Source organism: Tachysurus vachellii, chromosome 17 (genome assembly GCF_030014155.1).
Source record: "Tachysurus vachellii isolate PV-2020 chromosome 17, HZAU_Pvac_v1, whole genome shotgun sequence".
In the NCBI taxonomy this organism is placed as follows: Eukaryota; Metazoa; Chordata; class Actinopteri; order Siluriformes; family Bagridae; genus Tachysurus; species Tachysurus vachellii.
Window position 1 is genome coordinate 19,899,362 of NC_083476.1, and position 144,179 is coordinate 20,043,540.

Here is a 144,179-nt window from a genome sequence, read left to right on the forward strand (position 1 = left end):
CACATCAAACATCAGAACCTTGTAAAGAGAGAGAGGTCAGAGCAGCACAGCCATCTGGTTTGTGCTGACTTTGAGGAAACTCAGTTAATTACTCTTTTCAAATGTGGTGAGCAGAAAAGCATCTCAGAAACATCTCCAAACACACACAATACACAGCAAAATAAACACTGAACACAAGAATCTGGCTTCTCTCAGTGTTTGTTCTTTTTGTAGTTTATATAGGATGTTTTTTTCTTACCACCGTCACCACTGGCTTGCTGATTAGAGACAAAATTCTAAATTTACGTCATGATTTCTGTAAAGCTGCTTAGTGTCCTTTTATAACCATTGTTAGAAGTGATACAGAAACAAAATCTAATTTAATTGAACAGAACCTTGAGGCTACAACATGGCAAGTGCACATCCAGATCTGACTCTGCAGTGATCAGAGGCTTAACCAAAACAGACAGCTAAAGATAAGAAAAAGACCAGATGCGAGTGTTTTCCCCACTGCAGCATCGAATGCCTATTGAGCCGAGAAGGAAGTTTGAGTCGTTTGATCACCAGAAAGAAAACAGGTCTTGGAAGATTTCATGGGCTAGCAGCAGCTGATCAGTGAGCTAGTGAGCTAGCTAGGTAGCTAAACATCATGTTAGTTTTTAGTGTGTTAGCTTTAGTGTGTTACTAAGTGGTTGCTATACTATTGCAGGTGGTTGCTATACTATTGCAGATAGTTGCTATGCTATTACTATGTGGTTGCTATGCTATTTCAGCTGGTTGCTATAATTTTACTAAGTGGTTGCTATGCTATTGCAGGTAGTTGCAATGATGTTACTAAGTGGTTGCTATGCAAATGCATGTGGTTGTATAATGATACTAAGTGGTTGCTATGCTCTTGCAGGTGGTTGCTTTGATGTTACAAAGTGGTTGCTATGCTATTGCAGGTGGTTGCTATGGTGTTACTATGTGGTTGCTATGTTAGTGTAGGTGGTTGCTATGCTATTGCAGGTAGTTGCTATGGTTCTACAAAGCGGTCTCTACAAATGTTACAAAGTGGTTTCTATTCTATTGCAGGTAGTTGCTATGGTGCTACGAAGCGGTCTATAAAATGTTACAAAGTGGTTTCTGTGCTATTGCAGGTGGTTGCTATGCAATTTCAGGTGGTTGCTATGGTGTTATTGTGTGGTTGCTATGTTATTGTAGGTGGTTGCTTTCCTGTTGCAGGTGGTTGCTATGCTATTGTGGGTAGTTGCTATGCAATTGCAGGTGGTTACTATGCAATTTTCTTCAGTTGGAATATCAACCTTGATGCAGGTTTTATCCCAAGGCAGATTCTCATTAATAGTTCTGAGCTAAACTATGAACTGTGATCACCAACTTGCCGCTATATAAAAAAAAGAGTTGCAGATGAGATTCTATGAATTATTAGCTGCTGTCCTGTTGAGGTGTGCTGAGGGATGTGTAGGTTTTTGCTTACAAACTACCAGAGTACATTTGCATGGAAGTGTATGTTCCCTTTCTAACAAACAGGAAGACCAATGTCTGTGTTTTTATTTTTTAATTTCCTTTAAGCATTTTAATATCTAATTTTAACTGTGTAGGCCTGTGTGCTTTGTGGTCGCTCTTATTTCATATCAATAGCAGAAATTAAACTACAAGGATAAAGTTTGTGAAGGAACTTTAACATTGGCTTGATAGAGACCACTGAAGAATATAGGACATGGTTACTAGGGCATTGCTAAAGGGTCATGATGATATTCTATGTGATTACTAGGTGTTGCTAGGTGGTGGTGATGATATTCCAGGTGGTTAGTGGGGTGTTGCTTGGTGGTTGCTATAATATTTTAGGTGGTAGCAACACCTAGCATCCAGCTGCAATAACATAGCAACCCTAATCCTAACCTTAACCTGGAATATCTTAGCAACTACCTAGCAACACTTAGTAATAACATAGAATATCATTATACCACATAGAATATTATAGCAACCACCTAGTAACACCCCATTAGCCACCTATAATAGCTCTCAACCACTTAGCAACACCAAATAACCATCTAAAATTATAATAGCCTAGCAACACCCCACTAACCACCTAGAATATAATAGCAACTACCCAGCAACACCCCACTAACCAGCTAAAATAGCATCATAACCAGCTAGCAACACCCAATAACCACCTAAGATTATAATAGCAATCACCTAGCAACACCCCACTACCCACCTAAAATTATAATAGCAACCACGTAGCAACACCCCACTACCCACCTAGAATATTATAGCAACCACCCAGCAACACCCCACTAACCACCTAGAATATTATAGCAACCACCCAGCAACACACCACTAACCACCTCCAATATTGCTTAATGGTAACCAACATCAAAATTCCTACACAAACTTTAGCCTTCTTATTTGTTTATGCTAATGATATGAAAAGGCAAATTCAAATACCTGCGTTGTGACCTACACATCTGACTACACAACACGTCTCACACTGCAGAACACAGCAGCTCACAATTCTTATCATCTCTCCAATAAAAGTTTTGTTTCTATACATCAGTCCAGAATTATAATTAAACGGATGACCTTTAAATCAGTTTTTATCCAGCGCTTCACTTTGAAAAAGAACTTTTAGGTGAGATCTTCAGTTTCTTGGAGGAAGCTTAAGGAAGGAAGATGCTTCAGTTGTTCATTGGACTGCAAATGTTTAAAATGATCGAATTTAAAAGAACTCACTGTGGCAAGAAGAAGCTGACAGCCAGGATGGATTTCACAAGCTGGTATGTACTGAATTGTGTTAATATTGTTTATATATGTAACACGCTAGATTTGAGTTAAACCTACAGTGTTACATACATAAACAACAAGTTTGTTCAAAATCTTTATCATTAGTCTTCAATGCAATGAAATATTCATTTGAATCTGATGTAGTACGTACAGTGTCACTTTAATGTCCAGGCTTTTAACGTTCTTCTGCTACGTAATACACCGGGTCACGTGGTAGTACTTTTTTTACAACAATGGTAAGTTGCTGAATCGTTATATTTTTTAGCTTTAAATTTTTAGCTTCTCAATTTGTGTATATAAGTATATGTATATAGTCTTAGCACTTTAAAATAAATTCTTTACCTAGCATTCATAGGTAATCTTCGGCTGCCATTGTTTATTTCTTTAGCGATCATCAGACAGGCGTCGACGCACCTGTAGGCCTCAAAACCTGAATCTCTGTCTAAATAAACTAACAAATGATGATTTTTGTCATAATTAAGTTCAAAATACACAGTAAACGTTAATGCTTTGTTTTATTTAGCACTTCTTAGGCAGTTAATGCTACACCGATAAATATATCTACGTCCATGCTAGCATGATACCTCTGTTTTAATTTTTTAATGTGACATTATTCACACTTTTGTAGTATTACTTCTGTAATGTTCTGTAGAAGTAAAACATTACAATTAAATGCTAATGTCTTGGTTAGTCATTAAGTGTGTAACATCCTGAACAAATCTAAACGAAGTAAGTTGAGATGTGTATTAACTTATATTAACTGATAAAGTCAATAATGTTAGTTCAGGAATTCTAACCTAATATTGTATATTTGTATGATGATTCAGGGAGGGAAGATTTCAAAAAGAATCAGTGATGTTGAAGAGACGGTACCACTGTGCTCTGCTTCACCTGAACACGAGTCGGTAATCATCCTGCTTTTCCCACTAATTCCATTAGTTTCTACTGTCTGCTGAATTTTATTCAGCTAGTAGTTTGTATTCATCAGTAACACTATAAATAAGGTGACTTTACAGCACACAAATACTGGTTTAATCCCATGTGTAGTTTGTAACGTAGCTCTATTTTCTGCATGCTTTGTAGTTATCTCAGCAGTGTGTGGATGACCCAGTGCCATTAAACGCTGTGGTCGTATATGAAGATGAGGAATTCCACATTACCAACCATCCACCCATGACTGTAAGCAAATAATCCAAATAATCGAGTCATAAATGTGGACTTTAATCATTCAGTAATGAATAAACATGATTCTGTGCTTATGTATTTACTTAGCAACATTTTAGACATGTTAATTAAAGATGTGCATCAAGTTGGATATCTGAAACTTAAGCTAATGTTAAAATAGATGTTTACTACAACTACTACAAATACTACTCATAATCATATTGCAGGGGTTCATACCTGAGGGAGAGACACACTCGGAAGACTACGATCCCTTGATGACATCTTCAGCTGAACAGGAGGAGGTACGTATTTAAACACTTATTTACTCACAGTCTTATTTATGTATGTATTCATTCATTCATTCATTAACTTATTTATTTACTTACTTAAATAATGAATTGCTTATGTACTTATTTAATTAGCTAAACACTTAATTACCTAAATATTTATTTATTTATTTATTTGTTTATCTGTCTATTTATCTGTCTATTTATGTGTTTATTTATTTATTTGCTTAATAATTGATTTAATTCTTTATTTACTTATTTATTTACTAACTTAATAAATTACTCATTTCAATAAATTTTATTATCTGATGTCTAAAGTCTCAGACAGCTTTTTCATTTCTTTTATTTCTCCATGTCTTTTTCTCCAGGAGATGGATGAAGTATCAAGTTGTTTGAAGCTACATTTTTGTTTTGGTTAAATTAGATAGATAATTAAATATAAATATTAGAATATTTGATATGTAATTAATTAAGTCTGAATAAATATTGTTTAAAAAACCTGCTGTTACTGTGTTATTTGTGAAGTGATCGTTGTGCCCCACTACACCACCAAGACAACACATTTTACCCTCTAAGGTCTTAGTTTATTATTTACGTTAATGGTTAAGTTTAAGTCTATTATTCAGGAATTACAATAAAATAATCAGAGGTCTTGAAAAATCATAAAAACCTCAGACTCCATGGTGTGAAAGTAAACTGTCTAAAGAACTAATTTGAATGATGGCTTTATTTTATACTTTCTGTTAACATTTACAGATGATTTACAAATCAAATCTCTGGAATTTAATTACAGAGATGAAAATGTGATTAAAATGATTTATTATCGCGTTATTATAGTTTTATTAATATGTTATTATTATTAAAATGGCCTGGCCACATAAATTGAAGCCTGTTACAGCTAATTTACTTTAGTAAATCATATTTAAGACTGGACCCTATTGTCAACTGTGGTGAGAAAAAACTCCCTTAGATGGAAGAGGAAGAAACCTTGAGAGGAACCAGACTCAAAAGTGATCCTCATCCTCATCTGGGTGACACTGGAGGGTGTGACTATAAACTGTTATAAACACCTCAGTGTCATTATGAATAATGTCATTTCTATAATCAGATACAGTCTGATAATTGTGTATTGACGAGGAGGTTGTTGTCCTCAGAGACCACATGGAGTTGGTATCTTCTCTTAGAATGTCTGAAATCTTCATGAAGTGGAACAGAACTGGAGCTGGTTCATCTCTTGGTGCCTCAGGATCCTCACAGGGTTGGTCTTTTCTCACTGAAGGTCTGAAAACTTTACGAAGTGGAACACAACTGGAGCTGGTACGATCTCTGAATGCTTTGGGTAGGTAGAAAAAGAGAAGCAAGAGATATTAGCGTAGCTGCTGTAACCCCATCATCCCTTCGGTGTTGAAAGACCTATTTTTTAAATTTATTTATTTATTTATTTTTTATAAAAAATCATTTGATGATGTTGCATCTGATCATCTACATCTGAATCACCCTGTGATTCCTACAACGACTCAACAACTTGTGAGTTCTTTTGCAGTTACACAGTGACACAAATCCACTCATAGCCGTACAGTCAGTATTTTAGTTAAGTTTACAGCAGTGTCAGCTTTAGATCAGTTCATACACCCTGAGGGTCACTGTAGCCTAGAGGATAGTCAGTCTCTCAATCGGAAGGTTGTGAGTTTGAATTCCAGGTCCACCATGCCACCACTGCTGGGCCCCTGAGCAAGGCCCTTAACCCCCAATTGCTCAGTTGTATTAAATGGTACACCCTCACAGTACTTGATTAAGTCTAACCCTTACCAGAATCTTGAAACTTCACCATCATCATCGTTATTAAGGAAAACTTTACTGCAATACAAGTGAGTTATTTTTCACTAATCACCCACATACATGATAGTAATTTCTGTTAATTTTTACATCTACACTGTACACTCTATAATTTGACGTGAAGAACATTTCACTCATCTCACATTCTGTTATAGAATTTGGTCAAGATTTTAAAGGATCGTGTTGAGAAGTTGTAAATCCATTTAAATGGCCGCTGAAATCACGGACACACACACACACACACACACACACACACACACTTACACTTATAGCATTTGGCAGACGCCCTTATACAGAGTGACTTACATTTATCTTATTTATACAGCTGAGCAATTAAGGGTTAAGGGCCTTGCTCAGGGGCCCAGCAGAGGCAGCTTGTGGCCCCGGGAATTCAAACTCACAACCTAGTCGAAAACCTTAACCAGAGCTACCACCCACTGAGATATGACCTTTCTTTTTGTGTTGTGTGGAAGATTTCCTCTATTTTTAAATGTTCTGTGTGTGATTACGTACTTTGTCGCCTTTTTATGACGATGATCTTCCTTCTTGTAAAGTACTGTTTTCCCAGAACCTCACTGACTCATAATCTTTGTCGATGTTATATATGAAGTATGAAGTATTGTACGGCTGTTTATTGTTATAAAACATCACACTTACTTGTTCTGGCTAAACACTGCTTTTGCTCTTTTGTAAATGTCTTTGTGTTGCTCGGAGTTTTCCAGAAATTCATCACAATCCTCACAACAACCTCTTTTTATTATGATGTTATATATAATAAGATATGAGTGCAGTGCAAGTATTTAGACACAAGGGGGCATCAGTACTGAATTAGCAGCATGGTATGCGACGGCTTTTTCTTTCTTTATTCTGAAAGAAATTTTATTCAACACGTGAAAGTGTCGCCGGTTCTTTGGGGACTTGGACTCTAATTTAAACATTGGGGACTGGATTGAGGAGGCTGAGGCCTGCAATGGGGATGGAAGTTGGACTGTACAAGAAAGGGTAGCATTTTTGTTAGATAATTTTCGAGGGGAAGCCAGAATGGAGATCAAGCGCCGACCAGTAGCTGAACGGGAAACTCCTGAATTAATATTTCAGGTGTTAAGAAGCATGTATGGTGCAAAGCAGACATTTGTGCAGTTGCAGAAGGGGTTTTATGATGGAAAACAAAAAGAGGGTGAATCCCTGGTTTAATTTTCTCATGCACTTATGTCTTTGATGACACAAATTAACACAGCCATCCACTCATAGCCATACAGTCAGTATTTTAGATAAGTTTACAGCAGTGTCAGCTTTAGATCAGTTCATACACCCTGAGGGTGTATGCTATTCTCATAAGTTGTCCAGATGGTGTCCCAAATGCTGACCAAGTTCTCCATGACCAGTTTGTAGAGCATGTTAATGATGTATCGCTTAAACGCGAACTTAAACATTTTGTAAGGCAAACTCCACAGTGTACTCCACACTTTACTTGATGTTTGAAGTGAAGCCATAAGATGGATTGAGGAATGGAAGAGGGAAGTTAGTCCATCTGCTGCTCAGTTATGGTGTAATGCTGCTCGAAGCAGAATAAGTGAATCACAGATGCATAAAGAATTAAAGGAAATGAAGGAGCTGTTTAAAGCAACAACAAGCTCAAATTGATGAGATTACCAAGCGTCTTGATTAACTTAAACCCTTGAGTAATGAACCTTCCGCCTCTTTCCGAAAAAATACCTCTCAAAAGTGTTTACCTTGTAATAAACAGGGTCATATCACCCGATATTGTAGACAACCATGGCCTGTTGAGTCTGGATCTAGATCGGCTAGTGTGACAACAAGAGAAACACTGGTAGAGGAGAATGAACAATCTGACTCCCTTGTGGTTTTTAGTCAGACTACTGAAGTAAGCAGTGAAGGTTTAAAAACCTCTAGCCTTGTTTGTCCTACGGTGATACAGCATCTTATTGGCACATATCCTACTGTTAGCATCAAATGGGGAGTGTTCCTGTTTCATGTTTACTGGTTACTGGTTCAATGGTGACCGCAATAACAGAGTCTTGTTTTGACCAACACTTTAGACAGTTAGCACCAGATTTTTAATAAAAAAGTGTGGTTGGCTTCAGCTAAAAGCTGCCAATGGTAGAAATACCACAATAATACACATGGTACACAGAGAGTAAGTCACCAAGTCAAAGTTGGTGACTTCCTCTCTGTACCACGTGCTAGGAAAATCTGTTTGGTGTTTTTCAAGGCTGTGTAATAGCAGATGAAAAGACCAATTGATTAATGAACAGTATAGCAGCCTAGAACTGAATTGTAAAGTGTCCTCATGGGAGTTGTGTTGAGTGGTGCCTCTGAGAATTAAACAGATATATTTAATAGTACAGAGAGATGCATGATTGCCGTTTACTTTTTTTGAAAGCATTGATGGATTAATGGTTATTTGTTTTCTTGTTTGTTTCATTTATCTTGGACCAACTAATGACCGTTGTTTTTTTTTTACCTTATATATTCAGTGTACTCTGTTAATGTGGGGGAAACAACTTGTCGTAGTTTGAGGTTATGATTCACTTTTGCTGTGGAGTGCGGATTGAACGGGTTTTTTGGTTTGATTTGTAATTTGAGTGTGCACTTCTTTGCGGAGCAGCAACTATTATTAGATAGGATTGGGAACCCTGTTGTCTTACAAGACAACAGGGTTACAAGAGTTCAGGGTTCCCTGTTGGTTACAAGATAGTTATTTTTCTTTGTTTCTTTCTTTGTTTGTGTGATCTTTTTGCCATTTTTTCATTGTGATGCTACTTGTAAATGTTGTAAAATAAACCTTGTGATTTTTGCAAAGAAACACACTGTAGTGGTTACCCTTAATTTTAAGGTTCTTCTCATCCCCTTGTGGGATGATGGAGTTACACTAGTATTGGATTTTGTCCAAATTGTATAAGAGATTGTGAGACAATGAGGTAGATGTTCTCCATGTCAAATTATTAGATTAGATTAGATTAGATTAGATTTTATTGTCATTGCACATGGGTACAAGACAACTAAATGCAGTTAGCAATTAACCTATTTACATATAATCTATATATAAATATACAGAGAATATACATAAGATATTGTTGGAATATTATGACAAATCCCTTAATACACACTTGCTGTGGGTTAAAACAAACCTGTGAACCAATAATCATCTTAACAATAAAGTCTGTTGTGTCTAAAAGCTGACTGATTAAACACTGATGGGGAGTTTTTTCCTCTTATATTAATGGATACAGACTTCGGAGATTTGAGATCATTTGACATTGTGGTTTCTATAAACCATTACTTTCTGTGTGTGTGTGTGTCTGTCTCTGTGTGTGTGAGTGTGTGTGTCTGTGTCTGCGTGTGTGTGTCTGAGTGTGTGTGTGTGTCTGTCTGTGTGTGTCTGTGTGTGTATTGTTACAAACCCCCACTTTCAATAATGCTCGTAGAGAAGGGGGCAAGTACCATAAAAGGACACGTGAGTCAAAAAGGACAGTTTTGTCGGTTTATTATTTAGCTGCACTCACGCATCACGGGCAACTAGGAATTATCACATAAAACAATAATCATAAATCAAGGCTTAGGCCGTAACACTTGCCCCCTAAAAAGACAGAAACAGTTCTCTTTTTTTTTCATTCCGTTTGGAGAAAAGAAAAAAAAAAACTTTCTGTATACAGGAGGTGAGTTAACCCCGTGACAAAGCGTCCGCGACCACATTTTCAGATCCCTTCTTATGACGGATCTCTAGATTATACGGCTGCACCATTAAAGCCCATCTCATCAAACGTTGGTTGTGATTGTACATTTTGCTGAGAAAGACTAACGGATTGTGGTCCGTATAAACTATTACAGGATGCATACTGGCTCCCACATAAACATTAAAATGTTGTAAGGCCAATAAGAGTGCTAAGGTCTCCTTCTCAATGGTTGAGTAGTTACGCTGATGACAATTGAACTTAGAAGAAAAATAGGATACGGGATGAGCTATTCCATCAGCCCCCTCTTGCAGGAGAACAGCTCCTGCTCCGACATCACTGGCATATACCTCCAGCTGGAATGCCCGATATACATCCGGAGCAGAGAGGACTGCAGCACTGCAAAGAAGAGACTTTGCAGACAAAAATGCCTGTTGACAGTCATTATTCCAACAGAAATCAACCTTAGGACTACACAATTGAGTTAAAGGAGCAACAACACTCAAGTTCTTGCAAAAACACCGGTAGTATCCAACCATTCCAAGAAATCTACGCAGCTCTCGCCTCGTAGTGGGTGCCGGATACTCAAGAACCGCTGCCACTTTCACATCTAATGGCCGAACCTGCCCGTTTCCGACCTGTTTTCCCAAGTATGTGACCGAAGCTTTAGCAAATTCGCACTTTTTTAAATTTAATGTAAGAGATGCAGTAGATAAACGATGAAATACATCGTGCAAAATTGACAAGTGTTCAGCCCAGGTAGACGAATAGATGACTACGTCATCCAGATAAACGTTACAATTCGAAACATCACCCAAAACCATGGACATCAAACGCTGAAACGTCGCCGGTGCATTTCGCAGGCCAAACGCCATCCGTGTATACTGGAGAAAAGAATCTGGGGTGACAAACGCAGAGATCTCGGAGGCACGCTCAGTTAAAGGCACCTGCCAATAACCTTTTAGTAGATCTAATTTTGTAATATATTTTGCCACACCAAGATTATCGATACAATCATCGATACGCGGCAACGGAAAAGCATCAGGCACAGTGACGGAATTAACCTTTCTAAAATCTGTGCAAAAACGAAAGGTTCCATCAGGTTTTGGCACCAAGATATCCAACAAATCCATTTTGCAGAAGATACGTCACCTCACGTTTCATTTCTTCCCGTTTTCTTACCGGACAACGATATGCATGTTGTTTAATGGGTAATGCACCACCGACATTTATATCATGCGCAATGACATTAGTACCCAGAGGGACATCATTAAATAAGTTGGGAAATCTATCCAACAATTTCTTAATGTCCTGCTGGTGTTCACTGGGCAAATAAGACAGTTGAGTGGGAAGAGTTAACAATACTTTCGAGTTTTTCAAATTTTTACTCCTTACAACCTGCATGGATACCTCCAAACCATCATCCACATCATCTGTAGGCAGAGTTAGAGCAAGCAATGAAACATGCTCCCTTGACTCAGTTACTGGCTCACGCGAGGAAACAGTGATCTCGCCTTGATCAGAACGGCACAAATATGGCTTCAACATATTTATATGACATAGGCGGGTTTTTCGCCGCCGTTCAGGAGTATGGATCACATAATCCGTCTCACTGACCTTGCTTTTAATCACATAAGGACCAGAGAACCGTGCTGCAAAAGCCGATCCAGGAGTGGGAATTAATACTAAAACTTTTTCTCCTTGTAGAAAGTTACGGGCAACTGCCTTCTGATCAAAACAATGTTTCATTTTCTTTTGTGACCAAGCAAGAGCTTCTTTAGCTGCAGTACAGGCTGTGCGTAAACGTTCACGAATACGAGAGACGATATCAAGTACATTAGTCTTTTCAGAAGGACCTGTACAGAGAAACTCTTCTTTTAACATTTTCAAAGGCCCACGAACATTACTGTATGTCCAAACACTAATTCAGAAGGGCTGAATCCCAACGAATCTTGTCGCGCCTCACGCACCGCAAATAAAACAAAGGGAACTCCCTCTTCCCAATCGTTCCCAGTCTCTAGGCAATACTTCCGCAGACTTGATTTCAATGTCTGATGCCAACGTTCAAGAGCCCCCTAAGATTCAGGATGGTAGGCACTCGAAACCACATGAGACACTCCTAGAGCTTTTAAAACATTACGGAAAACACGAGATAAAAAATTGGACCCCTGATCTGTTTGGACAATCTTTGGGAGGCCAAAAGTCGTGAAGAATTTCATAAGGGCTTTTGTCACAGATTTAGCAGTTATACTCCTTAAGGGAATAGCTTCTGGGAACTGGGTAGCCACGCACATAATAGTCAATAAATATTGACACCCAGACCTAGTACGAGGAAGTGGTCTACCAAAAATCTACCAAAACACACTCAAATGGCTCTCCTACAGCAGGGATAGGACAGAGAGGAGCAGGTGGCACCACCTGGTTAGGCTTCCCCCCGACCTGGCAGATGTGGCATGTTTTACAGTATATAGAGACATCAGATTTTAAACCTGGCCAGAAAAAATGTTGGAGCACTCGATTATAGGTTTTATTAACTCCGAGGTGTCCAGACCAAGGATGATCATGAGCCAAACGTAGTACATGTTGTCGAAATTGTGAGGGAAGCACAATTTGATGCACCACATTCCAATCATCTACCTGCTCAGCATTAAGCATACTGCTCCATTTGCGCATCAGCACTTCGTCACACCAACAAAACTGTTGGTTACGCGGTGACAGTAGATTCCCGGTACTCGCACGACATTTTTGTAAGGTCGCATCATTTTTCTGTGCATCAATCAGGACTTCACGAGAAACTGACGCATCAGAAAGGAAGTCAGAGCAAACTTGTGAACTCTGCGTTATTTTAGCAGCATGCAAAGATTCTGGAAAGGCATCGTTTCCTAAAATACCTGAGAAGACAGTCTCACTAAGATTAACTTTCTCCGGTACGTCACGTTTTGCTTGTGCTCGTGTTGTCACAGCACTTATAGAAAAAACATCAGGTAACATTTCAGCCAGCACATCAGATTGCATCTCTTTGCTCGGAGCAGCAGTTACCTTTACAACCGGCATGACGTTACCACCAGCAATATCATTTCCCATTATAAAGTCAATACCTTTCACAGGTAGCGAAGGGCGAACTGCGACTTCAAAACATCCAGATGCTAATTCAGAAGTTATCCATATACGATGGAGAGGAACGGTTACGAACCCCATCTCAATACCCTGCACAATCGTACTGGTTTCACAAGCAGAACTCCCAGAAAAATCTAAAATGTTCGACAGTATGAAGGACTGAGACCCTCCAGTGTCACGTAAAATTCGCACTGGTTTGCGATCTTCTACACCATGTATAGACACAAATCCGTCAAACACAAAAGGCTGGAAACAGGGATCAAGAGTAGAAGTAGATGAAGAGATAGTTTTTACTAAAACAGTACCTCGAGGTTGAACAGGCAAAGAATCTTGTCACTCGCGTTTTCGTTTCAAGCTATGACATTCAACCATCACATGTCCCATTTTGTGACAATAACTACACTCTTTACGAGCCTTTGGACTACTACAGTAGGAACCCATTTGCTTTTAACATCTGAAACAACCTCATGTGGTGCTGTGCCTCCAAAATCACTTGAATGCTTATAAAACACTGTTTTATGCATCAAAGCATATTCTTCTGCTAATACAGCAGCTTGCTGCACCGTACTGACTTTTTGTTCATTTAAATACAAAGCCGTGCGCTCTGGAACACAGTTCTTAAATTCCTCAATCAGTATCAGCTCTCGCAGAGAAGTATAATCCGTAACCTTACACGCTTTAATCCAGCGGTCAAACAACATTGCTTTCTCACGAGCAAACTCAACGAAAGTTTGAGACGCAGATTTTTTCGTGGAACGGAAACACTGTCGGTAATGTTCAGGTACCAATTCATACGCCCTCAGAATCGCAGTTTTCACAGCATCATATTGAACGCTCTCTTCCAATGAAAGAGACGCACACACATCTTGTGCTTTACCGGTTAATTTACACTGTAACATCAAGGCCCAAACTTCAGTTGGCCACTTCAGAGCACTCGCAATGCGTTCAAAAGCTTGAAAATAAGCCTCAACTTCTCTCTCACGGAAAGGCGGGACGATTGCAATATTTTTAGCCACGTCAAAATGTAGGGATGACTCAACTACAGACTCAGATACATGACCTGATGAACAGAGTGACTGGAGACAACATTAGCATTGGATGGACCAGCAGCCGCCTCAGAACGCTCATTCCAACAAATAGATGTTTTAGGAATCGTTGGCTTAGAGAGATCCTGTGCAGCCTGCAACTCCACCTGCCGAAGCCGCACTTTTGCATCAGCATCAATTCGATACATTTCAATCTGACGTTTTAAATCATCTTGTCTCGCCTGAGCCCTATCCTGAGTCTCTAATTGTAGACGAGCTAAACGAACTTTTAAACGCATATCCGCCCGAATTTCAGGCGAAGCCCCGGAAGAAAGAGAACTTGGGTCGAATTTAGGCATGGAGAATGGTGGACCTACCGCTGCACTAACAGTCACGGGAGTCGACTGATCACCAACCGGAACTTGTGAAGAAGGACATCCTGCAGCAAATATCGCGGGACCAGCTGCTTCCACAGAAACAGTCTCCGTAGGAGGAAGAACCCCTTTATCAATCAAAGCCGACATAATACAAGATTTTATTTCCGCTTTACGCTGTGTTTTAAAAATAGAAATCTCATAATGCTGAACGACCAGAAACAAATCATTTTTCCGACACCCCTCTAACGCCTCAACACTAGGCTGATCTATGAATATGTTTAGGTCGAAAGTTGCCATTTCTAAAAAAAAAAAAAAAAAAAGTGAGGAAGCAAAATAAGCAAAAACCCACACACACACTCCGGTCCTACCTGCCTAACCGGAAGCCTAACTATAGCCTATCTCTAGTCTTCGGAGGGTACCGATTAAGAGCTTACTCTCTCCCCCGGAATACCTCCAAACAAAATAAACTAAAATAATAAAGAAAACAACAAACAGTAAACCGTAGCCAAAACTGGCGCTAAGCACAGTCCTGTTAGCTTACTCTAACTCACCGGAGAATGTGTAGGACAAACTCAATGCACTCCGCACCAATCAATGTGGATTACAAACACATTGGATTATGTTACGAACCCCCACTTTCAATAATGCTCGTAGAGGAGGGGGCAAGTAACATAAAAGGACACGCGAGTCAAAAAGGACAGTTTTGTCGGTTTATTATTTAGCTGCACTCACGCATCACGGGCAACTAGGAATTATCACATAAAACACACCCCAAACACATACACAAAAACAAAAGGAGAATACAAATGAACCCAGAAAAGGACACACAGCGTATCAGCAATGGCTGGGCAACAAGATGCACACACGAGGCTCAGTTCAACACCACCGGTCGTCAGCACAAATCTGACGGCCAAAAAGAGCTTCCCCTCAAGTGTGTACCGCTCTCACAGAGAGCTAAAGACTGGTAGTCGCAGTGGCCTGGCGACAGGAGTTCTTCCCCCTCAGGTACGACGTCGGCCCCCCTTTTATCCCCACCCGGCGCGTCAATCAGAAATGGGCCGCAGGTGTGCAGGGGCGGAGCTTACCCTAAAAAAAAAAGAAAGGGAAGACCCAGTCAATAGAACGGAAACACACATCAATAATCATAAATCAAGGCTTAGGCCGTAACAGTATGTCTCTGTGTGTGTGTGTGTCTGAGTGTGTGTGTGTGTGTGTGTGTCTGTGCCTGTCTGTGTGTCTATGCCTGTCTGTGTGTCTGTGTCTGAGTGTGTATGTATCTTTGTGTGTCTGTGTCTGTGTGGGTCTGTGTCTGTCTGTGTATGCATCTGTGTGTGTCTGTGTGTGTCTGTGTGGGTCTGTGTCTCTGTCTGTGTGTGTCTGTCCGTGTGTGTCTGTGTCTGTATGTGTGTGCGTATGTCTGTGTGTGTCTGTGTGTGTCTGTGTGTGTCTGTCTGTGTGTCTGTGTGTGTCTGTGTGTCTGTCCCTGTGTGTGTCTGTGTGTCTGTCTCTGTGTCTCTGTGTGTGTTGTGAAAAATCCTAGAAAAGGAGTATGTGTGACATAAAATAGATAAAAATAACTAAGGTGAATTAATAAACCTAAATTGTACTAAAACTTAATAAAAATAAAAGCTTTATAGCAAATAATCAATTAAGCTTAAGTGCCTTTAGCTGTAGTAGATAAGCTAAACAAAACAAGACACAGATGGAGCTCAAAACCACAAGACAAAGTTGACTAACACACCAATGTAGGTTTGAAATATAGGTTTCCTGTGTGTACGAGTTTCCGATTCTGTAGAACAGCACAAAAAAAACCTAATGGTTTGATCTTCTCACTGTTGTTACTTTACTGTCAGTATAAAAAAAAACTCTAATCAAATTATTAAATAAAAAAATCATATTCTAAAGATTTCTATGAGCAGAAATACACACTTGAAATTTCACAGTGCCTACATTTTACATCACAAATGCTTAATGACAAAGAAAAACATTTCTGATGGACTGTTATAATTTATAACAATAAAAAATGTAAAAATAAATACATAAATAAATAAATAAGTATGAAGTTTCTTTTACTCTTTTTGATAAAAAAGGGATGAAAAAATAAAATAAAATGATGCATAAATATAGAGTAATATGAAAGTTATAGATATGTAGAACATAAAAGATTCAAATTAACCAGCGGAAAGAAAAAACCACAAAAAAAAAACACACAATTTCCTGTTCTGTAACTGCCCTAAATGAATACAACGCACACACGTAGTGACCACAGAGATCTACATAGTGACCTTCTTCAGGGAATCACCTCACAGACTGAACCCGCTTTCAGCTTGCTTTCATGAAATCTTCAGTTCTTTTGAAAAAGGCTAAAGACAGGAACAAGCTTCAGCAATTGATCAGAGCTCAGGAACAAACTGGACTTAATTCAGGACAATCTGCGATGAGAAGAAACTGGAGACCAGGAGGATTTCTGTAATTTTGTGGTAAGTAATAACTGATGAGTTGAGTTCTATTTTAGACCCCTTATATACACAATAATATGCACAAAGTGAAATAAAACCGCAGCCATTTCCTCTTTAGACTGGGCGTATGAATTTGTACAATTTAAGAAACTATTCATGAAATTAATTAAGGAATATTACTTAAATATAAAAGTACTGGTTGGAACAAAGCGTCGTGTTCAAATTCATAACGAATATAGATACGTCCATATAAACAGGGAATAAACAATTTGTCTAAATCTATATAGCAATCAAACCTGACCTTTTTTTATGCGTCACGTTAGACAGGGCACTATGAAAGGAATCAAAATCAGAATCAGAATCAGAAAGAGCTTTAATGCCAGGTATATTTTCACATACGAGGTATTTGTTTTAGTGACAGAAGCTCCACAGTGTAACAGAATGACATTGACAAGACATGAACACATATATAATATAGACAGTTTGTATGTACAGTGGAAAAATGTGCAAATGAAATATACATAAGTAAGTATGTGTTTTAAGTAAATAATGTAAGAATAGTGTTGTGTGTTCCGTGTATAAAAGTTTGTTCAAAATCTTATTATCTATATTATCATTAGTCTTCATTGCAATGAAATATTCATTTGAATCTGATGTAGTACGTACAGTGTGGCTTTAATGTCCAGGCTTTTAACGTACTTCCACTACGTAATACACCGGGTCACGTGGTAGTACTTTTTTACAACCAACTCACGTAACAAAAAAATGGTAAGTTGCTAAATCGTTATATTATTTAGCTTTAAAGATACCTCAATTTGTGTATATAAGTATACTAAGTATTAAGTATTATAATGTTCAAAGGCTGAAGTTGGTGTCACTGTTACTGTTTTATAGAATTTCCCCTTCTTTATGCTATTTTCTAAGCCTTTTTCACAGCAACAGACGTAAAATGTCCTGTGGTGTGACCCCACAGAAAATGTACAGATATTACTGATTTCAACTGCAAATCACATATGTTAAAGTTTAAGAAGCCTTTTCTAAAAATCATCATTGAAATTCAACATACAGTTATTTTTCACAACTGTTTTTCAGTTCCACTCCTTACTTGCACCTTCTTTTCTCACTCACTCGCATAGAAATATTTCGTAAAATGAGAAAAAGTCTTACTGCACTTTTTTTTTTTTTGTGATAGTTAAATTATGCAGTGCTTTAAAAGCTACATCATGATAAAAATCGAATTAACTTCATTAAGGCATTTAGTTGCATTTAAAGTGATGTCACACCACGTGACTTCCATGTCACGCCACAGGACGGCATTTATGTTACAAAATTTTGCCGGTTGTAAATATTCCTGTATATTGTTTTTGTATGTAAAAATCTTTTTTTATTAAGTTAATATTTGTAAAATAATGCCAAAGCTCTTATGAGTTATTCCAAATGTTGCTGGTTTATTTTATAGCTGTTTATATTTCATGTCTCATTTATGTTACAGTCACACCGCAGGACATTTGGCATAAAAGCCTTAAATAAACAGGAACAAAAAATATTTTCTCATCCAAAAGTAAAACTACAACATAAAATACAGTAATTTGCTTAATTTACATATGATTGTTGTAAGAAAAAACACATTTTAGTGAGTATTTACACTATGTTACATTAAAATCACATGTCACGTCAACCACCCATATAGACTTAACACTTTAAAATAAATTCTTTACCTAGCATTCATAGGTAATCTTCAGCTACCATTGTTTATTTCTTTAGCGATCATCAGACAGGCGTCGACGATCTGAATGCTTTGTTTTATTTAGCACTTCTTAGCCAATTAATGCTAGATATATTTATCGGTGTAGCATAGCTAGCATCATGCTAGCATGATAACCTCTGTTCGGTGCTAATTGTGACGTTAGGAGCTAATTCGAACATGGTAGTGTAATAGTTATAAAACAGGTAGAATAAAACTACACGGATGAATCAGTTTCATTCATATTTTGTCATTTTTAACTGTTTGTTATGTCTTTTGTATATTTTTTCAATGTGACATTATTCACACTTTTGTAGTATTACTACTGTAATGTTCTGTAGAAGTAAAACGTTACAATTAAATGCTAATGTCTTGGTTAACCATTAAGTGTGTAACATTTTGAACAAATTTAAACAAAGTAAGGGGCACGGTGGCTTAGTGATTCCCGCCTCCACCTTGTGTGTGTGGAGTTTGCATGTTCTCCCCGTGCCTCGGGGTTTCCTCCGGGTACTCCGGTTTCCTCCCCCGGTCCAAAGACATACATGGTAGGTTGATTGGCATCTCTGGAAAATTGTCCATAGTGTGTGAGTGTGTGAATGAGAGTGTGTGTGTGTGTGTGTGTGCCCTGCGATGGGTTGGCACTCCGTCCAGGGTGTATCCTGCCTTGATGCCCGATGACGCATGAGTGAGAGTGAGAGAGTGAGTAAACAAAGTAAGTTGAGATGTGTATTAACTGATATTAATTGATAAAGGCAATAATGTTAGTTCAGAAATTCTAACCTAATACTTGTATATTTGTATGATGATTCAGGGAGGGAAGATTTCAAAAAGAATCAGTGTTGTTGAAGAGACGGTACCACTGTGCTCTGCTTCACCTGAACACGAGCCGGTAATCATCCTGCTTTTCCCACTAATTCCATTAGTTTCTAGTGTCCACTGAAATTTATTCAGCTAGTAGTTTGTATTCATCAGTAACACTATAAATAAGGTGACTTTACAGCACACAAATACTGGTTTAATATCATGTGTAGTTTGAAACATAGCTCTTTTTTTCTGCATGCTTTGTAGTTATCTCAGCAGTGTGTGGATGACCCAGTGCCATTAAACGCTGTGGTCGTATATGAAGATGAGGAATTCCACATTACCAACCAACCATCCATGACTGTAAGCAAATAATCCAAATAATCGAGTCATAAATGTGGACTTTAGTCATTCAGTAATGAATAAACATGATTCTGTGCTTATGTATTTACTTAGCAACATTTTAGACATGTTAATTAAAGATGTGCATCAAGTTGGATATCTGAAACTTAAGCTAATGTGAAAATAGATGTTTACTACAACTACTACAAATACTACTCATAATCATATGGCAGGGGTTCATACCTGAGGGAGAGACACACTCGGAAGACTACGATCCCTTGATGACATCTTCAGCTGAACAGGAGGAGGTACGTATTTAATCACTTATTCACTCACATTCTTATTTATGTATTCATTCATTCATTCATTAACTTATTTATTTACTTATTTATTTACTTACTTAAATAATTAATTACTTATGTACTCATTTAATTAGTTAAACACTGAATTACCTAAATACTTATTTATTTATTTGTTTATTTATTTATCTATTTATGTTTATTTATTTACTTACTAATTTATTTACTTCTTTATTTACTTTTTTATTTACTAACTTAATAAATTACTCATTTCAATAAATTTTATTATCTGATGTCTAAAGTCTCAGACAGCTTTTTCATTTCTTTTATTTCTCCATGTCTTTTTCTCCAGGAGATGGATGAAGTATCAAGTTGCTTGAAGCTACATTTTTGTTTTGGTTAAATTAGATAGATAATTAAATATAAATATTAGAATATTTGATATGTAATTAATTAAGTCTGAATAAATATTGTTTAAAAAACCTGCTGTTACTGTGTTATTTGTGAAGTGATCGTTGTGCCCCACTACACCACCAAGACAACACATTTTACCCTCTAAGGTCTTAGTTTATTATTTACGTTAATGGTTAAGTTTAAGTCTATTATTCAGGAATTACAATAAAATAATCAGAGGTCTTGAAAAATCATAAAAACCTCAGACTCCATGGTGTGAAAGTAAACTGTCTAAAGAACTAATTTGAATGATGGCTTTATTTTTTACTTTCTGTTAACATTTACAGATGATTTACAAATCAAATCTCTGGAATTTAATTACAGAGATGAAAATGTGATTAAAATGATTTATTATCGCATTATTATAGTTTTATTAATATGTTATTATTATTAAAATGGCCTGGCCACATAAATTGAAGCCTGTTACAGCTAATTTACTTTAGTAAATCTTATTCATATTTAAGACTGGACCCTATTGTCAACTGTGCTGAGAAAAAACTCCCTTAGATGGAAGCAGAAGAAACCTTGAGAGGAACCAGACTCAAAAGTGAACCTCATCCTCATCTGGGTGACACTGGAGGGTGTGACTATAAACTGTTATAACTGTGGGTTGTAACTGTTAACTGTTTTTTTCCATTATGAATAATGTCCTTTCTATAATCAGATACAGTCTGATAATTGTGTATTGATGAGGAGGTTGTTGTCCTCAGAGACCACATGGAGTTGGTATCTTCTCTTAGAATGTCTGAAATCTTCATGAAGTGGAACAGAACTGGAGCTGGTTCATCTCTTGGTGCCTCAGGATCCTCACAGGGTTGGTCTTTTCTCACTGAAGGTCTGAAAACTTTACGAGGTGGAACACAACTGGAGCTGGTACAATCTCTGAATGCCTTTGGGTAGGTAGAAAAAGAGAAGCAAGTGGAGATATTAGCGTAGCTGCTGTAACCCCATCATCCTTTCAGTGTTGAAAGACCTATTTTTTATTTTTTATAAAGAATCATTTGATGGTGTTGCATCTGATGTGAAGCACCCTGTGATTCCTACATTGACTCAACAACTTGTGAGTTCTTTTGCTTTTACACAGTGACACAAATCCACTCATAGCCGTACAGTCAGTATTTTAGTTAAGTTTACAGCAGTGTCAGCTTTAGATCAGTTCATTCACCCTGAGGGTCACTGCAGCCTAGAGGTTAGTCAGTCTCTCAATCGGAAGGTTGTGAGTTTGAATTCCAGGTCCACCATGCCACCTCTGCTGGGCCCCTGAGCAAGGCCCTTAACCCCCAATTGCTCAGTTGTATTAAATGGTACACCCTCACAGTACTTGATTAAGTCTAACCCTTACCAGAATCTTGAAACTTCACCATCATCATCGTTATTAAGGAAAACTTTACTGCAATACAAGTGAGTTATTTTTCACTAATCACCCACATACATGATAGTAATTTCTGTTAATTTTTACATCTACACTGTACACTCTATAATTTGACGTGAAGAACATTTCACTCATCTCACATTCTGTTATAGAATTTGGTCAAGATTTTAAAGGATCGTGTTGAGAAGTTGTAAATCCATTTAAATGGCCGCTGAAATCACGGACACACACACACACACACACACACACACACACACACACACTGACATTTATAGAATTTGGCAGACGCCCTTATACAGAGTGACTTACATTTATCTTATTTATACAGCTGAGCAATTAAGGGTTAAGGGCCTTGCTCAGGGGCCCAGCAGAGGCAGCTTGTGGCCCCGGGGATTCAAACTCACAACCTAGTCGAAAACCTTAACCAGAGCTACCACCCACTGAGATATGACCTTTGTTTTTGTGTTGTGTGGAAGATTTCCTCTATTTTTAAATGTTCTGTGTGTGATTACGTACTTTGTCGCCTTTTTATGACGATGATCTTCCTTCTCGTAAAGTACTGTTTTCCCAGAACCTCACTGACTCGTAATCTTTGTCGATGTTATATATGAAGTATGAAGTATTGTACGGCTGTTTATTGTTATAAAACATCACACTTACTTGTTCTGGCTAAACACTGCTTTTGCTCTTTTGTTAATATCTTTGTGTTGCTCGGAGTTTTCCAGAAATTCATCACAATCCTGACAACAACCTCTTTTTATTATGATGTTATATATAATAAGATATGAGTGCAGTGCAAGTATTTAGACACAAGGGGGCATCAGTACTGAATTAGCAGCATGGTATGCGACGGCTTTTTCTTTCATTATTCTGAAAGAAATTTTATTCAACACGTGAAAGTGTCGCCGGTTCTTTGGGGACTTGGACTCTAATTTAAACATTGGGGACTGGATTGAGGAGGCTGAGGCCTGCATTGGGGATGGAAGTTGGACTGTACAAGAAAGGGTAGCATTTTTGTTAGATAATTTTCGAGGGGAAGCCAGAATGGAGATCAAGCGCCGACCAGTAGCTGAACGGGAAACTCCTGAATTAATATTTCAGGTGTTAAGAAGCATGTATGGTGCAAAGCAGACATTTGTGCAGTTGCAGAAGGGGTTTTATGATGGAAAACAAAAAAGAGGGTGAATCCCTGGTTTAATTTTCTCATGCACTTATGTCTTTGATGGACACAAATTAACACAGCCATCCACTCATAGCCATACAGTCAGTATTTTAGATAAGTTTACAGCAGTGTCAGCTTTAGATCAGTTCATACACCCTGAGGGTCACTGTAGCCTAGAGGATAGTCAGTCTCTCAATCGGAAGGTTGTGAGTTTGAATTGCAGGTCCACCATGCCACCACTGCTGGGCCCCTGAGCAAGGCCCTTAACCCCCAATTGCTCAGTTGTATTAAATGGTACACCCTCACAGTACTTGATTAAGTCTAACCCTTACCAGAATCTTGAAACTTGAAATAGCTGAACGGGAAACCCCTGAATTAATATTTCAGGTGTTAAGAAGCATGTATGATGCAAAGCAGACATTTGTGCAGTTGCAGAAGGGGTTTTATGATGGAAAGCAAAACGAGGGTGAATCCCTGGTTTAATTTTCTCATGCTCTTATGTCTTTGCTGACACAAATTAAAACAGCCATCCACTCATAGCCATACAGTCAGTATTTTAGATAAGTTTACAGCAGTGTCAGCTTTAGATCAGTTCATACACCCTGAGGGTGTATGCTATTCTCATAAGTTGTCCAGATGGTGTCCCAAATGCTGACCAAGTTCTCCGTGACCAGTTTGTAGAGCATGTTAATGATGTATCGCTTAAACGCGAACTTAAACATTTTGTAAGGCAAACTCCACAGTGTACTCCACACTTTACTTGATGTTTAAAGTGAAGCCATAAGATGGATTGAGGAATGGAAGAGGGAAGTTAGTCCGTCTGCTGCTCAGTTATGGTGTAATGCTGCTCGAAGCAGAATAAGTGAATCACAGATGCATAAAGAATTAAAGGAAATGAAGGAGCTGTTTAAAGCAACAAGCTCAAGTGTTTACCTTGTAATAAACAGGGTCATATCGCCCGATATTGTAGACCATCATGGCCTGTTGAGTCTGGATCTAGATCGGCTAGTGGTGACAACAAGAGAAACACTGGTAGAGGAGAATGAACAATCTGCCTCCCTTGTGGTTTTTAGTCAGACTACTGAAGTAAGCAGTAAAGCTTTAAAAACATCTAGCCTTGTTTGTACTACGGTGATACAGAAAGTCAAACTTGGTGACTTCCTCTCTGTAGGAAAATCTGTTTTTCAAGGCTGTGTAATAGCAGATGAAAAGACCAATTGATTAATGAACAGTATAACAGCCTAGAACTGAAGTGTAAAGTGTCCTCATGGGAGTTGTGTTGAGTGGTGCCTCTGAGAATTAAACAGATATATTTAAGAGTACAGATGATGCATGATTGCCGTTTACTTTTATTGAAAGCATTGATGGCTTAATGGTTATTTGTTTTCTTGTTTGTTTCATTTATCTTGGACCAACTAATGACCGTGGGTTTTTTTTTACCTTATATATTCAGTGTTACTCTGTTAATGTGGGGGAAACAACTTGTCGTAGTTTGAGGTTATGATTTACTTTTGCTGTGGAGTGCGGATTGAACGGGTTTTTGGTTTGATTTGTAATTTGAGTGTGCACTTCTTTGCAGAGCAGCAAATATTATTAGATAGGATTGGGAACCCTGTTGTCTTTAATGGTTACAAGATAGTTATTTTTCTTTGTTTCTTTATTTGTTTGTTTGATCTTTTTGCCATTTTTTCGTTGTGATGCTACTTGTAAATGTTGTAAAATAAACCTTGTGATATTTGCAAAGAAACACACTGTAGTGGTTACCCTTAATTTTAAGGTTCTTCTCATCCCCTTGTGGGATGATGGGGTTACACTAGTATTGAATTTTGTCCAAATTGTATAAGAGATTGTGAGACAATGAGGTAGATGTTATCCATGTCAAATTATTAGATTAGATTAGATTTTATTGTCATTGCACATTGGTACAAGGCAACGAAATGCAGTTAGCAATTAACCTATTTACATATAATCTATATATAAATATACAGAGAATATACATAAGATATTGTTGGAATATTATGACAAATCCCTTAATACACACTTGCTGTGGGTTAAAACAAACCTGTGAACCAATAATCATCTTAACAATAAAGTCTGTTGTGTCTAAAAGCTGACTGATTAAACACTGATGGGGAGTTTTTTCCTCTTATATTAATGGGTACAGACTTCGGGACTAGGAAGTTGTGTTTGAGATCATTTGACATTGTGGTTTCTATAAACCATTGCTTTCTGTGTGTGTGTGTGTGTCTGTCCCTGTGTGTGTGAGTGTGTGTCTGTGTCTGAGTGTGTGTGTCTGTGTCTGAGTGTGTGTGTCTGTGTGTGTCTGTGTGTGTATGTCTCTGTGTGTGTGTGTGTCTGAGTGTGTGTGTGTGTGTCTGTGCCTGTCTGTGTGTCTGTGTGTGTGTGTCTGTGCCTGTCTGTGTGTCTGTGTCTGAGTGTGTGTCTGAGTGTGTATGTATCTTTGTGTGTCTGTGTCTGTGTGGGTCTGTGTCTCTCTCTGTGTGTGTCTGTCTGTGTGTGTGTGTCTGTGTCTGTGTGGGTCTGTGTCTGTCTGTGTATGCATCTGTGTGTGTCTGTGTCTGTGTGGGTCTGTGTCTCTGTCTGTGTGTGTCTGTCTGTCCCTGTGTGGGTCTGTGTCTCTGTCTGTGTGTGTCTGTCCATGTGTGTCTGTGTCTGTATGTGTGTGCGTCTGTCTGTGTGTGTCTGTGTCTGTGTGTCTGTCTGTGTGGGTCAGTGTCTGTGTGTGTCTGTGTCTGTCTGTGTGTGCATCTGTCTGTGTGTCTGTGTGTGTCTATGTGTGTCTGTGTGTCTGTCCCTGTGTGTGTCTGTGTGTCTGTCTCTGTGTCTCTGTGTGTGTTGTGAAAAATCCTAGAGAAGGAGTATGTGTGACATAAAATAGATAAACATAACTAATGTGAATTAATAAACCTAAATTGTACTAACACTTAATAAAAATAAAAGCTTTATAGCAAATAATCAATTAAGCTTAAGTGCCTTTAGCTGTAGTAGATAAGCTAAACAAAACAAGACACAGATGGAGCTCAAACCACAAGACAAAGTTGACTAACACACCAATGTAGGTTTGAAATATCGGTTTCCTGTGTGTACGAGTTTCCGATTCTGTAGAACAGCACAAAAAAAATCTAATGGTTTGATCTTCTCACTGTTGTTACTTTACTGTCAGTATAAAAAACTCTAATCAAATTATTAAATAAAAAAATCATATTCTAAAGATTTCTATGAGCAGAAATACACACTTGAAATTTCACAGTGCCTACATTTTACATCACAAATGCTTAATGACAAAGAAAAACATTTCTGATGGACTGTTATAATTTATAACAACAAAAAATGTAAAAATAAATAAATAAATAAATAAATAAATAATAATAAGTATGAAGTTTATATTTCTTTAATTTTTTTTTAACATTTTTAACTGTTATATATTTTTTATATTTTTTTAAATGTGACATTATTCACTCTTTTGTAGTATTACTTCTGTAATGTTCTGTAGAAGTAAAACATTACAATTAAATGCTAATGTCTTAGTTAATCATTAACCCTTGTATGTTGTTTGTATTTTTGTTACTCAGCCAGTGTTCGTGGGTCTCGCTGGGACCAGTTGCATTTTTGGGTTTTTAATTCAACACAATCAAAAATTTGATGTTAAAATACTCTACAGATGTTTACTTCATCCCCATTACAAGCAATATAAACAGCATATATGGTTAATATTAGCGCTTTACCTCGTTTTTTGTTACTTTTTAAAAAAAGGTAATAAAAAAAAGAAAATCAAATTTAATCATGTTATGAGTGGAAAAAAAATCAACAAATTTACAAGGAAGCAAAGTTTTTCAAAACTATTGATGTTTATTTATTTGAACTTTATTTGAAATTTAACTCATTCAGGTCAGTTAACACAACACAAGCTGAACACATACAGTAACCATGTCAGTCTAGACACATCAGCCCCATTGAACACATTTCCTTTTCATACAGTACCAGCCTATACAACACATGAGGGGCAGAGTTTTACTGTGTGTGTGTTGCACTATGTATTTCTTGCACTTGGTGCATGTATGTTGTATTTTTCTGTCCATCTTGGGTCCACACACTTCGCAGCACTTCTTTTTTCTGTTGGCCGCAACCTAGAATAATGAAAAGATCAGGAATTAATTTTACTAACCCCTCTCCCTCTCGCAAGACATGAGTGACAGACATATGCAACAGCATCACACACTTACTTCAGGTTTTGCAGATGGTGGTTCTGTAGGTCGGGTGAATGGGGCACCAGCATTCTCCATTCTCCAGCATGATGGCCGCAGATTCTGGGGTTCTTGGAACATGTTGTCGTCTCTGGATTTGACGTCTCACCAGTGCCTTTCCCAGTTCCTCCAGAAACAGGTGTCTCCTCTGGAGCTTCCCTCTGTTCCACTCTGGATTCAGTGCCATCCAGATGAAAAAGGCATTGTACGCTGAGATGTCCAATATGTCAAAGAATATCACCAGTGGCCAGTGTAGGGTCCTCCTTTTGCAGCTGTAGGCAGTCACCACCTTTGATGTTGTCCACCCCTCCTTTTGTGGCATTATAATCCATAATGATCTCTGTTTTTTGATGCTCCTGGCCACAGATTCTACCATCCCTGTGCAGTGTACTCATAAGTACCACATTCTTGCCTTTCTTTGGCACATAGGACACCAGGGCTGTGTCAGCTGTGTACACAAACTTGAGGTTAAATTTGATTAAATTTTATTATCATTGCACATGGGTACAAGACAACTAAATGCAGTTAGCAATTAACCTATGTACAGTATTGTGCAAAAGTTTCAGGCAGGTGTGAAAAAATGCTGTAAAAAAGAATGCTTTCAAAAATTAATGTGTTAAACATTTATTTTCATAAATGAACAAAATGCAGTGAATGAACAAAAGAGAAATCTAAATCAAATCGATATTTGATGTGACCGCCCTTTGCCTTCATAACAGCAGCAGTTCTTCTAGGTACACTTGCACACAGTTTTTGAATGAACTCGGCTGGTAGGTTGTTCCAAACATCTTGCAGAACTAACCACAGATCTTCTGTGGATGTCGGCTTTCTCATATCCTTCTGTCTCTTCATGTAATCCCAAACACACTCGATGATGTTGAGATCAGGGCTCTGTGGGGGCCATGCCATGACTTCCAGTACTTCCTGTTCTTATTTACGCTGAAGATAGTTTTTAATGACTTTGGCTGTATGTTTGGGGTCATTGTCCTGCTGCAGAATAAATTTGGGGCCAATCATACGCCTCCCTGATGGTATTGCATGATGGATAAGTATCTGCCTGTATTTCTCAGCATTGAGAACACCATTAATCCTGACCAAATCTCCAACTCCATTTGCAGAAATGCAGCCCTAAATGTTCAAGCAACCTCCACCATGCTTCACTGTTGCCTGCAGATACTAATTATTGTATCGCTCTCCAGCCCTTCGACTAACAAACTGCCTTCTGTTACAGCCAAATATTCCAAACTTTGACTCATCAGTCCAGAGCACCTGCTGCCAATTTTCTGCACCTCAGTTCAAGATATTGTTGGAATATTATGACAAATCCCTTAATACACACTTGCTGTGGGTTAAAACAAACCTGTGAACCAATAATCATCTTAACAATAAAGTCTGTTGTTTCTAAGTCTTGATTAATAGAAATCTTTATGAGATTTGAAGAGGTGACTGATTAAACACTGATGGGGAGTTTTTGCCTCTTACTGTATATTGATGGGTACAGACTTCCGGACTAGAAAATTGTGTTTGAGATCATTTGACATTGTGGATTCTTCACTCAAACTACCGAAAGTACATCATGCTACAAAGTGCAGGTACAGATGGAGCTCAAAACCAAAAGTTCACTAACAAACGTTAGTGTACCACGTTTCCTGTGTAGGAGTTGCACAGCACAAAAATAATCTAAGGGTTTGATCTTCTCACTGTTGTTACTTTACTGTCGGTATAAAAAATCTAATCAAATTATTAAATAAATAAAAAAAGATTTCTATGAGCAGAAATACACACTTGAAATTCCACACTGCCTAAATTTTACATCACAAATGCTTAATGACAAATGACAAAGAAAAACGTTTCTGATGGACTGTTCATAGTTTATAACATCTGATTGTCTTTGTTGTTTTTTTGTACGGTGACCTTGAGTGTTAAGAAAGGCGCCTTTAAATAAAATGTATTATTATTATTATTATTATTATTATTATTATTATTATTATTATTATTATTATTATAACAAAATGCAAAAAAAAAAATGTTGCTGTGAAGAAAGTATGAAGTTTCCTCTGAAGTTTCCTCTAAAGTGACTTTTACTCTTTTTGATAAAAAAAAGGGATAAAAAAATAAAATAAAATGGTTCATAAATATAGAGTGATATGAAAGTTGTGAACTATGTGTAATATGAAATATGTAGAACATAAAAGATTCAAATTTACCACAGGGAAGAAGATAAAAACGAAAGCATCACATGTGATTGCAATGTCCTGCCCTAAGGCGAAAGCAACTCCTACAACTGAACTACACCTCACCAGACTTTTGAAAGAACGACCATCTTCAGGAAATCACCTTGCAGACTGATCCAGCTTTCAGCTTCTATTCATTTATTCCCCCAATCAGTATTACTAATTTCACATGGAGACGAAACTTCCAGCAGAAATCATCAGTTCTTTTGAAAAAGGCTAAAGACTGGAACAAGCTTTAGCAGTAGGAAAGCTGTGTACGACAATGGTGAGCTACATAGCCTTAAATATGATATTTATATATATATTACACACGTATACATTTTTGCTTTAAACTCACTTTAACTAACAGAATGCAAATATCATGTACTTTAATTCCTAACGTTCCTAATCGAGCTTGTCTCGACTTCTCAGGACGTTGTTTATGTGTTTAGTTGTAGTCGAGAGGTGTTTATTGTTACCAAGTGTTCCGGTTTTGCTTTTAAATCTTATGCAGTGATTTGCACATACAGTACATGAGTGTTAGCCATCAATAGTTATGAAATTTAACTGAAATATTTAATACGATATTCAGAATGTTAAAGTTTTATACATGGATTAGTTTTGCATCGTCATGATAAGTCTGTGTTTGTGGAGGCTTCAAAGTAACTCTGTTAAACTTAAGTACAAAACATAAACTTAAACAAGTACTTAAACAAATAACAATATTATTAACTTACCATCAGTTAACTTACCATCTTAAAACTACCAAGGAAAATATGTGCAATTGTTCTACTAGCCGATAACAACTGCTAGTTATATGAATATACAGAGAATATCCCTTAATACGCACTTGCTGTGGGTTAAAACAAAAGAAATTAGCAATAAATATAAATTGTTTTCATTCCATTTTTTTTATTTACATTTTTTTGATTGAACAATTTGATTAGCTGACAAAAACTAATAATATAAATAACATCCAGTCGACTATGTAGACATTAAATCGATCTCAAATGTGTTATAAGGTTGAGTTAGGAAGCCATTTTAAAGAAACGTATGAGAAATAAGTCGATGATGGAGTGCACTAAATGTATTTAATCTAATTATTGTGTAGAAATTAGAAATATTTCGATAAATTCTTGCCCATGATGAAAAATAGCAATGTTGAAAAACAGTTAGTTGAGAAAACGATCAGCGTTCATTACGTTATGACTCATTTGGACTCGTTTATGACTGATTCGTGGACTTTAGGGATTTCGTAGTGAATAAACATTAACAAATGCAAGTTCTAAACAAACAGCAGTAAAGTATGTTGAGAAACAAGAAGTGACATTACTGTTTAATTAAGTATTAATTAATATAATTTAGTTTATTAACCAATGTGTGAGCTTAGAACTACTACTACTACTAATGATGATGATGATGGATTTCAGGGCTCTTTGCTGAACAAGATTCTTAATGACTTTGACCGCTTCCCACGTACCAGTGAGGAATCGAAAGACTTTCTCCTTTAAATGGATGGTTACAGTCATGGTGTCAGGCTCAGAATTTACTCTTTATTGATAACTGGAATCTTATCGTTATATGAAATATATGAAGAATATGAAGATGCTGCATCTCAAGGTTTTCCATGAATAAATTATAAACATGCACTCACACACTAATGCTCCAAAGTGCAGATACAGATACAGACTCAAAACCACAAGACAACGTTGACTAACACACCAATGTAGGTTGAAATGTAGGTTTCTTGTAAGAGTACAAGTTGTAAGAGTTTTCCGATCCTGTAGAGCAGCACAAAAAAAAAGGGTTTGATCTTCTCACTTTTGTTACTTTACTGTCGGTATAAAGAATTTAATCAAACAATTAAATAAAAAAAAATTCTGTTCTAATGATTTCTATGAACAGAAATAGACACTTGAAATTCCACATTGCTTATATTTTACATCACAAAGGCTTAATGATGAATGACAAAAAAAAAAAAACATTTCTGATGGACTGTTATAGTTTGTAACAATAAAAAATGTAAAAAAAAAAAGTTGCTGTGAAGAAAGTAATGTTTCCTCTGAATTTTCCTCTAAAGTCAAATCAAATAAATCAAATCAAATCAGATTTTATTTGTCACATACACATACTGTACATACAGGGTACGATATGCAGTGAAATGCTTTATGCAACTGTCCGGTATAAGAATAAAAAATATTTTAAAAAATGTATAAAAAAGCAAAAAATAAAATAAGAATAAAATAATAAGAAAATATAAACCATATAAGAAACCTATATAAGAAAAAACTATATAAAAAAACTATATAAAAATATGAAATATATGAAGAATATGAAGAAATAATGTATATACATAAATATACATATACATAAATGTGTATAGTTTTTAAAGATTGTCCTTAAAGTGTCCAGGTGCAGTATATAAATAGTGTATAAAGTGGCACTGTGCTGCGTAAGTCCAGAGTTAAAGATTGTACATCTTTAATAGTGACTTTTAAAGAGACTTTTACTCTTTTTGATAAAAAAGGGATAAAAAAATAAAATAAAATGGTTCATAAATATAGAGTAATATGAAAGTTTTGAACTATGTGTAATATAAAATATGTAGAACATAAAAGATAAGCCAGTAAGAAGAAAAAAAAGAAAGCAACAAATGTAATTGCAATTTCCTGCCCTAAGCGAGAACACACTCCCTTGCAGTTACACCAGAGAACTGAACTACACCTCCTTTTTAAAGAACGACCGTCTTCAGGGAATCACCTTACAGACTGAACCAGCTTTCAGCTTGCTTTCATTTATTTAAGATTCCCCCATTTAGTATTACTAATTTCACATGGAGACTAAACTTCCAACAGAAATCTTCAGTTCTTTTGAAAAAGGCTAAAGACAGGAACAAGCTTCAGCAGTTGATCAGAGCTCAGGAACAAACTGGACTTAATTCAGGACAATCTGCAATGAGAAGAAACTGGAGACCAGGAGGATTTCTGTAATTTTGTGGTAAGTAATAACTGATGAGTTGAGTTCTGTTTTAGACCCCTTATATACACAATAATATGCACAAAGTGAAATAAAACCTCAGCCATTTCCTCTTTAGACTGGGCGTATGAATTTGTACAATTTAAGAAACTATTCATGAAATTAATTAAGGATTTATTACTTAAATATAAAAATACTAGTTGGAACAAAGCGTCGTGTTGAAATTCATAACGAATATAGATACGTCCATATAAACAGGGAATAAACAATTTTTCTACATTTATATAGCAATCAAGCCTGGAAAAATGTGCAAATTGAAATAAAAATGTGCAAATTGAAATATACATAAGTAAGTATGTGCTTTAAGTAAATAATGTAAGAATAGTGTTGTGTGTTCCGTGTATGTCAAGTGTTCATCAGATGGATTGCCTGAGGAAAGAAATTGTTCCTGTGTCAGGCGGCAACAGTTCAAAGGGAGTGTACTGGGTGTGAGGAGTCCTGAGTGATTGTCTTTGCCCAGTGGTGTAGAAGACTGTAGCAGGGAGGAAAAGACACGAGGCAGAAATGGAGGTAGCAGAGATGAGGATGTTGAGGCTCTCTTTAATAGTGACGAGGATGGACAGGATTAGGAACGAGGACATCAGATGGACAGCTCAGGTTGGCTGTTTTGAGGACAAGATTGAGATGGTTTGGACATGTACAGAGGAGGGAGATGGTTATATTGGTAGAAGGATGTTGGAGATGGAGCTGCCAGTTTAGAGGTCAAGATGAAGGACATAGAGGAGTTATGTGCGAGAGTAGAGGATGCTGAGGATAGAGTTAGGTAGAAACAGATGTATGATTTGATGGTGACCCCTAACGGTGAATTATAAAAGGTGCACTAGCTGGCGCTGTTTTTTTATTGCTTCTGTAGGAAAGTGATGTACGAGAATGGTGAGCTAAATAGCCTTAAATATGATATTTATATATATGTTACACAGTATACATTTTTGCGTTAAACTCACTTCGACTAACAGAATGCAAATATCACGTACTTTAATTCCTAACGTTTGTAATCGAGCTTGTCTCGACTTCTCAGGACGTCGTTTATGTGTTTAGTTGTAGTTGAGAGCTGTTTATTGTTTACCAAGTGTTCTGGTTTTGCTTTTAAGACGTGAATAGATCTTACGCTGTAATTTGCACATACACGAGTGTTAGCCATCAATAGTTATGAAATATAATTTAAATATTTAATTAGATATTCAGAATGTTAAAGTTTTATATGTGGATTAGTTGAAGCATCGTCATGGGAAGTCCGCGTTTGTGGAGGCCTCAAACCAACTCCGATAAACTTAAGTACAAAACATAAACTTAAACGAGTACTTAAACAAAAAACAATATTATTAACTTACCATCGGTTAACTTACCATCTTAAAACTTGTGATGTTTTCAGCTACCAAGTAAAATATGCTCGAAAATATGTTCTGCTAGCCCGATAGCATCTGCTAGTTATGCTAACAAAGAAATTAGCAGACTTTGTTAAGCAAATCGAGATTTGAATCAATAAATATAAATCGACTTATGTACGTTTCTTTAAAATGGCTTCCTAACTCAACCTTATAGCACATTTGAGATCAATTTAATGTCTAGAAAGTCATTAAATTGATCTCAAAATGTGCTATAAGGTTGAGTTAGAAAGCCAATTTAAAGAAACGTACATAAGTACTAAATGTATTTAATCGAGTTAGTGTGTAAAAATTAGAAATATTTTGGATAAATTCTTGCCCATGAACATAAAGAAATCAGCAATGTTGAAAAACAGCTAGTTGAGAAAATGATCAGCGTTCATTACGTGGCTGTAATTCATTTTGACTCGTTTATGTGGATTTTAGCCATTTCGTACTGAATAAACATTAAAGAATGCAGGTGTGTTTAGTTTGCAAGTTCTAAACAAAGGTCAGTAAAGTACGTTGAGAAACAAGAAGTGACATTACTGATTAATTAAGTATTAATTTAGTTTAGTTTATTAACCAAGGAGTGAGCTTAGAACTACTACTACTAATGATGATGATGGATTTCAGGGCTGTTTGCTGAACAAGATTCATCGTTTGTGCTCTCCTTCAGCTGAACAGGTAACTACGCTGCTTTTTTAATCTCTGTCTGTCTTTTGTTCTCTCTCTCTCCCTCACTCTCTCGTTCTCTCTCTTCCTGACTCTCTCTCTCTGCCTCTGCCTCAAGACTGAGAGAGACTGGGAAAGAAAGCGAGAGAGAGAGAGAGAGAGAGAGAGAGAGAGAGAGAGAGAGCACGAGAGAGAGAGAGAGAGAGAGAGAGAGAGAGAGAGAGAGAGAGAGAGAGGGTTAAGAGCCTTGCTCAGGGTCCTAGCAGTGGCAGCTTGGTGGACATGGGATTCAAGCTTGCTACCTCTAATAGGTAGATCCATCAACAAGATCAGGGACTCACTGGTAGTTCATGTCCTTCTGGAATTCTCTTAATTTACTCACCTGCACCATTGAGAGCGTCCTGACGGGTATCATCACTTCCTGTTTCGGGAACAGCACCATGCAGGACAGGCGAGTCCTCCAGAGGGTGGTGCGGTCAGCTGAATGTGCCATCCACACCGAGCTCCCTGACCTGCAGGACATCTACAGCACACGGTGCAGGACCAGGGCCAGGAAGATTGTAAAGGATCTCAGCCATCACAACAAAGGACTCTTTTCTTTGTTGTGTTCATTCGGAGTTTAAACCAGGAAACACCCAGGATCTAATACTGGACCTCTCCCTCCATCTTCACTGTTTTTCTGCACAACATTTTTGCACTATGACACTAACTCTGGACTTGTGCAGCACAGTGCCACTTTATACACACCATACTCATTTATGTATATACATATACATATACAAACGCATTTATGTATATACATATATTTTTCACATATATTTTCATATATTTTATATCTACCTCCTTCTGGTTTTATTTTTATCCTTCATTCCATTCCTTTTTATGCTTGAATACCGGACAGACGTAAAAAGCATCGCACTGCATGTCGTACTCTGTATGTATGTGTGTGTGACAAATAAAATTTGATTTGATTAAGATTTGATTCAGCAAGTGTTTTACTCTAATAGTAAATATAGACCAAAGAATGTTCATAAGGTGAGTTTTTTTTACCGTCACCTACAGATGCGGGATCCATCGATTCCACCATATTTTCTTAGTGACATGCATTTCCCACTCGTAATTACGACTTTGATGGATCACTTACGATGGAAAGATCATTAAAACAGTCTAAATACTGCGTTAAAGGTTTTTTCCCCTACTGGTTTATAATGGATCTAGTCTTGTTAATTAAGCTCATTAAGCTGAGCTGTAAACCTCTTAATCTCATCAGATTACTTAATCAATCGGATCACAGAATAAAGACAACATTCATGCATACAAACAGTTTCATTCTCATGTTTGAATGTAGGAATTTTTCTCTATGTTTTATAGCTTCCTGTGCAGTGTTTGGACGACACAATGGGATTAAACGCCATGATCGTCTACGGAGATCAGGAATTCCTGATGCTGCTTCAAGTAAGATGCCTTCTGTAATGACCGCTCTGTTTAAACCACATTCAGATGCTGTAAGAGACAAATGCTGTACAAAGAGAAACTGCATTCTGGGTATTGTACTGCCTTGATGCTTCTGAGATGAGGAAGAGTTAAATTCTAAGAAATGTACTGTACCATCAAATGCTATAGATGAATGAGAGTGTGTGTGTGTGCCCTGCAATGGGTTGGCACTCCGTCCAGGGTGTATCCTGCCTTGATGCCCGATGACGCCTGAGATAGGCACAGGCTCCCCATGACCCGAGAAGTTTAAGCGGTAGAAAATGAATGAATGCATGAATGAATGCTACAGATGCTACATCCTTTGTTTCCACCATGTTTACTTATGGACACGTCTCTGACTTGGGAACTCGGTGCTTACAGACATTCCAGTTTAACCCTCATAATGACAGCGTTTTTTGTTGTTCGTTTACCTTTAACTTGTAAATACAAATGAAATGTTTCCTCTCTTTCTAGGAGAGACAGCAACCGAGATGGAGCGAGAGAGCGAATGAGGGCCTCTTGCAGGGGCCAACACCTTGGAATTTGAACACACAACCTTCCTATCCTTAGACCAAGGTCCTAACCACTAAGACAACATCAGAGTCTGTGAATCATAGAATCTGAAGACAATGTTGTACTAATCATCTCTTTGTTCTGTTTTTCAGATGGAAGATAAGGATGAAGGCAACAATGGAGATCTTAAATGTGTTTTAGGGGCCCCATTCATACTTCATCATTCATATTCATACTTTTCAGTAGGCCCAGATTTCTAAAAATCCTTTCTTTGTATTGGTCTTTAGTAATATTCTAATTTTCTGAGATACTGAATGTGGGATTTTCCTTAGTTGTCAGTTATAATCATCAAAATTAAAAGAAATAAACATCTGAAAAATATCAGTCTGTGTGTAATAATGAATATAATATAACGTATTTTCCGCACTATAAAGCGCACCGAATTATAAGGCGCAGTCTCAGTTACGAGGTCTATTTTTGTACTTAACCCATACATACTGTAAGGCGCACCGTATTATAAGGCACATGCTAAAACATACAGTCTACAAAAAAGGTAACAGAAGCAAAACAGTGAGTTTAGTTGAACTATTTATCAATACACACATTATTTTTTAAATCAATCTTCTCCCACAAATCCATCAAAGTCCTCATCTACTGTGTCTTCTTAACTTGGCACAGTTCATTTTCTTGCTTCCTCCACTTCCGAACCATAGATTCATTGATGTTGAATTCTTTCACAGCTGCTCTATTCCCATTTACAACAGCGTAACTGATAGCCTGTAGTTTGAATTGTGCCTCGTAAGCATGTGTCTTCACTGGGGCAGTGGTGGCTCAACTGGTTAAGGCTCTGGGGTGTTGATCAGAGGATCGGGTTCAAGGCCTAGCACAACCAAGCTGCCACTGCTGGGCTCTTGAGCAAGGCCCTCAACCCTCCCTGTTCCAGGGTCGCTGTATCATAGCTGCCCCTGCACTCTGACCCCAACCTCCTCAGTTGGAGTATGTGAAGAAAAGAATTCCACTGTGCTGTAATGTATATGTGCCGATAATAAAGGCTTCTGTGCCCCGTTCTTCGATTTTTGGGGGTCCTTAGACAAACAAATGTCTTCTTCTGATTTTTATTGGCGGATGACAAACCAACTTAAGGTGCATTTACCGCCACCTACTGGACTGGAGTGTGGAGCGCATAATGGTTAGAAAGAAACAAATGTTGTTTTGCAACATACCGGTAGTATACAGTACCTACCGGAGGCGTGGTGGAGGTAAGTGTACGTACTGTACGTATTACATAATGTTCTCTGATTGGTTTATCGCTGCCAGCGTACGTAGTGTATTTATTACGTCCCTGTGTCAGCAGGAAATGATCCGACAGTCAATCAAGCGGAGCGCTTACCAAAGTCGCACAACAACTAGTGATGGGAAGTTCGGTTCTTTTCCGTGAACCGGTTCTTTCGGACAGTTCGTTTTAATGAACCAGTTCAATAATCCAGTTCACCAGTTCTTTTACGTCCTGACGTAATGACGTAATTCACAATGACAACGACATCACATACTGTACAATCATGCTCAGGAGATATCAAGGAGTTTTATTATTAATTATTTTCAAGTAAGAAACACATGTGGAATACACACATCTTTTAAATCATGACACAAACTGCATTTAAATAGAAAAGTATTTAAGTCTTCACCACTGGCCCTGTTGCTGCTGCTGCTGTTACACCAGTAAGACTTCCAAAGATTCTTATACTAGTGCTACAAGAAAAGTGGGACACTGCAATCCATCAAGCTACAACTTCTAATTTGGTCCTTAGGGCTGTAAAATTACACTGAATCAATTCTATATATCTACTGATACCCATCGGTTTAAACTGAGTAATAATAGCGCCCTCTTGTGGAGAATCTTCAGCCTGGTAAACATGAGGAACTATTACAAAAGTACATTGATGACACTTAAGGAATATTAAAGTCTAAAATAAATCACAGTATGTTTGAGTTTTGTTTACAATCCCTGGAGACTAGACATCTGACTAGTAGATGCTAAACCATTAGCTAGCTGAGTGACTGACCGACTACCCAGTTACGTCTCTAAAGTGACACGTTACAGAATTAAAGCTCTGTAATGAACCAGAAGTCACTTTGACGTTCAGAAGTTAAATCTGTGCCGCTACGACCTATACAGTAACGTGTGAAGCTTTTTGCTAGATAGCTAACAATGTAGCTAAAAGCAGAACATGCATTATTTGTATAACATGATAGACATAGCTTAGCTAAATGCTGCTAGCGATAGTTTTCTTTGTATGCACTCGATAATGGAGGTGGTGGCATTTTTCTAGTTAGTAGAATGTTTTATACAGAAGGTATTCAGATTAGTGGTGAGACGTTTTGTTCAGTAGCTGTTCACCACATACGACGTTCACTTTAAATTATTATATCACTACTTTTACTTGACTCAATCTTTGTGAAGGGGGGGCACGGTGGCTTAGTGGTTAGCACGTTCGCCTCACACCTCCAGGGTTGGGGGTTCGATTCCCGCCTCCGTCTTGTGTGTGGAGTTTGCATGTTCTCCCCGTGCGTCGGGGGTTTCCTCCGGGTACTCCGGTTTCCTCCCCCGGTCCAAAGACATGCATGGTAGGTTGATTGGTATCTCTGGAAAAATTGTCCGTAGTGTGTGATTGCGTGAGTGACTGAGAGTGTGTGTGTGCCCTGTGATGGGTTGGCACTCCGTCCAGGGTGTATCCTGCCTTGATGCCCGATGACGCCTGAGATAGGCACAGGCTCCCCGTGACCCGAGGTAGTTCGGATAAGCGGTAGAAAATGAGTAAATGAATGAATGTTTGTGAACAACTCTTCCCTGTATATTAGCAGTGAGATTATTTCAAATCTAACAGGACGATTAATCTAAAAAAAACTATTAGCCTACTTTTTATTCTACACCCATCCTATTGTCCCTTACTTACACTTTATCGAGGCTTCTCTTTTTCCTCAAAGACTAAAACCGACAGCGGACAAACCGCGACCATTTATAATCATGCCTTAATAATAAAGGATGATTTTACTGGTTTGCTTCAACTCCTTTTAACTCAAGTTGGGTTAGTTGATTATTCTCTGCACCACGTCTACAGAAGCTTTGATGAAGATGGCGTTGTCTCTGATGTAGTTCCTTTGCTTCATCTGCTCGTGCGAGATAAACTTGGGGTAGCCGAATGCCAGCATACTCTCGTCCAAAAGGCTGGTACGTACGCTCCCGATTGCTCCAGGTCGAGGTCTCTGGAAGTTCTTCCAGTTGGGATCTGGGCTGAAGCTCTCGGTGACATGTTGAGGTTTGGACAGTGCTGGGTCGCTCTGGTCCAGCAGTGAGAAGGTGACGCGGTGAGGGAACGGCCACTCCAGCAGGCCGTCGTACTCACCCGGGAGCACTCTGATATAGACGGAGAGGTATGTTCCTTCGCCGCTGCCGTTCCCGTTAGGAAAGACGGACACTTGGAGATGGTATCCATAGCGATGAGAGTAGAAAACGGGGCTGAAGAGCTCCGACGTTCCATTCGAGCAATTTCTGGTTTCTTGTAGGTGACGGCTGTAGTTGGGGATTTTCCAAAGCAAAGTCCCGTCTTGGGTTCCGGAAAGTTCCTCGACACGACGCCTCAGCTCTCGCAGCTCGAGTCTCTGCCTAGAAACAAGACTGCTGAGTAAAGACAGGTGAGAGTGAGCGGCCTCGTCCAGGTGAAGGGACACTGCAGGCTTGGAACACTGGCAGGGAAAGACAAGGTGGAAATGATTAGTAGTGATTAATGACTGGAGTTATGGCTGGAAAGAGAAACTCGAGTCCGTACTCTGTATTTGCAGCCGGCGTCCTTAAAGGGACAGAGCACCATAGAGGTTCCACAGCTCTCCTTAACATGAATGGTTAAATCGTCTCTGGTGATGCCGGGTGTGCCGCAGCTGTTAGGACACTGCACTGGGACGCGTGGACACTGGCTTTGATGATGCTGTTTAAAACACACACACGGAAATAAAAATGACACATGATTCAGCCTGCTAACAATTTTCATACGGTTCAGAGTGTAATAAGCGTCTCAGCTTTACTCCACAGACCTGAATGGTGTCGTACAGGAACTCTTTGCTGCAGTATTTACAGGACAGTTTGCGTTTAGGACATTCGGACACGCTGTGCTGCGTCAGCAACTTGCGCACCATACGAGCCCCACACTTATTCTCACAGTACACACTCTCCTCTGGACACATGTCCTGGTGTCTCTGTTACAGGATGGAGACATTCATCACACACTTAATTCAGATTGTTCAGATTATTCACCTCAGGTACAGTGTAGAAATACACACTGGGTACAACAATAGTCCATCGTAGACACACACACACACACACACACACACACACACAGTCCTATCATTAATGTAAATTGTAATCCTTAATCTGATACATGCTACTTATTGCAAAATTAAATAAAAAAGACAGAGAGATTCAGCACTTATCAGCAAATCTATATCCATCCCTCCATCCATCCCGTTCTCTCACCCATCCATCACTCTCTCCATCTCCCCCTCATCCAACCATCTCCCTCCTATTCATCCCTCTCCCCTTTTCAATTTTAGCAAGCTTTACTTTCTCTCTCCCACACATCCATCCATCTGCCTCTAATTTATCCATCTCCATCTTATCCAACCGTCCCTCTCTCCCCCATTCAACCACCCCCCATAATTCATCTCTCTCTCTCTCCCTTACTTTCTCATCCATCCATCTTTCTTTCTCTCTCCCCCTCATCCAGCCCCCTCTAATTCATCCTCTCTCCCTCTCATCCATCCATCTTTCTCTCCTGCTCATTCATCCACCCCTCTCTAATTCATCTCTCCCCTTCATCCATCCATCTCTCTCCCCTTCATCCATCCATCTCTCTCCCTGTCATCCATCCATCCATCCACCCATCCATCCACCCATCCATCCATCCACCCCTTTCCATCTCTCTGCTCAGAACAACAGACACAGACATTATAGGTCTAGTTGATTTTCTGATTATATGTAAAGGGTTAAGTTCATTAGAGGTTTATGAAGGTCTGACCTCATGTGCTTCCCCGGTGAACTCCTCAGCGCAGTGGTCACAATGCAGCTTTCTCTTGGTGCAGTCATGCTGCAGGTGCTGAGGAAGATCACGGCGCAACAGCTTCATCATGCAGCGGTTAGGACACGGCACCACGTTATAGGTACATACTGAGAGATGGACCTAAAACACACAAGAGTCCGAAACACTGTGATGTGGCGTAAAACTGAAGAGTTACAGACAGGTCGGCGATTTTCTCTCCTCAGACTACGCTGCTCCGTCGTAAAGCAATCCTCTAAAACAGTGGTAGGAAGTGTGATTGACAGCTTAGTGCCTACAGTTTGGACGTCGCAGCCCCACGTCGTATTTATTTCCTCCTGCAGGGACAGCACACTGTCGCAGTTTAACGGTTAAACAGAATGTCAACGGGATCCAATGGCTATTGCTTCTAGACCAGAAGAAATATCCAGTATGTTTTTTTCAAAACCCATCCGAACAAACCGGTAGACCGTCGCTGCTAAAGCTTATTTTTCAGCTTTGTTATGACATGTTATGACCGATTTAATGTGTAATACGAGATAAATAAAAAGTTGTTTTTTCTCTTTAATAGTGTTAGCAGCTAGTGGTCAGAAACTGTATAATTTGTATTAGTGCTCATCAACAGGATAAGATGGATTACCAGTTAAACCAGTTCAGCTTGTGGTTTGGTAGCTGGTCAGATCATAAAGAACATTTCATAAAGAAAATGTTTAAAAAACAAAAACAAACAGGTTTTGAATAGCGAGAGAAAATCCTCCACCATAGTGCTTTATCCTTTTGGGATCACGAGATCAGATCCCAATGATTCCAAATCCTACGATTGAGAGCCATGGTGAATCCTCTGGGTGAATTAGATACCATAGAAACAGTTACCAGGGGACACGGTGGCTTAGTGGTTAGTACGTTCGCCTCACACCTCCAGGGTTGGGGGTTCGATTCCCGCCTCCACCTTGTGTGTGTGGAGTTTGCAGGTTATCCCCGTGCATCGGGGGTTTCCTCCGGGTACTCCGGTTTCCTCCTCAGGTCCAAAGACCTGCATGGTAGGTTGATTGGCATCTCTGAAAAATTGTCCGTAGTGTGTGAGTGAATGAGAGTGTGTGTGTGCCCTATGAGGGGTTGGCACTCCGTCCAGGGTGTATCCTGCCTTGATGCCCGATGACGCCTGAGATAGACACAGGCTCCCTGTGACCCGAGGTAGTTCGGATAAGCGGTAGAAGATGAGTGAGTGAGAGAAACAGTTACCCAGTTCAACCAGAGTCCGTGTTGTTTTTTTTACCTGTAGTTGTTTATTCTGTCCTGACCAGCGGCAACCTTCCTCACTGTGAATGCAGCGGATGGGCAGAGCCAGAATCTGCTGCTCCAACTCGACATCCGGGAAAATCTACACAGCGCATTAAAGAGCGTTATTTCCGCATTATAGGCAGGACTCATATATTCACTAAAAGGTCTGCTGAGGTGACGTAGTGACCCCACAATTAAACCCAAGCGATTGTAATACTTACTTTAGCGTAGTCGAGAGGCATCTGATCTTCTGGGCACTTGAACACGCCGGCACTGTGGAACAACATGCAGAGTCGAGCATTAACACTAATGACTGTTAAAATATTGTCCGGGTTTCAGATTTCGGCTGACGTTTGCTTCAGATTACTGGAGCATCGTGACTGTAGATTTTGTTGCAATTATTAACAACACGACCTCGAAATAAGTCTGAGGCATAACTGTGTGTAAAAGAGCAGAGTTTCAGTTCAGTTCAGTTTCCTGAAAATCCATAATCATTAACCAGAGTTGCCAGATTTCAGCCTAAAAGCGTTCCTGTGAGCGTTTTTGTGATCATCACGTCGGCAAAATGGCAAAAAAAAAAAAGACGCACTGCCTCCACTGACAAGCTTGTTTGGAAATTGGTCCAGTTTGGAGGGAAACCCAGTCTTTTACTGGGTCACTGAGCAGAAGGCAGCATGATTCCTGCCCCAGGTGACTGGAGCACTGTTAAATCGCTGGTCACTCAAAACGGTTGATTGATTAGTATTTCACTGGAATGGAAAACGTATGGAGCAGTGAATGGGTTAATGTTTTGCTCTCTTAATAAAAAACAAAAAACAAAAAAAAAAAACAATAAGGAGCTTATAACTGTGCGTCTGTCATCAAATCCGTATTTCTGACTCGCGGCCTCTCCTTACGTTGCAAAACTCCTCGTTTAAATTCCTGTGTCTTTATTTCTTGCAATGGCGTGTCATGATCTGTTCTTTACATAACGTGCAATCACGTACATGTCTGAAACCTGTCATGAAGAACGCTGGGAGCTCCTTCTCCTGCTTCTCAGCCGTCGAGCTCTAGAACCTACTTGTCAGGCCCCCGGATACGGTGGGAAGGAGACAGGCCCGTAGGCAGGATAGCTTCAAATGAAAGGGGTTTAATACACAAGGGGAAACAAACAGACATCCACACGACACGGGGAACTAACGTTATTTAACATAAATACACTAATGAATCCGCGCTGCCATTGGCAACGCGGCTCACATATATACACACAGTGTCAATCACAGGATGGGAAACAGGTGAGGAGACAGGGAGGAGCGGACGAAGGCGCGCCAAAACCCGACAAGGTCCAGGAGGGGGGGGCGAGGCCCACGGTGATTGGCAGGTGAGGGGAGCAAGGACGACGGCGAGGCCAGTGGGGGGAGCAAGGACCACGGCAAGGTAGGCGAGGGGAGCCAAGGCACACGGCGAGGTAGGTGGGTGGAGCAGGGCACACGGCGGCGTAGCCAAAGAGGGCCGAGCGACGTCCACAGCCGAGCTGAAGGGCCGAAGCGACGTCCGCATCCGAGCTGAAGGGCCGAGCGAAGTCCACAGCCGAGCTGTAGGGCCGAGTGACGTCCACCGCCGAACTGAGGTGCCGAGCAACATCCCCCGACGCACCGCGGCCAAACCCCCGCCTCGGCGACCAGAGAAAAGGGGCGGGAGGGCGGGAAGGATCCTCCACCTCGGGCCCGCAGCACCCCCCGCGGAAAGAGTGAAGCGACGTCCTCCTCGGGATCTGTACCGGAAACGGAGCGGCATCCTTCACCGGAAACGTGCGGGGCGATGCCGCGGGGCACCAAAAAAAAAGGGGGCCAACCAGGATGACGACTTCCTCCACGAACGTGGTGAGGAGGTCACTGGACTCAGGCCCGGAAGGACTGACGGGACAGTCCAGGGGGGAAGGATACTCCTCCTCGGACCTGCAGCACCCCCCGCGGAAATAGTGAAGCGACGTCCTCCTCGGGATCTGTACCGGAAACGGAGCGGCGTCCTTCACCGGAACATGCGGGGCGATGCCGCAGGGCGCCAAACAAAAGAAAAAAGGGGGGCCAACCAGGATCACGACATCCTCCGCGAACATGGTGAAGCGACGTCCTCCTCGGGATCTGTACCGGAAACGGAGCGGCGTCCCTCACCGGAGAAATGCGGAGCGATGTCTCTGGACTCAGGCTGACGGAGAAGAACTGACGGAACAGTCCCAGGGGGAAGTGACGCGACGTCCTCCTCGGAAAAAAACGGAAACGGAGCGGCGTCCTTCCCCGGAGAAAAAAAGGCAAAAAGGAAAAAAAAAGGCCGGTCCGAGCTGGAAGCTATCCTGCTGGGTCTGCTGGATCTTACGGCGGATTCATTCTGTCAGGCCCCCGGATACGGTGGGAAGGAGACAGACCCGTAGGCAGGATAGCTTCAAATGAAAGGGGTTTAATACACAAGGGGAAACAAACAGACATCCACACGACACGGGGAACTAACGTTATTTAACATAAATACACTAATGAATCCGCGCTGCCATTGGCAACGCGGCTCACATATATACACACAGTGTCAATCACAGGATGGGAAACAGGTGAGGAGACAGGGAGGAGCGGACGAAGGCGGGGCAGACACGTGACAATAATAAAAACATTCGCACGTGTCCAAAGGTCCGCGCTGATCCCTGACACTACTCTAGATTTAATCGGTGATGAGGACCAACTTTACTGCTTAGGGCAGAAAATAACCAGCATTCAGAGAGAAGACGGTTTCATGTCTGTATTCAGGACTGAGAAATATTACCAGCTATGGAGTCAGGAACTGCTGGGTGGCAAGAACTTATTATATTATTTTATTTTAGGAAGCTTCTACAAATATCGTGTCTCTAATATCCAATATTGTGTCTCCGAAATAGCGGTGAGATGGACTGCCATCATTTTTTAATTTAAAAAAAAAAAAAAATTATTTTCTGCAGTTCTTGTATCTAATTTTGTGTCTTAATTCAATTCCTTTTTTTTATTCTTTTTACCTCAGTATAAACTGCCTCTATTTTTAGACCGAGGCCAGTCACAAACAACACTTCACTGTGTCATAATGTGTATAATTATTATATAAAAAAATCCTCTGAATTTTGTGGCGTTTGCTTGATTTTACGTTCATTCCTGAGATCAGAAAACATCACAATAATAATAACTACCGTGTTACACTGCTGCACGTCATCTCTGATATAAAACGCTGCCGCACAAATAACTGGCGGTCCAGCAGAAATCAGTCCCACACTGTCAGGTATACATTAGACTGATAACGAGAGAAGTTAGTCAGCTCTAACTGTGATAACACTGGTGTGAACAATGAGTGCCTCTGTATACAGTCCACGAGAGTCTTTTAGAGGAATTTTAATTTTCACTTGAGAAAGAAACTTGTTCGGGATGAATTTAAGTGTAGATTAAAGACCTCTCCTCTTTTTAGCCAGGTGTAAACATAATACAGCCTATAACCGTGTGCTCCAGTAGATATGATCAAATACACAATATTATCTAGTCCTGGTTAATATTTTGTACAGCAGCTACACTAATTCCTCTCCACTTGCTTCTCTTTTTCTACCGAGAGGCATCGAGAGATTGTAATGGCTCCAGTTGTGTTCCACTTCATGAAGATTTCGGACCTTTAGTGAGAAAAGACCAAGTTTGTGAGGATCCTGAGGCACCAAGAGATGAACCAGCTCCAGTTTCATTAAGCTTCGTAAAGATTTCAGACATTCTAAGAGAAGATGCCAACTCCATGTGGTCTCTGAGGACAACAACCTCCTCATCAATACACAATTATCAGACTGTAAAAGGACGTTATTCATAATAACACTCACTGTTGTTTATAACAGTTTATAATCACACCCTCCAGTGTCACCCAAATGAGGATGAAGTTCTCTTTTGAGTCTGGTTCCTCTCAAGGTTTCTTCCTTTCCTTGTCACATTCACCTCAGTCTTTTTCGTTAGAGATAACGACACAAGCACGAGCCTCTCTCCTAACCATAACCGTTGTATCATTATAAACAAATTGAGTTTTGTGAAATGGTAGAAATTTGCAAATGAGACCACAAAAACCGCCAGCGTGCAAATGTGTTCCCTGGTTCGAGGTAAACTGTTGCTGTTGTTTTTAAACAACATGATCCAGCGATCACAGAGCAACAAGATGGCCGCTACTGACTGAGTGCTCCAAAAGGTCTCAGCCTGCTGCACTAAAAAGGACTTCTTGAGTAGGTGCTATAAAACTCATCTGACTTAAAGTTAAACCTAAACGTTTTTTCTATCAATAATTGAAAGAATTCCTATTAAACATCGTCACAATGGAGAATATGGATCAACGTGAGTTTTCCCTCCAAACAATCTTGGGTGCCATACAACAAAGCAAAATGGAAACGACTGCCCATATTGACAATATGAGTCTACCTGTGCAGACAACTTTAAACAATATACAAGGGTCACTATCTACACTATGTGACCAAATCACAGAGTTAGAGCATTGTGTAATATGGAAGATCTGACTAAACGAGTTGCTGCGCTTGAAAAGGAGAACACATACCTGAGGGAAAAAGCTGATGATGCCGAGAACAGGAGCAGGGTTAACAATCTTCGCTTTACTAATGTTTCTGAGCACAGTGAAGGCACCGACACGGTAAGCTTCATAATCCAGCTTCTACGCCACCTTTTCAGCAGTGACAGCTTCCTCACACCACCAGTGATTGAAAAGGCTCATCGTTCTCCTACTTAAAGCTCCATAAGTAATGCGAGATCCCCACGGTCTATCCTTGTAAAGTTTCTACACTTCCAGGATAAACTCTTGCGTTTGGCCAGAGAAAAAAAAGAGCTCAGCTTTCAAGGCAGACGCATATACATCAATCCCGACTTCAGCGTTGATCTGCTTAAAAGACGCCGCCAATACGATGACATTAAGAAAAAGCTGCGTGAAGAAGGAAAAAGTTATTCATTACTATACCCTGCTATACTGAGAGTCATCATTGATGGCAAACCCAAGCTTTTTCGCACCCCCGGGGAAGCACATCAGTTTTTTCGGGATTTCGTTTCTTCTCCATGATGTAACTTATACTCTGGTCATCGTTCTAACGGCTAAATAACGTTTGACATTACGAAAGATACACCATATGCGGTAAATACTTTAAACTTCTTATTTAAGTACTGTATATTCCTGGTCATGTCACTGCAAGCACTTTTTTTTTTTTGATTGTAATCTCCAAGCATGTTCTATGTTTGCCGGATTCTGCGGTGTTCTGTCGTACATTACTATGCCAATGTCGTAAGACCTCAGTGAGTGTAATTCTCTGAAATACCTAGCGGGCAAATTGTGATTCTTAAGTGCTTGCTATTCTGAGTCTATTTTTCTCTGGTGATTTAATACACATTTAATACACATTTCTATGTGTCTATTTGATTTTCCTTATTATATTATTAGCCCTACAGTTAATTAAAATTGTAGAGAAGCAGCAGGCTGTACCTGTTATCTGCAATTGCAGTGAGCCTCCTATTTTTCACTTTTATGTGTCATGTCCTGTTTGTCTGTGTGTTTGTCTATGTGTTTGTCAATGTATGTCTTCTGCTTTATGTCCTCTTTCTCTCCTATGCCCCATCTCATAATTATTAAATTTGAGGAATAGAATCATTTAAGGGTCTAAAAATAATCCACCTTAACATAAGAAGTCTAGTACCAAAAATTGATCTTCTGAGAGTTTGGGTTTCCTATCATAAGCCTCATATCATTACTCTTTCTGAAACATGGTTACACACTAAAATATCAGATGTTGAAATAAAGATGGATGGTTATGCTCTTTTTAGAGCTGACAGGGGCTCCAGGGGAGGTGGGTTAGTAACATATGTCTCTACAAATTTAACAGGTGAACTTCTCATTCCAACTGTTGAGCCGGTTAATTTTGAATCACTTATTGTAAAAATAATTTTCCATGACAACAAACATATAATTATTACTAATATCTATAAACCACCATCTGCTTCATCTGATTCAATTAAGTCAATTATTAATACAATTAATTCTCTCAGAAAATACAGTGAAATGGTGGTTCTTTGTGATTTTAACTGCAATTGGCTTCACCGTTCCTCCTCGAGTGTCAGAAATATGATTGCAGGTGCCTATTTTACTCAGTTAATAAAAGAACCAACCAGAACTGGTTGTCGTTCCTCATCTTTGCTGGACTGGATACTAGCTACAAATCCAGATAAAATATGTACATCGGGCATATTGTCTGACAGCTTTAGTGACCACTCAATTGTTTTCTGTGTGTGGAAAATTAAAATACCCAAACTACCACCCAAATATATTAAAGTCAGACAATGCAAAAATATAAATACTGAACAATTTATAAATGACCTGGCTAATATTAATTGGACTAGATTTTACTTAATTCCTTCTGTTGAGAATGCATGGGATTTCTTCTATTCTAGAAATATATATAACAATGTAATTAATCAACATGCTCCATTTAAAATGATTCGTGTGACATCTGCCATGGATTAGTCCGGATTTAATAAGGCTTTTTAAAAAACGTGATCAAGCGTGGGGAAAATGTAAACAATCTAGAGACCCTACTGATCGGGAAGTATATCGACAACTTAGGAACCACTGCAAAACACAAACTCGGAATGCAAGATCTAACTACTATAAGGATGTCTTTAGTCAAAATTGGAATAATCCTAAACAGTTCTGGAAACATCTAGATCACCTCCTTAATAAATCAAATAATGACTCTATTAATAGCGTTATTGTTAATGATAATGCTATTTCTGATCCTCTTATGATCGCTCAGGCATTCAATGCACATTTCTCTCAAATTAGTAGTTCACTATACTCTGATTATTTAGTTTCTTCTAGTTCATCAAATCAAACTGATGGATCCTTTTCATTTTCTAGAATTCAGCCATCTGAAGTATTTCAAGCCATCTCTGAATTAAAAAGTGGTAGTGTTGGACCTGACGGGTTGGAAGCTAAATTTCTTAAACTTGGATCCAGTATATTAATATATCCACTTTCTGATTTGTACAATATGTCTTTAGATATGAGTTCCATTCCAATTGTTTGGAAAACAGCAAGAGTAACTCCAATATTTAAGGGAGGTGATAATACAGATTTGAGTAATTATCGTCCAATGTCTATTATTTGTACAGTTACCAAAATATTTGAAAAGATTATTTATCAACAATTTTATAAATATCTTAATCAATTAAACATATTATCTCCTTATCAATCAGGTTTTCGTTCCGGGTACTCTACTACAACTGCTTTACTCAAATTCACTAACGATGAATTCTCCTCCTGTGATAAGAATCAATGCACAGGTGCTATATTTCTTGACCTCTCTAAGACTTTTGACTTGGTAGATCACTACTTGCTCTTGGACAAGCTTAAATCCATAGGTTTTAATAGAAATGCTCTCTTATGGTCCAATGTTTCTCCATAACAGACATCAGTTTGTTCAATTCAAAGATGCACAGTCTGATGAATGTATTATGGATAAAGGTATGCCACAGGGTTCTATCCTTGGCCCCCTTCTTTTTTCTATTTTTGTTAATGATCTCCCACAAGTGTGTAATAACTGTCAAGTACATTTATATGCAGATGATACTGTTGTCTATTTTTCAAGCTCCAACTCACTACTTCTTCAGAACAAATTACAGACAGATTTCAAATCAGTTCAAAATTGGCTTAAAAGTAACCTCTTAAAACTTAATATGAAAAAATCATTATGTATGCTCTTTGGTACTCATCATTCTCTTAAATCTGCTGAACTTAACCTGTATTTTGATAATGGTACTCCAGTGACAAAAGAGACCTCTGTTAAATATCTGGGAATTTGGCTTGATCCAGAATTAAATTTCAAATCACACATTGATTATATAATAAAAAGAACGTACTCTTGTTTAATGCCTCTATACAGGTCATCAAATTGTTTTAGATTTAGAGTTCAAAAAAAGATAATTACCCAATTAATCTTACCAATTATTGATTATGCAGATATAGTTTATCAAAACACGTACAATGTATATCTTAAACCACTAGATGTTCTATTTAATAATCTGTGTAGGTTCATTTTAAAGTGCCCATATAGAACTCATCATTACCAATTATATAATCAGCTTAACTGGTTGCAGCCTGATAAAAGACGACAGTATCACTGGCTTCAATTTATTTTTAAATGCATCTATTTGAATTTACCACCATATTTGAAAAGATTTTTTTGTACAATATACTCCAAGTTATTTTCTTCGACACTCTCAATGTCTGACTTTTATTGTCCCTGTCATGTGCAAAGTAGTCGGTCGGAGGTCCTTCTGTTTTAATGCTCCTTCAGACTGGAATAATCTGCCTCCATCTGTGAGATCTAATACTACTTTAGGCTCCTTTAGAACATCGTTGTTAACCTATTTGAAAACCGATAGTAAATGCTTTTAATTGTAATGGTTCCTTGAAATATCTTGTTCTTGAAAACTGATTGTCAGTTTTTGTAATTGTTATGGTTCCTGAAATAACTGTCTTTGTAAACATTTGTATACCTTGGAGATTCTGAAATGGCCCTGGGAGGGGAGGGGATCTGTGAGCAGAATTGTCTTGTAATGTTTTGTTTGTTTTGTATTGTATCTAATGCACTTTATTTGTTGTATGTTTCTGGTCCCACTTGAAAACGAGATGCTGCATCTCAAGGGGTTTTCCATGAATAAATTGTAAACATGCACCCACACACTAATGCTCCAAAGTGCAGATACAGACTCAAAACCACAAGACAATGTTGACTAACGCACCAATGTAGGTTGAAATGTAGGTTTCTTGTAAGAGTATGAGTTGTAAGAGTTTTCCGATTCTGTAGAACAGCACAAAAAAAAAGGGTTTGATCTTCTCACTTTTATTACTTTACTGTCAGTATAAAGAATTTAATCAAACAATTAAATTAAAAAAAATTCTATTCTAATGATTTCTATGAACAGAAATAGACACTTGAAATTCCACACTGCTTATATTTTACATCACAAAGGCTTAATGACGAATGACAAAAAAAAAAACATTTCTGATGGACTGTTATAGTTTATAACAATAAAAAATGTAAAAAAAAAGTTGCTGTGAAGAAAGTAATGTTTCCTCTGAATTTTCCTCTAAAGTCAAATCAAATAAATCAAATCAAATCAAATTTTATTTGTCACATACACATACATACAGGGTACGATATGCAGTGAAATGCTTTATGCAACTGTCCGGTATAAGAATAAAAAATATTTAAAGAAATGTATAAAAAAGCAAAAAATAAAATAAGAATAAAATAATAAGAAAGTATAAACTATATAAGAAACCTATATAAGAAAAAACTATATAAAAAACTATATAAAAGTATGAAATATATGAAGAATATGAAGAAATAATGTATATACATAAATATACATATACAGAAATGTGTATAGTTTTTAAAGATTGTCCTTAAAGTGTCCAGGTGCAGTATATAAATAGTGTATAAAGTGGCACTGTGCTGCGCAAGTCCCGAGTTAAAGATTGTACATCTTTAATAGTGACTTTTAAAGTGACTTTTACTCTTTTTGATTTAAAAAAAAGGATGAAAAAATAAAATAAAATGGTTCATAAATATAGAGTAATATGAAAGTTGTGAACTATGTGTAATATAAAATATGTAGAACATAAAAGATTCAAATTTATCACAGGGAAGAAGAAAAAACGAAAGCATCACATGTGATTGCAATGTCCTGCCCTAAGGGGAAAGCAACTCCTACAACTGAGCTACACCTCACCAGACGTTTCAAAGAACGACTTTCTTCAATCACCTTACAGACTGAACCAGCTTTCAGCTTGCTTTCATTTATTTAAGATTCCCCCATTTAGTATTCCTAATTTCACATGGAGACTAAACTTCCAACAGAAATCTTCCGTTCTTTTGAAAAAGGCTAAAGACAGGAACAAGCTTTAGCAGTTGATCAGAGCTCAGGAACAAACTGGACTTAATTCAGGACAATCTGCGATGAGAAGAAACTGGAGACCAGGAGGATTTATGTAATTTTTTGGTAAGTAATGACTGATGAGTTGAGTTCTGTTTTAGACCCCTTATATACACAATAATATGCACAAAGTGAAATAAAACCTCAGCCATTTCCTCTTTAGACTGGGCGTATGAATTTGTACAATTTAAGAAACTATTCATGAAATTCCATCCATCCATTCATCCATTTTCTACCGCTTATCCGGGGCCGGGTCGCGGCTGAGCAGTCTAAGCAGGGTCGCCCAGACTTCCCTCTCCCCAGACACTTCCTCCAGCTCTTCCGGGGGAATACCGAGGCGTTCCCAGGCCAGCCGAGAGACATAGTCCCTCCAGCGTGTCCTAGGTCTTCCCCGGGGCCTCCTCCCGGTTGGGCATGCCCGGAACACCTCCCCAGGGAGGCGTCCAGGAGGCATCCGGAACAGATGCCCGAGCCACCTTAGCTGACTCCTCTTGATGTGGAGGAGCAGCGGCTCTACTCTGAGCTCCTCCCGGGTGACCGAGCTCCTCACCCTGTCTCTAAGGGAGCGCCCAGCCACCCTGCGGAGGAAACTCATTTCGGCCGCCTGTATCCGGGATCTTGTCCTTTCGGTCATGACCCAAAGCTCACGACCATAGGTGCGGGTAGGAACGTAGATCGACTGGTAAATAGAGAGCTTCGCCTTGCGGCTCAGCTCTTTCTTCACCACAACAGACCGGTATATCGACCGCATCACTGCAGAAGATGCCCCGATCCGCCTGTCGATCTCCCGCTCCATCCTTCCCTCACTCGTGAACAAGACCCCAAGATACTTAAACTCCTCCACTTGAGGCAGGAGCTCTCCACCAACCTGAAGGGGGCAAGCCACCCTTTTCCGGTTGAGAACCATGGCCTCGGACTTGGAGGTGCTGATTCTCATCCCCGCCGCTTCACACTCGGCTGCAAACCGTCCCAGTGCACGCTGAAGGTCCTGATTTGAAGAAGCCAACAGGACAACATCATCTGCAAAAAGCATAGACGAAATCCTGTGGTCCCCAAACCGGACTCCCTCCGGCCCCCGACTGCGCCTAGAAATCCTGTCCATATAGATAATGAACAGGACCGGTGACAAAGGGCAGCCCTGCCGGAGTCCAACATGCACCGGGAACAAGTCTGACTTACTGCCGGCAATGCGAACCAAACTCCTGCTCCGGTCATATAGGGACCGGACAGCCCTTAGCAGAGGGCCCCGGACCCCATACTCCCAGAGCACCCCCCACAGGTCACCACGAGGGACACAGTCGAATACCTTCTCCAGATCCACAAAGCACATGTGGACAGGTTGGGCAAACTCCCATGAACCCTCCAGCAACCTGGCGAGGGTATAGAGATGGTCCAGTGTTCCACGACCGGGACGAAACCCGCATTGTTCCTCCTGAATCCGAGGTTCGACTATCGGCTGAATTCTCCTCTCCAGTACCCTGGCATAGACTTTTCCGGGGAGGCTGAGGAGTGTGATCCCCCTGTAGTTGGAACACACCCACCGGTCCCCCTTCTTAAACAGAGGGACCACCACCCCAGTCTGCCAGTCCAAAGGCACTGTCCCCAGCCTCCATGCGACGTTGCAGAGGCGTGTCAACCAAGACAGCCCCACAACATCCAGAGACTTGAGGTACTCAGGGCGGATCTCATCCACCCCCGGTGCCTTGCCACTGAGGAGCTTCTCAACCACCTCAGTGACCTCAGCTTGGGGGATCGACGAGTCCACAACTGAGCCCTCGGCCTCTGCTTCCTCAATGGAAGACATGTCGGTGGGGTTGAGGAGAACCTCTAAGTACTCCTTCCACCATCCGAGGATGTCCCCAGTCGAAGTCAGCAGATTCCCACTCCCACTGTAAACAGCGTGAGCAGGGCACTGCTTCCCCCTCCTGAGGCGCCGGATGGTTTGCCATAATTTCTTCTAGGCCAACCGATAGTCCTTCTCCATGGCCTCACCGAACTCCTCCCAGACCCGAGTTTTTGCCTCCACAACCACCCGGGCTGAAGCTCGCTTGACCCTCCGGTACCTATCAGCTGCCTCCGGAGTCCCCCGAGCCAACCAGGCTCGATAGGACTCCTTCTTCAGCTTGACGGCATCCCTTACTTCCGGGGTCCACCACCGGGTTTGGGGATTGCCGCCACGACAGGCACCGGAGACCTTACGGCCACAGCTCCGAGCGGCTGCGTCGACAATGGAGGTGGAGAACATGGTCCACTCGGACTCAATGTCTCCAACCTCCCTCGGGATCTGGTTGAAGCTCTGCCGGAGGTGGGAGTTGAAGTTCTCTCTGACTGGAGACTCTGTCAAACGTTCCCAGCAGACCCTCACAGTACGTTTGGGTCTGCCAAGTCTGTCCAACTTCCTCCCCCGCCATCGGATCCAACTCACCACCAGGTGGTGATCAGTTGACAGCTCCGCCCCTCTCTTCACCCGAGTGTCCAAGCAACCCGAGTGAAACAACCACAAAGTCGATCATCGACCTCCGACCTAGGGTGTCCTGGTACCATGTGTACTGATGGACACCCTTATGCTCGAACATGGTGTTCGTTATGGACAAACTGTGACTAGCACAGAAGTCCAATAACAGAACACCACTCGGGTTCAGGTCAGGGGGGCCGTTCCTCCCAATAACGCCCCTCCAGGTGTCACTGTCGCTGCCCACATGAGCGTTGAAGTCCCCCAGTAGAACGATGGAGTCCCCGGTTGGAGCGCTTTCCAGCACCCCTTCCAGAGACGCCAAAAAGGTCGGGTACTCTACACTGCCATTTGGCCCGTAAGCACAAATAACAGTGAGAGACCTATCCCTGACCCGCAGGCGCAGGGAAACGACCCTCTCGTTCACCGGGGTGAACTCCAACACATGGTTGCTGAGCTGGGGGGCTATGAGCAAGCCCACACCAGCCCGCCGCCTCTCACTGCGGGCAACTCCAGAGTAGTAGAGAGTCCAGCCTCTCTCAAGGAGTTGGGTTCCAGAGCCCAAGCTGTGCGTGGAGGCAAGCCCAACTATCTCTAGTCGGTATCTCTCAACCTCCTGCACCAGCTCAGGCTCCTTTCCCCCCAGCGAGGAGACATTCCATGTCCCTAGAGCCAGATTCCGTGTCCGGGGATTGGGTCGCCGAGGTCCCCGCCTTCGACTGCCACCCAATCCACACTGCACCAGCCCCTTACGGTCCCTCCTGCAGGTGGTGGGCCCACAGGAGATCGGCCCCACGTCGCTCCTTCGGGCTGATCCCGGCCGGGCCCCGTGGAGTAAGACCCGGCCACCAGGCGCTCGCATGCGAGCCCCAACCCCGGGCCTGGCTCCAGAGTGGGGCTCCAGTTGCGCCATACCGGGCGACGTCACGGACCTTGTTATTAACTCACTCATAAGGGGTATTTGAACCGCTCTTGGTCTGGCCTGTCACCCAGGACCTGTTTGCCTTGGGAGACCCTACCAGGGGCAGAAAGCCCCAGACAACATAGCTCCTAGGATCATTCAGGCACTCAAACCCCTCTGTACACAAAAAGCTCTGTAGCATCGACCAGAGGGCAACAGTTCAAAGGGAGTGTACTGGGTGTGAGGAGTCCTGAGTGATTGTCTTTGCCCAGTGGTGTAGAAGACTGTAGCAGGGAGGAAAAGACACGAGGCAGAAATGGAGGTAGCAGAGATGAGGATGTTGAGGCTCTCTTTAAGAGTGACGAGGATGGACAGGAATAGGAACGAGGACATCAGATGGACAGCTCAGGTTGGCTGTTTTGAGGACAAGGTCAGAGAGACTAGATTGAGATGGTTTGGACATGTACAGAGGAGGGAGATGGTTATATTGATAGAAGGATGTTGGAGATGGAGCTGCCAGGTAATATGTCAAGATGAAGGACAATATAGGAGATATAAGGGTGTGTTAAATGCGGACATGAAGATAATTGGTGCGAGAGTAGAAGATGCTGAGGGTAAAGTTAGGTAGAAACAGGTGACCGTTGGCGACCCCTAGCGTTGAAGAATAAAAGGTGCACTAGCTGGTTCTGTTTTTTGTCTTGGCTTGAGCCGAAATGTTTTAAATGGGAGCAACATTGAAAATGATAAAGGAGTCCAAAAAGGCAATAAACACTTACAATAAACAACACCAGTCATAATCTCTTTCTCTCTCACACACACACACAAATTAATAAATGGAAACTAAACAAATACTTTGCATTTGGCTAAATTGCGGTCAGTGATCCTTATGTATTTTTGGGGGGGCGTCACGCTTGCCTGTCTTCAAAACTTGAGAGCCCTGCATCTGTATTTAAGCTGTGTACGACAATGGTGAGCTACATTTTTGCGTTAAACTCACTTCGACTAACAGAATGCAAATATCACATACTTTAATTCCTAACGTTCGTAATCGAGCTTGTCTCGACTTCTGAGAACGTCGTTTATGTGTTTAGTTGTAGTCAAAAGCTGTTTATTGTTTACCGAGTCTTCCGGTTTTGCTTTTAAGACGTGAACAGATCTTACGCTGTAATTTGCACATACACGAGTGTTAGCCATCAATAGTTCTGAAATATAATTGAAATATTTAATTAGATATTCAGAATGTTAAAGTTTTATATGTGGATTAGATGAAGCAATGTCATGGGAAGTCCGCGTTTGTGGAGTCCTCAAACCAACTCCGATAAACTTAAGTACAAGACATAAACTTAAACAAGTACTTAAACAAATAACATTATTAACTTACCATCGGTTAACTTACCATCTTAAAACTTGTGATGTTTTCAGCTACCAAGTAAAATATGCTCGACTGTTCTGCTAGCCGATAGCATCTGCTAGTTATGCTAACAAAGAAATTAGCAGATGTTGTTAAGCAAATCGAGATTATTTGAATCAATAAATATAAATTGTTTTCAATCCATTTTTTTTATTTTTACATTTTTTTGATTGAACAACTTGATTAGCTGACAAAAACTAATAATATAAATAACACACAGTCGACTATCTACACATTAAATCGATCTCAAATGTGCTATAAGGTTGAGTTAGAAAGCCAATTTAAAGAAACGTACATAAGTACTAAATGTATTTAATCGAGTTAGTGTGTAGAAATTAGAAATATTTTGGATAAATTCTTGCCCATGAACAAAACAAATTAGCAATGTTGAAAAACAGCTAGTTGAGAAAATGATCAGCGTTCATTAATGGCTGTAATTCATTTTGACTCATTTATGTGGACTTTAGCCATTTCGTACTGAATAAACATTAAAGAATGCAGGTGTGTTTAGCGAGCAAGTTCTAAACAAACAGCAGTAAAGTACATTGAGAAACAAGAAGTGACGTTACTGATTAATTAAGTATTAATTTAGTTTATTTTATTAACCAGTGAGCTTAGAACTACTACTAATGATGATGATGGATTTCAGGGCTGTGTGCTGAACAAGATTCATCGTTTGTGCTCTCCTTCAGCTGAACAGGTAACTACGCTGCTTTTTTAATCTCTGTCTGTCTTTTGTTCTCTCTCTGTCCCTCACTCTCTCGTTCTCTCTCTTCCTGACTCTCTGCCTCTCTGCCTCTGCCTCAAGACTGAGAGAGACTGGGAAAGAAAGCGAGAGAAAGGGAGAGAGGGAGAGATGGAGAGAGAGAGAGAGAGAGAGAGAGAGATGGAGATAAGGAGAGTGAGACAGAGAGAGGGTTAAGAGCCTTGCTCAGGGGCCTAGCAGTGGCAGCTTGGTGGACATGGGATTCAAGCTTGCTACAGTACCTTCTGATCGGTAGATCCATCAACAAGATCAGGGACTCACTGGTAGTTCATGTCCTTCTGGAATTCTCTTAATTTACTCACCTGCACCACTAAGAGCGCCCTGACGGGAAGCATCACTTCCTGTTTCGGGGACAGCACCGTGCAAGACATGCGAGTCCTCCAGAGGGTGGTGCGGTCAGCTGAACGTACCATCCACACCGAGCTCCCTGACCTGCAGGACATCTACAGCACACGGTGCAGGACCAGGGCCAGGAAGATTGTAAAGGATCTCAGCCATCACAACAAAGGACTCTTTTCTTTGTTGTGTTCATTCGGAGTTTAAACCAGGAAACACCCAGGATCTAATACTGGACCTCTCCCTCCATCTTCACTGTTTTTCTGCACACCTTTTTTGCACTATGACACTAACTCTGGACTTGCGCAGCACAGTGCCACTTTATACACACCATACTCATTTATGTATATACATATACATATACAAACGCATTTATGTATATACATATATTTTTCACATATATTTTCATATTTTTTATATCCACCTCCTGTTGGTTTTATTTTTATCCTTTATTCCATTCCTTTTTATGTTTGAATACCGGACAGACGTAAAAAGCATCGCACTGCATGTCGTACTCTGTATGTATGTGTGTGTGACAAATAAAATTTGATTTGATTAAGATTTGATTCAGCAAGTGTTTTACTCTAATAGTAAATATAGACCAAAGAATGTTCATAAGGTGAGTTTTTTTTACCATCACCTACAGATGCAGGATCCATCGATTCCACCATATTTTCCCGCATGTAATTACGACTTTGATGGAACACTTATGGTGGAAAGATCATTAAAACAGTCTAATTACTGCGTTAAGGGTTTTTTTCCCCTACTGGTTTATAATGGATCTAGTCTTGTTAATTAAGCTCATTAAGCTGAGCTGTAAACCTCTTAATCTCATCAGTTTACTTAATCAATCGGATCACAGAATAAAGACAACATTCATGCATACAAACGGTTTCATTCTCATGTTTGAATGTAGGAATTTTTCTCTATGTTTAATAACTTCCTGTGCAGTGTTTGGATGACACGATGGGATTAAACGCCGTGATCTTCTATGGAGATCAGGAATTCCTGATGCTGCTGCAAGTAAGATGCCTTCTGTAATGACCGCTCTGTTTAAACCACATTCAGATGCAGTAAGAGACAAATGCTGTACAAAGAGAAACTGCATTCTGGGTATTGTACTGCCTTGATGCTTCTGAGATGAGGAAGAGTTAAATTCTAAGAAATTTACCATCAGATGCTACATCCTTTGTTTCCAACATGTTTACTTACAGACACGTCTCAGACTTGGGAACTCGGTGCTTACAGACATTCCAGTTTAACCCTCATAATGACAGTGTTTTTTGTTGTTCTTTTATGTTTAACTTGTAAATACAAATGAAATGTTTCCTCTCTCTTTCTAGGAGAGACAGCAACCGAGATGGAGAGAGAGAGTGAATGATTTGAACACACAACCTTCCTATCCAAATTCCTAACCACTAAGACACCAATCCCCTGCCTGCGTCTGTGAACCATAGAATCTGAAGACAGTCAATGGAAGACAGACAAAGGCAACAATGGAGACCTTAAATGTTTTATTAAATGTGTAATTTAATAAAACCTGATTTATGTGAAGTATCTAGTGATGCTGTATTCTGTAGTATTCTGTATTCTGTATCAGTGGGTTGTAGAAGAGGTTCTTATATGAGAACAAACGCAGCTGGGACGGGATTTAAAATAAGATTTACTTACACTCACGGGCGCACGCAAACTCGCACTTGCGCACACAGACACTCGCGCACTCACTCACTCACTCTCGCAGGTGCTTGCACACGCGCACACGATCTCACATTCACACACTCTCGCAGGCACTCACTTACTCTCACAGGCACTCACTTACTCTCACAGGCACTCACTTACTCTCACAGGCACTCACTCTCGCAGGCACTCACTCACTCACTCTCGCAGGCACGCACTCTCACAGGCACTCACTCACTGTCGCAGGCACACATACACTCTCACAGGCACTCACCCACTCTTGCAGGCACTCACTCACTCTCGCAGGCACTCACTCACTCTTGCAGGCACTCACTCACTCTCGCAGGCACTCACTCTCGCAGGCACTCACTCACTCTCACAGGCACACGCACTCACTCACGCTCTCGCTCACTCTCACAGCCGCTCACTCACTCACTCTTGCAGGTGCTCGCACACGCACACACGCTCTCACATTCACATGCTCTCGCAGGCACTCACTCTCGCAGGCACTCACTCACTCACTCTCGCAGGCACTCACTTACTTTCGCAGGCACTCACTCACTCACTCTCGCAGACACACATATGCTCTCACAGGCACTCACTCACTCTCGCAGGCACTCACCCACTCTCGCAGGCACTCACTCACTCTCCTAGGCACTCACTCACTCTCAAAGGCACTCACTCTTGCACTCACTCACTCTCGCAGGCACTCACTCACTCACTCTCGCAGGCACTCACTCACTCAGGCACTCACTCGCACTCACGCGCACTCACGCGCACTCACGCACAATTCAGAGATGCCAATCTGCCTACAGCGCATGGCTCTGGATTGAGGGAGGAAAGCCCTGGAAGCAAGGGGAGAACATGCAAACTCCAGAATCAGAGTTTCCTGTATCTATTATAAATCTTTTAAAAATTACCTCAGATTTTGGGCCAAGACATCGTATGGCATCATCACAACACATATTTAGCCATGTTGGAATCACGTGCATAAAACACGAGTTCAGCTCTCATAAAAAGTAATTACTGTACACGTGTCTTCACTGGTAGGAGTTATCCTGTGCCTCCAGTTTCACCAATACAAGTAGTTAAATACACAAAAAAACAAGGATTTTCATCCACAACAAATCATCTGAGATACAATCATGCTCAAGAGATATCAAGGAGTTTTATTATTAATTATTTTCAAGCAAGAAACACATGTGGAATACACACATCTTTTAATCATGACACAAACTGCATTTAAATAGAAAAGTATTTAAGTCTTCACCACTGGCCCTGTTGCTGCTGCTGCTGTTACACCAGTAAGACTTCCAAAGCTTCTTATACTAGTGCTACAAGAAAAGGGGGACACTGTAATCCATCAAGCTACAACTTCTAATTTAGTCCTTAGGGCTGTAAAATTACACTGAATTAATTCTATATATATACTGATACCCATCGATTTAAACTGAGTAATAATAGCGCCCTCTTGTGGAGAATCTTCAGCCTGGTAAACATGAGGAACTATTACAAAAGTACGTTGATGACACTTAAGGAATATTAAAGTCTAAAATAAATCACAGTATGTCTGAGTTTTGTTTACAATCCCTGGAGACTAGACATCTGACTAGTAGATGCTAAACCTTTAGCTAGCTGAGTGACTGACCGACTACCCAGTTACGTCTCTAAAGCGACACGTTACAGAATTAAAGCTCTGTAATAAACCAGAAGTCACTTTGACGTTCAGAAGTTAAATCCTTGCCACTATGACCTATACAGTAACGTGTGAAGCTTTTTGCTAGATAGCTAACAAAGTAGCTAAAAACAGAACATGCATTATTTGCACTGTATATATATATGCTTAAAGCACTCTTGAGAAACCATGCATGGACTGTAGTTCCAAGTTCCTGTTCATGTTTTTTGCCTCTTAAATACCACAAAGCATCCCCAGATGACAGTAAAGGCCTTAGTTTTGATATTTTAAAAAAGTAATTTGAAAGTAATTTATTTTTTTTGTTTTTGCACCTCAGAAAAGGGTTCATTTAAAACCCAGAATGTTTGGCACTTAAATGTACTTAATTCTTAAGTCAAATGAGGATTTATTAGATTTACATTTACATTTATGGCATTTAGCAGAAACCCTTATCCAGAGTGACTAACAACTGAGAAATTGATGGTTAAGGGCCTTGCTCAGGGGCCCAGCAGTGGCAGCTTGGTCCTGGGGTACAAACCCATGACCTTCCAATCACTAGTCCAACACTTTTACCACTGAGCTACCACATCCCATAGATGATATGCATACAGTTAGTGTTGGCGGTATGGTTCTGTTCTGGGCAAAAATCCACACGCCCGTCCGTGCATGCACGGACAGAGTGGGGAGGGCAGCTACTAGAAAATGAAATAGACCCCCGTATAACAGCAGAACCATTAATCATGCATAGTATGAAAAATAAATAAATAAATAAATAAATAGAGAGAGAGAGAGAGAGAGAGAGAGAGAGAGAAAAAACAAATACATGATGAAGAATTATAACATAAACTGGTACACGAACAACGGGTTCCGGCTAGGTGGAGTCGGGGTTGGAGGAGGGAGTTTAAATCACGGCAGCAACGATGCGCTAGAAAGCGGCTCAATGAATGGGAATTTAAAGGGTCGGATAATATGGATGTCGTAACCGGATTGGTGCGCGTCATGAACAGCTGATTATCAGTTGATGCATGCTTGACGATGTGGCCTGCCTGAACTAATGCGATGCTTGATTTTTCTAAAAAAGGAAACCAATTAGTTGTTTGTTTTAAGAGACCCGTCTTATTTTATATTGCTCTTTAATTAAGCAAAAATACATTTTATCCAATTACTCGATTAATCGATGAAATTTTCAGTAGAATACTCGTTTACTAAAATCTCCCATTACCTGTGTCCCCTATTCCCAGTCACCCCTGCCTGGTCCCCATTCCCAGTCACCCCTGCCTGGTCCCCATTCCCAGTCACCCCTGCCTGGTCCCCATTCCCAGTCACCCCTGTCTGGTCCGCATTCCCAGTCACCCCTGCCTGGTCCTCATTCCCAGTCACCCCTGCCTGGTCCCCATTCCCAGTCACCTCTGCCTGTTCCCCATTCCCAGTCACCCCTGCCTGGTCCCCATTCCCAGTCACCCCTGCCTGTTCCCCATTCCCAGTCACCCCTGCCTGGTCCGCATACCCAGTCACCCCTGCCTGGTCCCCATTCCCAGTCACCTCTGCCTGTTCCCCATTCCCAGTCACCACTGCCTGTTCCCCATTCCCAGTCACCCCTGCCTGTTCCCCATTCCCAGTCACCCCTGCCTGGTCCGCATACCCAGTCAACCCTGCCTGGTCCCCATTCCCAGTCACCTCTGCCTGTTCCCCATTCCCAGTCACCCCTGCCTGGTCCCCATACCCAGTCATCCCTGCATGGTCCCCATTCCCAGTCACCCCTGTCTGGTCCCCATACCCAGTCACCCCTGCCTGGTCCCCATTCCCAGTCACCCCTGCCTGGTCCCCATACCCAGTCATCCCTGCATGGTCCCCATTCCCAGTCACCCCTGCCTGGTCCCCATTCCCAGTCACCCCTGCCTGGTCCACATACCATCATACTACTGCAGAACCTTCAGGACCTTATATTGGGATGAATGGTCACCTTCCAGTCAGACAGTGAGCCAGACTTTCTGACGTGCCAAGGCTGGGAATATACCGCAAACTTTTCTAAAACCTCATGAACAACCTTTCAGTCATTTATTTTTATATATAACCAAAATGCTGTCCATCATTAAGATAACATAATAGCACAAAAAAATAAATATATAATGTACTATCATTCAAACCCTGTTTAACTGGTGGGTCATCGAGGGGCCAAGATGAATAAAAGTGATACTAGTTCCTCTGCACTCGACTGCTTTGATTAAGTTGTAATAAACCTTTCCCTAGGTTTGTTTAGATACATATCTGAGACACATGGAAATTCTGAGGGCCAAGAGGGACTTGCAGGAATGTTAGGACTGAAAAGATAAAGGTCATGTTCATGAGACCAGTTGGCTTTATGACACAGTGCTTTATCATGCTGGACGTAGGCATTAGAAGATTGTGGTTATGAAGGGATTAGCATGATCAGCAAGTAATAATCGGTTGGTGTTAACAGGCCCAAAGTGTGGCAGGAATGGTTTTTCCAGTCTTCAGCTGCCAGTCTCCCACCAACAGTGATGATTGATGGAATGTTATCTGACTTTAATAAATCCTGATTATTTTCTCTGTCAGTACAACATAAACCCCAGGTTGTAAGATGTACTATGTTAAAGTTTATAATAGTTTTGGTGTTCCACTGATTAAGGCTCTCAGATATTAATAATAATAGTTGTGACCATAGTTTGTATAAAAACATCAGGTGATGTTTGATGTGTCTTCTGCTTTTTTCAGGAAAAAGGGAAAATCTGAGGCAAGACCAAACGGCAGCGAAGCAGATGATAAAAAATAAGAGTTTGGTAAATAATCGCTGTAAAATTTAAAAGGTTAAATTCTTTAGCGCTTTAGAAACAAATGGCTGCTTTTAACAAATCTGCTTCATTTGTCTGTTATTTATTTTTCATTTTTTATTTGTAGCTTTATTATTACTTCATATTAGCATTTTTTTCCTTAAATGTAGTTCCTCTTTTTTCAGTTTGGATAACCATAACTGGCATCACTTCTTTTTTTTTTTGCTCTTTTCTTATGCTTTTGTCCACAAAGCTGCCAACTCGTGATGTACAAACCAAAGTGCTTAAAAGCTTTTTTTTATTTTGTGCTTTCATTGCATTTCATTTACCATTAAATGACCATTGTGGAACAGATCATACAGTGCATTGAAAAAGTATTGGCACCCATGTGGTCTGACTTTGATTCAATGATACATTTTGTAATGGAAAGACATTACCTCTGATGTTCATTTCTCTTTATGACTTTGAACTTTCTTGTCTTACAAGAAAGTTCAAAGTCATAAAGAGAAATGAACATTTAGTACCGCCTTCGGTACTAAAATTCAAAGTAAGCTGTTTTGAAGTACTTCTGAGGTAAACCTCAACAGTGAAATCGCAGACTCCACAATCTTTTGGTGTTCATCCATCGGGGGAAATGAGCTTGAAATTAATTTTTAAGATTTTTTACTTAGCGTACGCTTGGTGTATGTCGTTCCAGATGGGAAAGGAAAAATCTTCTCCAAAGAAGCTTCACAAGTAAAGAAGCTTCAATGAGTTCATGGATTAATTTAAGAGACTCTGCTGCAGGATGAAGCTGGTGATCAAGATGATTTGATGAAAGGGTAAATTATGAGGAATTGTACTTAATATTACTTGGATATAAAGCTGTAGGATTGAGTTAAACAACGTAAATGTGTTCAAATTCAGTGTCCAAACACTTATGCTAAAAATGAATCATTATTACATGGAATTATTAGATTTGTTCGTGTTTCTGTTGTTTAAACACGGGATCACTTCACTTTTAAGATGTTTCAAGATGCTCAGTGAAGTTCAGCTGCTGCGAATAAACTCGACTCACCTTTGTTTCTTCTCATAAGTAGACAAGACGATGGATTACTTTTTCATTTTGGAAACTTAACGGAGCGATCGTGTTGTACAGTGTAGATGAATCTTAAAATAAATCATTCAATGTGCCAATCCCTAAAATCTTAATGTTTTATCAGCAGAACTGTCAGGACATCATTTGGTTTGCTTGTTTATGGACCAAATCACAAATCATTTCAAGGGAATCATTTTGTAGGAATCGGTTTTATGGGAATCATATTGTAGGAATCATTTCTTTGTAGGAAACATTTTGTAAGAATCATTTCATGTGAGTCATTTTCTAGAAATCATTTAATGGGTGTCATTTTGTAGGAATCATTTAATGGGAATCATTTAATGGGAATCATTTAATGGAAAGCATTTTGTAGGAATCCTTTCATGGGAATCATTTATACATGAAATAGTTACTGTTTCTAGATTCACACACACTTCTCTATTTAATATACAGTACTCTATACTCTTGGTGGCGCTAAAACGTGTGTGTGTGTTGATATGAGTTTGTTTTTGGGAGGATTGATCGGTACGATTAAAGATGGTAAATACTGACACAATTCTTACTTTTTTATCGAAAGTTGCTGACGTTTTTATGGCGAGTTTTAAACAGATTTGATATAAAAGGTGTTATTTGTTAATCGTTGTGAAATATAAATACTTTGTGAACTATTTAACATTTCTGATCAGCATACAAGGGGAACATTCACCGTTTAAAATGTGAACAACACGCACTGTTTTGTCCTTGTGATGGCCGTTAATTTTATTTAAGTTCAAAATGCACAGCAACAAGGAAGTGTGTAGGGTTTAATCTGTCGCTTTGTGGCTTGTTTTTCTGCATATCCGAGTAGCATGTTGGACATGCTAACCGGCTAATACATGACTTTAGCGATATCCTCATACGGAAATCAAGCATGTTGTCGTTTGAAGGAAAAATGAAGCCGATTTGGAATTTGATTGAATTAGTGTAAAAAAAAAAAAAAAAAAAGTCATACAAATATCTCATGTAACAATGTATGTGTTTTAGATAAATACGTTGGGAATGTTTTACACTGAGCTTCTTTAACCAACATTTTATGCATTAGCAGACAAACAGGAAGTTTGCCGTAATGTTCTATCAGCAACACTGACAAAAACACTAACACTTAATGACTGAATCCAGTGAATAAAATGAATCCAACATATTTGCACTATTTGTAATATGTAATATTTGCACCCTGAGTCCAGAAGTGATCAGCTGTAAAGGAAATAAGACTGTAATGATGTAATCATGAACCTCTGGACTTTAAAGTTTTTTTCATGACTAAATGAATAATTAAAGAATGCTTACTGATTTAATGTTGATTGATAAGTTAACTTAATATTGCTACCTGTTTTTTCAACAACTCCTGCTGCTACTGCTACTCCTATTACTGCTACTATTACTACTGCTACTGTTACTGTTATTGCTTCTGTTGCTGCTACTGTTACTGCTGCTACACCAGCTTGCTAATTTTATTACTTCTACTACTTCTGCTACTAGTTCTACTATAACTGCTAATGATGATGATGATGATGATGATGATGATGATACAGGGAGAGCATCTGTCTAAGGAGCATCTGTCTCACTTTTATTGTCACATCACCACAGCACGTGTGCCTTGGTGAGTGAAATTCTTAGGAGCGAACTCCGGAAATTCTTAGGAGCAAACTACTGATACTGTTACTACTGATACTGTTACTATGGCTATTACTTCTTTTACTTATGCTACTCCTACTAATGATACTAATGCTACTCCTATTACTGCTACCGTTACTGTTATTGCTTCTGTTGCTGCTACTGTTACTGCTGCTACACCAGCTTGCTAATTCTATTACTTCTACTACTTCTGCTTCTAGTTCTACTATTACTGCTAATGATGATGATGATGATAATACAGGGAGAGCATCTGTCTAAGGAGAAACCAAGTGACCCCTCTGAAGAGGCCGTGCCCCTGCGCTCTGCTTCAGGTGAACCCGAGCAGGTAAACATGCTGCTTATCTCAGTAATTCTGTAAGTTTTTAATATCCTTGGTAACTTCTTCAGCTCATAGATTTTATTATCAGTAGCACAAAATAATAAATGTGACGTGATCATAAATGCTGGTTCAATCTCATGTGGGATTGTTAAAGTAGATCTTTTTTCTACTTTTTGTAGCTTTCTGAGATGTGTGTCAACGACCCGGAGCCTTCAAACGCAGTGGTCGTTTATGGAGAGGAGGAATTCCCAATGATTAATCAACCACCTGTGAGTTTCCTTCTGTAATGGCTGCTTTCTGCAAACTAAACAAGGCAGCTAATTGATTGTAGCTCCAGTCACGCAACTCTTATTGCGTTCTTGTCTGGATTTATTTCCTGTACCTTTCCACTGCAACAAATCACTAAAGAGTAATCAGACACAACAGCAGTATTAATGTGTAATATTTTTCAGATCCAAGTTTCCTCCATTTTTGTATTTACTGTAATCATGTTGTTTTGAATAAATCTGTACCGACTTGTTTCCTTCTTGATGTTTTTTCAGAATGAAGAAGACCCCAAATATGTTCTACTCTGAATGAAGCAAGATACTTATTTTTATTTTTTAATTATACTTTATTTATTAAATCTTTCCCACAAAATGAACTGGTGTTCAATGTTATTTGTCAAACAATTCTTTATTCCATGTCAGCATATTTCTCTGCTGTTGCTGGGAAAAGAAAAAGAATTCAGATTCATTTACAAAGTGTGAGGTGCTGAGAACAATTAAACAATTTGTTCGGTAAATTTTATTAAATAAAATGGAACTGTGGACAAATGGAACATGGTCTTGTGGTCAGATCCTGTAGACTGAGTGCCATGGAAATGTGTAAGGTTTGTCAGGTCAGTCCTGAGAACACTGTGTGTGAGGAGGGAAAATACCCTTAGAGTCCGTCTCAGTGCATCTACTCCAATGGTTTTGGGAGGCAGGAGGAACCCGGAAGAACCTGCTGCAAACTCGTATGGACACTGGGAGGAAACAAACAGCAGTCTGAGCATACAGTAGGATCGAATCAGGCCCGTTGGAGCTATGAGGATGTCAGGCAATGCTGCTTTGCTCCACCCTATCCTCACAATCAGCCAATCACGTTGCAGTAGCACAATGCATATACAACAGAACAAAATTGCAGATACAGCTCAAAGGCCTCAGTTCATGTTCACATCAAACATCAGAACCTTGTAAAGAGAGAGAGGTCAGAGCAGCACAGCCATATGGTTTGTGCTGACTTTGAGGAAACTCAGTTAACTACTCTTTTCAAACGTGGTGAGCAGAAAAGCATTCAGAAACATCTCCAAACACACACAATATGCAGCAAAGTAAACACTGAACACTGAACTGGCTTCCCTTAATGTTTGTTCTTTGTGTAGTTTATATAGGATGTTTTTTTTTACCACCATCATCACTGGCTTGCTGATTAGAGACAAAATTAAAAATTTACATCAGGATTTCTGTAAAGCTGCTTAGTGTCATTTTATAACCATTGTTAGAAGTGATACAGAAATAAAATCTAATTTAATTGAACAGAACCTTGAGGCTACAACATGGCAAGTGCACATCCAGTTCTGACTCCACAGTGATCAGAGGCTTAACCAAACCAGACAGCTAAAGATAAGAAAAAGACCAGATGCGAGTGTTTTCCCCACTGCAGCATCGAATTCTAGTTGAGCCGAGAAGGAAGTTTGATTCGTTTGATCACCAGAAAGAAAACAGCTCTTGGAAGATTTCATGGGCTAGCAGCAGCTGATCAGTGAGCTAGTGAGCTAGCTAGGTAGCTAAACATCATGTTAGTTTTTAGTGTTAGCTTTAGTGTGTTACTAAGTGGTTGCTATGCTATTGCAGGTGGTTGCTATACTATTGCAGATAGTTGCTATGCTATTACTATGTGGTTGCTATGCTATTTCAGCTGCTTGCTATAATTTTACTAAGTGGTTGCTATGCTATTACAGGTAGTTGCAATGATGTTACTACGGTGGCCGGGAAGTGCAAAACAAATTAACAAAACCGAAAACACATTAACAAAACCGAAAACACATTAACAAAACCCAAACCAAATTAACAAAACCCAAACCAAATTAACAAAACCCAAACCAAATTAACAAAACCGAAAACACATTAACAAAACCCAAACCAAATTAACAAAACCGAAAACACATTAACAAAACCCAAACCAAATTAACAAAACCCAAACCAAATTAACAAAACCCAAACCAAATTAACAAAACCGAAAAACACATTAACAAAACCCAAACCAAATTAACAAAACCCAAACCAAATTAACAAAACCGAAAACACATTAACAAAACCCAAACCAAATTAACAAAACCCAAACCAAATTAACAAAACCCAAACCAAATTAACAAAACCCAAACCAAATTAACAAATCAGAAAACACATTAACAAAATCGAAAACACAACGAAAAGTCAGACAACCCAGAAACGGTAGTGTATCGTTTTTTGAATGGAAACTTACCGATCATTGGACAAGACACCTGTCACTCAAGATATACAGGTATGGAATCTTATGTGTAATGTGTAAAGTTCTCCGTTTAAATAAAGTTCTCCGTTCAAGAAAATAACAGAATTAATCCACAGTAATCCATTCCATCCATCCATTCCAACTTTTCCCTGTGGCAGACTGTTGAACTTCATGTATACTTTGAGTGACAGGTGTCTTGTCCAATCACAAACTATACCAACCGCTTCCGGGTTGTCTGAAATGTCGTTGTGTTTTCTGATTTGTTCACTTGTTTTCTGATTTGTTAATTTGTTTTCTGATTTGTTAATGTGTTTCATGCACCGATTCAGACAACCCGGAAGCGGTAGGTATAGTTTGTGAATGGAAACTTACCGATCATTGGACAAGACGACTGTCATTAAAGATATGAAGGTGAATGAAAGGTGTCTCGTCCGATGATGGTAAGTTTCCGTTAACAAATTATACCAACCGCTTCCGGGTTGTCTGACTTGTTAATGTGTTTTCGGTTTTGTTAATTTGTTTTGGGTTTTGTTAATTTGGTTTGGGTTTTGTTAATGTGTTTTCGGTTTTGTTAATTTGGTTTGGGTTTTGTTAATTTGGTTTGGGTTTTGTTAATGTGTTTTGGGTTTTGTTAATTTGGTTTGGGTTTTGTTAATGTGTTTTCGGTTTTGTTAATTTGGTTTGGATTTTGTTAATTTGGTTTGGGTTTTGTTAATGTGTTTTCGTTTTTTTTAATTTGGTTTGGGTTTTGTTAATGTGTTTTGGGTTTTGTTAATTTGGTTTGGGTTTTGTTAATGTGTTTTCGGTTTTGTTAATTTGGTTTGGGTTTTGTTAATTTGGTTTGGGTTTTGTTAATGTGTTTTGCACTTCCCGGCCACCGTATGTTACTAAGTGGTTGCTATGCAAATGCATGTGGTTGTATAATGATACTAAGTGGTTGCTATGCTCTTGCAGGTGGTTGCTTTGATGTTACTAAGTGGTTGCTATGCTATTGCAGGTGGTTGCTATGGTGTTACTAAGTGGTTGCTATGTTAGTGTAGGTGGTTGCTATGCTATTGCAGGTAGTTGCTATGGTTCTACAAAGCGGTCTCTACAAATGTTACAAAGTGGTTTCTATTCTATTGCAGGTGGTTGCTATGGTGCTACTAAGCGGTCTATAAAATGTTACAAAGTGGTTTCTGTGCTATTGCAGGTGGTTGCTATGCAATTTCAGGTGGTTGCTATGGTGTTATTGTGTGGTTGCCAACATCAAAATTCCTACACAAACTTTAGCCTTCTTATTTGTTTATGCTAATGATATGAAAAGGCAAATTCAAATACCTGCGTTGTGGCCTACACATCTGACTACACAACACGTCTCACACTACAGAACAGTAGCTCACAATTCTTATCATCTCTCCAACAAAAGTTTTGTTTCTATACATCAGTCCAGAATTATAATTAAACGGATGACCTTTAAATCAGTTTTTATCCAGCGCTTTACTTTGAAAAAGAACTTTTAGGTGAGATCTTCAGTTTCTTGGAGGAAGCTTAAGGAAGGAAGATGCTTCAGTTGTTCATTGGACTGCAAATGTTTAAAATGATCGAATTTAAAAGAACTCACTGTGGCAAGAAGAAGCTGACAGCCAGGATGGATTTCACAAGCTGGTATGTACTGAACTGTGTTAATATTGTTTATATATGTAACATGCTAGATTTGAGTTAAACCTACAGTGTTACATACATAAACAACAAGTTTGTTCAAAATCTTATTATCTATATTATCATTAGTCTTCATTGCAATGAAATATTAATTTGAATCTGATGTAGTACGTACAGTGTCGCTTTAATGCCCAGGCTTTTAATGTACTTCCGCTACGTAATACACCGGGTCACGTGGTAGTACTTTTTTTACAACTCACATAAAACAATGGTAAGTTGCTGAATCGTTATATTTTTTAGCTTTAAATATACCTCGATTTGTGTATATAAGTATATGTACATAGTCTTAGCACTTTAAAATAAATTCTTTACCTAGCATTCATAGGTAATCTTCGGCTGCCATTGTTTATTTCTTTAGCGATCATCAGACAGGCGTCGTCGCACCTGTAGGCCTCAAAACCTGAATCTCTGTCTAAATAAACTAACAAATGATGATTTTTGTCATAATTAAGTTTAAAATACACAGTAAATGTTAATGCTTTGTTTTATTTAGCACTTCTTAGCCAGTTAATGCTACACCGATAAATATATCTACGTCCATGCTAGCATGATAACCTCTGTACGGTGCTAATTGTGACGTTAGGAGCTAATTCGAACTGTCGGTAGTGTAATAGCTATAAAAGAGATAGAATAAAACTACACGGATGAATCAGTTTATTCATATTTTGTCATTTTTAACTATTATATCTTTTTTATATTTTTTTAATGTGACATTATTCACTATTTTGTAGTATTACTACTGTAATGTTCTGTAGAAGTAAAACATTACAATTAAATGCTAATGTCTTGGTTAATCATTAAGTGTGTAACATTTTGAACAAATCCAAACGAAGTAAGTCGAGATGTGTATTAACCGATATTAATCGATAAAGGCAATAATGTTAGTTCAGGAATTCTAACCTAATATTGTATATTTGTATGATGATTCAGGGAGGGAAGATTTCAAAACGAATCAGTGATGTTGAAGAGACGGTATCACTGTGCTCTGCTTCACCTGAACACGAGCCGGTAATCATCCTGCTTTTCCCACTATAATTCCATTAGTTTCTACTGTCCGCTGAAATTTATTCAGCTAGTAGATTGTATTCATCAGTAACACTATAAATAAGGTGACTTTACAGCACGCAAATGCTGGTTTAATCCCTTGAGTAGTTTGTAACGTAGCTCTTTTTTTCTGCATGCTTTGTAGTTATCTCAGCAGTGTGTGGATGACCCAGTGCCATTAAACGCTGTGGTCGTATATGATGAGGAATTCCACATTACCAACCAACCACCCATGACTGTAAGCAAATAATCCAAATAATCGAGTCATAAATGTGGACTTTAGTCATTCAGTAATGAATAAACATGATTCTGTGCTTATGTATTTACTTAGCAACATTTTAGACATGTTAATTAAAGATGTGCATCAAGTTGGATATCTGAAACTTAAGCTAATGTTAAAATAGATGTTTATTACAACTACTACAAATACTACTCATAATCATATGGCAGGGGTTCATACCTGAGGGAGAGACACACTCGGAAGACTACGATCCCTTGATGACATCTTCAGCTGAACAGGAGGAGGTACGTATTTAATTACTTATTTACTCACATTCTTATTTATGTATGTATGTATTCATTCATTCATTCATTCATTAACTTATTTATTTACTTACTTAAATAATGAATTGCTTATGTACTTATTTAATTACCTAAACACTTAATTACCTAAATATTTATTTATTTATCTATCTATTTATGTGTTTATTTATTTATTTACTTAATAATTGATTTAGTTCTTTATTTACTTATTTACTTACTTACTTAATAAAGTACTTAATTACTTATTTCAATAATAAATTTTATTATCTGATGTCTAAAGTTTCAGACAGCTTTTTCATTTGTTTTATTTCCACATAGGATTTTTAACTTAGGTCTTTTTCTCCATGTCTTTTTCTCCAGGAGATGGATGAAGTATCAAGTTGCTTGAAGCTACATTTTTGTTTTGGTTAAATTAGATAGATAATTAAATATAAATATTAGAATATTTGATATGTAATTATTTAAGTCTGAATAAATATTGTTTAAAAAACCTGCTGTTTACTGTGTTATTTGTGAAGTGATCGTTGTGCCCCACTACACCACCAAGACAACACATTTTACCCTCTAAGGTCTTAGTTTATTATTTACGTTAATGGTTAATTTTAAGTCTATTATTCAGGAATTACAATAAAATAATCAGAGGTCTTGAAAAATCATAAAAACCTCAGACTCCATGGTGTGAAAGTAAACTGTTTGTCTAAAGAACTAATTTGAATGATGGCTTTATTTTATACTTTCTGTTAACATTTACAGATGATTTACAAATCAAATCTCTGGAATTTAATTACAGAGATGAAAATGTAATTAAAATTATTTATTATCGCATTATTATAGTTTTATTAATATGTTATTATTATTAAAATGGCCTGGCCACATAAATTGAAGCCTGTTACAGATAATTTATTTTAGTAAATCTTATTCATATTTAAGACTGGACCCTATTGTCAACTGTGGTGAGAAAAAACTCCCTTAGATGGAAGAGGAAGAAACCTTGAGAGGTACCAGACTCAAAAGTGATCCTCATCCTCATTTGGGTGACACTGGAGGGTGTGACTATAAACTGTTATAAACACCTCAGCGTCATTATGAATAATGTCCTTTCTACAGTCAGATACTGTCTGATAATTGTTTATTGATGAGGAGGTTGTTGTCCTCAGAGACCACATGGAGTTGGTATCTTCTCTTAGAATGTCTGAAATCTTCATGAAGTGGAACAGAACTGGAGATGGTTCATCTCTTGGTGCCTCAGGATCCTCACAGGGTTGGTCTTTTCTCACTGAAGGTCTGAAAACTTTACAAGGTGGAACATAACTGGAGCTGGTACAATCTCTGAATGCCTTTGGGTAGGTAGAAAAAGAGAAGCAAGTGGAGATATTAGCCTAGCTGCTGTAACCCCATCATCCCTTCAGTGTTGAAAGACCTATTTTTTTATTTTTTATAAAGAATCATTTGATGATGTTGCATCTGATGTGAAGCACCCTGTGATTCCTACATTGACTCAACAACTTGTGGGTTCTTTTGCAGTTACACAGTCACACAAATTAACACAGCCATCCACTCATAGTCATACAGTTGTTCATACAGAAAATACAGAAGTATACAGTTCATACAGAAAAATCTGCGTAAGCCAGCACCGGGGCCGATGTCAACCTCCCTTTTAGGGCCTCAAATGCTGTCTGACACTGCTCAGTCCACGCATGGGTCAAACTATGCCCTCTTCGTTTACCTGACTTACCTCCCATTACTTCCGCAACCAGCCGATGTAGAGGTGCCGCCAATTTGGCAAACCCCTCCACAAAGCGCCTATAATAACTGGCAAAACCCAGGAATGTTCGTAATTCGGACACAGTCTTAGGGCAACACCACTGAGCAACTGCCTCAATTTTACCTGGATCAGTTGCTACCCCTTGTGCAGAGATGACATGGCCCAGATACTTCACTTCAGGCCTGAAGAAAGCACATTTCTCCAACTTTGCCTTGAGTCCTTCCTTCTCCAAACGACCCAAGACCACCTCCAATCTCTCCAAATGCTGTTCTGCAGAAGACGAAAACACTACAACATCGTCAAGATATAAAAGCAGGGACTGACCTCGCTGATCACCGAATAGTCGCTCTAATAGTCCAAATGGTGTACAGAACGCAGTCTTTGACTTATCCTGCTCGGAAACAGGGACCTGCAAGTACCCGCTGGCTAAATCCAATGTGGAAAACCAGCGAGCCTCAGTTAATGAATCCAAGGACTCCTCAATACGAGGCAGGGGAAATGCGTCCTTCCTGGTCTTAGCATTCAGGTGACGGTAGTCTACACACATGCGCAGACTATCATCCTTCTTTTTAACCAGCACTATCGGTGATGCATAAGGGCTGCAGCTTTCACGAACTATCCCAGCTTCCAACAACTGATTGATATGAGTTTTTACCACCTCATATTCAGAAGGGGGAATTCGTCGATATCGTTGACGCACTGGCACACTATCCAATAAAGGTATATCATGGGAAATGAGGCGAGTACAACCTAAATCATTCTCGTGACCCGAAAACACCGTCTGGTATTTCTGCAGTAGAGCTCGGACTTGACCCTGCTCTAAACTGGACAAAACTGATAAGTCAAGAGACTCGATCTGTTGGAACAAGGAAGAACCCTCCACCGCACTCTGGGACTGGACTGCGGCAACTACTGGCTTTTCTTCACTGACCCCTGCTGGCAAACTGACCATATAAACCTCCCTCAAATTACCCACCAAGGTTTTAGGGCGAAGTATTACTTCCACTGAGCCAACATTCACTACAGGCACATAAACAGTCCCGCGTATTACCCTCACCAAAGCAGGTGATGCTAAAAGCCCAGCTGGAAGGCCTCACTCAGGGGGCTCAAACAAAATGGTACTGCCATAATACTGGGCCGAACAAGTTGCAGCAACCAGCTTCATCGTGCCACCTGGGATGCGACACACCCTACGTCCGCGCACCCGCACCCACCCCACATGATCGGAGAGCTCCCCAGCACTTACTTGGTGACAATGTTGCAATGCACTTGACACACCTGGTAATTGTGCAACCACAGGTAGGTCAAAGAGAGTGCTGCCATGCTGCCCAAAAAGCTCCCGATAACACCGGCCAAGGATATTCATCCCCAACACCCCAGGGACGTCCAAGCTCATGCCATCAGGAGGATCTCGAATCACCAGGACACCACACCCACTGACCAACCTGCCACAAAGTTCTACATCCAACTCCAGATATCCAATGTATGGATCCAATGTATGTTGTAACCACTGACAATTTAGAAGGCGATCTTGACCCCACGGTTCAAAATGTCGGAAACAGCTTTCAGTAATTGTCGACACCATCGAACCTGTATCAATGAAACACTGATGGCAATGAAATGATGGCAATGAAACACCCCCCATAAGGGCAATCACATGTGGACAAGAGGAGACCAGGTTATAAGTTAAGTGGTGTGCGTCTCTCTTAATTGAGTCAATTCCTTCCCCACCCAGGCTATGACTCTGTAACCTGGTGGGAACTAGTTTTCCGACAGTCAGGGAGAACGTAGGCAGCCATTGTCAGCTGTAGAGAACCTAGTCACAGGCTGGGGAGGGTGTGGGAGATTTCGCTTCCCATCACACTCTCGAGCAAAATGGCCCGGTCGTTGACACCGTCTACAGATAACTGGCCCAGAACGAGGGGAACGACTACGCGATGTTTGAAAACGGGCGAAAGTTTGTGTGAGTTGGTCCAACTGTTGTTGTTGCTGTTTTAACATTTCCCTCAATTCACCCAGCTCTGACACCCTTGCAATTTCGGCCAGGGTCTCGCCACGAACCCCATACTGAATGCCATATGCTAATGGAACTGACTGGCTATGCCCTCTTGCTCCCCCAGGCATCCCCTCCTGTTCCCACCTAATTGCTTCGCTGCGAACCTCTAGTAAAGTAGCAGTAGGCTGGTGACGAACCAACTGCTTCAACTCTCGCCTCAGAGCACTATCAACGACATGTTCGACAAATTGATCCCGCAATAGGGTTTCTACATTAGGGATGGCATGTGGCGCCTTGTTCTTAACCCTTTCTACCAAGCCCATGAGCGCGAGAGAAAATTCTAACAGAGTCTCACCCTCTCGTTGCTTCCTAGAAAAGAAGGCCTCTTGTAACGCTACATACGACTGAGAACAGCCATAAAGATCATGCAATGCCTTAATAATCCTATCAGGGTCTCCGCGTTCTAACTCAGGACGATACCGGATCTCTTCACGGGCCTCTCCCTCCAAATGGTCAAATAGAAAGAAAGCTTGGTCAGCATTCGACATATAACGTACTCTCATGCACGCCTGTGCCTCCTCGACCCATTCGTCAATGCTCACACCAGTTTTACCATTAAACTTTGGGCACCGTCGATCTCGCGGCACGAAAACAAAACGTTCAGGTGCACCAGCACCAGATGGTCGCGTTGTAACAGGCGGAACAGTGGAGGTACTAGGTAAGGCAGCATCAGGGCCAGGCTGCGCAACTGGTGCCTGGGCCTGCTGCAACCGCGCATTGTCAGCTCTCAACTGGGCTACCAAATCCCTCAGTTCTTGTAATTCATCCTCCATCTTTATGTTTACAACTTTCTCCCTAGAGAAAACTTACCACAGGAGAGAAGAGGACACAGAATGAAACAACTCCGGCCCAATGCACTGCTGCCCTGTTTCCAAAAAAACAAAACCCACAATACACAAGACAAATCAAAACCAATGTCTCTGACTCAAAATTATAGTGATCCTGCCGACTACGCCACAATGTGGCGTTGGGAGGGGTGTTAAGGGTTCTAGAGCAATTACTAAAATACAAACAAGATAGATATTGATTTCGACTACGCCACCTTGGGAACTTCACCCAAAGAATTTGAAAGGGACACCTACCACTGGCATACACAAGTTCGTATCACCAATTAGAGTCAGAGACATAAGTCACAATACAAAGTCCTCTTTATTGACACTCTCATTAAAACATTAAAATAAATAAAGAAACCTTCAGCCAAACGAGCTGCAGATCTTTCTTGAACAAATTAGGGACAGGGACTAAAGCTTACCAGTACAGGAAAACAGAGCAAAAGGCCACACTCATAGGTGAATCACTGCACTTCACTGTTTACGCACACCCACAGTGAGATAGTCACAACACACTTGTGAGGAAGTACCACCACCGAAAGCCAGTCCTCCACCCCTAGTGCTCAGGCCCTGCCAAAAAAGATAACATACATCAACCACAGTCACCTTAAAGACTGAGTCAACTCAAGAAAACAAAAGTAAATGATTAAATTCTCACAACCAGTAAATAGTTGCTCCAATAAATCAACTTCTACAAAATATAAAAAAAAGAAAAAAGGAAATAAACTTTGTAACCAAATTATATAAATAAAAACTAAATCCAATACAGTTAAAATAAAATAACTTAGACAAGAAATCACGAAATCCAGACTAACTGTTCAAACCCCAGAAGCAATACAAAACCAAATGCAACTGAAGAACAACAGTAAGCCAAAGAATCAAATCAACATTTCAAATGAAATACTTCAAAAATAATATATGGTAAAACTAAAATGACAAAATATGGAACAGCCACAGAAAGAAAATAAACAACAGATAAACTTGGAAGCAGGTTCGAAAGCAGATCTGGAAACCCGATTGGAAACCCGATTGGAAACCCGGTTGGAAGCCCGGTTGGAAGCCCGGTTGGAAACAGGACAGCACTGCAGTCATACAAATGCGGAGCACGCCGACTGGAATAATTACGAGCCGTTACGACACCTATAAACAAAGGGAGACTGTTACTCTATTAGATATGTTCTCCATTCTAATACATGTGTGCCTAAATACCTACCAATCGCAGACATCAACGTTTTATAGAAAGCCAATGGAATCTTTCACAGCAAACGCCGTTACAAAACAGTGATCCAGCACTGCGTCAGGTTCTCACAGCTTCTCCGATATCTATGCCCGATTTATGTGACGATACTAAACAGACATTGCAGCGCGACTTGTAGGGTCAAGGCAGAAGTGCTCTTCAAACCAATTGCCGTCTCTAAAACACATTAAAACAGCGCACTTCTCATAATCAAACACATGCAATGGCCAAGAAAACAACCAAAAGCGCGTTCCCCTTACCGTCTCAAGCAATTTCATCTAGTTCCGGGAAGTGACGGAAGCGCGTTAGTGACGTAGCAAGTAACCAAGTGACACATCCCAGGTAACCGTGCATGCTCCTGTTTTTATAGCTCTGTGGAGCTGCCAATAAGCTAACGCTGCACCTGCACCGTGACGTAATCGGAGTCACTCCTCCTGCCACACAGTATTTTAGATATGTTTACAGATATGTTTCGGAAGGTTGTGAGTTTGAATCCCAGGTCCACCATGCCACCACTGCTGGGCCCCTGAGCAAGGACCTTAAACCCCAATTGCTCACTTGTATTAAATGGTACACCCTCACAGTACTTGATTAAGTCACTATCACTAACCCTTACCAGAATCTCGAAACTTCACCATCATCATTATTACTATGCTCACTTGCACACTTGCTCTTTTTTTTGCATTGCTGCTCACCATTTGCCTTTCCATTGTATATATCCACCTGATTTCTGTTTATAGTAACAGCAATATATTATATTATTTTCATAGTACATATCCTCCTGTATATTTCTGTTTATAGTAATAGCCATATATTTGGTTTATAGCACATACCCTTCTGTAAATTTCAGTTTAATAGCCATCTGTATATTATATTCATAGTACATATATATTCATCTGTATATTATATTCATAGTGCATATATATTCATCTGTAAATTACTGTTTATAGTAATAGCCATATATTTTGTTACATCCTTCTCTAAATTTCAGTTTATAATTATAGCCATCTGAATATTATGTTCATAGTACACACACATCTGTAAATTACTTCTATATTACCATTTTATTTAACTTATTTAAATCTTGTAAACACTGTATATCCTGCACTTGCTGCTATTGCACTCTGGTTAGACCTAAACTGCATTTCGCTGCCTTGTACTTGTACATGTGTAATGACAATAAAGTTGAATCTAATCTAATCTAATTGTCGTTATTGAGGTAAACTTTACTGCAATACAAGTGAGTTATTTTTCACTAATCACCCAGATACATGATAGTAATTTCTGTTAATTCTTCCTTTTACATCTACACTGTACACTCTATAATTTGATGTGAAGAACATTCCACTCATCTCACAGTCTGTTATAGAATTTGGTCAAGATTTTAAAGGATCGTGTTGAGAAGTTGTAAATCATTTTAAATGGCCGCTGAAATCACGGGCACACACACACACACACACACACACACAATTACATTTATAGCATTTGGCAGACGTCCTTATCCAGAGCGACTTACATTTATCTCATTTATACAACTGAGCAAGGGTTAAGGGCCTTGCTCAGGGGCCTAGCAGAGGCAGCTTGTGGCCCCGGGGATTCAAACTCACGACCTAGTCGAACACCTTAACCAGAGCTACCACCCACTGAGATATGACCTTTGTTTTTGTGACTAGAGTGTGGAAGATATCAAACAGTCAGAAAAGAGGATTTCCTCTATTTTTAAATGTTCTGTGTGTGATTATGTACTTTGTCGCCTTTTTATGACGATGATCTTCCTTCTTGTAAAGTACTGTTTTCCCAGCACCTCACTGACTCGTAATCTTTGTCGATGTTATATATGAAGTATGAAGTATTGTACGGCTGTTTATCATTATAAAACATCACACTTACTTGTTCTGGCCAAACACTGCTTTTGCTCTTTTGTAAATGTCTTTGTGTTGCTCGGAGTTTTCCAGAAATTCATCACAATCCTCACAACAACCTTTTTTTATTATGATGTTATATATAATAAGATATGAGTGCAGTGCAAGTATTTAGACACAAGGGGGCATCAGTACTGAATTAGCAGCATGGTATGCGATGGCTTTTTCTTTCTTTATTCTGAAAGAAATTTTATTCAACACGCGGAAGTGTCGCCGGTTCTTTGGGGACTTGGACTCTAATTTAAACATTGGGGACTGGATTGAGGAGGCTGAGGCCTGCATTGGGGATGGAAGTTGGACTGTACAAGAAAGGGTAGCATTTTTGTTAGATAATTTGGGAGGGGAAGCCAGAATGGAGATCAAGTGCCGACCAGTAGCTGAACGGGAAACTCCTGAATTAATATTTCAGGTGTTAAGAAGCATGTATGGTGCAAAGCAGACATTTGTGCAGTTGCAGAAGGGGTTTTATGATGGAAAACAAAAAGAGGGTGAATCCCTGTTTTAATTTTCTCATGCACTTATGTCTTTGATGGATGCTATTCTCATAAGTTGTCCAGATGGTGTCCCAAATGCTGACCAAGTTCTCCGTGACCAGTTTGTAGAGCATGTTAATGATGTATCGCTTAAACGCGAACTTAAACGTTTTGTAAGGCAAACTCTACAGTGTACTCCACACTTTACTTGATGTTTGAAGTGAAGCCATAAGATGGATTGAGGAATGGAAGAGGGAAGTTAGTCCGTCTGCTGCTCAGTTATGGTGTAATGCTGCTCGAAGCAGAATAAGTGAATCACAGATGCATAAAGAATTAAAGGAAATGAAGGAGCTGTTTAAAGCAACAACAAGCTCAAATTGATGAGATTACCAAGCGTCTTGATTAACTTAAACCCTTGAGTAATGAACCTTCCGCCTCTTTCCGAAAAAATACCTCTCAAAATTGTTTACCTTGTAATAAACAGGGTCATATCACCCGATATTGTAGACCACCATGGCCAATCAACAATACGCGGCAATGGAAAAGCATCAGGCACAGTGACGGAATTAACCTTTCTAAAATCTGTGCAAAAACGAAAGGTTCCATCAGGTTTTGGCACCAAGATACATGGCGAGCTCCAACTGCTGGTACTTGGAACCGCAAATCCATTTTGCAGAAGATACGTCACCTCACGTTTCATTTCTTCCCGTTTTCTTACCGGACAACGATATGCATGTTGTTTAATGGGTAATGCACCACCGACATTTATATCATGCGCAATGACATTAGTACCCAGTGGGACATCATTAAATAAGTTTGGAAATCTATCCAACAATTTCTTAATGTCCTGCTGGTGTTCACTGGGCAAATAAGACAGTTGAGTGGGAAGAGTTAACAATACTTTCGAGTTTTTCAAATTTTCACTCCTTACAACCTCCATGGATACCTCCAAACCATCATCCACATCATCTGTAGGCAGAGTTAGAGCAAGCAATGAAACACGCTCCCTTGACTCAGTCACTGGCTCATGCGAGGAAACGATGCGAGTGGGAATTAATACTAAAACTTTTTCTCCTTGTAGAAAGTTACGGGCAACTGCCTTCTGATCAAAACAATGTTTCATTTTCTTTTGTGACCAAGCAAGAGCTTCTTTAGCTGCAGTACAGGCTGTGCGTAAACGTTCACGAATACGAGAGACTTTTCAGAAGGACCTGTACAGAGAACCTCTTCTTTTAACATTTTCAAAGGCCCTCGAACATTACTGTATGTCCAAACACTAATTCAGAAGGGCTGAGTCCCAACGAATCTTGTCGCGCCTCACGCACCGCAAATAAAACAAAGGGAATTCCCTCTTCTCAATCGTTCCCAGTCTCTAGGCAATACTTCCGCAGACTTGATTTCAATGTCTGATGCCAATGTTCAAGAGCCCCCTGAGATTCAGGATGGTAGGCACTCGACACCACATGAGACACTCCTAGAGCTTTTAAAACATTACGGAAAACACGAGATAAAAAATTGGACCCCTGATCTGTTTGGACAATCTTTGGGAGGCCAAAAGTCGTGAAGAATTTCATAAGGGCTTTTGTCACAGATTTAGCAGTTATACTCCTTAAGGGAATAGCTTCTGGGAACCGGGTAGCCACGCACATAATAGTCAATAAATATTGACACCCAGACCTAGCACGAGGAAGTGGTCTACCAAAAATCTACCAAAACACGCTCAAATGGCTCTCCTACAGCAGGGATAGGACAGAGAGGAGCAGGTGGCACCACCTGGTTAGGCTTCCCCCCGACCTGGCAGATGTGGCATGTTTTACAGTATTTAGAGACATCAGATTTTAAACCTGGCCAGAAAAAATGTTGGAGCACTCGATTATAGGTTTTATTAACTCCGAGGTGTCCAGACCAAGGATGATCATGAGCCAAACGTAGTACATGTTGTCGAAATTGTGAGGGAAGCACAATTTGATGCACCACATTCCAATCATCTACCTGCTCAGCATTAAGCATACTGCTCCATTTGCGCATCAGCACTTCGTCACACCAACAAAACTGTTGGTTACGCGGTGACAGTAGATTCCCGGTACTCGCACGACATTTTTGTAAGGTCGCATCATTTTTCTGTGCATCAATCAGGACTTCACGAGAAACTGACGCATCAGAAAGGAAGTCAGAGGAAACTTGTGAACTCTGCGTTATTTTAGCAGCATGCAAAGATTCTGGAAAGGCATCGTTTCCTAAAATAGGAAAGTCTGAGAAGACAGTCTCACTAAGATTAACTTTCTCCGGTACGTCACGTTTTGCTTGTGCTCGTGTTGTCACAGCACTTATAGAAAAAACATCAGGTAACATTTCAGCCAGCACATCAGATTGCATCTCTTTGCTCGGAGCAGCAGTTACCTTTACAACCGGCATGACGTTACCACCAGCAATATCATTTCCCATTATAAAGTCAATACCTTTCACAGGTAGCGAAGGGCGAACTGCGACTTCAAAACATCCAGATGCTAATTCAGAAGTTATCCATATACGATGGAGAGGAACGGTTACGAACCCCATCTCAATACCCTGCACAATCGTACTGGTTTCACAAGCAGAACTCCCAGAAAAATCTAAAATGTTCGACAGTATGAAGGACTGAGACCCTCCAGTGTCACGTAAAATTCGCACTGGTTTGCGATCTTCTACACCATGTATAGACACAAATCCGTCAAACACAAAAGGCTGGAAACAGGGATCAAGAGTAGAAGTAGATGAAGAGATAGTTTTTACTAAAACAGTACCTCGAGGTTGAACAGGCAAAGAATCTTGTCGCTCGCGTTTTCGTTTCAAGCTATGACATTCAACCATCACATGTCCCATTTTGTGACAATAACTACACTCTTTACGAGCCTTTGGACTACTACAGTAGGAACCCATTTGCTTTTAACATCTGAAACAACCTCATGTGGTGCTGTGCCTCCAAAATCACTTGAATGCTTATAAAACACTGTTTTATGCATCAGAGCATATTCGTCTGCTAATACAGCAGCTTGCTGCACCGTACTGACTTTTTGTTCATTTAAATACAAAGCCGTGCGCTCTGGAACACAGTTCTTAAATTCCTCAATCAGTATCAGCTCTCGCAGAGAAGTATAATCCGTAACCTTACACGCTTTAATCCAGCGGTCAAACAACATTGCTTTCTCACGAGCAAACTCAACGAAAGTTTGAGACGCAGATTTTTTCGTGGAACGGAAACACTGTCGGTAATGTTCAGGTACCAATTCATACGCCCTCAGAATCGCAGTTTTCACAGCATCATATTGAACGCTCTCTTCCAATGAAAGAGACGCACACACATCTTGTGCTTTACCGGTTAATTTACACTGTAACATCAAGGCCCAAACTTCAGTTGGCCACTTCAGAGCACTCGCAATGCGTTCAAAAGCTTGAAAATAAGCCTCGACTTCTCTCTCACAGAAAGGCGGGACGATTGCAATATTTTTAGCCACGTCAAAATGTAGGGATGACTCAACTACAGACTCAGATACATGACCTGATGGAACAGAGTGACTGGAGACAACATTAGGATTGGATGGACCAGCAACCGCCTCAGAACGCTCATTCCAACTAATAGATGTTTTAGGAATCGTTGGCTTAGAGAGATCCTGTGCAGCCTGCAACTCCACCTGCCGAAGCCGCACTTTTGCATCAGCATCAATTCGATACATTTCAATCTGACGTTTTAAATCATCTTGTCTCGCCTGAGCCCTATCCTGAGTCTCTAATTGTAGACGAGCTAAACGAACTTTTAAACGCATATCCGCCCGAATTTCAGGCGAAGCCCTGGAAGAAAGAGAACTTGGGTCGAATTTAGGCATGGAGAATGGTGGACCTACCGCTGCACTAACAGTCACGGGAGTCGACTGATCACCAACCGGAACTTGTGAAGAAGGACATCCTGCAGCAAATATCGTGGGACCAGCTGCTTCCACAGAAACAGTCTCCGTAGGAGGAAGAACCCCTTTATCAATCAAAGCCGACATAATACAAGATTTTATTTCCGCTTTACGCTGTGTTTTAAAAATAGAAATCTCATAATGCTGAACGACCAGAAACAAATCATTTTTCCGACACCCCTCTAACGCCTCAACACTAGGCTGATCTATGAATATGTTTAGGTCGAAAGTTGCCATTTCTAAAAAAAAAAAAAAAAAAAGTGAGGAAGCAAAATAAGCAAAAACCCACACACACACTCCGGTCCTACCTGCCTAACCGGAAGCCTAACTATAGCCTATCTCTAGTCTTCGGAGGGTACCGATTAAGAGCTTACTCTCTCCCCCGGAATACCTCCAAACAAAATAAACTAAAATAATAAAGAAAACAACAAACAGTAAACCGTAGCCAAAACTGGCGCTAAGCACAGTCCTGTTAGCTTACTCTAACTCACCGGAGAATGTGTAGGACAAACTCAATGCACTCCGCACCAATCAATGTGGATTACAAACAACTAAACCCTCGGGAAACAATTAACCCGGACGAGCCCCCATTTATGTTACGAACCCCCACTTTCAATAATGCTCGTAGAGGAGGGGGCAAGTAACATAAAAGGACACGCGAGTCAAAAAGGACAGTTTTGTCGGTTTATTATTTAGCTGCACTCACGCATCACGGGCAACTAGGAATTATCACATAAAACACACCCCAAACACATACACAAAAACAAAAGGAGAATACAAATGAACCCAGAAAAGGACACACAGCGTATCAGCAATGGCTGGGCAACAAGACGCACACACGAGGCTCAGTTCAACACCACCGGTCGTCAGCACAAATCTGACGGCCAACAAGAGCTTCCCCTCAAGTGTGTACCGCTCTCACAGAGAGCTAAAGACTGGTAGTCGCAGTGGCCTGGCGACAGGAGTTCTTCCCCCTCAGGTACGACATCGGCCCCCCTTTTATCCCCACCTGGCGCGTCAATCAGAAATGGGCCGCAGGTGTGCAGGGGCGGAGCTTACCCTAAAAAAAAGGAAAAGGAAGACCCAGTCAATAGAACGGAAACACACATCAATAATCATAAATCAAGGCTTAGGCCATAACAGTATGTCTGTGTGTGTGTGTGTGTCTGAGTGTGTGTGTGTGTCTGTGTGTCTGTGCCTGTCTGTGTGTCTGTGCCTGTCTGTGTGTCTGTGTCTGAGTGTGTGTCTGTGTCTGTGTGGGTCTGTGTCTGTCTGTGTATGCATCTGTGTGTGTCTGTGTGTGTCTGTGTGGGTCTGTGTCTCTGTCTGTGTGTGTCTGTCCGTGTGTGTCTGTGTCTGTATGTGTGTGCGTCTGTCTGTGTGTGTCTGTGTCTGTCTGTGTGTGTCTGTCTGTGTGTCTGTGTGTCTGTGTGTCTGTCCCTGTGTGTGTCTGTGTGTCTGTCTCTGTGTCTCTGTGTGTGTTGTGAAAAATCCTAGAAAAGGAGTATGTGTGACATAAAATAGATAAAAATAACTAAGGTGAATTAATAAACCTAAATTGTACTAAAACTTAATAAAAATAAAAGCTTTATAGCAAATAATCAATTAAGCTTAAGTGCCTTTAGCTGTAGTAGATAAGCTAAACAAAACAAGACACAGATGGAGCTCAAAACCACAAGACAAAGTTGACTAACACACCAATGTAGGTTTGAAATATCGGTTTCCTGTGTGTACGAGTTTCCGATTCTGTAGAACAGCACAAAAAAAAACCTAATGGTTTGATCTTCTCACTGTTGTTACTTTACTGTCAGTATAAAAAAAAACTCTAATCAAATTATTAAATAAAAAAATCATATTCTAAAGATTTCTATGAGCAGAAATACACACTTGAAATTTCACAGTGCCTACATTTTACATCACAAATGCTTAATGACAAAGAAAAACATTTCTGTAAAAAAAAACATAATTTATAACAATAAAAAATGTAAAAATAAATAAATACATAAATGAATAAATAATAATAAGTATGAAGTTTCTTTTACTCTTTTTGATAAAAAAGGGATGAAAAAATAAAATAAAATGATGCATAAATATAGAGTAATATGAAAGTTATAGATATGTAGAACATACAGTAAAAGGTTCAAATTAACCAGCGGGAAGAAAAAACCAAAAAAAAAAAAAACAAAAAAAACACACAATTTCCTGTTCTGTAACTGCCCTAAATGAATACAACGCACACACGTAGTGACCACAGAGATCTACATAGTGACCTTCTTCAGGGAATGACCTCACAGACTGAACCCGCTTTCAGCTTGCTTTCATGAAATCTTCAGTTCTTTTGAAAAAGGCTAAAGACAGGAACAAGCTTTAGCAGTTGATCAGAGCTCAGGAACAAACTGGACTTAATTCAGGACAATCTGCGATGAGAAGAAACTGGAGACCAGGAGGATTTCTGTAATTTTGTGGTAAGTAATGACTGATGAGTCGAGTTCTGTTTTAGACCCCTTATATACACAATAATATGCACAAAGTGAAATAAAATCGCAGCCATTTCCTCTTTAGACTGGGCGTATGAATTTGTACAATTTAAGAAACTATTCATGAAATTAATTAAGGAATATTACTTAAATATAAAAGTACTGGTTGGAACAAAGCGTCGTGTTCAAATTCATAATGAATATAGATACGTCCATATAAACAGGGAATAAACAATTTGTCTAAATTTATATAGCAATCAAACCTGACCTTTTTTTATGCGTCACGTTATACAGGGCACTATGAAAGGAATCAAAATCAGAATCAGAATCAGAAAGAGCTTGAATGCCAGGGATGTTTTCACATACGAGGAATTTGTTTTAGTGACAGAAGCTCCACAGTGTAACAGAATGACATTGACAAGACATGAACACATATATAATATAGACAGTTTGTATGTACAGTGGAAAAATGTGCAAATGAAATATACATAAGTAAGTATGTGTTTTAAGTAAATAATGTAAGAATAGTGTTGTGTGTTCCGTGTATGTCAAGTGTTCATCAGATGGATTGTTAATATTGTTTATATATGTAATAGATTTGAGTTAAACCTACAGTGTTACATACATAAACAACAAGTTTGTTCAAAATCTTATTATCTATATTATCATTAGTCTTCATTGCAATGAAATATTCATTTGAATCTGATGTAGTACGTACAGTGTGGCTTTAATGTCCAGGCTTTTAACGTACTTCCACTACGTAATACACCGGGTCACGTGGTAGTACTTTTTTACAACCAACTCACGTAACAAAAAAATGGTAAGTTGCTAAATCGTTATATTTTTAGCTTTAAAGATACCTCAATTTGTGTATATAAGTATACTAAGTATTAAGTATTATAATGTTCAAAGGCTGAAGTTGGTGTCACTGTTACTGTTTTATAGAATTTCCCCTTCTTTATGCTATTTTCTAAGCCTTTTTCACAGCAACAGACGTAAAATGTCCTGTTGTGTGACCCCACAGAAAATGTACAGATATTACTGATTTCAACTGCAAATCACATATGTTAAAGTTTAAGAAGCCTTTTCTAAAAATCATCATTGAAATTCAACATACAGTTATTTTTCACAACTGTTTTTCAGTTCCACTCCTTACTTGCACCTTCTTTTCTCACTCACTCGCATAGAAATATTTCGTAAAATGAGAAAAAGTCTTACTGCACTTTTTTTTTTTTGTGATAGTTAAATTATGCAGTGCTTTAAAAGCTACATCATGATAAAAATCGAATTAACTTCATTAAGGCATTTAGTTGCATTTAAAGTGATGTCACACCACGTGACTTCCATGTCACGCCACAGGACGGCATTTATGTTACAAAATTTTGCCTGTTGTAAATATTCCTGTATATTGTTTTTTTATGTAAAAATCTTTTTTTATTAAGTTAATATTTATAAAATAATGCCAAAGCTCTTATGAGTTATTCCAAATGTTGCTGGTTTATTTTATAGCTGTTTATATTTCATGTCTCATTTATGTTACAGTCACACCGCAGGACATTTGGCATAAAAGCCTTAAATAAACAGGAACAAAAAATATTTTCTCATCCAAAAGTAAAACTACAACATAAAATACAGTAATTTGCTTAATTTACATATGATTGTTGTAAGAAAAAACACATTTTAGTGAGTATTTACACTGTTACATTAAAATCACATGTCACGTCAACCACCCATATAGACTTAACACTTTAAAATAAATTCTTTACCTAGCATTCATAGGTAATCTTCAGCTACCATTGTTTATTTCTTTAGCGATCATCAGACAGGCGTCGACGATCTGAATGCTTTGTTTTATTTAGCACTTCTTAGCCAATTAATGCTAGATATACAGGTATTTATCGGTGTAGCATAGCTAGCATCATGCTAGCATGATAACCTCTGTTCGGTGCTAATTGTGACGTTAGGAGCTAATTCGAACTCGGTAGTGTAATAGTTATAAAACAGGTAGAATAAAACTACACGGATGAATCAGTTTCATTCATATTTTGTCATTTTTAACTGTTTGTTATATCTTTTGTATATTTTTTCAATGTGACATTATTCACACTTTTGTAGTATTACTACTGTAATGTTCTGTAGAAGTAAAACGTTACAATTAAATGCTAATGTCTTGGTTGATCATTAAGTGTGTAACATTTCGAACAAATTTAAACAAAGTAAGGGGCACGGTGGCTTAGTGATTCCTGCCTCCACCTTGTGTGTGTGGAGTTTGCATGTTCTCCCCGTGCCTCGGGGTTTCCTCCGGGTACTCCAGTTTCCTCCCCCGGTCCAAAGACATGCATGGTAGGTTGATTGGCATCTCTGGAAAATTGTCCGTAGTGTGTGAGTGTGTGAATGAGAGTGTGTGTGTGCCCTGCGATGGGTTGGTACTCCGTCCAGAGTGTATCCTGCCTTGATGCCCGATGACGCCTGAGATAGGCACAGGCTCCCCGTGACCCGAGGTAGTTCGGATAAGCGGTAGAAAATGAGTGAGAGTGAGTGAGTGAGTAAACAAAGTAAGTTGAGATGTGTATTAACTGATATTAATTGATAAAGGCAATAATGTTAGTTCAGGAATTCTAACCTAATATTGTATATTTGTATGATAATTCAGGGAGGGAAGATTTCAAAACGAATCAGTGATGTTGAAGAGACGGTACCACTGTGCTCTGCTTCACCTGAACACGAGCCGGTAATCATCCTGCTTTTCCCACTAATTCCATTAGTTTCTACTGTCCGCTGAAATTTATTCAGCTAGTAGATTGTATTCATCAGTAACACTATAAATAAGGTGACTTTACAGCACACAAATGCTGGTTTATTCCTATGTGTAGTTTGTAACGTAGCTCTTTTTTTCTGCATGCTGTGTAGTTATCTCAGCAGTGTGTGGATGACCCAGTGCCATTAAATGCTGTGGTCGTATATGAAGATGAGGAATTCCACATTACCAACCAACCACCCATGACTGTAAGCAAATAATCCAAATAATTGAGTCATAAATGTGGACTTTAGTCATTCAGTAATGAATAAACATGATTCTGTGCTTGTGTATTTACTTAGCAACATTTTAGACATGTTAATTAAAGATGTGCATCAAGTTGGATATCTGAAACTTAAGCTAATGTGAAAATAGATGTTTACTACAACTACTACAAATACTACTCATAATCATATGGCAGGGGTTCATACCTGAGGGAGAGACACACTCGGAAGACTACGATCCCTTGATGACATCTTCAGCTGAACAGGAGGAGGTACGTATTTAATTATTTATTTACTCACATTCTTATTTATGTATGTATTCATTCATTCATTCATTAACTTATTTATTTGCTTACTTAAATAATGAATTGCTTATGTACTTATTTAATTAGCTAAACACTTAATTACCTAAATATTTATTTATTTATTTATCTATCTATTTATGTGTTTATTTATTTACTTAATAATTGATTTACTTCTTTATTTACTTATTTATTTACTAACTTAATAAATTATGTATTTCAATAATAAATTTTATTATCTGATGTCTAAAGTTTCAGACAGCTTTTTCATTTGTTTTATTTCTCCATGTCTTTTTCTCCAGGAGATGGATGAAGTATCAAGTTGCTTGAAGCTACATTTTTGTTTTGGTTAAATTAGATAGATAATTAAATATAAATATTAGAATATTTGATATGTAATTAATTAAGTCTGAATAAATATTGTTTAAAAAACCTGCTGTTTACTGTGTTATTTGTGAAGTGATCGTTGTGCCCCACTACACCACCAAGACAACACATTTTACCCTCTAAGGTCTTAGTTTATTATTTACGTTAATGGTTAAGTTTAAGTCTATTATTCAGGAATTACAATAAAATAATCAGAGGTCTTGAAAAATCATAAAAACCTCAGACTCCATGGTGTGAAAGTAAACTGTTCGTCTAAAGAACTAATTTGAATGATGGCTTTATTTTATACTTTCTGTTAACATTTACAGATGATTTACAAATCAAATCTCTGGAATTTAATTACAGAGATGAAAATGTGATTAAAATGATTTATTATCGCATTATTATAGTTTTATTAATATGTTATTATTATTAAAATGGCCTGGCCACATAAATTGAAGCCTGTTACAGCTAATTTACTTTAGTAAATCTTATTCATATTTAAGACTGGACCCTATTGTCAACTGTGGTGAGAAAAAACTCTCTTAGATGGATGAGGAAGAAACCTTGAGAGGAACCAGACTCAAAAGTGATCCTCATCCTCATCTGGGTGACACTGGAGGGTGTGATTATAAACTGTTATAAACACCTCAGTGTCATTATGAATAATGTCATTTCTATAATCAGATACAGTCTGATAATTGTTTATTGATGAGGAGGTTGTTGTCCTCAGAGACCACATGGAGTTGGTATCTTCTCTTAGAATGTCTGAAATCTTCATGAAGTGGAACAGAACTGAGCTGGTTCATCTCTTGGTGACTCAGGATCCTCACAGGGTTGGTCTTTTCTCACTGAAGGTCTGAAAACTTTACGAAGTGGAACACAACTGGAGCTGGTACGATCTCTGAATGCTTTGGGTAGGTAGAAAAAGAGAAGCAAGAGATATTAGCATATCTGCTGTAACCCCATCATCCCTTCAGTGTTGAAAGACCTATTTTTTAAATTTATTTATTTATTTATTTTTTATAAAGAATCATTTGATGATGTTGCATCTGATCATCTACATCTGAATCACCCTGTGATTCCTACAATGACTCAACAACTTGTGAGTTCTTTTGCAGTTACACAGTGACACAAATTAACACAGCCATCCACTCATAGCCGTACAGTCAGTATTTTAGATATGTTTACAGCAGTGTCAGCTTTAGATCAGTTCATACACCCTGAGGGTCACTGTAGCCTTGCGGTTAGTCAGTCTCTCAATCGGAAGGTTGTGAGTTTGAATCCCAGGTCCACCATGCCACCACTGCTGGGCCCCTGAGCAAGGCCCTTAAACCCCAATTGCTCAGTTGTATTAAATGGTACACCCTCACAGTACTTGATTAAGTCTAACCCTTACCAGAATCTTGAAACTTCACCATCATCATCGTTATTGAGGAAAACTTTACTGCAATACAAGTGAGTTATTTTTCACTAATCACCCACATACATGATAGTAATTTCTGTTAATTTTTACATCTACACTGTACACTCTATAATTTGACGTGAAGAACATTTCACTCATCTCACATTCTGTTATAGAATTTGGTCAAGATTTTAAAGGATCGTGTTGATAAGTTGTAAATCCATTTAAATGGCCGCTGAAATCACGGACACACACACACACACAAACACACACACACACTTACATTTATAGCATTTGGCAGACGCCCTTATACAGAGTGACTTACATTTATCTTATTTATACAGCTGAGCAATTAAGGGTTAAGGGCCTTGCTCAGGGGCCCAGCAGAAGCAGCTTGTGGCCCCGGGAATTCAAACTCACAACCTAGTCGAACACCTTAACCAGAGCTACCACCCACTGAGATATGACCTTTGTTTTTGTGTCGTGTGGAAGATATCAAACAGTCAGAAAAGACGGATTTCCTCTATTTTTAAATGTTCTGTGTGGGATTACGTACTTTGTCGCCGTTTTATGACGATGATCTTCCTTCTCATAAAGTACTGTTTTCCCAGCACCTCAATGACTCATAATCTTTGTCGATGTTATATATGAAGTATGAAGTATTGTACGGCTGTTTATCGTTATAAAACATCACACTTACTTGTTCTGGCTAAACACTGCTTTTGCTCTTTTGTAAATGTCTTTGTGTTGCTCGGAGTTTTCCAGAAATTCATCACAATCCTCACAACAACCTCTTTTTATTATGATGTTATATATAATAAGATATGAGTGCAGTGCACGTATTTAGACACAAGGGGGCATCAGTACTGAATTAGCAGCATGGTATGCGACGGCTTTTTCTTTCTTTATTCTGAAAGAAATTTTATTCAACACGCGGAAGTGTCGCCGGTTCTTTGGGGACTTGGACTCTAATTTAAACATTGGGGACTGGATTGAGGAGGCTGAGGCCTGCATTGGGGATGGGAGTTGGACTGTACAAGAAAGGGTAGCATTTTTATTAGATAATTTCGGAGGGGAAGCCAGAATGGAGATCAAGCGCCGACCAGTAGCTGAACGGGAAACTCCTGAATTAATATTTCAGGTGTTAAGAAGCATGTATGATGCAAAGCAGACATTTGTGCAGTTGCAGGAGGGGTTTTATGATGGAAAACAAAAAGAGGGTGAATCCCTGGTTTAATTTTCTCATGCACTTATGTCTTTGATGGATGCTATTCTCATAAGTTGTCCAGATGGTGTCCCAAATGCTGACCAAGTTCTCCGTGACCAGTTTGTAGAGCATGTTAATGATGTATCGCTTAAACGCGAACTTAAACGTTTTGTAAGGCAAACTCCACAGTGTACTCCACACTTTACTTGATGTTTGAAGTGAAGCCATAAGATGGATTGAGGAATGGAAGAGGGAAGTTAGTCCGTCTGCTGCTCAGTTATGGTGTAATGCTGCTCGAAGCAGAATAAGTGAATCAAAGATGCATAAAGAATATATGGAAATGAAGGAGCTGTTAAAACAACAACAAGCTCAAATTGATGAGATTACCAAGCGTCTTGATTAACTTAAACCCTTGAGTAATGAACCTTCCGCCTCTTTCCGAAAAAATACCCCTCAAAAGTGTTTACCTTGTAATAAACAGGGTCATATCACCCGATATTGTAGACCACCATGGCCTGTTGAGTCTGGATCTAGATCGACTAGTGGTGACAACAAGAGAAACACTGGTACAGGAGAATGAACAATCTGACTCCCTTGTGGTTTTTAGTCAGACTACTGAAGTAAGCAGTGAAGGTTTAAAAACCTCTAGCCTTGTTTGTCCTACGGTGATACAGCATCTTATTGGCACATATCAAATGGGGAGTTAGCATCAAATGGGGAGTGTTCCTGTTTCATGTTTACTGGTTACTGGTTCAATGGTGACCGCAATAACAGAGTCTTGTTTTGACCAACACTTTAGACAGTTAGCACCAGATTTTTTTAAAAAAGTGTGGTTGGCTTCAGCTAAAAGCTGCCAATGGTAGAAATACCAGATTTTTCTAGCACATGGTACACAGACTTCCTCTCTGTACCATGTGCTAGGAAAATCTGTTTGGTGTTTTTCAAGGCTGTGTAATAGCAGATGAAAAGACCAATTGATTACTGAACAGTATAGCAGCCTAGAACTGAATTGTAAAGTGTCCTCATGGGAGTTGTGTTGAGTGGTGCCTCTGAGAATTAAACAGATATATTTAAGAGTACAGATGATGCATGATTGCCATTTACTTTTATTGAAAGCATTGATGGCTTAATGGTTATTTGTTTTCTTGTTTGTTTCATTTATCTTGGACCAACTAATGACCGTGGGTTTTTTTTTACCTTATATATTCAGTGTACTCTGTTAATGTGGGGGAAACAACTTGTCGTAGTTTGAGGTTATGATTTACTTGAGTGTGGGTTGGAGTGCGGGTTTTCGGTTTGATTTGTAATTTGAGTGTGCACTTCTTTGCGGAGCAGCAACTATTATTAGATAGGATTGGGAACCCTGTTGTCTTTAATGGTTACAAGATAGTTATTTTTCTTTGTTTCTTTGTTTGTTTGTTTGATCTTTTTGCCATTTTTTCGTTGTGATGCTACTTGTAAATGTTGTAAAATAAACCTTGTGATATTTCAAAGAAACACACTGTAGTGGTTACCCTTAATTTTAAGGTTCTTCTTATCCCCTTGTGGGATGATGGGGTTACACTAGTATTGGATTTTGTCCAAATTGTATAATAGATTGTGAGACAATGAGGTAGATGTTCTCCATGTCAAATTATTAGATTAGATTAGCTTAGATTTTATTTTAGATTTTATTTTATCATTGCACATGGGTACAAGGCAACTAAATGCAGTTAGCAATTAACCTATTTACATATAATTTATATATAAATATACAGAGAATATACATAAGATATTGTTGGAATATTATGACAAATCCCTTAATACACACTTGCTGTGGGTTAAAACAAACCTGTGAACCAATAATCATCTTAACAATAAAGTCTGTTGTGTCTTAAAGCTGACTGATTAAACACTGATGGGGAGTTTTTTCCTCTTATATTAATGGGTACAGACTTCGGTACTAGGAAGTTGTATTAGAGATCATTTGACATTGTGGTTTCTATAAACAATTGCTTTCTGTGTGTGTGTGTCTGTCTGTCTCTGTGTGTGTGAGTGTGTGTGTCTGTGTCTGCGTGTGTGTCTGAGTGTGTGTGTGTCTGTCTGTGTGTGTCTGTGTGTATGTCTCTGTGTGTGTGTGTGTCTGTCCGTGTGTGTCTGTGTCTGTATGTGTGTGCGTCTGTCTGTGTGTGTCTGTGTCTGTGTGTGTCTGTCTGTGTGGGTCAGTGTCTGTGTGTGTCTGTATCTGCCTTTGTGTGCATCTGTCTGTGTGTCTGTGTGTGTCTGTGTGTGTCTGTGTGTCTGTCTCTGTGTCTCTGTGTGTGTTGTGAAAAATCCTAGAAAAGGAGCATGTGTGACATAAAATAGATAAAAATAACTAATGTGAATTAATAAACCTACATTGTACTAAAACTTAATAAAAATAAAAGCTTTATAGCAAATAATCAATTAAGCTTAAGTGCCTTTAGCTGTAGTAGATAAGCTAAACAAAACAAGACACATGCATTCACACACTCATGCTCCAAAGTGCAGATACAGATGGAGCTCAAAACCACAAGACAAAGTTGACTAACACACCAATGTAGGTTTGAAATATCAGTTTCCTGTGTGTACGAGTTTCCGATCCTGTAGAGCAGCACAAAAAAAACCTAATGGTTTGATCTTCTCACTGTTGTTACTTTACTGTCAGTATAAAAAAATCTAATCAAATTATTAAATAAAAAAATCATATTCTAAAGATTTCTATGAGCAGAAATACACACTTGAAATTTCACAGTGCCTACATTTTACATCACAAATGCTTAATGACAAAGAAAAACATTTCTGATGGACTGTTATAATTTATAACAATAAAAAATGTAAAAATAAATAAATAAATAAATAATAAGTATGAAGTTTCTTTTACTGTTTTTGATAAAAAAGGGATGAAAAAAGAAAATAAAATGATGCATAAATATAGAGTAATATGAAAGTTATAGATATGTAGAACATACAGTAAAAGATTCAAATTAACCAGCGGGAAGAAAAAACCACAAAAAAAAACCCACACAATTTCCTGTTCTGTAACTGCCCTAAATGAATACAACGCACACACGTAGTGACCATAGAGATCTACATAGTGACCTTCTTCAGGGAATGACCTCACAGACTGAACCCGCTTTCAGCTTGCTTTCATGAAATCTTCAGTTGTTTTGAAAAAGGCTAAAGACAGGAACAAGCTTTAGCAGTTGAGCAGAGCTCAGGAACAAACTGGACTTAATTCAGGACAATCTGCGATGAGAAGAAACTGGAGACCAGGAGGAATTCTGTAATTTTGTGGTAAGTAATGACTGATGAGTTGAGTTCTATTTTAGACCCCTTATATACACAATAATATGCACAAAGTGAAATAAAACCTCAGCCATTTCCTCTTTAGACTGGGCGTATGAATTTGTACAATTTAAGAAACTATTCATGAAATTAATTAAGGAATATTACTTAAATATAAAAGTACTGGTTGGAACAAAGCGTTGTGTTCAAATTCATAACGAATATAGATACGTCGATATAAACAGGGAATAAACAATTTGTCTAAATTTATATAGCAATCAAGCCTGACCTTTTTTTATGCGTCACGTTATACAGGGCACTATGAAAGGAATCAAAATCAGAATCAGAATCAGAAAGAGCTTTAATGCCAGGTATATTTTCACATACGAGGAATTTGTTTTAGTGACAGAAGCTCCACAGTGTAACAGAATGACATTGACAAGACATGAACACATATATAATATAGACAGTTTGTATGTACAGTGGAAAAATGTGCAAATGAAATATACATAAGTAAGTATGTGTTTTAAGTAAATAATGTAAGAATAGTGTTGTGTGTTCTGTGTGTGTCAAGTGTTCATCAGATGGATTGTTAATATTGTTTATATATGTAACATGTTAGATTTGAGTTAAACCCACAGTGTTACATACATAAACGACAAGTTTGTTCAAAATCTTAATATCTATATTATCATTAGTCTTCATTGCAATGAAATATTCATTTGAATCTGATGTAGTACGTACAGTGTGGCTTTAATGTCCAGGCTTTTAACGTACTTCCGCTACGTAATACACCGGGTCACGTGGTAGTACTTTTTTTACAACCAACTCACGTAACAAAAAACTGGTAAGTTGCTGAATCGTTATATTTTTTAGCTTTAAATAGACCTCAATTTGTGTATATAAGTATATGTACAGTATATAGTCTTAACACTTTAAAATAAATTCTTTACTTAGCATTCATAGGTAATCTTCAGCTACCATTGTATATTTCTTTAGTGATCATCAGGCGTCGACGATCTGAATGCTTTGTTTTATTTAGCACTTCTTAGCCAGTTAATGCTACACCGATAAATATATCTACGTCCATGCTAGCATGATAACCTCTGTTCGGTGCTAATTGTGACGTTAGGAGCTAATTCGAACTGTCGGTAGTGTAATAGCTATAAAACAGGTAGAATAAAACTACACAGATGAATCAGTTTCATTCATATTTTGTCATTTTTAACTGTTATAGCTTTTTTATATTTTTTTTAATGTGACATTATTCACTCTTTTGTAGTATTACTTCTGTAATGTTCTGTAGAAGTAAAACATTACAATTAAGTGCTAATGTCTTGGTTAATCATTAACCCTTGTATGTTGTTTGTATTTTTGTTACTCAGCCAGTGTTCGTGGGTCTCCCTGGGACCAGTTGCATTTTTGGGTTTTTAATTCAACACAATCAAAAATTTGATGTTAAAATACTCTACAGATGTTTACTTCGTCCCAATTACAAGCAATATAAACAGCATATATGGTTAATATTTGCCCTTTAACTTTATTACATCACATTTTTTAATATAAGTGCTACTCGTTTTTCGTTACTTTTTTAATACGAAAAAAAAAAGAAAATCAAATTTAATCAAGCTATGAGTGGAAAAAAAAATCAAAACTATTGATCTTTATTTATTTGAACTTTATTTGAAATTTAACTCATTCAGGTCAGTTAACACAACACAAGCTGAACACATACAGTAACCATGTCAGTCTAGACACATCAGCCCCATTGAACACATTTCCTTTTCATACAGTACCAGCCTATACAACACATGAGGGGCAGAGTTTTACTGTGTGTGTGTTGCACTATGTATTTCTTGCACTTAGTGCATGTATATTGTATTTTTCTGTCTATCTTGGGTCCACACACTTCGCAGCTCTTTCTTTTTTCTGCTGGCCGCAACCTAGAATAATGAAAAGATCAGGAATTTATTTTACTAACCCCTCTCTCTCTCGCAAGACATGAGTGACAGACATGTGCAACAGCATCACACACTTACTGCAGGTTTTGCAGATGGTGGTTCTGTAGGTCGGGTGAATGGGGCACCAGCATTCTCCATTCTCCAGCATGATGGCCGCAGATTCTGGGGTTCTTGGAACATGTTGTCGTCTCTGGATTTGACGTCTCACCAGTGCCTTTCTCAGTTCTTCCAGAAACAGGTGTCTCCTCTGGAGCTTCCCTCTGTTCCACTCTGGATTCAGTGCCATCAAGATGAAAAAGGCATTGTACGCTGAGATGTCCAATATGTCAAAGAATATCACCAGTGGCCAGTGTAGGGTCCTCCTTTTGCAGCTGTAGGCAGTCACCACCTTTGATGTTGTCCACCCCTCCTTTTGTGGCATTATAATCCATAAAGATCTCTGTTTTTTGATGCTCCTGGCCACAGATTCTATCATCCCTGTGCAGTGTACTCATAAGTACCACATTCTTGCCTTTCTTTGGCACATAGGACACCAGGGCTGTGTCAGCTGTGTACACAAACATGAGGTTAAATTTGATTAAATTTTATTATCATTGCACATGGGTACAAGACAACTAAATGCAGTTAGCAATTAACCTATGTACAGTATTGTGCAAAGGTTTCAGGCAAGTGTGAAAAAAATGCTGTAAACAAAGAATGCTTTCAAAAATGGAAGTGTTAAACATTTATTTTCATAAATGAACAAAATGCAGTGAATGAACAAAAGAGAAATCTAAATCAAATCGATATTTGGTGTGACCGCCCTTTGCCTTCATAACAGCAGCAGTTCTTCTAGGTACACTTGCACACAGTTTTTGAATGAACTCGGCTGGTTCCAAACATCTTGGAGATCTAACCACAGATCTTCTGTGGATGTCGGCTTTCTCATATCCTTCTGTCTCTTCATGTAATCCCAGACGCACTCGATGATGTTGAGATCAGGGCTCTGTGGGGGCCATGCCATGACTTGCAGTACTTCCTGTTCTTATTTACGCTGAAGATAGTTCTTAATGACTTTGGCTGTATGTTTGGGGTCGTTGTCCTGCTGCAGAATAAATTTGGGGCCAATCATACGCCTCCCTGATGGTATTGCATGATGGATAAGTATCTGCCTGTATTTCTCAGCATTGAGAACACCATTAATCCTGACCAAATCTCCAACTCCATTTGCAGAAATGCAGCCCTAAATGTTCAAGCAACCTCCACCATGCTTCACTGTTGCCTGCAGATACTAATTATTGTATCGCTCTCCAGCCCTTCGACGAACAAACTGCCTTCTGTTACAGCCAAATATTTCAAACACCTGCTGCCAATTTTCTGCACCCCAGTTCAAGATATTGTTGGAATATTATGACAAATCCCTTAATACACACTTGCTGTGGGTTGAAACAAACCTGTGAACCTGTGAAATTTATCTTAACAATAAAGTCCGTTGTTTCTAAGTCTTGATTAATAGAAATCTTCATGAGAATTGAAGAGCTGACTGATTAAACACTGATGGGTTAGTTTTTTTCCTCTTATATTGATGGGTACAGACTTCGGGACTAGAAAGTTGTGTTTGAAAACATTTGACATTGTGGCTTCACTTTGTGAAGTGAAACCTGAAACTACCCGAAGTACATCATACTACAAAGTGCAGGTACAGATGGAGCTCAAAACCACAAGTTGACTAACACACGTTAGTGTAGGACTTTTCCTGTGTTATGAGTTGCACAGCACAAAAATAATCTAAGGGTTTGATCTTCTCACTGTTGTTACTTTACTGTCGGTATAAAAAAATCTAATTAAATGATTAAATAAAAAAAAATTCTAAAGATTTCTATGAGCAGAAATTTCACACTGCCTAAATTTTACATCACAAATGCTTAATGACAAATGACAAAGAAAAACGTTTCTGATGGACTGTTTATAGTTTATAACATCTGATTGTCTTGTTGTTTTTTTGTACGGTGTCCTTGTGTTAAGAAAGGCTCCTTTAAATAAAATGTATTATTATTATTATTATTATTATTATTATTATTATTATTATTATTATTATTATAATTATCTAAAAAATGCAACAAAAAAAATGTTGCTGTGAAGAAAGTATGAAGTTTCCTCTAAATTGACTTTTACTCTTTTTGATTAAAAAAGGGATGAAAAAATAAAATAAAATGGTTCATAAATATAGAGTAATATGAAAGTTGTGAACAATGGGTAATATGAAATATGCAGAACATAAAAGAACAAAAAAAATTTACCACAGGAAAGAAGAAAAAAAGAAAGCACCACGTGTAATTGCAATTTCCGCAGTTGAGAACTGAACTGAGTCACCAGAGAACTGAACTACACCTAACCAGGCTTCTTAAAGAACGACCAGCTTCTATTACTTTATTCCCCCAGTCACTATTTACTCATTTCACATGGAGACTAAACTTCCAACAGAAATCATCAGTTCTTTTGAAAAAGGCTAAAGACAGGAACAAGCTTTAGCAGTAGGAAAGCTGTGTACGACAATGGTGAGCTACATAGCCTTAAATATGATATTTATATATATATTACACATGTATACATTTTTGCTTTAAACTCACTTTAACTAACAGAACGCAAATATCATGTACTTTAATTCCTAACGTTCCTAATCGAGTTTGTCTCGACTTCTCAGGACGTCATTTATGTGTTCATTTGTAGTCGAGAGGTGTTTATTGTTACCAAGTGTTCCGGTTTTGCTTTTAAATCTTATGCAGTGATTTGCACATACACGAGTGTTAGCCATCAATAGTTATGAAATTTAACTGAAATATTTAATACGATATTCAGAATGTTAAAGTTTTATACATGGATTAGTTTTGCATCGTCATGATAAGTCTGTGTTTGTTAGTGCTTGTTAGTTTTAGTCATATTTAGTCATTCACATATCTTTTTTGTTAGTCTTAGTTTTAGTCGACTAAAAGTCTCGTCATTTAAGTCTAGTTTTAGTCAAAAGAAAACTCAAGGTATCTTAGTCAAGTTTTAGTCGACAAAAAGTCTTTTAATTTTAGTCTAGTTTTAGTCAAAAAATTGTAGTTTGACCACATCTGGAATCTATTGTAAGAATAAATACAACGAGGCCTCATTAAATGCAATAATATCAGGAACACAAGTGTTATAGTGGAAATAAATAACTTAATGAAAAGCCTAAGATCAAAACTGTAGGTGTATATAAATATATATATATATATATATATATATATATATATATATATATATATATATATATATATATATATATATATAAAGTAAATTACCAACTTAATGCAAGTTATACATGGTATTGATGTATTGATGATATTTGGAGCAATATTACATGTAATTGTTAAACTTGACTCCCTTACATATACATTTGCTTTTAAGCCTAATTATTCATTTTGATTATGATGTCATTGTGACAGAGGCGTGGGAAGAGGTTTCAGGTTGGGGGTGCTGAGTTTTTTCTGTCACCACTTTTGAATAAGAAACAATATCGAGGCTATAAAACTTGTCAAAACTCCGCAAATCACAAAAGTATCAGTGAGAAGTTGAGAACACTTGTTTAAACAGTGCATATACACTCGAACTTGACTGCACATCACATTTTTACTTTACTGATACTGCTTTTAATCGTAATGCAAAGACCAGTCATCGGGACATAAGCTGTCATGTACAATAAAAGAGCCTGCGCAGTGACAGGAAATATAATTTAACACAAAAGGCCTGACTAGACCAGGGGTGGACTTGTGCTCAGGATTTTTTATTTATTTTAATTATTTTTTTTTTTTTGAGCGGCGTGTGGACGAATTGTTTGTACGCACACACTATTTTATTTCTTGATAACAGACCGCTGCGAACTATAACACACCGTTGCCATGAAAAACAGAGCGTTGCCATGGACACACAGGATTCTAACTGTAGAGACAGAGCGCACTATTTTCTTTAGCCGAAACAATACAATTGTTTTTAAATCAATAAACTTCTTTTTAAATCATCATTTTGTGTCAAATTATTGATTTATTTGGTAGGTAGCAATATAATAAGCGGGATCCGCTTCGCGGACCTGTAACTTGAGCAACAGCGAAGCCGCGAACTCGTTGTGAATATTTTAAAGGCGTAACAGCTGATGAAAAAGCAGACACAATTGTAGACGAAAATGAAGAGAGATTTTATCTTAGTTTTTATTTTATACAAAACATTTTCGTCTCGTCTTTTTTCGTCAACCATAATGCATGTTAATTTAGTCTTGGTCAGCGTTTTTGGACAGTGGTGCAGTCTCGTCATCGTCTCGTCTTAGTCATGAAAAAAAAGGTTGTTGACGAACATATTTCATCTCGTCTCGTCTGACGAAATTAACACTATCAGCTACCAAGTAAAATATGTGCAATTGTTGTACTAGCCGATAAAAACTGCTAGTTATATGAATATACAGAGAATATACGTAAGATATTGTTGGAATATTATGACAAATCCCTTAATACACACTTGCTGTGGGTTAAAACAAAAGAAATTAGCAATAAATATAAATTGTTTTCATTCCATTTTTTTATTTTTACATTTTTTTGATTGAACAATTTGATTAGCTGACAAAAACTAATAATATAAATAACACCCAGCCGACTATGTAGACATTAAATCGATCTCGAATGTGCTATAAGGTTGAGTTAGGAAGCCATTTTAAAGAAACGTACGAGAAATAAGTCGATGATGGAGTGCACTAAATGTATTTAATCTAATTAGTGTGTAGAAAAAAAAATATTTCAGATAAATTCTTGCCCATGATGAAAAATAGCAATGTTGAAAAACAGTTAGTTGAGAAAATGGTCAGTGTTCATTATGTTATGACTCATTTGGACTCGTTTATGACTCATTTTGATTCGTGGACTTTAGGCATTTTGTACTGAATAAACAATAACGAATGCAAGTTCTAAACAAATGTCAGTAAAGTACGTTGAGAAACAAGAAGTGACATTACTGATTAATTAAGTATTAATTTAGTTTAGTTTATTAACCAATGAGGGCGCTTAGAACTACTACTACTACTAATGATGATGATGGATTTCAGGGCTGTTTGCTGAACAAGATTCAACGTTTTTGCTCTCCTTCAGCTGAACAGGTAACTACGCTGCTTTTTTACTCATTACATTCATCATGTAGAGCATTTAGCAGATGTCTTTATCCATGATGATGCACATAGGAGGTGCTGGCAGGTATTTTCGCTCATTCAAAGTCATGTGCCAGGTTACTGTTATCAAGTAATATGTTCTATTTATACCTGCCCTGTTGTTCCTGTGTCTTATTTGTCTCGGATTGTGTTAGGCAATGTTTATGGTTCGTCTCGTTACGTTCTGCATTTTCTGCCTGTGAAGCTCATCAGAAAGACGTGACACTCAGGATAGTTCACAAGATTTACATTTATGGTATTTGGCAGAAGGCCTCATCCAGAGATACTTACATTGTATTGCATTTGTCTTTTGCAACATGGCATGAATCTCTCTCTCTGTGTCTCTCTCTTTGTCTGTCTCTCTCCCTTGTTCTCTCTCTCTCCCTCACTCTCTCGTTCTGCCTCTGCCTCAAGACTGAGAGAGACTGGGAAATAAAGCAAGAGAAAGGGAGAGAGAGAGAGAGAGAGAGAGAGAGAGAGAGAGAGAGAAACAGACAGACAGACAGAGAAAAAGAGAGAGAGAGAGAGAGAGAGAGAGAGAGAGAGAGAAAGAGAGAAAGAGAGAAGGAGGGCGAGACAGAGAGAGGGTTAAGAGCCTTGCTCAGGGGCCCAGCAGTGGCAGCTTGGTGGACATGGGATTGGTAGATCCATCAACAAGATCAGGGACTCACTGGTAGTTCATGTCCTTCTGGGATTCTCTTAATTTACTCACCTGCACCATTGAGAGCGAACTGACGGGTAGCATCACTTCCTGTTTCGGGAACAGCACCATGCAGGACAGGGAGCACTCCAGAGGGTGGTGCGGTCAGCTGAATGTGCCATCCACACCGAGCTCCCTGACCTGCAGCACATCTACAGCACACGGTGCAGGACCAGGGCCAGGAAGATTGTAAAGGATCTCAGCCATCACAACAATGGACTCTTTTCTTTGTTGCGTTCATTCGGAGTTTAAACCAGGAAACACCCAGGATCTAATACTGGACCCCTCCCTCCATCTTCACTGTTTTTCTGCACACCTTTTTTGTACTCTCTCTCTCACTCATTTTCTACCGCTTATCCGAACTATCTCGGGTCGCGGGATCTCAGGAGTCATCGGGCATCAAGGCAGGATACACCCTGGATGGAGTGCCAACCCATCGCAGGGCACACACACACTCTCATTCACTCACGCAATCACACACTACGGACAATTTTCCAGAGATGCCAATCAACCTACCATACATGTCTACGAAGGAAACCAGAGTACCCGGAGGAAACCCCCGAGGCACGGGGAGAACATGCAAACTCCACACACACAAGGCGGAGGCGGGAATCAAAACCCCAACCCTGGAGATGTGAGGCGAACGTGCTAACCACTAAGCCACCTTCTTTTTTGCACTATGACACTAACTCTGGACTTGCGCAGCACAGTGCCACTTTATACACACCATACTGCACATGGACACTTTAAAGACAATCATTAAAACCATACACATTTATATATATATATATATATATATATATATATATATATATATATATATATATATATATATATATATATATACATATATTTTTCACATATATTTTCATATATTTTATATCTACCTCCTTTTGGTTTTATTTTTATCCTTCATTCCATTCCTTTTTATGCTTGAACACCGGACAGACGTAAAAAGCATCGCACTGCATGTCGTACTCTGTATGTATGTGTGTGTGACAAATAAAATTTGATTTTATTAGGATTTGATTCAGCAAGTGTTTTACTCTAATAGTAAATAAAGAACAAAGAACGATCATAAGGTTGAGTTTTTTTTACCGTCACCTACAGATGCAGGATCCATCGAGTCCACCATATTTTCTTAGTGACATGCCTTTCCCACTCGTAATTACGACTTTGATGGAACACTTATGGTGGAAAGATAATTAAAACAGTCTAATTACTGTGTTAAGGTTTTTTTCCCCTACTGGTTTATAATGGATCTAGTCTTGTTAATTAAGCTCATTAAGCTGAGATGTAAACCTCTTAATCTCATCAGATTACTTAATCAATCGGATCACAGAATAAAGACAACATTCATGCATACAAACGGTTTCATTCTCATGTTTGAATGTAGGAATTTTTCTCCATGTTTTATAGCTTCCTGTGCAGTGTGTGGACGACACGATGGGATTAAACGCCGTGATCGTCTACGGAGATCAGGAATTCCTGATGCTGCTGCAAGTAAGATGCCTTCTGTAATGAGCGCTCTGTTTAAACCACATTCAGATGCTGTAAGAGACAAATGCTGTACAAAGAGAAACTGCATTCTGGGTGTTGTACTGCCTTGATGCTTCTGAGATGAGGAAGAGTTAAATTCTAAGAAATTTACCATCAGATGCTACATCCTTTGTTTCCACCATGTTTACTTACGGACACGTCTCCGACTTGGGAACTCGGTGCTTACAGACATTCCAGTTTAACCCTCATAATGACAGCGTTTTTGTTGTTCTTTTATGTTTAACTTGTAAATACAAATGAAATGTTTCCTCTCTCTTTCTAGGAGAGACAGCAACCGAGATGGAGAGAGAGAGTGAATGATTTGAACACACAACCTTCCTATCCAAATTCCTAACCACTAAGACACCAATCCCCTGCCTGAGTCTGTGAACCATAGAATCTGAAGACAGTCAATGGAAGACAGTCAAAGGCAACAATGGAGACCTTAAATGTTTTATTAAATGTGTCATTTAATAAAACCTGATTTATGTGAAGTATCTAGTGAAGCTGTATTCTGTAGTATTCTGTATTCTGTAGTATTCTGTATTCTGTATCAGTGGGTTGTAGAAGAGGTTCTTATATGAGAACAAACGCAGCTGGGACGGGATTTAAAATAAGAGTTACTTACACTCACGGGCGCACGCAAACTCGCACTTGCGCACACAGACACTCGCGCACTCACTCACTCACTCTCGCAGGTGCTTGCACACGCGCACACGATCTCACATTCACACACTCTCGCAGGCACTCACTTACTCTCACAGGCACTCACTAACTCTCGCAGGCACTCACTTACTCTTGCAGGCACTCACTTACTCTCACAGGCACTCACTTACTCTCACAGGCACTCACTTACTCTCACAGGCACTCACTTACTCTCACAGGCACTCACTTACTCTCGCAGGCACTCACTCACTCACTCTCGTAGGCACGCACTCTCACAGGCACTCACTCACTCTCGCAGGCACACATACGCTCTCACAGGCACTCACCCACTCTTGCAGGCACTCACTCACTCTCGCAGGCACTCACTCACTCTCGCAGGCACTCACTCTCGCAGGCACTCACTCTTGCAGGCACTCACTCTCGCAGGCACTCACTCACTCTCGCAGGCACTTACTCACTCTCGCAGGCACTCACTCTCGCAGGCACTCACTCACTCTCGCAGGCACTCACTCACTCTCGCAGGCACACGCACTCACTCACGCTCTCTCACAGCCGCTCACTCACTCACTCTCGCAGGTGCTCGCACACGCGCACACGCTCTCACATTCACACGCTCTCGCAGGCACTCACTCACTCTCGCAGGCACTCACTCACTCACTCTCGCAGGCACTCACTTACTCTCGCAGGCACTCACTCACTCACTCTCGCAGGCACACATACGCTCTCACAGGCACTCACTCACTCTCGCAGGCACTCACCCACTCTCGCAGGCACTCACTCACTCTCGCAGGCACTCACTCACTCTTGTAGGCACTCACTCTTGCACTCACTCACTCTCGCAGGCACTCACTCACTCTCGCAGGCACTCACTCTCGCAGGTACTCACTCACTCTCGCAGGCACTCACTCACTCAGGCACTCGCTCGCAAGTGTGCACTCGCTCGCACTCACGCGCACTCACGCACAATTCAGAGATGCCAATCTGCCTACAGCGCATGGCTCTGGATTGAGGGAGGAAACCAATGGAAGCAAGGGGAGAACATGCAAACTCCAGAATCAGAGTTTTCTGTATCTATTATAAATCTTTTAAAAATTACCTCAGATTTTGGGCCAAGACATCGTATGGCGTCATCACAACACATATTTAGCCATGTTGGAATCACGTGCATAAGACCTGAGTTCAGCTCTCATAAAAAGTAATTACTGTACACGTGTCTTCACTGGTAGGAGTTATCCTGTGCCTCCAGTTTCACCAATACAAGTAGTTAAATACACAAAAAAACAAGGATTTTCATCCACAACAAATCATCTGAGATACAATCATGCTCAGGAGATATCAAGGAGTTTTATTATTATTTTCAAGTAAGAAACATGTGGAATACACACATTTTAAATCATGACACAAACTGCATTTAAATAGAAAAGTATTTAAGTCTTCACCACTGGCCCTGTTGCTGCTGCCGCCGTTACACCAGTAAGACTTCCAAAGATTCTTATACTAGTGCTACAAGAAAAGTGGGACACTGCAATCCATCAAGCTACAACTTCTAATTTGGTCCTTAGGGCTGTAAAATTGCACTGAATCACTTCTATATATCTACTGATACCCATCGATTTAAACTGAGTAATAATAGCGCCCTCTTGTGGAGAATCTTCATCTTGCTAAACATGAGGAACTATTACAAAAGTACATTGATGACACTTCAAGAATATTAAAGTCTAAAATAAATCATGTTTGAGTTTTGTTTGAGTTTTGTTTACAATCCCTGGAGACTAGACATCTGACTAGTAGATGCTAAACCATTAGCTAGCTGATTGACTGACCGACTACCCAGTTACGTCTCTAAAGCGACACGTTACAGAATTAAAGCTCTGTAATGAACCAGAAGTCACTTTGACGTTCAGAAGTTAAATCCTTGCCACTATGACCTATACAGTAATGTGTGAAGCTTTTTGCTAGATAGCTAACAAAGTAGCTAAAAACAGAACATGCATTATTTGCACTGTATATATATATATATATATATATATATATATATATATATATATATATATATATATATATATATATATATATGCTTAAAGCACTCTTGAGAAACCATGCATGGACTGTAGTTCCAAGTTCCTGTCCATGTTTTTTGCCTCTTAAATACCACAAAGCATTCCAAGAAGACAGCAAAGGCTTATGTTATGCCTCAGCTGTAGATTTTTAATCTTTTAGTCCTGAAAGTTAAGTTGCATGACTTAAAGGCAGTATTTTTGTACTATTATTATTATTACTATTTATTTTAATGTATGCCTTAGTTTTGATATTTTAAAAAAGTAATTTGAAAGTAATTTATTTTTTTGTTTTTGCATCTCAGAAAAGGGTTCATTTAAAACCCAGAATGTTTGGCACTTAAATGTACTTAATTCTTCTCAGTCAACTTTGTCATTGTTCACAGTACAAGTACAGACAGAGAAACAATGGGAAATATCTAAATGTTTACTTTTGATAGAAAATATTGTTGTATGCATTACATACTATGCATTTAAAAAATAAAAGTTAATTTCAGTCAGGACCACTTTGTCAAATGGGGATTTATTAGATTTACATTTATGGCATTTAGCAGACACCCTTATCCAGAGTTACTTACAACTGAGCAATTGATGGTTAAGGGCCTTGCTCATGGGCCTTGGCAGCTTGGTCCTGGGGTACAAACCCATGACCTTCCGATTACTAGTCCAACACCTTAACCACTGAGCTACCACATCCCATAGATGATATGCATACAGTTAGTGTTGGCGGTATGGTTCTGTTCTGGGCAAAAATCCACACGCCCGTCCGTGCACATGCACGGACAGAGCAGGGAGGGCAGCAACTAGAAAATGAAATAGACCCCCGTATAACAGCAGAACCATTAATCATGCATAGTATGAAAAATAAATAAATAAAGAGAGAGAGAGAGAGAGAGAGAGAGAGAAGAAGAAACGAATACATGATGAAGAATTATAACATAAACTGGTACACGAACAACGGGTTCCGGCTAGGTGGAGTCGGGTTTGGAGGAGGGAGTTTAAATCGCGGCTGCAACGATGCGGCTCAATGAATGGGAATTTAAAGGGTCGTATAATATGGATGTCGTAACCGGATTGGTGCGCGTCATGAACAGCTGATTATCAGCTGATGCATGCTTGACGATGTCGCCTGCCTGAACTAACGCGATGCTTGATTTTTCTAAAAAAGGAAACCAATTAGTTGTTTGTTTTAAGAGACCCGTCTTATTTTATATTGCTCTTTAATTAAGCAAAAATATATTTTATTCGATTACTCGATTAATCGATGAAATTTTCAGTAGAATAGTCGTTTACTAAAATCTCCCATTACCTGTCTCCCCTATTCCCAGTCACCCCTGCCTGGTCCCCATTCCCAGTCACCCCTGTCTGGTTCCCATTCACAGTCACCCCTGCCTGGTCCGCATTCCCAGTCACCCACATTCCCCATTCCCAGTCACCCCTGCCTGGTCCGCATACCCAGTCACCCCTGCCTGGTCCCCATTCCCAGTCACCCCTGCCTGGTCCCCATTCCCAGTCACCCCTGCCTGTTCCCGATTCCCAGTCACCCCTGCCTGGTCCCCATACCCAGTCATCCCTGCATGGTCCCCATTCCCAGTCACCCCTGTCTGGTCCCCATTCCCAGTCACCCCTGTCTGGTTCCCAGTCACCCCTGCCTGGTCCGCATACCCAGTCACCCCTGCCTGGTCGCCATTCCCAGTCACCCCTGCCTGGTCCGCATACCCAGTTACCCCTGCCTGGTCCCCAATCCCAGTCACCCCTGCCTGGTCCCCATTCCCAGTCACCCCTGCCTGGTCCCCATTCCCAGTCACCCACATTCCCCATACCCAGTCACCCCTGCCTGGTCCCCATTCCCAGTCACCCCTGCCTGGTCCCCATTCCCAGTCACCCCTGCCTGTTCCCGATTCCCAGTCACCCCTGCCTGTTCCCGATTCCCAGTCACCCCTGCCTGGTCCCCATACCCAGTCATCCCTGCATGGTCCCCATTCCCAGTCACCCCTGCCTGGTCCCCATTCCCAGTCACCCCTGCCTGGTCCACATACCATCATACTACTGCAGAACCTTCAGGACCTTATATTGGGATGAATGGTCGCCTTCCAGTCAGACAGTGAGCCAGACTTTCTGACATGCCAAGGCTGGGAATATACCGCATCATTAAGATAACATAATAGCACAAAAAAATAAATATATAATGTACTATCATTCAAACCCTGTTTAACTGGTGGGTCATCGAGGGGCCAGAAGTGAAGCCTCTTGGAACAAGATGAATAAAAGTGAGACTAGTTCCTCTGCACTCGACTGCTTTGATTAAGTTGTGATAAACCTTTCCCGAGGTTTGTTTAGATACATATCTGAGACACATGGAAATTCTGAGGGCCAAGAGGGACTTGCAGGAATGTTAGGACTGAAAAGATAAAGGTCATGTTCTTGAGACCAGTTGGCTTTATGACACGGTGCTTTATCATGCTGGACGTAGGCATTAGAAGATTGTGGTTATGAAGGGATTAGCATGATCAGCAAGTAATAATCGGTTGGTGTTAACAGGCCCAAAGTGTGGCAGGAAAACATTTCATCCTACAACCTCCACCAGCCTGGACTGTTGCATCCAGACAAGTTACCCAGTGGATCTACAGTAAATCCAGATTCACAGACAACGCATGGTTTTTCCAGTCTTCAGCTGCCAGTCTCGCACCAACAGTGATGATTGATGGAATGTTATCTGACTTTAATAAATCCTGATTATTTTCTCTGTCAGTACAACATAAACTCCAGGTTGTAAGATGTACTATGTTAAAGTTTATAATAGTTTTGGTGTTCCACTGATTTAGGCTCTCAGCTAATAATAGTAGTTGTGACTTAAATCCATAGTTTGTATAAAAACAGCAGGTGATGTTTGATGTGTCTTCTGCTTTTTTCAGGAAAAAGGGAAAATCTGAGGCAAGACCAAACGGCAGCGAAGCAGATGATAAAAAATAAAATTTTGGTAAATAATCGCTGTAAAATTTAAAAGGTTGATTTCTTTAGCGCTTTAGAAACAAATGGCTGCTTTTAACAAATCTGCTTCATTTGTCTGTTATTTATTTTTCATTTTTTATTTGTAGCTTTATTATTACTTCATATTAGCGTTTTTTCCCTTAAATGTAGTTCCTCTTTTTTCCATTTGGATAACCATAACTGGCATCACTTCTTTTTTTTTTTTGCTCTTTTCTTATGCTTTTGTCCACAAAGCTGCCAACTCATGATGTACAAACCAAAGTGCTTAAAAGCTTTTTTTTATTTTGTGCTTTCATTGCATTTCATTTACCATTAAATGACCATTGTGGAACAGATCATACAGTGCATTGAAAAAGTATTGGCACCCATGTGGTCTGACTTTGATTCAATGATACATTTTGTAATGGAAAGACATTACCTCTGATGTTCATTTTTCCTTATGACTTTGAACTTTCTTGTAAGACAAGAGATAGTTTCAGAAGTTATGTATTTTGGCTTTTTTGTTTAGTTTAGTTGGAGCAAACATCATCAGATAGGAACAAACAGATAGGAACAAATCAGATAGGAACAAACAGATAGGAACAAACATACAAAGTGCACAGATGCAGACTTCCCTTACCGAAGGCGGTACTAAAATTCAAAGTAAGCTGTTTTGAAGTACTTCTGAGGTAAACCTCAACAGTGTAGTAGCTGAAATCGCAGACTCCACAATCTTTTTGGTGTTCATCCATCGGGGGAAATGAATCTTCTCCAAAGAAGCTTCACAAGTAAAGAAGCTTCAATGAGTTCATGGATTAATTTAAGAGACTCTGCTGCAGGATGAAGCTGGTGATCAAGATGATCTGATGAAAGGGTAAATTATGAGGAATTGTACTTAATATTACTTGGATATAAAGTTGTAGGATTGAGTTAAACAACGTAAATGTGTTCAAATTCATTGTGTCCAAACACTTATGCTAGAAATGAATCATTATTACATGGAATTATTAGATTTGTTTGTGTTTCTGTTGTTTAAACATGGGATCACTTCACTTTTAAGATGTTTCAAGATGCTCAGTGAAGTTCAGCTGCTGCGAATAAACTCGACTCACCTTTGTTTCTTCTCATAAGTAGACAAGACGATGGATTACTTTTTCATTTTGGAAACTTAACGGAGCGATCGTGTTGTACAGTGTAGATGAATCTTAAAATAAATCATTCAATGTGCCAATCCCTAAAATCTTAATGTTTTATCAGCAGAACTGTCAGGACATCATTTGGTTTGCTTGTTTATGGACCAAATCACAAATCATTTCAAGGGAATCATTTTGTAGGAATCGGTTTTATGGGAATCATATTGTAGGAATCATTTCTTTGTAGGAAGCATTTTGTAAGAATCATTTCATGTGAGTCATTTTCTAGGAATCATTTAATGGGAGTCATTTTGTAGGAATCATTTAATGGGAATCATTTAATGGAAAGCATTTTGTAGGAATCCTTTCATGGGAATCATTTATACATGAAATAGTTACTGTTTCTAGATTCACACACACTTCTCTATTTAATATACAGTACTCTATACTCTTGGTGGCGCTAAAACGTGTGTGTGTGTGTTGATATGTGTTTGTTTTTGGGAGCATTGATCGGTACGATTAAAGATGGTAAGTACTGACACAATTCTTACGTTTTTATCCATAAATATATGCAAACATCTAAGTATGTAGCTTTAACAACTGAACTGTCAAGACCTCAATTATTTGTTCAATTAGTTGTCGAAAGTTGCTGACGTTTTTATGGCGAGTTTTAAACAGATTTGATATAAAAGGTGTTATTTGTTAATCGTTGTGAAATATAAATACTTTGTGAACTATTTAACATTTCTGATCAGCATACAAGGGGAACATTCACCGTTTAAAATGTGAACAACACGCACTGTTTTGTCCTTGTGATGGCCGTCCACAGGCCTAATGTTCGACAACGCTGAGTTTTTAAAAAAAAAAAAAAAAAAAAGAAACACAAGGATTTTATTTAATTTTATTTAAGTTCAAAATGCACAGCAAGGAAGTGTGTAGGGTTTTGTCTGTCGCTTTGTGGCTTGTTTTTCTGCATATCCGAGTAGCATGTTGGACATGCTAACCGGCTAATACATGACTTTAGCGATATCCTCATACGGAAATCAAGCATGTTGTCGTTTGAAGGAAAAATGAAGCCAATTTGGAATTTGATTGAATTAGTGTAAAAAAAAAAAAAAAAAAGTCATACAAATATCACATGTAACAATGTATGTGTTTTAGATAAATACGTTGGGAATGTTTTACACTGAGCTTCTTTAACCAACATTTTATGCATTAGCAGACAAACAGGAAGTTTGCCGTAATGTTCTATCAGCAACACTGACAAAAACACTAACACTTAATGACTGAATCCAGTGAATAAAATGAATGCAACATATTTGCACTATTTGTAATATGTAATATTTGCACCCTGAGTCCAGAAGTGATCGGCTGTAAAGGAAATAAGACTGTAATGATGTAATCATGAACCTCTGGACTTTAAAGTTTTTTTCATGACTAAATGAATAATTAAAGAATGCAGGTTTAACCGAACAAATGTCAACTTGTGTGACTTCAGTAGAGAAATGATTTAATTGGCGTTATTGATTTAATGTTGATTGATAAGTTAACTTAATATTGCTACCTGTTTTTTCTACAACTCCTGCTGCTACAGTACTGCTACTCCTATTACTGCTACTGTTACTACTGCTACTGTTACTGTTATTGCTTCTGTTGCTGCTGCTGTTACTGCTGCTACACCAGCTTGCTAATTTTATTACTTCTACTACTTCTGCTACTAGTTCTACTATAACTGCTAATGATGATGATGATGATGATGATGATACAGGGAGAGCATCTGTCTAAGGAGCATCTGTCTCACTTTTATTGTCACATCACCACAGCACGTGTGCCTTGGTGAGTGAAATTCTTAGGAGCGAACTCCGGAAATTCTTAGGAGCGAACTACTGATACTGTTACTACTGATACTGTTACTATGGCTATTACTTCTTTTACTTATGCTACTCCTACTAATGATACTAATGCTACTCCTATTACTGCTACTGTTACTGTTATTGCTTCTGTTGCTGCTACTGTTACTGCTGCTACACCAGCTTGCTAATTCTATTACTTCTACTACTTCTGCTGCTAGTTCTACTATTACTGCTAATGATGATGATGATGATGATGATACAGGGAGAGCATCTGTCTGAGGAGAAACCGAGCGACCCCTCTGAAGAGGCCGTGCCCCTGCTCTCTGCTTCAGGTGAACCCGAGCAGGTAAACATGCTGCTTTTCTCAATAATTCTGTAAGTTTTTAATATCCTTGGTAACTTCTTCAGCTCGTAGATTTTATTTATCAGTAGCACAAAATAATAAATGTGATGTGATCATAAATGCTGGTTCAATCTCATGTGGGATTGTTAAAGTAGATATTTTTTTCTGCTTTTTTGTAGCTTTCTGAGATGTGTGTCGACGACCCGGAGCCTTCAAACGCAGTGGTCGTTTATGGAGAGGAGGAATTCCCAATGATTAATCAACCACCTGTGAGTTTCCTTCTGTAATGGCTGCTTTCTGCAAACTAAACAAGGCAGCTAATTGATTGTAGCTCCAGTAACGCAACTCTTATTGTGTTCTTGTCTGGATTTATTTCCTGTACCTTTCCACTGCAACAAATCACTAAAGAGTAATCAGACAACAGCAGTATTAATGTGTAATATTTTTCAGATCCAAGTTTCCTCCATTTTTGTATTTACTGTAATCATGTTGTTTTGAATAAATCTGTAATACTGACTTGTTTCCTTCTTGATGTTTTTTTTTTTTTCAGAATGAAGAAGACCCTAAGGATGACGGTGGCAAATATATTCTACTCTGAATGAAGCAAGATACTTATTTAGAAACTTGCTTTTATTGATTAAATCCTTCCTGTAAAATGAACTGGTGTTCAATGTTATTTGTCAAACAGTTCAGTATTCCATGTCAGCATATTTCTCTGCTGTTGCTGGTAAAAGAAAAAGAATTCAGATTCAGCGTGAGGTGCTGAGAACAATTCCACAATTTGTTCGGTAAATTTTGTTAAATAAAATTAGACTGTGGACAAAGACTGTGGACAAATGGGACAAACATGGTCTTGTGAACAGATCCTGTAGACTGAGTGCCGTGGAAATGTGTAAGGTTTGTCAGGTCAGTCCTGAGAACACTGTGTGTGAGGAGGGAAAATACCCTTAGAGTCCGTCTCAGTGCATCTACTGCAATGGTTTTGGGAGGCAGGAGGAACCCGGAGAACCTGCTGCAAACTCGTATGGACACTGGGAGTAAATAAACAGCAGTCTGAGCATACAGTAGGATCGAATCAGGCCCGTTGGAGCTATGAGGTTGTCAGGCGATGCTGCTTTGCTCCACCCTATCCTCACAATCAGCCAATCACGTTGCAGTAGCACAATACATACAGTCCTGCAGATACAGCTCAAAGGCCTCAGTTCATGTTCACATCAAACATCAGAACCTTGTAAAGAGAGCGAGGTCAGAGCAGCACAGCCATCTGGTTTGTGCTGACTTTGAGGAAACTCAGTTAACTACTCTTTTCAAACGTGGTGAGCAAAACAGCATCTCAGAAACATCTCCAAACATACACAATATGCAGCAAAATAAACACTGAACACAAGAATCTGGCTTCCCTTAATGTTTGTTCTTTGTGTAGTTTATATAGGATGTTTTTTTTTTACCACCATCACCATTGGCTTGCTGATTAGAGACAAAATTAAAAATTTACATCAGGATTTCTGTAAAGCTGCTTAGTGTCCTTATATAACCATTGCTAGAAGTGATACAGAAATAAAATCTAATTTAATTGAACAGAACCTTGAGGCTACAACATGGCAAGTGCACATCCAGTTCTGACTCCACAGTGATCAGAGGCTTAACCAAAACAGACAGCTAAAGATAAGAAAAAGACCAGATGCGAGTGTTTTCCCCACTGCAGCATCGAATTCTAGTTGCGCCGAGAAGGAAGTTTGATTCGTTTGATCACCAGAGAGAAAACAGGTCTTGGAAGATTTCATGGGCTAGCAGCAGCTGATCAGTGAGCTAGTGAGCTAGCTAGGTAGCTAAACATCATGTTAGTTTTTAGTGTGTTAGCTTTAGTGTGTTACTAAGTGGTTGCTATGCTATTGCAGGTGGTTGCTATACTATTGCAGATAGTTGCTATGCTATTACTATGTGGTTGCTATGCTATTTCAGCTGGTTGCTATAATTTTACTAAGTGGTTGCTATGCTATTACAGGTACAGTAGTTGCAATGATGTTACTAAGTGGTTGCTATGCAAATGCATGTGGTTGTATAATGATACTAAGTGGTTGCTATGCTCTTGCAGGTGGTTGCTTTGATGTTACTAAGTGGTTGCTATGTTAGTGTAGGTGGTTGCTATGCTATTGCAGGTAGTTGCCATGGTTCTACAAAGTGGTCTCTACAAATGTTACAAAGTGGTTTCTATTCTATTGCAGGTGGTTGCTATGGTGCTACTAAGCGGTCTATAAAATGTTACAAAGTGGTTTCTGTGCTATTGCAGGTGGTTGCTATGCAATTTCAGGTGGTTGCTATGGTGTTATTGTGTGGTTGCTATGTTATTGTAGGTGGTTGTTTTCCTGTTGCAGGTGGTTGCTATGCTATTGCGGGTAGTTGCTATGCAATTGCAGGTGGTTACTATGCAATTTTCTTCAGTTGGAATATCAACCTTGCTGCAGGTTTTATCCCAAGGCAGATTCTCATTAATAGTTCTGAGCTAAACTATGAACTCTGATCAGCAACTTGCCGCTATATAAAAAAAAAGGGTTGCAGATGAGATTCTGTGAATTATTAGCTGCTGTCCTGTTGAGGTGTGCTGAGGGATGTGTAGGTTTTTGCATACAAACTACCAGAGTACATTTGCATGGAAGTGTATGTTCCCTTTCTAACAAACAGGAAGACCAGCGTCTGTGTTTTTATTTTTTAATTTCCTTTAAGCATTTTAATATCTAATTTTAACTGTGTAGGCCTGTGTGCTTTGTGGTCGCTCTTATTTCATATCAATAGCAGAAATTAAACTACAAGGATAAAGTTTGTGAAGGAACTTTAACATTGGCTTGATAGAGACCACTGAAGAATATAGGACATGGTTACTAGGGCATTGCTAAAGGGTCATGATGATATTCTATGTGATTACTAGGTGTTGCTAGGTGGTGGTGATGATATTCCAGGTGGTTAGTGGGGTGTTGCTTGGTGGTTGCTATAATATTTTAGGTGGTAGCAACACCTAGCATCCAGCTGCAATAACATAGCAACCCTAATCCTAACCTTAACCTGGAATATCTTAGCAACTACCTAGCAACACTTAGTAATAACATAGAATATCATTATACCACATAGAATATTATAGCAACCACCTAGTAACACCCCATTAGCCACCTATAATAGCTCTCAACCACCTAGCAACACCAAATAACCATCTAAAATTATAATAGCAACTGCCTAGCAACACCCCACTAACCACCTAGAATATAATAGCAACCACCTAGCAACACCCCACTAACCAGCTAAAATAGCATCATAACCACCTAGCAACACCCCACTAACCACCTAGAATATAATAGCAACTACCCAGCAACACCCCACTAACCAGCTAAAATAGCATCATAACCAGCTAGCAACACCCAATAACCACCTAAGATTATAATAGCAATCGCCTAGCAACACCCCACTACCCACCTAATATTATAATAGCAACCACCCAGCAACACTCCACTACCCACCTAGAATATTATAGTAACCACCCAGCAACACTCCACTACACCTAGAACATAATAGCAACCACCCAGCAACACACCACTAACCACCTCCAATATTGCTTAATGGTAACCAACATCAAAATTCCTACACAAACTTTAGCCTTCTTATTTGTTTATGCTAATGATATGAAAAGGCAAATTCAAATACCTGCGTTGTGACCTACACATCTGACTACACAACACGTCTCACACTACAGAACAGCAGCTCACAATTCTTATCATCTCTCCAACAAAAGTTTTGTTTCTATACATCAGTCCAGAATTATAATTAAACAGATGACCTTTAAATCAGTTTTTATCCAGCGCTTTACTTTGAAAAATAACTTTTAGGTGAGATCTTCAGTTTCTTGGAGGAAGCTTAAGGAAGGAAGATGCTTCAGTTGTTCATTGGACTGCAAATGTTTAAAATGATCGAATTTAAAAGAACTCACTGTAGCAAGAAGAAGCTGACAGCCAGGATGGATTTCACAAGCTGGTATGTACTGAACTGTGTTAATATTGTTTATATATGTAACACGCTAGATTTGAGTTAAACCTACAGTGTTACATACATAAACAACAAGTTTGTTCAAAATCTTATTATCTATATTATCATAATGTCTTCATTGCAATGAAATATTCATTTGAATCTGATGTAGTACGTACAGTGTCACTTTAATGTCCAGGCTTTTAATGTACTTCCGCTACGTAATACACCGGGTCACGTGATAGTACTTTTTTTTACAACTCACATAAAACAATGGTAAGTTGCTGAATCGTTATATTTTTTAGCTTTAAATTTTTAGCTTCTCAATTTGTGTATATACTGTAAGTGTATGTATATAGTCTTAACACTTTAAAATAAATTATTTACCTAGCATTCATAGGTAATCTTCGGCTGCCATTGTTTATTTCTTTAGCGATCATCAGACAGGCGTCGATGCACATGTAGGCCTCAAAACCTGAATCTCTGTCTAAATAAACTAACAAATGATGATTTTTGTTATAATTAAGTTCAAAATACACAGTAAACGTTAATGCTTTGTTTTATTTAGCACTTCTTAGGCAGTTAATGCTACACCGATAAATATATCTACGTCCATGCTAGCATGATAACCTCTGTACGGTGCTAATTGTGACGTTAGGAGCTAATTCGAACTGTCGGTAGTGTAAAAGCTATAAAACAGATAGAATAAAACTACACAGATGAATCAGTTTCATTCATATTTTGTCATTTTTAACTGTTTGTTATATCTTTTTATATATATTTTTAATGTGACATTATACACTATAGTATTTTGTAGTATTACTTCTGTAATGTTCTGTAGAAGTAAAACATTACAAGTGCTAATGTCTTGGTTAATCATTAAGTGTGTAACATTTTGAACAAATCTAAACGAAGTAAGTTGAGATGTGTATTAACTAATATTAACTGATAAAGGCAATAATGTTAGTTCAGGAATTCTAACCTAATATTGTATATTTGTATGATGATTCAGGGAGGGAAGATTTCAAAACGAATCAGTGATGTTGAAGAGACGGTACCACTGTGCTCTGCTTCACCTGAACACGAGTCGGTAATCATCCTGCTTTTCCCACTAATTCCATTAGTTTCTACTGTCCGCGGAAATTTATTCAGCTAGTAGATTGTATTCATCAGTAACACTATAAATAAGGTGACTTTACAGCACACAAATACTGGTTTAATCCCATGTGTAGTTTGTAACGTAGCTCTTTTTTTCTGCATGCTTTGTAGTTATCTCAGCAGTGTGTGGATGACCCAGTGCCATTAAACGCTGTGGTCGTATATGAAGATGAGGAATTCCACATTACCAACCAACCACCCATGACTGTAAGCAAATAATCCAAATAATCAAGTCATAAATGTGGACTTTAGTCATTCAGTAATGAATAAACATGATTCTGTGCTTATGTATTTACTTAGCAACATTTTAGACATGTTAATTAAAGATGTGCATCAAGTTGGATATCTGAAACTTAAGCTAATGTGAAAATAGATGTTTACTACAACTACTACAAATACTACTCATAATCATATGGCAGGGGTTCATACCTGAGGGAGAGACACACTCGGAAGACTACGATCCCTTGATGACTTCTTCAGCTGAACAGGAGGAGGTATGTATTTAATTACTTATTTACTCACATTCTTATTTATGTATGTATTCATTCATTCATTCATTCATTCATTCATTCATTCATTCATTCATTCATTAACTTATTTATTTACTTACTTAAATAATAAATTACTTATGTACTTATTTAATTAGTTAAACACTTAATTACATAAATACTTTATTTATTTATCTATTTATTTATTTATTTATTTATTTATTTATTTATTTATGTGTTTGTTTGTTTACTTACTAATTTATTTACTTTATTTACTTATTTATTTACTTACTTAATAAAGTATTTAATTACTTATTTCAAAAATAAATTTTATTATCTGATGTCTAAAGTCTCAGACAGCTTTTTCATTTCTTTTATTTATCCATGTCTTTTTCTCCAGGAGATGGATGAAGTATCAAGTTGCTTGAAGCTACATTTTTGTTTTGGTTAAATTAGATAGATAATTAAATATAAATATTAGAATATTTGATATGTAATTAATTAAGTCTGAATAAATATTGTTTAAAAAACCTGCTGTTTACTGTGTTATTTGTGAAGTGATGCCCCACTAACCACCTAGAATATAATAGCAACTGTGATGCCCCACTACACCACCAAGACAACACATTTTACCCTCTAAGGTCTTAGTTTATTATTTACGTTAATGGTTAAGTTTAAGTCTATTATTCAGGAATTACAATAAAATAATCAGAGGTCTTGAAAAATCATAAAAACCTCAGACTCCATGGTGAGAAAGTAAACTGTCTAAAGAACTAATTTGAATGATGGCTTTATTTTTTACTTTCTGTTAACATTTACAGATGATTTACAAATCAAATCTCTGGAATTTAATTACAGAGATGAAAATGTGATTAAAATGATTTATTATTGCATTATTATAGTTTTATTAATATGTTATTATTATTAAAATGGCCTGGCCACATAAATTGAAGCCTGTTACAGCTAATTTACTTTAGTAAATCTTATTCATATTTAAGACTGGACCCTATTGTCAACTGTGGTGAGAAAAAACTCCCGCAGAAGAAACCTTGAGAGGAACCAGACTCAAAAGTGAACCTCATCCTCATTTGGGTGACACTGGAGGGTGTGACTATAAACTGTTATAAACACCTCAGTGTCATTATGAATAATGTCCTTTCTACAATCAGATACAGTCTGATAATTGTGTATTGATGAGGAGGTTGTTGTCCTCAGAGACCACATGGAGTTGGTATCTTCTCTTAGAATGTCTGAAATCTTCATGAAGTGGAACAGAACTGGAGCTGGTTCATCTCTTGGTGCCTCAGGATCCTCACAGGGTTGGTCTTTTCTCACTGAAGGTCTGAAAACTTTACGAGGTGGAACACAACTGGAGCTGGTACAATCTCTGAATGCCTTTGTGTAGGTAGAAAAAGAGAAGCAAGTAGAGAGGAATTAGCGTAGCTGCTGTAACCCCATCATCCCTTCAGTGTTGAAAAACTTATTTTTTTTATTTTTATTTTTTTAAATAAAGAATCATTTGATGATTGTGGTGCTGAGGTGAAGCACCCTGTGATAGTGATGGCAAAGTGAAGCTTTCTTGAAGCAGTGAAGCTTTCAACCCAATTGTATCGGAAGAAGGTTCATGACTCGAAGCTTTTCAAATCAGAGCTCGATGAGGACCTCTGCTGGTGAAAGCGCTATCACAGAATGTTTCACAACCAAACAGCGTATTCATTTTAGAAGCAAAAATGAATGGATTGACAAATTAAGGATAGATTAATAAATAAATAAATCAATATACATGTATACATATACATCAAAATACATGACCAAAGCATGTTCCATTCCATATGCATGGTAACTCCAAACGAAAATGTAATAAAGATAACTTTTTGTATGGTGAATGTGGACATTTTGACTGTTTTTAGAAAACAATCAAACTCATAAATGGTGAAGGTACATTAGTGCAGACACTTTTACACGATTATAAATCTGCCTTACAGACTACTGTACTGTAGGCTAGATGGATGCTTTGTGCTTAATTATGTTTTATTAACAATCAGCAGTCAGTAATCAGGCGTCCACCTGTTCAGCATGACTATATAGATATACAGACTTATTTGTAAGTGTGAACTTGTGAAATGGATATTGTAAGTGTTCTTGAATGAGTGACATGGATGATGTATTATTAGTATAGGCCAGCTGCTGGGAGCAAATCAAACACTGGACCTAAAAACAGATTAAGGATAGACCTTGTCTCAAAAGTACAAAGTGTGAACAATTAAAAAAAAGATCACGGTATTAAGCGGTGCACAAAATGCTTTTCTTGCATTCCTATATTTTTCAACCTATTACTACTATCCAATAAATATATATATGAGAAAATATACGACATGAAATGTTACATTGAATCGTATAATTGCCCAATGATGAGTGAGATTTAAGTTATAAATATAGGCTTCACTACAAAACCTTATTGGGCGAAATCAAATGAAAGTGTTCCCACATTTCAGATCTTTTTGTAACAGGCTCCATTGACAACTCGCAACAATAAGCTCTCCTAGACTTGTTATACAGTAATAGATTCCATGTACTACTCCAATACAACACACGAGGGCGCGCTGCGTGTCGCGCACGATTTTAAACCTTTGAATCAGATAATGAAGCGTGGGTGTGTGTAACGAAGTGATGTGTAACATCACTACTCTGTGATTCCTACATTGACTCAACAACTTGTTCTTTTGCAGTTACACAGTGACACAAATCCACTCATAGCCGTACAGTCTGTACTTTAGATATGTTTACAGCAGTGTCAGCTTTAGATCAGTTCATACACCCTGAGGGTCTAGTGGTTAGTCAGTCTCTCAATCGGAAGGTTGTGAGTTTGAATCCCAGGTCCACCAAGCCACCACTGCTGGGCCCCTGAGCAAGGCCCTTAACCCCCAATTGCTCAGTTGTATTAAATGGTTACACCCTCACACCCTCACAGTACTTGATTAAGTCACTATCACTAACCCTTACCAGAATCTCGAAACTTCACCATCATCATTATTACTATGCTCACTTGCACACTTGCTCTTTTTTTTGCATTGCTGCTCACCATTGCCTTTCCATTGTATATATCCACCTGATTTCTGTTTATAGTAACAGCAATATATTATATTATGTTCATAGTACATATCCTCCTGTATATTTCTGTTTATAGTAATAGCCATATATTTGGTTTATAGCACATACCCTTCTGTAAATTTCGGTTTATAGTAATAGCCATCTGTATATTATGTTCATAGTACATATATATTCATCTGTATATTATGTTCATAGTACATATATATTCATCTGTATATTATGTTCATAGTACATATATATTCATCTGTATATTATATTCATAGTACATATATATTCATCTGTATATTATATTCATAGCACATACACATCTGTAAATTACTGTTTATAGTAATAGCCATATATTTTGTTACATCCTTTTGTAAATTTCAGTTTATAATTATAGCCATCTGTATATTATGTTCATAGTACACACACATCTGTAAATTACTTCTATATTACCATTTTATTTAACTTATTTAAATCTTGTAAACACTGTACTTATTGTACGGCTGTTTATCATTATAAAACATCACACTTACTTGTTCTGGCTAAACACTGCTTTTGCTCTTTCGTAAATGTCTTTGTGTTGCTCGGAGTTTCCCAGAAATTTATCACAATCCTCACAACAACATCTTTTTATTATGATGTTATATACAGTGTAATAAGATATGAGTGCAGTGCAAGTATTTAGACACAAGGGGACTCATTATCATAAAAGGATGAAGGTTAAATAACTGAAAACAGACTGAGAGGGAAATTCCACTGCTTAATGATCCTAGTATTGAATTTTGTCCAAATTGTATAACAGATTGTGAGACAATGAGGTAGATGTTCTCCATGTCAAATTATTAGATTAGATTAGATTAAATGTTATTGTCATTGCACATGGGTACAAGGCAACTAAATGCAGTTAGCAATTAACCTATGTACATATAATCTATATATAAATATACAGAGAATATACATAAGATATTGTTGGAATATTATGACAAATCCCTTAATACACACTTGCTGTGGGTTAAAACAAACCTGTGAACCAATAATCATCTGAACGAGAGAAATCTTCATGAGAATTGAAGAGCTGACTGATTAAACACTGATGGGGAGTTTTTTCCTCTTCTGCTGTCTGAGTGTGTGTTTGCTCACTGTCTAGATGACTAATATTGTGTTTGCATATTGTTTTAGGAGTTGATGTGTGATTACAGACGTCCGTACCCACACACTTGGTTTCCATGTGGTTTCTAAACCCTTGCTTTCGATTTGTTCTATGCACAGAATCCTTCCTCCTAACAGAGACGAATGACAAATATATGAATGATTATAAATATTTTAGTTGGAGTTATTAATGTAGTTTCAGTCCTTTCTCATTAACAGAATTAGACGGAACACATTTACATGTTAGTGTGGAGGAAATTCTATTCTATTAATCAGAGATAATAGTTCAAGTGAACTTTTCCTAAGTTGCAGAGAAGAGCGCAGCAGACTTACAGAGAGTCTTGTGGAACTTCACCTTATTTATGTGAATGTGAATTACAAATGTGAAGTCAGTCTGTCCTGACCTAAGTCTGAACAGAGTGAGTTGAGTTGGATGTGAGGTAATGGTCTATTCACAGGTGCTGGTCATATAATTAGAATATCATCAAAAAGTTGATTTATTTCAGTAATTCCATTCAAAAAGTGAAACTTGTACATTATATTCATTCATTAAACACAGACTGATATATTTCAAATGTTTATTTCTTTTCATTTTGATGATTATAACTGACAACTAAGGGAAATCCCAAATTCAGTATATCAGGAAATTAGAATATTAGAAGACAATACAAAGAAAGGATTTTTAGAAATCTGGGCCAACTGAAAAGTATGAACATGAAAAGTATGAGCATGTCCAGCACTCAATACTTAGTTAGGGCTCCTTTTGCCTGGATTACTGCAGCAATGCGGTATAAAGTTGGAATATCAACTTTTTGATGATATTCTAATTATATGACCAGCACCTGTATACAGTACATGGAGGTAGACAAAAGGTTCGTGAATATGTGTGTGTATGTCTTCCACTGTTTGTGACTTCCTTTTATCTTGTCTTTGCTCAAGCTGTGCAACAGTCAATGTGTTAGTCTCCGTTATTTCCCCACATCTGCAGCCTGCAATGTTCTTGTTTCTTTAGCTTAGTGTGCAACTGGAAACAGTTTAGTGCCCCTTTGTTACTTTTTTACTGTTTTTGCTGTTGCAGAATGTTCAATGTTCATTTTGTTATTCACATCATTTTTCTATTACATTAGTTAAAACGTGGTAGTGAAAATAAAACGATGATGGTGAAGATCTTAATGAAGAACAAGAAGTTTATTCCAGTATAGCAGTGACAAAATACATGAAGTACTTTAGGTTCATCTGAGTCAGTAAGAGTCAAATCCTGCTCAAGCATTATATACAGTTTTCCTTATATAAAGATTCATTATATACAGTAATTTAAATGAGGTTTCACTTTGAATGTGTGAGTGTAAGAACTGAATGTCTCCCAAATGGCTGGGCTACACCTTGTTGTCTAGCTGATTGTCTTTAAATGTTAATCATGGTCACGTACACCTTGTCTTGGTATTGTTACAATTGTTATCAACCAAGTGGTCACTTTAAATGGTGACCACTTTTTAAAATCACCAAAAATCACCAATTTTTTGTTTCTTACAGTGTCTTTCTGTGTCTGTCTGTATCTTTCTGTGTGTGTGTCTTTGTTTGTCTGTGTCTGTCTGTGTGTGCATCTGTCTGTGTGGGTCTGTGTCTGTATGTGTCTGTCTGTGTGTGCGTCTGTCTGTGTGTGTCTGTGTGTCTGTGTGTGTCTCTGTCTGTGTGTGTCTGTCTGTGTGTCTGTGTCTGTGTGTGTCTGTCTGTTTCTGCGTCTGTCTGTGTGTGTCTGTCTGTGTGTCTGTCTGTTTCTGCGTCTGTCTGTCTGTGTCTGTCTGTGTGTCTGTGTCTGTGTGTGTCTGTCTGTTTCTGCGTCTGTCTGTCTGTGTCTGTCAGTCTGTGTGTCTGTGTCTGTGTGTGCATCTGTCTGTGTCTGTCTGTCTGTTTCTGCGTCTGTCTGTCTGTGTCTGTCTGTCTGTGTGTGTCTGTGTGTCTGTGTCTGTGTGTGTCTGTCTGTGTGTCTGCGTCTGTCTGTGTGTGCATCTGTCTGTGTGTGTCTCTGTGTCTGTCTCTGTGTGTCTGTCTGTCTCTGTGTGTGTCTGTCTGTCTCTGTGTGTGTTGTGAAAAATTTTATTTTTTATTATGTTTTATTATTATTATTATGCTTTTATTTTTTATTATGTTTTAGTACAATTTAGGTTTATTAATGCACATTAGTTATTTTTATCTAATGTGAATTAATAAACCTAAATTGTACTAAAACATAATAAAAAATAAAAGCTTTATAGCAAATAATCAATTAAGATTTAGTGCCTTTAGCTGTAGTAGAAAAGTTAAACAAAACAAGACACATGCACTCACACACTCATGCTCCAAAGTGCAGATACAGATGGAGCTCAAACCCACAAGAAAAAAGAAAACCTTCACACATAGGTTTGAAACCTTCATAGGTTTGAAATGTAGGTTTCCTGTGTATGAGTTTCCGATTCTGTAGAGCAGCACAAAAAAATCTCATGGTTTGATCTTCTCACTGTTGTTACTTTACTGTCAGTATAAAGAATTTAATCAAACAATTAAATAAAAAAATTCTATTCTAATGATTTCTATGAACAGAAATAGACACTTGAAATTCCACACTGCCTAAATTTTACATCACAAATGCTTAATGATGAATGACAAAAAAAAAACATTTCTGATGGACTGTTTATAGTTTATAACAATAAAAAAATGTAAAAAAAAAAAAATGTTGCTGTGAAGAAAGTAATGTTTCCTCTGAATTTTCCTCTAAAGTCAAATCAAATAAATCAAATCAAATCAGATTTTATTTGTCACATACACATACATACAGGGTACGATATGCAGTGAAATGCTTTATGCAACCGTCCGGTATAAGAATAAAAAATATTTAAAAAATGTATAAAAAAGCAAAAAATAAAATAAGAATAAAATAATAAGAAAGTATAAACTATATAAGAAACCTATATAAGAAAAAACTATATAAAAACTATATAAAAGTATGAAATATATGAAGAATATGAAGAAATAATGTATATACATAAATATACGTATACATAAATGTGTATGGTTTTTAAAGATTGTCCTTAAAGTGTCCAGGTGCAGTATATAAATAGTGTATAAAGTGGCACTGTGCTGCGCAAGTCCCGAGTTAAAGATTGTACATCTTCACTAGTGACTTTTAAAGTGACTTTTACACTTTTTGATATAAAAGGGATAAAAAATAAAATAAAATGGTTCATAGAGTAATATGAAAGTTGTGAACTATGTGTAATATAAAATATGTAGAACATAAATGATTCAAATTTACCACAGGGAAGAAGAAAAAGCTAAAGCATCACATGTGATTGCAATGTCCTGCCCTAAGCAACTCCTACTATACAACTGAACTACACCTCACCAGACTTTCTTCAATCACCTTACAGACTGAACCAGCTTTCAGCTTGCTTTTATTTATTTAAGATTCCCTCATTTAGTATTCCTAATTTCACATGGAGACTAAACTTCCAACAGAAATCTTCAGTTTTTTTGAAAAAGGCTAAAGCAGGAACAAGCTTTAGCAGTTGATCAGAGCTCAGGAACAAACTGGACTTAATTCAGGACAATCTGCGATGAGAAGAAACTGGAGACCAGGAGGATTTCTGTAATTTTGTGGTAAGTAATGACTGATGAGTTGAGTTCTGTTTTAGACCCCTTATATACACAATAATATGCACAAAGTGAAATAAAACCTCAGCCATTTCCTCTTTAGACTGGGCGTATGAATTTGTACAATTTAAGAAACTATTCATGAAATAAATTAAGGATTTATTACTTAAATTGAAATTCATAACGAATATAGATACGTCCATATAAACAGGGAATAAATTTATATAGCAATCAAGCCTGACCTTTTTTTATGTGCCACGTTATACAGGGCACTATGAAAGGAAAGGTGTCGAAGACTAGCAGGGAGGAAAAGACACGAGACAGAGATGGAGGTAGCAGAGATGAGGATGTTTAGGTTCTCTTTAAGAGTGACGAGGATGGACAGGATTAGGAACGAGGACATCAGATGGACAGCTCGGGTTGGCTGTTTTGAGGACAAGGTCAGAGAGACTAGATTGAGATGGTTTGGACATGTACAGAGGAGGGAGATGGTTATATTGGTAGAAGGATGTTAGAAATGGAGCTGCCAGTTAATAGGTCAAGATGAAGGACAAAGAGGAGATATATGGGTGTGTTAAATGCGGACATGAAGGTAACTGGTGCAAGAGTAGAGGATGCTGAGGATAGAGTTAGGTAGAAACAGGTGACCATTGGCGACCCCTAGCGGTTAAGAATAAAAGGTGCACTAGCTGGCTCTGTTTTTTTTTTTTTGCATCTGCAGGGCTGTCAAGTGTCCCGCACTGAGAGTGACAGTCACGCATTAGGGTCTTTTGTCACGCTCTCCCGCCTTTTTATCATATATTTAATATGCCGCAGCGCCCAAAATGTATCAGTCCGCACCGCTGTCACTATGGAACCGGGCAGGACTCAAGCGCGTCTCCCCTGGGGTTCTTAGTCAAACCTGACATTTATCAGCCAATCAAAAAAAGGGGATACACAATAGCCAATCAGAAAATAGCACTATTGTATCTGGGTAAGATTTAACGCAACAACCAATGAAAAAATAAACATTCATTAGCGAAGGTATTTTCGATGGTCGGTTTGAACAAAACCCCAACACGAAACAGCTTGTCTCTGGACGGGACATTGTCCTCAATCATGACCCTAATTATAATCATAATCTCTCTCTCTCTCTCTCTCTCTCTCACACACACACACACACACACAAATTAATAAACGAAAACTAAACAAATACTTTGCATTTGGTTAAATTGCGGTCAGTGATCCTTATGTTTTTTTTTTTTTTTGCGGGGGGCGTCACCCTTGCCTGTCTTCAAAACTTGAGAGCCCTGCATCTGTATTTAAGCCGTATACGACAATGGTGAGCTACATTTTTGCGTTAAACTCACTTCAACTAACAGAATGCAAATATCACGTACTTTAATTCCTAACGTTCGTAATCGAGCTTGTCTCGACTTCTCAGGACGTCGTTTATGTGTTTAGTTGTAGTCAAAAGCTGTTTATTCTTTACCGAGTCTTCCAGTTTCGCTTTTAAGATGTAAACAGATCTTACGCTGTAATTTGCACATACATGAGTGTTAGCCATCAATAGTTATGAAATATAACTGAAATATTTAATTAGATATTCAGAATGTTAAAGTTTTATATGTGGATTAGTTGAAGCATCGTCATGGGAAGTCCGCGTTTGTGGAGGCCTCAAAGTAACTCCGATAAACTTAAGTACAAAACATAAACTTAAACAAGTACTTAAACAAATAACAATATTATTAACTTACCATCGGTTAATTTACCATCTAAAAACTTGTGATGTTTTCAGCTACCAAGTAAAATATGCTCGACTGTTCTGCTAGCCGATAGCATCTGCTAGTTATGCTAACAAAGAAATTAGCAGACGTTGTTAAGCAAATCGAGATTATTTGAATCAATAAATATAAATTGTTTTCATTCCATTTTTTTATTTTTACATTTTTTTGATTGAACAACTTGATTAGCTGACAAAAACTAATAATATAAATAACACACAGTCGACTATCTACACATTAAATTGATCTCAAATGTGCTATAAGGTTGAGTTAGAAAGCCAATTTAAAGAAACTTACATAAGTACTAAATGTATTTAATCGAGTTAGTCTGTAGAAATTAGAAATATTTCGGATAAATTTTTGCCCATGAACATAATCAAATTAGCAAAGTTGAAAAACAGCTAGTTGAGAAAATGATCAGCGTTCATTACGTAGCTGTAATTCATTTTGACTCGTTTATGTGGACTTTAGCCATTTCGTACTGAATAAACATTAAAGAATGCAGGTGTGTTTAGCGAGCAAGTTCTAAAGATCAGCCAATCTCTCATCCGTCCTTATCCTCCTTGACCTTTCAGCAGCGTTTGATACGGTCAACCATAAGACTCTCTTAGCCACCCTCAGGAGTCTTGGGATATGCGGATCAGCTTGGGAATGGTTCGCTTCCTACCTGGAAGGACGCTCATATCAGGTAACATGGAGGGGAGTGACATCTGCTCCACGCAGACTCTCCACTGGCGTCCCACAAGGCTCAGTACTTGGTCCTCTTCTTTTCTCCCTGTATACTCACTCTCTTGGTGAAGTTATTTCCTCACATGGGTTCTCTTACCACTGCTATGCTGATGATACACAACTTATCTTCTCTTTCCCACCCGCAGATGCCACAGCTTCTGACCGGATCTCTGCATGTCTGGCAGAAATTTCATCATGGATGACTGCTCATCAGTTAAAGCTTAATCCTAGCAAAACTGAGCTGCTCTTCATCCCAGGTGATTCATCCCCAGGTCATGATCTTGCTATATCCTTACACAACGATCTGATCTCCCCGTCAGCCACAGCTCGCAACCTTGGGGTAACCATGGACAATCAACTGTCCTTTTCCTCTCATGTTGCTAATGTGACTCGCTCATGTCGGTTTCTTCTCTACAACATTAGAAGGATTCGACCATTTCTGTCCACACAGGCTGCTCAGGTACTTGTTCAGTCTCTTGTCATTTCTAGACTGGATTACTGCAATGCACTGCTGGCAGGTCTACATATGAACGCAATCCGTCCTCTGCAAATGATCCAAAATGCAGCTGCCCGGCTTGTTTTCAACCTGCCAAAGTTCTCTCATACCACCCCGCTGCTGCGATCCCTCCACTGGCTTCCGGTAGCTGCACGCATCAGATTCAAAACACTGATGCTGGCCTACAAAGCCAAAAATGGACCAGCTCCCTCTTACCTCAAAGCCCTCATCACTCCTCGCACTGCACCCCGCACCCTCCGATCTACCAGCACTGCTCGACTGGTTCCACCATCTCTCAGGGTAAGAGGCAAGTATACTACAAGACTCTTCTCTGTACTGGCACCAAGGTGGTGGAACGAACTTCCCCTAGAGGTCCGGACAGCTGAGTCACTGGCTATTTTCAAGCGGCGGTTGAAGACCTACTTATTCAGGAAACACTTCAACTAGCACTTCTTTCATTATCTTTTGCATTTTTATAAAAAAAAAAAAAAAAAAAAAAACACACCTTTGACACTTTCATTGTAACTTTGAACAAATGTTTTAAACTCATGGTATCTTAAGTATGTAACTTAGTGATCCAGCATTAATGTATTCAATGTTAGAGATTTAAGCACTTATGTACGTCGCTCTGGATAAGGGCGTCTGCCAAATGCTGTAAATGTAAATGTAAATGTAAAGAAACGGCAGTAAAGTGCATTGAGAAACAAGAAGTGACATTATTGATTAATTAAGTATTAATTTAGTTTAGTTTATTAACCAATGTGTGAGAACTACTACTAACGATGATGATGGATTTCAGGGCTGTGTGCTGAACAAGTTTCATCGTTTGTGCTCTCCTTCAGCTGAACAGGTAACTACGCTGCTTTTTTAATCTCTGTCTGTCTTTTGTTCTCTCTCTCCCTCACTCTCTCGTTCTCTCTCTTCCTGACTCTCTCTCTCTCTCTGCCTCTGCCTCAAGACTGAGAGAGACTGGGAAAGAAAGCGAGAGAAAGGGAGAGAGGGAGAGATGGAGAGAGAGAGAGAGAGAGAGACAGAGAGAGAGAGAGAGATGGAGATAAGGAGAGTGAGACAGAGAGAGGGTTGAAAGTCTTGCTCAGGGGCCTAGCAGTGGCAGCTTGGTGGACATGGGATTCAAGCTTGCTACAGTACCTTCTGATCGGTAGATCCATCAACAAGATCAGGGACTCACTGGTAGTTCATGTCCTTCTGGGATTCTCTTAATTTACTCACCTGCACCATTGAGAGCGCCCTGACGGGTAGCATCACTTCCTGTTTCGGGAACAGCACCATGCAGGACAGGCAAGTCCTCCAGAGGGTGGTGCGGTCAGCTGAACGTACCATCCACACCGAGCTCCCTGACCTGCAGGACATCTACAGCACACGGTGCAGGACCAGGGCCAGGAAGATTGTAAAGGATCTCAGCCATCACAACAATGGACTCTTTTCTTTGTTGCGTTCATTCGGAGTTTAAACCAGGAAACACCCAGGATCTAATACTGGACCTCTCCCTCCATCTTCACTGTTTCTCTGCACAACATTTTTGCACTATGACACTAACTCTGGACTTGCGCAGCACAGTGCCACTTTATACACACCATACTCATTTATGTATATACATATATTTTTCACATATATTTTCATATATTTTATATCTACCTCCTTTTGGTTTTATTTTTATCCTTCATTCCATTCCTTTTTATGCTTGAATACCGGACAGACGTAAAAAGCATCGCACTGCATGTCGTACTCTGTATGTATGTGTGTGTGACAAATAAAATTTGATTTGATTAGGATTTGATTCAGCAAGTGTTTTACTCTAATAGTAAATATAGACCAAAGAATGTTCATAAGGTGAGTTTTTTTTACCGTCACCTACAGATGCGGGATCCATCGAGTCCACCATATTTTCTTAGTGACATGCCTTTCCCACTCGTAATTACGACTTTGATGGAACACTTATGGTGGAAAGATCATTAAAACAGTCTAATTACTGCGTTAAGGGTTTTTTCCCCCCTACTGGTTTATAATGGATCTAGTCTTGTTAATTAAGCTCATTAAGCTGAGCTGTAAACCTCTTAATCTCATCAGATTACTTAATCAATCGGATCACAGAATAAAGAGAACGTTCATGCATACAAACGCTTTCATTCTCATGTTTGAATGTAGGAATTTTTCTCCATGTTTAATAGCTTCCTGTGCAGTGTGTGGACGACACGATGGGATTAAACGCCGTGATCGTCTACGGAGATCAGGAATTCCTGACGCTGCTGCAAGTAAGATGCCTTCTGTAATGACCGCTCTGTTTAAACCACATTCAGATGCTGTAAGAGACAAATGCTGTACAAAGAGAAACTGCATTCTGGGTATTGTACTGCCTTGATGCTTCTGAGATGAGGAAGAGTTAAATTCTAAGAAATGTACTGTACCATCAAATGCTATAGATGAATGAGAGTGTGTGTGCCCTGCAATGGGTTGGCACTCCATCCAGGGTGTATCCTGCCTCGATGCCCGATGACGCCTGAGATAGGCACAGGCTCCCCATGACCCGAGAAGTTTAAGCGGTAGAAAATGAATGAATGCATGAATGAATGCTACAGATGCTACATCCTTTGTTTCCACCATGTTTACTTACGGACACGTCTCCGACTTGGGAACTCGGTGCTTACAGACATTCCAGTTTAACCCTCATAATGACAGCGTTTTTTGTTGTTCGTTTACCTTTAACTTGTAAATACAAATGAAATGTTTCCTCTCTCTTTCTAGGAGAGACAGCAACCGAGATGGAGTGAGAGAGCGAATGAGGGCCTCTTGCAGGGGCCAAAGCCTTGGAATTTGAACACACAACCTTCCTATCCTTAGACCAAGGTCCTAACCACTAAGACACCAATCAGAGTCTGTGAACTATAGAATCTGAAGACAATGTTGTACTAATCATCACTTTGTTCTATTTTTCAGATGGAAGATAAGGATGAAGGCAACAATGGAGATCTTAAATGTGTTTTAGGGGCCCCAACTAAGTATTGAGTGCTGTACATGCTCATACTTTTCATATTCATACTTTTCAGTTGGCCCAGATTTCTAAAAATCCTTTTTTTGTATTGGTCTTAAGTAATCTAATTTTCTGAGATACTGAATGTGGGATTTTCCTTAGTTGTCAGTTATAATCATCAAAATTAAAAGAAATAAACATCTGAAATATATCAGTCTGTGTGTAATAATGAATATAACGTATTTTCCGCACTATAAAGCGCACCGAATTATAAGGCGCAGTCTCAGTTACGGGGTCTATTTCTGTACTTAACCCATACATACTGTAAGGCGCTCCGTATTATAAGGCACATGCTAAAACATACAGTCTACAAAAAAGGTAACGGAAGCAAAACAGTGAGTTTAATTGAACTTTATTCTACTATTTAACAATACACACACATTATTTCTTAAATCAATCTTCTCCCACAAATCCATCAAAGTCCTCATCTACTGTGTCTTCTTAACTTGGCGCAGTTCATTTTCTTGCGTCCTCCACTTCCGAACCATAGATTCATTCAGCTCGAGCTCACAGTTTTTACAGATTTTTGGAACTCAGTGCACACATAAGTCGCACCGGATTATCAGGCGCACGGCCGATTTTTGAGAAAATTTAAGGCTCTTAGGTGCGCCTTATAGTACGGAAAATACGGTAGGTTTCACTTTTTGAATGGAATTAGTGAAATAAATCAACTTTTTGATGATATTCTAAATTATATGACCAGCACCTGTAAATCTTTTAAAAATTACCTCAGATTTTGGGCCAAGACGTCTTATGACGTCATCACAACACATATTTAGCCATGTTGGAATCACGTGCATAAGACATGAGTTCAGCTCTCATAAAAAGTAATTACTGTACACGTGTCTTCACTGGTAGGAGTTATCCTGTGCCTCCAGTTTCACCAATACAAGAGTTAAATACACAAAAAAACAAGGATTTTCATCCACAACAAATCATCTGAGATACAATCATGCTCAGGAGATATCAAGGAGTTTTATTATTATTTTCAAGTAAGAGACACATGTGGAATACACATCTTTTAAATCATGACACAAACTGCATTTAAATAGAAAAGTATTTAAGTCTTCACCACTGGCCCTGTTGCTGCTGCCACCGTTACACCAGTAAGACTTCCAAAGATTCTTATACTAGTGCTACAAGAAAAGTGGGACACTGCAATCCATCAAGCTACAACTTCTAATTTGGTCCTTAGGGCTGTAAAATTACACTGAATCAATTCTATATATCTACTGATACCCATCGATTTAAACTGGGTAATAATAGCGCCCTCTTGTGGAGAATCTTCAGCTTGGTAAACATGAGGAACTATTACAAAAGTACATTGATGACACTTCAGGAATATTAAAGTCTAAAATAAATCACAGTATGTTTGAGTTTTGTTTACAATCCCTGGAGACTAGACATCTGACTAGTAGATGCTAAACCATTAGCTAGCTGATTGACTGACCGACTACCCAGTTACGTCTCTAAAGTGACACGTTACAGAATTAAAGCTCTGTAGTGAACCAGAAGTCACTTTGACGTTCAGAAGTTAAATCTTTGCCGCTATGACCTATACAGTAACGTGTGAAGCTTTTTGCTAGATAGCTAACAAAGTAGCTAAAAACAGAACATGCATTATTTGCACTGTATATATATATATGCTTAAAGCACTCTTGAGAAACCATGCATGGACTGTAGTTCCAAGTTCCTGCTCATGTTTTTTGCCTCTTAAATACCACAAAGCATCCCCAGAAGACAGTAAAGGCTTATGCTATTCCTGAGCTGTAGATTTTTAATCTTTTAGTCCTGAAAGTTAAGTTGCATGACTTAAAGGCAATATTTTTGTATTATTATTATTATTATTATTACTATTTATTTTAATGTATGCCTTAGTTTTAAAACAGTAATTTGAAAGTAATTTTTTTTTTTTTTTTTTTGCATCTCAGAAAAGGGTTCATTTAAAACCCAGAATGTTTGGCATTTAAATGTACTTAATTCTTCTCAGTCAACTTTGTCATTGTTCACAGTACAAGTACAGACAGAGAAACAATGGGAAATATCTAAATGTTTACTTTTGATAGAAAATATTGTTGTATGCATTACATACTATGCATTTAAAAAAATAAAAGTTCATTTCAGTCAAGACCACTTTGTCAAATGAGGATTTATTAGATTTACATTTACATTTATGGCATTTAGCAGAAACCCTTATCCAGAGTGACTTACAACTGAGCAATTGATGGTTAAGGGCCTTGCTCAGGGGCCCAGCAGTGGCAGCTTGGTCCTGGGGTACAAACCCATGACCTTCCAATCACTAGTCCAACACCTTTACCACTGAGATTCCACATCCCATAGATGATTTGCATACAGTTAGTGTTGGTGGTATGGTTCTGTTCTTGGCAAAGATCCACACGCCCGTCCGTGCGCATGCACGGACAGAGCGGGGAGAGCAGCAACTAGAAAATGAAATAGACTCCTGTATAACAGCAGAACCATTAATCATGCATAGTATGAAAAATAAATAAATAAATAAATAGAGAGAGAGAGAGAGAGAGAGAGAGAGAAGAAAAAACGAATACATGATGAAGAATTATAACATAAACTGGTACACGAACAATGGGTTCCGGCTAGGTGGAGTCGGGGTTGGAGGAGGGAGTTTAAATCGCGGCAGCAACGATGCGCTAGAAGGCGGCTCAATGAATGGGAATTTAAAGGGCCGGATTGGTGCGCGTCATGAACAGCTGATTATCAGCTGATGCACGCTTGACGACGTGGCTTGTCCTAACTAACGCGATGCTTGATTGTAGCTGCCGCTAGAGGCAACTCTCATTATATATGCATATTCAGTTCATAATATATGCACTTTACAGTTTTAAGTAAATAAATGGTTAAAATGTTCAAATAATAATTAGAATAAAACAGGAATATATTTTTTGTTTCTGTTAGTTTATTTATGTTCTTAGTTAAAACCATAGAAGGGTGAGAGGGAACATATAATTTTGTTTCACTGGGGAATTATTTAATTGTTGCTATCACTTCCGGGGGGCGCTAAATGCAGAAAAGACGCACGAGGTACGCGCTAATGTGCATTCAAGTTGCACTTGTAAGAAGTGTTAAGTTTATTGCTTTCTTTGGATTCTTTGGGTTAAAGAAGAAGAAACTATAACCTTCAAGTTTATTCCTCTTGAGTTAGAGAGGCCAATGAGGTATGTGTTTATGTGTAATTAGCCAATTTAAGTGTATTTTCTGACTTGTTGAATGTGCACTTTATTTAAGTTATGTATGTCCTTCTGTGGTTCTGACGGCATTTGGGCATTTGGGAATTTTCGCATCTTTGGAATTTCGACAGTATCGGCATTATTGGAGCATAAGGCTACAAGACATGTTGAAGACTTGTCCAAAATAAATGTCTGTTAAAAACCAAGAACGACCTGAGCCTTTTATTCAACTCGAGGGGAGTAACAGTCAGAACTCAGCCTGTTCGTGCTGGAGGAGAGCAAAGCCGTGCCAGTCGAAGCGGAGCTGTAAACGAGCGCTTGTTAAACTCGTTAAAGTGGTGACGTCGCTCTCAAGCATCAAAAGAAAAGACGGACTGCATGCACACAAGTACCAAACCAGCGTTATCCGGGTCCAAGAGTGCAGCGTGGTTAAGTTAAGAAGTAACGCATTTAAAACAAGTTAAATGTGAAGATTAACCTTGCTAACTTTTAAGGGGACTCTGTTACTAAGAATTTAAATGAGTACTGTGCTGTGGTAAAAATATAAGTCCAAGCTTAATTTATTGCTTGTTTAACATAAGGTGATTGCTGCTAAGCTTATTTCAAGTTAACTTCTAGCATTTTGCTAATTTAAGGGTACAGCAAGGTATTTAAATGTGAAGTCTTTCTGTTTCATTTTTTGATATTGAAGGTCATTTGTCTTTTTATTTTCTAACAAGTGAAAAGCTCTAATTTTGATTTATGGTGTTTGACACACATTTAAGTTTATCTTTAAAGAGTGAAGTACTTTAAGTTCATAAGTACATTTAAGAGCAGGATAGTACTTCGTTAATTTAAAGTCACAAGTAACAAAGTTTAAAGCACACTAGAGTAGTGACATGGCCGATCGAGAAAACTGTGATACTGAAGCTGTGGAGTTACAGCAACAAGTAAGTCCTGATGAGGAAGCTCTGGACACAAGCCCACAAGAGCCAAGCACAAGTCAAGCTGCTAAAGAAGAGAGCTTGAGGAAAAGCCAAAGAGTTTGGAAACTCATTGAAAAGGGCCAAGCACTGCATGAAGAAAAGGCAAATAAGCTTAAAATGAAAGAAAGGTGGAAGATTCTCACTTCTCCCAAGAGGATCTGCGCTTCATTTCTATAATGGAAGAAGGTGTAAAAATGAAAGCGGATGGACATTGTGAGCTACCTTTTGCCATTCAAAGAAGACCGGCCAACTCTGGAAGACAATAAGAGCTGTGCAGAACACCGACTCAAATGTCTTAAGAAAAGACTTGAAAGGGACAAACAATATCACAACGACTATACAACCTTCATGAACAAAACAATAGAGCATGGAGATGCAGAAAGGGTCCCACCTAAAGAATTGAACAAAAGCCCTGCCTGGTACATTCCGCACCATGGGGTATACCACCCTCAAAAGCCTGGGAAAATAGGAGTAGTGTTTGATTGCTCAGCAAAGTATAAGGGCGTGTCATTAAACGATTACCTGATCACAGGGCCAGAGCTAACCAACACCCTGATAGGTGTATTGTGTCGGTTTCGCAAAGGTCCCGTAGCTGTGATGTGTGACATAGAACGTATGTTTCATCAATTCAGAGTCAGAGCTGAAGATCAAGATTACTTTCGCTTCCTGTGGTGGGACAAAGGAGATTTTCACTCAAGTCCATCAGTCTACCGAATGCGAGTTCATTTGTTTGGAGCTGCCTCTTCGACCAGCCTGCGCAAACTTTGGTCTCAAGTACATCGCAGCACAAGGTCAAGGCCAGTTCAGTGAAGCAACTATAAGATTCATAGAAAGAAACTTTTATGTGGATGATGGCCTTATTAGTTTCTTCTCAGCAGAAGAGGCTATTAGTCTAGTCCATGAAGCAAAACAACTCTGCAGTACTGGAAAATTGTGACTGCACAAGTTCGTTTCCAACAGTTCACAAGTTCTGGACTCTCTTCCTAAAGAAGATTGTGTAGAGATGGTAAGAAACCAAGACCTAGCCCTGGGTGAGCAACAGATTGAAAGAGCCCTAGGAGTTAAATGGGAGGTCACCTCAGACCAGCTTCAGTTTCGAATAGTTCCAGACGTGGAGTCTTGTCAACTGTAGCCTCTGTCTATGACCCACTTGGGTTTGTGGCACCTTTCGTTCTACTTGGCAAGCAAATATTACAGCAAATGTGTCGTGACAAGTCAGACTGGGATGAACCACTCTCGAAAGAACTCAAGCCACGGTGGGAGTCCTGGCTTCTAGATCTAAAGAACCTCGCTCATGTCAAAATTGATCGCTGCTATCTTCCAGCAGATTTTCAAGAAGTTCAAAGATATGAACTCCACCATTTCTCAGATGCAAGTGTTACAGGATATGTTGTTTGTACCTATTTAAGATCAATCAGTAAATTAGGACAAATCCACTGCTCACTTGTCATTGCCAAGTCCAGAGTATCACCCACCAAAGTAACCACTGTGCCATGACGAGTTGTCTGCTGCAGTAGTAGCAGTACGTGTAAGTGACATGCTCAAGGGAGAACTGGAGTTGGAAAATGTCCAAGAATTCTTCTGGACAGATTCGCAAGTTGTCTTAGGGTATATACAGGGTATAAACAATGAAGCGAGGCGTTTTCATGTCTTTGTTGCAAACCGTATCCAGCGCATCAAGGAAAGTACAAAACCAACACAATGGAAGTATGTCACATCAGAAGACAACCCCGCAGACCATGCGTCTCGAGGACTCAAATCTGAAGAGCTCATTGCTTCCAACTGGTTTAGCGGTCCAAGTTTTCTCTGGCAAGATCAACTTCCCAGTGGAGAGATTAAGGTGGGAGAAGTTGACACAGAGGACCCAGAAATACGCAAAGTTCTTGTATACCACACTTTAACAACAGTAGATTCTTTGGTAGAACGCTTCCTGAAAGTCTCCAGCTGGACAAGGCTAATTAAAGCTATTGCAAGACTTACCATATTTGTAAAGGAGTTTAAAGGTTCAATGAAGAGGACTAACGAAGCTACAAGTCTCGAAGAAAGGCAAGAAGCTGAGCTTACAATCATTGCCATTGTCCAAAGATCTGTCTTCTCTAAAGAAATCAAAGAACTTCAGTCCCAAAAGGAGTTAACTACTAAAGACAAGGCAAGCAGATTGTATCGACTCAATCCCTTCCTGGACGACAAGGGCATCCTTAGAGTGGGAGGTAGATTAAAGCATGCAACTTTACATCCACACATCAAGCATCCAGTAATCTTGCCAAAAACCAGCCACATCACCAAGTTACTGATTGATCACTATCATCAGCAAATGAGACATCAAGGGTGTGGCATGACCATAAACCAACTAAGATCTACTGGCATATGGATTCTTGGCTGTAGTCGAGCAGTATCATCGTTTATCTACAACTGTGTCAAATGCAGGAAATTCAGACGTCGAACAGAGGAACAAAAGATGGCAGACCTGCCTAGTGAAAGAATGGAGACAACTCCTCCCTTTACTTACTGTGGGATGGACTGTTTTGGCCCGTTCTATACTAAGGAGGGAAGAAAGGAACTAAAACGCTATGGACTGCTGTTCACTTGTTTGTGCTCTCGTGCAGTACACATAGTTACTTGATGATTTATCTACTGAGGCATTCCTCAACTCACTTCGTGCTTTTATTGCTCTACGCGGAAACATCCGTCAACTGCAATCAGACCAAGGCACCAATTTTGTTGGAGCAAGGCGTGAGTTCTTGGAAACAGTAAAAGAAATGGACCAAGAATCCCTGAAACAACTAGGCTGCGAGTTTGTCATGAACCCACCCTCTGCCAGCCATATGGGTGGAGCTTGGGAAAGGCAAATCCGAACAATCAGGAGTGTGTTAACATCCATCCTGGATCAGTCATCCCGAACACTTGACGATTCATCCTTAAGAACCTACCTATATGAAGTCATGGCAATCGTAAACAGCCGACCTATAACAGCACACCTGCTCAATGATCCTACTGGACCTCAGCCACTTACACCCAACCTTCTCTTGACAATGAAATCATCAATAATACTGCCTCCACCAGGAGATTTTGTAAAGGAAGACCTTGACCTCCGTAGAAGATGGCGTAGAGTGCAGTATCTAGCCAATGAATTTTGGCAAAGATGGAGAAAGGAGTATCTGTTGAGCTTACAACAAAGGCAGAAGTGGCACAAGACAAACAGAAATGCGAAGGTCAATGACATAGTGATTATACAAGATGATACAACACACAGAAATGATTGGAAACTGGCTAAAGTTACTGCTGTGTACCCAAGTCAAGATGGATGCGTACGAAAGGTGCAGTTGCTAATCAGTGACTCCGCATTCGATGACCATGGGAAGAGGCTAAGTAAACCAGTTCATCTAGTAAGACCAATCCACAAGACTGTCACATTGCTAGAAGCAGATTAGGACAGTTCATAAGTTCATTTTGGAAATCACAAGTGATTTGGTGGGAGTGTAGCTGCCGCTAGAGGCAACTCTCATTATATATGCATATTCAGTTTATAATATATGCACTTTACAGTTTTAAGTAAATAAATGGTTAAAATGTTCAAATAATAATTAAAATAAAACAGGAATATATTTTTGTTTCTGTTAGTTTATTTATGTTCTTAGTTAAAACCATAGAAGGGTGAGAGGGAACATATAATTTTGTTTCACTGGGGAATTATTTAATTGTTGCTATCACTTCCGGGGGGCGCTAAATGCAGAAAAGACGCATGAGGTACGCGCTAATGTGCATTCAAGTTGCACTTGTAAGAAGCGTTAAGTTTATTGCTGCTCTTTGGGTTAAAGAAGAAGAAACTATAACCTTCAAGTTTATTTCTCTTGAGGTCAAGAGGCCAATGAGGTATGTGTTTATGTGTAATTAGCCAATTTAAGTGTATTTTCTGACTTGTTGAATGTGCACTTTATTTAAGTTATGTATGTCCTTCTGTAGTTCTGACGGCATTTGGGCATTTGCGAATTTTCGCATCTTTGGAATTTCGACACTATCGGCATTATTGGAGCATAAGGCTA

General features: G+C 39.0%; 1 protein-coding gene and 6 long non-coding RNA genes across 11 annotated transcripts; 5 read left to right on the forward strand and 2 right to left on the reverse strand.

Moving 5' to 3' along the window:
- Positions 1 to 26,744: 26,744 nt before the first annotated feature.
- On the reverse strand, positions 26,745 to 28,646 carry LOC132859993 (uncharacterized). The gene is made up of 2 exons (XR_009649772.1): positions 27,144 to 28,646; positions 26,745 to 27,047 (listed from the first exon to the last, which is right to left on the reverse strand). It is a non-coding gene; the product is annotated as an uncharacterized LOC132859993 (long non-coding RNA).
- A 3,332-nt stretch (positions 28,647 to 31,978) lies between these two features.
- LOC132859792 (uncharacterized) lies at positions 31,979 to 37,496 on the forward strand. Its single transcript, XR_009649764.1, has 5 exons — positions 31,979 to 32,374; positions 34,414 to 34,464; positions 35,824 to 35,907; positions 36,400 to 36,501; positions 36,591 to 37,496. It is a non-coding gene; the product is annotated as an uncharacterized LOC132859792 (long non-coding RNA).
- A 505-nt stretch (positions 37,497 to 38,001) lies between these two features.
- LOC132859791 (TNF receptor-associated factor 4-like) lies at positions 38,002 to 43,103 on the reverse strand. The gene is made up of 6 exons (XM_060890741.1): positions 43,028 to 43,103; positions 42,802 to 42,906; positions 41,508 to 41,669; positions 40,528 to 40,689; positions 40,266 to 40,421; positions 38,002 to 40,182 (listed from the first exon to the last, which is right to left on the reverse strand). Exons 1-6 carry the CDS (start codon positions 43,091 to 43,093, stop codon positions 39,526 to 39,528), a joined length of 1,308 nt encoding a protein of 435 aa, XP_060746724.1. The 5' UTR covers positions 43,094 to 43,103; the 3' UTR covers positions 38,002 to 39,525.
- A 28,247-nt stretch (positions 43,104 to 71,350) lies between these two features.
- LOC132860014 (uncharacterized) lies at positions 71,351 to 74,118 on the forward strand. The gene is made up of 5 exons (XR_009649775.1): positions 71,351 to 72,055; positions 73,040 to 73,117; positions 73,299 to 73,391; positions 73,604 to 73,678; positions 74,057 to 74,118. It is a non-coding gene; the product is annotated as an uncharacterized LOC132860014 (long non-coding RNA).
- Positions 74,119 to 88,197: 14,079 nt separating this feature from the next.
- Positions 88,198 to 92,151, forward strand: LOC132860306 (uncharacterized). The gene is made up of 5 exons (XR_009649805.1): positions 88,198 to 88,385; positions 91,051 to 91,128; positions 91,308 to 91,403; positions 91,616 to 91,690; positions 92,023 to 92,151. It is a non-coding gene; the product is annotated as an uncharacterized LOC132860306 (long non-coding RNA).
- A 10,115-nt stretch (positions 92,152 to 102,266) lies between these two features.
- LOC132860304 (uncharacterized) lies at positions 102,267 to 138,096 on the forward strand. Of its 5 annotated transcripts, XR_009649801.1 has the most exons (5): positions 129,692 to 129,937; positions 133,719 to 133,769; positions 135,109 to 135,192; positions 135,683 to 135,784; positions 135,875 to 138,096. It is a non-coding gene; the product is annotated as an uncharacterized LOC132860304 (long non-coding RNA). The 5 variants fall into 5 exon arrangements; XR_009649803.1 differs by lacking the exons at positions 129,692 to 129,937; positions 133,719 to 133,769 and adding exons at positions 102,267 to 102,484; positions 105,040 to 105,090 and having other exon boundaries at positions 135,109 to 135,784; XR_009649802.1 differs by adding an exon at positions 131,217 to 131,252 and having other exon boundaries at positions 133,719 to 135,784.
- Positions 106,741 to 107,871, forward strand: LOC132860307 (uncharacterized). The gene is made up of 2 exons (XR_009649806.1): positions 106,741 to 107,341; positions 107,661 to 107,871. It is a non-coding gene; the product is annotated as an uncharacterized LOC132860307 (long non-coding RNA).
- Positions 138,097 to 144,179: the final 6,083 nt, after the last annotated feature.

Excerpts from the sequence above, each read along its gene's own strand:
- LOC132859791 (XM_060890741.1), bottom strand. The coding sequence starts at position 43,093 with ATGTTGTTCCACAGTGCCGGCGTGTTCAAGTGCCCAGAAGATCAGATG. Across the intron at positions 41,670-42,801 it reads GACAGAATAAACAACTACAG|GTCCATCTCTCAGTATGTAC; the intron begins GTAAAAAAAACA and ends TGTGTGTTTTAG. Across the intron at positions 40,183-40,265 it reads ACGCCGGCTGCAAATACAGA|TGTTCCAAGCCTGCAGTGTC; the intron begins GTACGGACTCGA and ends TTTCCCTGCCAG.